At 39.6% G+C, this 127398-nt stretch overlaps 2 protein-coding genes and 1 long non-coding RNA gene across 3 annotated transcripts in view; 1 reads left to right on the plus strand and 2 right to left on the minus strand.

Moving 5' to 3' along the window:
* Positions 1–10284: 10284 nt before the first annotated feature.
* Positions 10285–58600, minus strand: LOC143746090 (uncharacterized). The gene is made up of 12 exons (XM_077237822.1): positions 58438–58600; positions 54611–54937; positions 52272–52616; positions 52058–52183; positions 29630–29659; positions 29281–29316; positions 23979–24017; positions 21896–21934; positions 20053–20091; positions 13047–13199; positions 12610–12762; positions 10285–11246 (listed from the first exon to the last, which is right to left on the minus strand). The coding sequence occupies exons 1-12, from the start codon at positions 58481–58483 to the stop codon at positions 11164–11166; spliced, it is 1416 nt and encodes a 471-aa protein (XP_077093937.1). The 5' UTR covers positions 58484–58600; the 3' UTR covers positions 10285–11163.
* LOC143746138 (uncharacterized) lies at positions 41644–50992 on the minus strand. The gene is made up of 4 exons (XR_013206451.1): positions 50716–50992; positions 46632–46655; positions 41831–41854; positions 41644–41707 (listed from the first exon to the last, which is right to left on the minus strand). It is a non-coding gene; the product is annotated as an uncharacterized LOC143746138 (long non-coding RNA).
* An 18210-nt stretch (positions 58601–76810) lies between the features above and the next one.
* Positions 76811–127398, plus strand: part of LOC143746119 (SLAM family member 5-like) — a 67155-nt gene continuing 16567 nt past the window's right edge. Inside the window, exon 1 of the mRNA XM_077237886.1 lies at positions 76811–77111. Within this exon, the coding sequence (XP_077094001.1) occupies positions 76811–77111 (301 nt within the window). The remainder of the gene's footprint in view (positions 77112–127398) is intronic.

A 127398-nucleotide genomic window follows, 5' to 3' on the forward strand; every position in this document is an offset into this window, starting at 1 on the left:
GAAGAAAATTTCCTGGGTATGATTTTATACTATCAGCATTTCATTATAGACTGTTCTGCTAAGGCAAAACCTCTTTTCAGTCTTCTATCAGATCGGTCACAGAAAAGAACTCAGAGGAAGTGTGGTCGGATGAGGAAGCCACTCAGTGTCGTGAAGCTTTCACCCGAGGATTGGACTAGTGAGTGTTGTACTGCTCTTGAGACTCTAAAGCAAGACCTACTGCACAGTGTAACTCTAGCACACCCAGATTTCAGTCATCCCTTTATTCTCTCTGTTGATGCTTCATTTGATGGCATAGGAGCTGTGTTATCTCAGGTGCCCCCTGGTGAGAAAATTTCACGTCCAGTTGCTTTTGCCAGCAAAACACTCTCCAAGTCTCACATAAACTACCCAGCACATCGACTCGAATTCCTGGCTTTAAAGTGGGCTGTTTGTGAGAAGTTTAGCCACTGGCTAAAAGGGAGACATTTCACTGCATGGTCTGATAATAATCCTTTGACCTATATTCTAACCAAACCCAGACTGGATGCGTGTGAACAGCGATGGGTGGCGAAGCTCGCCGCATACGACTTTGACCTGAAGTATGTGCCAGGCACAAAGAACATTGTTGCAGATGCCTTGAGCAGAGAACCCTTTGTCAAGTCTTGTGTTAGCCATCGTCTGTTGAAAGAACCATACATTTCTCTTTTGGATGAGGTAAATGGTGTTGTTACTGGAACCGTGCAGGATGCCTTTCGTGTCACTAACGAAATAACTGACGAAACTGAGAACGAGATGCAGGATGACGTGAATGACTCATGTCCAGGATCTATTAATGCTGCTGAAGTTTTTTGCTTTTCTGGGTGCTCACTGCGATGGTGGAGTTAGTCCGTTGCCCGTGTCAAGTCCAAAGTCACCCCAGCTCCCTGATGAAGATCCATCTGTTGCAATCCCGTTTTCCAGACTTACAAATCTCCAAGAGCAGGACAACATAGTCAGTAGAGTCATCAACTATGTTCTGAGACATAAACGTCCTTCAAAGAGTGAGAAAGCAAAAGCCTAGCCCTGTGAAAAACCTTTTGAAGCACTGGAAGAAGCTAAAGATCCGTAATCGTGTGCTGTACAGAGTAAAGAAAGGTCGACTGATGAATAAGAAACTCTTCCAATACATTGTACCAGATTCTCTAAAGTGTGACGTTCTCTGTGGTGTTCATGACTCAGCTGGACATCAGGGTAGTGCAAGAACTCTCTCCCTTGCAGTTGAAAGGTCCTTTTGGCCAGGAATGAATAAAGACATCAAGCTCTATGTGAAAAACTGTCAGAGGTGTGTTGTTGGAAAAACTTTAGAGCCGAATGCTCGTGCGCCCCTTGAGCATATTCGCACCTTTGAACCTATGGAACTAGTATGCATAGATTTCTGGAGTGCTGAACAGACTTCAGGAAAGGTCGTTGATGTCCTAGTAGTGACAGATCATTTTTCTAAGATGGCACACGCCTTCCCCTGTCACAACCAATCAGCTAAACAAGTTGCCCATCGCCTCTGGAATGACCTCTTCTGCATTTATGGATTTCCAAGGAGAATACATTCGGACCAGGGTGCAAATTTTGAAAGTAAAATCATTAAGAACTTGCTTGAGATGGCTGGTGTTAAAAAATCGCACGCCACATTGTACCACCCTATGGGTAACGGTCAGGCAGAACGTCTCAATAGGACCTTGGGTAACATGATAAGAGCTCTCCCAGTGAAATCCAAGGCGAGGTGGACACAGCTTCTGAGAACATTAATCTTCAGTTACAATTGATCTGTGCATGAAACGACCGGGTTCGGCCCTTTTTAACTTATGTTTGGGCGTATCCCGAGGCTGCCTATCGACATCATGTTTCAGCATGTCCTTTGCGATGAGAAGGTGGTCAGCCACCATCAGTTTGTCACTGCACTGAGAAGAGATCTGAGCGCAGCTGGAGAAATTGCCCGGAGACACAGTCTCAAAGAGCAGAACCGTCATGCTATTCTTTACAATCGGAAGGTCAGAGGTTTACCCTTAGCAGTGGGAGACAGAGTTTTGCTGGCTAACCGTGGAGAGAAAGGCAAGAGGAAAGTCGCGGACAAGTGGGACTCTGTTTTGTATGAGGTTCAATCAGTGAGACCAGAGATTAATGTGTACAGGATTAAGGATGTTCAGAGTGGCAAAGAATGATGGCTGAAGGATGATGGTGAAGAATCAGTTCGATCAGATTCAACTGATGCTACCCGTGGAAGCGCTCTTGACTCCGCTCTGATGGATGATCCTGATCACGTTTCAAAGACATCAGAATGGTTATTGCAGATGGATGGAACGCATGCCAGTGACGATATGCAGGATGCCAGTTGTGGTGGAGTTTCAGACATTTCTGATGAGATAACTCCTGAGTGCCCTGGCAATGATCAGTACATTCCAGAACCTCAGCATGTTCCTCAACCTGCTGAAAGTGCAGAAAGTGTGCCTACTACCATACCAAATGAGTACCCCAGTTGTTTGCCTGAACCTGATAATAGACTTGACCCTGTCATTTGCAGTCAACCTACAAGTACACATAGAGGCAACATCACTACACGATTAGGGAGATCAGTTAAGCCCCCTAACAGACTTATTTGTAAAATTGTCAGTCAGAATATTGTGGAAAGTGATTCACACAGTGATGCACAAGTTATTTTTCAAGGAACTAACTTTGTAGTGGAGTTGTTAAGGAACATTTTTGTTTAATGTAAGATGTCTGAATAAGGATTCATATCTAAGAGTTAGCTGTTTAGAGTATGACTTTGAAGTGAGTTTTTCTTCTCTAAAAAAGAGTCTGAGTTTGTTGTTTGCATCAAAAGATATTTGAAGAGCAGAGATGCATTTGAAATCACTAGGAGCGTGTAGACTGCACCCCCTATAGTCTGTGTTAAGTGTGGAACCTGGTACCATTCCATTCTTTCACACTTCCTGGGGAAGAGATAAATTCTGACGTACTGTATTGTAAAGCTCTTTTACTCACACCTGTTTTTTTGTGCAATCTCTACTGTACATCTAGTTTGTTACATATGCTGGTTCTAGCCCAATTTAGCAGAATTTAGGGGGGTGTATGTAACAGAGTTTAAAATAATGTTTATAAATTCATGCTTTAAATGGGCAAAACTGCAATTGGCTGTTGCGTCACTCGCATTTGTGTGCGTGATATTGCGGGCGGAGTTACGTCACCACCAGCAGAGTTTCACATCTCTCCTACTGGTAAGTCGCATCAAAAAGCGCTGCGTCATTAAAAACGGAGTTTATGTTTTAAAGTGCAAGGATGGACTTTAATACTGCACACAAGTTTACTTCATGTATGTGTCAGTCCCTAGCTCTGTCAGTCGAGTCAAATGTGTTATTTGCGATGGTGAAATGTGATGACTGTGTATGTTAATCTGCTTGTGAACTCCGATTCTCTGTTGATTCCATTTAAGATCTACGAGCAACATTGATGCGTGAATGCACTGCCCACTAACCAGTTTTTGGTCGTGTTTGTCCCAGGTATGTTTTATTCAGATTTGTCATGTTCTGTGTAAAAATATGTTAGCTAAATTGAGTGTTAGCATTAACCCACGTGCTATGTGCACACACATGCTATGTGCTCGCACGTGCTGAACTGTGTAACTGGGCCATTTTAGGTCTGCATTCTTCACTTTCAGTATTTCATTTATACAAAAATATGTAAAATGATGATTACTTAAGTTTATAGTTTCTCATCTATTTATGTGAAGTGATAAGAGAAATGAGAACAGAGACAGTGATTTATATTTTCTTTAATGTATGTTTTATTCTGAGTTTTATTCCACTATATGTTCACGATCACTTTGTAAAAATGTATATCGAGCAGAGTTTCAGATCTCTCCTGCTGATCTATGAGCAAAATTGATGCGTGAATGCACTGCCCACTAACCAGCTTTTTGTCGTGTTTGTCCCAGTTCTGTCTGTCCCAGGCTCAGTAAAGAATATTCTTGAGTGACCATCCACCTGCTCTCAGTGTGATTCCATCCACACAAACACACACAGTCACACATAGATGAACTGAAAAAAGCAAATGAGTTGAATTATTTTTACAAGAGGTTTGACAATCATGATTTCTCGGTTGAATGTGATATGGCGCTTGATAGTATTGCTGTCACGGCTCATGAATTTACTGGCTCGCTCTGTGTGTATGGTGCCCCGTTTACACGAAGGGAAGACGCAGGTATTTCCCTGCGGTTTGGCCTCTCATTTACACAAAAAAACCCGTTTTTATCACAGAAAACGATTATTTCTAAAAACTCCGACCAAAGTGGAGATTTCTGATAACGCTGGTTATGTGTTGGTGCGTCAACTGGGAGAAACAGGGTTTTATGTCACATTATGCGCTAGAAAATGCTTAATGTCATATGAGTGCCCAGTTTGGCATAGTTATGATGGCGCTCGACGGCGTATTTATGCGGGTTGATGTAAATGACAACTTTTTTGTAAACGATGTTGTGTTCACAATGTTATTAGTGAAAACAGAGGGTATTCGTTTCTCTAAATACCTGGCTATGTGTAAATGTGGCCTGAGTGTGCGTGTGGGTCTGGCCGCTGATTAGCACTCAGCTGATTATCAGCACCAGCTGCCACTCATCATCTGATACTCATTGTGATTTGTCTTGTGTTTGTCAGATCGTTGGGTTTGTTCCTGTGAGTTGTCTGTTATTCTGCGTAGTTTCGCGAATAGTCTTCCCCGAGGATCGTACGACGTCATTCCTTCCTTTTTCAGCGGCGGATTGGATTCCCTTTCGCTCCACTCAACTTCACGGAGGTTCGGGGTTGCCCATCCAGTCCCTGCGCTGCCAAGACTCAGATGGTTCCAGACACCACATCAACATCTGACCCTGTTTCAATACTCTCCATTTTTCTTGTCAATAAATGTGTGTAATCACTTGCAATTGAATCCTCTGTTTATTCCAACGTAACAATTGGTATTGATGATGCTGATAGGTTAGAGATGGACCCTAAATCCATCAACAAGATCTTCAAGCAAATCAATGTAAACAAGGCCACAGGTCCAGACAGCATCTCATAATATGTCATATATAATCATATAAAATTATACAAATATTAGAACTAAACCCATTTTATTCATTTTTTTCAATTAAAGAATTATGTTCAAGTTTAAAAAGAGGCAGAATGGTTGTTTAGTCAAAAAAAAAAATCCAAATCATACATAGTGCTATACTGCCCTCTTGTGTTCAAAATCAGGTAGGCCTGTTTTATTTATATATAAATATTAGGGACGTTACTATGAGAATATTTTCCCACCGGTTAATCAACGTGTGACACCGCTGGGAGCTTTAAAATCGCTAACTTGGAAGTCGAAGTCAAATACGGACGTCCGCACAAGACATTAATAATGGTGCAGAGTAGAGCGAGCTTTTTCAATTAATTCCTATGGAAGTAGGAATGAACTAAACAACGTTCACTCTGTTCTGCTCGTTCCTCACCGTGGGCGCGCACAGTTATGAATGCCCGTGCAGCCGTGAGCATTTTAGTTTAATTTTAAAATTAGTGCCATTTCGGGTGGATGTATTACTTTAATTTATTTAACAAAAACACAATGTTGTGTTTTATTGCGAGTGTACACAAATATAATTAAACACTTTGCAGTTTGAATGATGTCCTGTATGAAGAAAATGACGGAGTATGTTTTTATGTGTAACACACTGTTCAATCGCGCTGAGCCACCCACACCCACACACACACACACACACACACACACACACACACACACACACACACACACACACACACACACACACACACACACACACACCAGCATTGCAATCTTGACATCCCAAGCCTGTTCATTTATACATATGTGCTATATATATATATATATATATATATATATATATATATATATATATATGTTTTCCTTAAAATTTTTGAAAACCTATGCAATATGATGGATGTCCAAAAGATGGCACTCACAGACTGTTTTTAAATGGGGTTGGATAAATATCTTTTTGCTTTTAAACTGTGTGTGTGTGTGTGTGTGTGTGTGTGTGTGTGTGTGTGTGTGTGTGTGTGTGTGTGTGTGTGTGTGTGTGTGTGTGTGTGTGTGTGTGTGTGTGTGTGCCTTGGTGTCTGTTAGTGACAAGAGTTTAACCCTTGTTCAAGCTTAAGTTTAAGGCCTTATCTTTTTGGATATATAAATATATGTAAATATATATATATATATATATATATATATATATATATATATATATATTATATTATTATTATTTTTAATAATATATATACATATAATTTTTTCTCCAAAATATTCATATAACCCATATATGTATTTAAATGTATTTAAATGTATTGTTTGCTTTAAATTAAATTAAGATTGTATATTTGGTAATTGAACCTAAATTAATTTAAAATTAATGTGCTATATTTCAGATCAATACAATCAAAGTTTTCCTTCATTTTAATCAACACTAACTTTATTCTCATCTGAATTATAAATAACTTATTTCTGTATAAAATAAAAAATCTAGAATAATCCAGACCAAACAGAGCGCACTATTTCTACAACATCATCAGTGCTGAAGCGGAACTACCAGAGCCGATCGGCAGATAGTGAGCAGATGCAGCATGTGTTGTATCGAGGCAGGGTCAGGCCAGGGGAATCCATTTGCAGCTTTTTCTGAAGAATGGTCAAGACAGAAAGGGTGAGCAATGGCAAACAGGGCAGAACAGAAAAGGCAGAGACAAACCAGGTTGACAGGCAAAGGGCCGAGGCAGGCAGCAAGAATCAGAGTCCAATAAACAATCCAGATTGGGCCAGGCAGAATGTAGTCAGCAACGGTAAACAATCGGTCAAATACAGAAATCAAACATGGGAAATGATGGCCGGGCAAAATCAATATAAGTGGCTATTGTGGTTCACGATCATAGGCCCTGTCCCACATGGCACACTTCATATGAATTTTCGGTCTTGTGTAGTTATTTCATGTGTACGTTAAATCCATGAGACTGTAGGGTGTCTCATTTTTCATTTTAGGTTTTAGAAGGTTTGTCACGCATACTTCGTGGTTGATGCCCTCGATGCGCACTTTTGCAGAGCCAACACTGATGCAAGCTATACAGCACACAACAGTCAAAGCAGGGTTATGTTTTTGCACGTCGTGCACAATTACCCTAAAGGCACCGGGGTGGCGGCTTGTTTATATATATATATATATATATATATATATATAAATATATAAATATAGCTGCGAGCAGCGATGAAGGGCCAAAGCCGGCGGCACCACCATCCCGGTGCCTTTAGGTAACTAAAGGCACCGAGGTTGCGGTGCCACCGGCTTGGGCCCGTAATCGCTGCTCGCAGCTATATATATTTTTTTCTTTTTCTCTTTTCTTTTTCTTACGACTGTTCGGGCACTTTTGGGGCCCTTAACGTGCCCGAAAACTCTTGAAACTTTGCACGCGGGTCAGAACCCGCGGCCATCAGGGTCGGGCTGAAGATGGTACCCGGGCGTGGCAGGGGGGCTCGACAGCGCCCCCTGGAACGGGGTCCGAAAACTTGGTCCATAAATCAAACACGCTTGCATGTAAGAATATGAAACTCGGTACACATATACTGTAGATCTCATCGGTTCATATATACTTCATACTCTTACTTTTTACCCCAGCCCAACAGGAAGTCGGCTTTTTAGGGTTGTTTGTAAAACGCATGCAATGGAATTTAAAGTACTTCTCCTAGAGAATTCAAAGAAATGGCACAAAACTCGGTCAGCATGAAGTCAATACATTGAGGAGGAAAAATTGCCAGGGGATTTTTGATATCTCGAACGGTTTGGCCGTGGCAAGGAAACGAAATTATGGCGAGAAACGTGAAACAGGAAGTGTGTTATAACTTGTCCATGCATACACTGATCTTAATGAAACTTCAGCAGTGTGTTCGTTGTAAGAGGCCGATCACATGGATGTGGCTATTGTGAGTCAAAGTTATAGCGCCACCAACTGGCAGCAGGAAGTGTGTCACTTTCAAAATGCTTTTAAATCACCCTCTTATTTTAACCCAATTTGCTTCAAACTTCATCTGTATAATGTAAACATACGGCAGATGTAGACCAGTGAATGGATTCTTGATATCTTTGATACTGTTGCCGTGGCAACGCATCAAACTTTAAAATACTTTAGGATGCTTTTGAGACTCTTAGCATGCTTGAAATTGCATGAAACTCGACAGTCATGTCACATTTATTAGCCAGTAGACATGTGCAAAGTTTCAGAAACGGACGTGGTACAGGAGCTAAGTAGCGCCACCTTTTGACAAAAGTGAGAGGGTTAGTTTCATAGTTTTACCTGCAATTATAAAACTCGGTAGGCATATTGTTCAGATCAAGCCGGACAACTTTCTAATTTACAGATTTTGGCTCCGAACAACAGGAAGTCAGATATTTTGGTTTGAATGTGGATGTTTGGAGTAATCTCTCTCCCTCTCTCCCTCTCTCTGTGTACCTCTGTGTCTGTGGGGGGAGGGGGATGTGTCTGTTTGAGTGAGAATGCTTTTAATTATTGTTGTTCAAGGTTTCGGGGGCTTTTGGGGCCCTTTACATCCTCTAAAACTCTTGAAACTTTGCACACGGGTCAGAACCCGCGGCCATCAGGGCCGGGCTGAAGCTGGTACCCGGGCGTGTCAGGGCGGCTCGACAGCGCCCCCTGGACTGGGATTCGAACACTTTTCCATAAGTCAAACACACTTGCATGTAATAATATGAAACTCGGTACACTTATAGATCTCATTGGGTTGAACAACTTCCGTGCTCTAAGTTTTACGACAGCCCAACAGGAAGCCGGCTATTATGGTTTGTTTGGAAACGCATACCCCTGAAATTCGATTTAATTCTCCTTGGGAATTGATCGGATTACAACCAATCTCGGTCAGCATGAAGTCAAGACATTGAGGATGCTAAATTCCGGACGGATTTTTGATATCTCGAACGGTTTGGCCGTGGCGAAGAAATGAATTTTATGACTAAAAAAGAACACATAAAGTGTGTTATATCTTTGCTCGTTTTACCTACAGTTACAAAACTTGCCACGCATATTGTCTGTGTTTATGTGTGTGTGTGTGTGGCTGGTTGTATGATTTTTCCTGCATTAAAGGATAAAGAAATCTCTAAGTCCTTGTCTTTTTGGATAACAATTTTGTATTTTTTTTAAATGACAAAATATGCATATAACCCCCATCTTTTATTGTATAGTTTGCTTTAAATAAAAGTAAGATTGTATTGGTAATTGAAGATGAATGAATTTAAAATTCATGTGCTATATTTCAATATATTTGTTTTCCATTTGTAATTTTAAAACACTAACCTCATCCTCATCATTTTCTGTATAAAATAATACTCTGACTAAAAACACTTTTGATGTTTCTTTTTTAATCAATGTAGAATGTGTAACTTAAAAATAAACATATTAGTGCTCTGTTTGAGGACAATCCTGTGTGGGGAGGTGGCAGGGGGATTTCTCTTTTGGGTGAGATTTAATTTAAATTATTGTTTTTCAAGGTAGCATTCTAATCAGGTAAAGCAAGTAATATTCTCTGTATCTTTATATAAATATACACACACACACATATATATATATATATATATGTGTGTGTGCGTGTGTATATATATATATATATATATATATATATATATTTATAGCTACGAGCAGCGATTACGGGCCCAAGCCGGTGGCACCGCAACCCCGGTTATAGTCTCAACTGGCAGCAGGAAATGTGTCACTTTCAAAATGATTTGAAATCACCCTCTTATTTTTACCTGATTTGCTTCAAACTTCACTACTATAATGTAAACACACGGCAGATGTAGACCTGACCTTTCAGAAGGTTGCTCACGGATACTTTGTGGTTGATATGTGCCCTCGATGCGCACTTTTGCAGAGCCCACACTGATGCAAGCTCTACAGCACACCTCTTTTCAACAGTCAAAGCAGGGTTACATTTTTTTGCACGTCGTGCACAATAACCCTAAAGGCACCAGGGTGGCGGTGCCACCGGCTTTATATTTATATATATAAATATATCAGCGATGAAGGGCCAAAAGCGGCGGTACCGACACCGGCTTGGGCCCGTAATCGCTGCTCGCAGCTATATTTCATATTGCAATGAATGATGGGAGCCATTAATGAGTTGTGATTGGTGGCAGCCACTGCAACATACATTATTATTGTCACAATTGTTGAGATTCACAGGCTGATTATTGATGTCTGTGTTTCTAAAACAATTCAATTGAAAGTGTTTTTTGATCAGATCAATGTTTATTAAATATTTTGGATTATAAGAAAATGTTTCATTTAACTGTTATAAATCAATAACAGCAGACAAACAAAATTTAAATTGAGAGTATAAGGGTCAAGAGTCCAACTAAAGCAAACACTGATCGCCATAACGGTGGCTTACAATTTGTGATTTTCTCCTTCAGTGATTCTGCTTGTTAACATCAGGTGTCTTCAATAATGCTCAATCAATCATCACTAAATTAATCACTTAATTATCTCATTAACTTTAACACTCATATCTGCATCATATCTTCCATCTGAAAGCAGGTGAAGGTGATTTACTACTAATCAAGGAACCGGCTTTACTGACGAGATGCTCATAACAATGTCATGCGATATATCGCCCAGCCCTACGTAGGCCGTTTTGCTTGTTTTAAACTGGTAAAGTGCAGTGTGTTTTCTTTCAAATAGTTCCTCATGTATTGCTACTTGTTTTTACTTTTACAAAAAAAACTTGTTGTACTAGTGTTAATTATATAAAACATTACATATAATGGTTTGAGAGTTTTACTGATGTGGTAAAACACATCTTTAAAATATGTGTGACATTTCTGACAATCATTGTCAAAGATCAAAGCTGTGAGAGTCAAATTAGTATTATGTCAAGAAAAACACTTTAAAGGTGAGATATGTAGTGAAGCATTAATACAATTATATATGGCAGTGTTTCCATCAACACATTTCCCTGTTCATCTAAACCCAAAGAAGCCTTTAAGACTTTAACAGCTCAAAATACACAGATTCGTTCTCACTTTCACTGGATGTTTACAGAAGCTTATAAAAGACTGAGCTGAAATGCTGATGATGTGATTGACACTGGTGGGCGTGTCTTATCTCATCAAACTGAACTCTTCTTCTGCTGCCCATTCTCTCCATCATCGTCTATTTGGCTAATAGAAGCTGTTTCTTTTTCTGGTGATTCTGGAAGGAATTAGAGACAATCACAAAAATTAATATTAGAGAGAAATCTGGAAATCAATTCTGAAGCCGTTCATGAGAAATCAAAATGAATGTCAATAATTTATGAATGTGCTCACACATGAGTAATACGTTTTTGTGAGGTGTTTGACAAAGTGACATCGCCAACTACTGGCCTGTTATGCATATAACAGCCTTTTTAGTCATTTTGAGAAGCCTCTCGCTGCAGCCTGCGGTGGACATCCAACCCGGCCCACATCCAATTGTGATGTCAGAAGCCACACTCATATCCATAGATTGCCTACACCAAACACTGATCCCTAAACCTACCCATCACTATAGGTCATGTCAATCACAGTACTGATTGCCTACACCAAAAACTGATCCCTAAACCTACCCATCAGTGATGGGCCATCACTGTAACCTAATGCCTAAAAAACCCTTTTAATCTAAACCCACCTAAAACCTAACCTACTTATTGGACATGGGAGTGGCTTCTGACGTCACACTTGGATGTGGGCGGGGTTGGATATCCACTGCAGGATGCAGCGAGCCCTACTTGGTCATTTTCGCAGATCCGGTGAACAGGCATCATTTTTACAACGTTGTCGTCTATTTTTGTACATCATTGTCGTGTAAACATACTTCAGTCATGCAACTTCTAGAACATGCAAACTCAAATGTAAAGTCAAAATAATTGACACATTAAAAGCAGCTGTACAACTTGGCCATTTCTCTCAGGACAATCACTTTTTTATTCAATTACGTTCATTGATGACTATCTGGCAGCTTGTGTTCAGAGGAATTGCTTTTTGAATATATGAACAGATAAGAGTGTGGTGTTTGAAATCTGAACGAATCATCTGAATGAAGTTGCATCACACACACAACATATCATGATTGTGTTTTAAACAGAATATCACCTTCTTTCAGTTCATTTTGAATAGCTTTTCCACTTGAGGGAATGAGACAATGAAACTTTACATTCATTACACATGATGGTGACATGAAAACTTTAGGAATAAAATGAGGTCTAAAACAATATTTCTTCTCAAGCAGGGGCCCGTTGAGCACTAGGGGGCATCTGCAAACTTTCAGTACTTTAGTGTTTTATTTACAGGTCCAGTCAGCAGGAGTCTGGCTCTTTAGTAAAACACATTCGTCAAACAAGCTGTGGACTGTAGGCACACAGGGCTTAAACAGGGCTCACTTTCTACTCACCGGCATGGCCATTTTTATTTCAGTGTGATCAGGTTATGTGGACAAACAGGCTGTTTTCACCTGGCAGTAACAATCGTAATTATGCACGTAATACTATTGAATGAACAAACACTTCTTACTTTAAAAAAAAAATCAAAAGTCTCACCATTATCTCCAGCACGGTTACGGATTGCAATGCTCTTCCTGCCCTGTCGGTCTATGGATGTCGTGTTAGCACCTATCGCTCGACTTAAGGCAGTCTCTGTAACAATAATGCGCCGTTCCCCTTCACCTTTCTCCATCTTTGTGACATCAGCACCTACAAATAGAGAAATACAAAGAAAAAGTAGACATTAGAACAAGTGTGTTTGAGCGTGAACCTCAGAAATGAAAATTACTACACAGAGATCACAGAGGATCACCAGGATTTTTATGACTATATAACTCTTTTTAGTTTGTCCAAAAACAAATATGATGAAAATGACTTTACAAGCTTTTTGGACAAACAGGCTGTTTTCACCTGGCAGTAACAATCGTAATTATGCACGTAATACTATTGAATGAACAAACCCTTCTTACTTAAAAAAAAATCAAAAGTCTCACCATTATCTCCAGCACGGTTACGGATTGCAATGCTCTTCCTGCCCTGTCGGTCTATGGATGTCGTGTTAGCACCTATCGCTCGACTTAAGGCAGTCTCTGTAACAATAATGCGCCGTTCCCCTTCACCTTTCTCCATCTTTGTGACATCAGCACCTACAAATAGAGAAATACAAAGAAAAAGTAGACATTAGAACAAGTGTGTTTGAGCGTGAACCTCAGAAATGAAAATTACTACACAGAGATCACAGAGGATCACCAGGATTTTTATGACTATATAACTCTTTTTAGTTTGTCCAAAAACAAATAGGATGAAAAAGACTTTACAAGCTTTTTAACACTATTTGAACATAATAAACAAGCTTTATGAGACTGTTGTTGTTGTCAAGTTTCATTGGTGTTTTCAAATATGAAATGTTTTCATAAGCTTATAGTGGACAGTTTTGGAGAATTTGATGTTTCCCCATGCAAAGAAATAGGAGCTGCACTGCACGGATGCGCGAGAGGCATTTCAAAGATCACTGTACAATTTCAAAATAAAATAATATATTTAATTCTGTTCTGTGTGACTTCTCATTTCAGTAAATGCATAATTTTAACCAAGACTATACTTTTTAAAATCTTAAAATAATAATAATAAAAATCTGTAATCGTTTAACCATTAATTATCATGCAAAATTTATTTTGTTTGACACATATGTGTATGTGTCGGGCTATAGCAGCTATAGATTAAAGATCAGACAACATTATCAAAGATTATCAAAGACCCCCACAGCTTTTCTTGCCGGTGTTTTTTGATGTAGTTGTTCTTGTCAGTCACTCATGTAATAAAAGGGTCTATATTTCTACAATCTTTTGGGTTTTACCAAAGCAACAAACCTCTTTTTCATTGAACATTTATCGTCACACAACTAAACACATTTTATACTTGCTGTTGTAGCGAATTAGCTCAAGAAGGGAATACAAGTGAAACTCGAAAAATTAGAATATCGTGCAACAGTTCATGTATTTCAGTAATTCAAATTAAAAGGTAAAACTAATATATTTAGTATATATAACTATATAAATATGCATGATTATACTTTTCAGAGGGCCGACATTTATGTATTTAAAATCCTTTTTTTTATTGATTTCATTTAATATTCTAATTTTCTGAGATTTTGAATTTGAGGTTTTCATAAGCTGCAAGCCATAATCATCAAAATTATAACTTTTGCACGATATTCTAATTTTTCGACTTTCACCTATATGTAGCCTCCTAAGACCTGGTTGTCCACATATGTGGACATCACATCAGAGGTGGAAAGTCCAGGGGTCAGAAAGTAAAAGTCCTGCCATATTTTTATTCCACCCACAGCAAAACCTCCAGTGTTAAATGAACTTTACTGGGAGTTTATTTGGATCCAGACTCAAGAGTGTTAAAGTTAATGAGAATAATTAAGTGAATAATTGAGTGATGATTGAGATATGATTGAAGACACCAGATGTTAACTAGCAGAATCACTGAAGGAGAAAATCTATATTTTAGTCACCGTTATGGTGATCAGTGTTTGCTTTAGTTGGGCTCTTGACCCTTTAAATGTTTAACTAAAGATTTTGTTTGGCTGTTTTAACAGCTGGATGACAAAGAGATCAGATCAGATCAGATCAGATGTTGTAGATCATGTTTAGATATAATCATCATTTGACCTGAATCACTGAACTCATTTAAAGCCTACTCTCTGACTTAAATGTATAATGATCATAACAGCATCACAGTGATTCTATAACATTAGATCCAGATTTTTCAAAATAAACCACATGATATCTTAAACGTTGTTCTGATAAATAAATAATAATCCTTCTTTTAGGCATACACAGACATCAAGATTCAGTGTATGAATCTCAACAATGGTGACAAACAGAATATTCAATTAGGAAAAGGAAATTACTAAGACAATTCAGATCATCATTTATTCATACCGCAATGCATGATGGGAGCCATGAATGAGTTTTGATTGGTGGCACCCAGAATGCACCGCAACATGGTATATAATTGTCACCATTGTTGAGGATCACAGGCTGATTCTTGATGTCTGTGTGTGCCCATAAAGTAATTAGAATAGAATAGCTTTTAAGAAATATTTGGGTAATATTTATATTTCTGAAAATGTTATTCTGTGTACTCAAAAGGTTAAACTCTACAAATGAGTTTTGTGACAAATGATGATTATGTCAAAACATAACCAACACCAGTGCATCAGCTTTCCTTGTTGTTCATTTGGCTGTTATAACTCATGTACAGCAGCCAAACAACATCTAAAGTTAATGATTTAAGGGTCAAGAGTCCAACTAAAGCAGACACTGATCACCATAATGGTGACTTAAAAATGTGACGTTCTCCTTCAGTGATCTGCTTGTTATCATCAGGTGCCTTCAATAATGCTCAATCATCACTCAATTATTCACTTAATTATCTCATTAACTTTAACACTGGAGTGGGTGGAATAAAAATGTGGCAGGACTTTTACTTTCTGACCCCTGGACTTTCCACCTCTGACCAAAACTCAGGTCTTAGGAGGTTAAGATTTCCATTGTTAGAAATCCAGTCATACTATTGAATCAGGGGTTCTCAAACTCGGTCCTGGAGGGCCACTGTCCTGCAGAGTTTAGCTCCAACCCTGATCAAACACACCTACCTGTGAGTTTCAAGTAGGGCTGGGTGATATATCGCATGACATTGTTATGCACATCTCGTCAGTAAAGGCGGTTCCTTGATTAGTAGTAAATCCCCTTCACCTGCTTTCAGATGGAAGATATGATGCAGATATCAGTGTTAAATTAACACTCAAGAGTGTTAAAGTTAATGAGATAATTAAGTGATTAAATTAGTGATGATTGAGCATTATTGAAGACACCTGATGTTAACAAGCAGAATCACTGAAGGAGAAAATCACAAATTGTAAGCCACCGTTTTGGCGATCAGTGTTTGCTTTAGTTGGACTCTTGACCCTTATACTCTCAATTTAAATTTAGTTTGTCTGCTATTTTTGATTTATAACAGTCAAATGAACAACAAAAAGTGTGTTCGGATGGTGTTGGTTATGTTTTGGCATAATCATGCTGTTATCTGAAAAATGAAATTTAGTTAGTTTGGTTTTACTAAATAGCAACAGCTTTGTGATTCTACAGTATATGATTATCAGTATTTTTCTTATAATCCAAAATATTTAATAAACATTGTTCTGATCAAAACACTTTCAATTGAATTTATTTAGAGACACAGACATCAATAATCCGCCTGTGAATCTCAACAATGGTGACAATAATAATGCATGTTGCAGTGGCTGCCACCAATCACAACTCATTAATGGCTCCCATCATGCATTGCGGTATGAATAAATTATAATCTGAATTGTCTGTGTAATTTACTTTTCCTAATTGAATATTCTGCTCGTCCCCATTGTTGAGATGCATAGACTGAATCTTGATGTCTGTGTGTGCCTAAAAGAAAGATGTTTTTTTATAAATAACTTTTAAGAAATCCTTTATTTTATATGCACAATTCTGGATATTTATGCAGAATCACAGTTATGCTGTAACCAACAGCACAAATCGCAAACATAGAGTTCAAATGATGACTGTCATAATATAACCAACACCATCAGATCACTTTTTTTCTTTGTTCATCTGGCAGTTATAACTCAGATACAACAGCCAAACAAAATCTAAAGTTAATAACATAAGGGTCAAGCGCCCAACTAAAGCAAACAATGATCGCCATAACGGTGGCTTACAATTTTATATTTTCTCCTTCAGTGATTCTGCTTTAGCTGTCTTCAATAATGCTCAATCATCACTCAATTAATCACTTAATTATCTCATTAACTTTAACACTGTGTGGACTCATATACACTCACAGGAGTGTTAATTTAACACTGGAGTTTTTGCTGTGTACAAAGAGCCGTAGTTCACTGACAAGCTGAGCCATATCGCATTCATTATCGCTGGCGATACGTCCGCGATATTGATGCGATATGGCTCAGCTTGTCAGTTAACTACGGCTCTTTGTAGTAAATGCCGCTCCATCTGAAAGCAGGTGATGGCGATTTACTACTAATCAAGGAAACGGCTTTACTGACGAGATGCGCATAACAATGTGATGCAATATATCGCCCAGCCCTAGTTTCAAGTGATCCTGAAGACCTTTATTAGCTTGCTCAGGTGTGTTTGATCAGGGTTGGAGCTAAACTCTGCAGGACAGTGGCCCTCCAGGACAGAGTTTGAGAAACCCTGTATTGAATGGTCGTGCAACACTCTTTCATTTTCCCCTGAGACGAGAGAAATCCTCTATTTACCTTTTTCACTTCCTCCTACAATGACGCAAAAATCGTCATTTTACGTCATTGTAGGAGGAAGTGTAAAAGGGGGGGTTTTTGTGAAGACTACAAGCACTAGTTCCCACCCTTTCAAACCCGCCCATAGGGGGTTTGGACCTAATGCGCTAACAGACCTATCAGATCAGTGCCAGTGCATTTGATTTCACCGGGAGAAACTTTTTGAAAATATGGACGAAGGTACTGAATACACAGACGGATGCATTATGGAGGATCTGTATTTTGACGAAGTTATGGTAGAAACGGATGTTCGTGGCTACCTTTATGAGCCACAGTATAGCGACGAGCAGCTGAGGGCTATGGAGGAACCGGAGGCGGCTGATGCCCCTGCCACCACAGCTGATGCAGACGATCTGCCTGCTGCGGACGAGGAGCCCGCAATGGCTCGAGCTGGGGCAGATTGGTGGTGCCTGTGCTCTCACTGTGCGCCAATAGACATAGAACAAGAGTCTGTCTGCTGCCGAGAATTCCAGCGGTACTACGGAATCGGAGGATGACACGGACGTGTGTGTTGTTGCTCACCCGAGTTTCGCAACCCATATGGATAGCGGCGTCCTGGAGACCTACTTTAAAATAGCTAAGGTCAACTGGCAACGTCAGCCAAAGCCTACAGGGTCAAATGGTCGTCTTTCTGTAAAGTAAGTTTATTTTCATTTTGTTGACACGCTAACGTGGCAGGTTCATTGCACAAATATCTTGCAGTTAAGCTAGCTACTGTAGTGGGAGTGGTCTGCGGAGCTGAGCATTGCAATGCACTATGGGGATTGTTGTCTACAATCCACAAGCACTAAATAGTCATTTTCTGCCTTTTATCGGCCAAGAAGGTCCCAAATTAGAAATTTATGATACTATTCTACTACATATATGACCCACTTTCAATACATATTCATGTCTCCACCGGTGGAATGACCCTTTAACTACGGCTCTTTGTAGTAAATGCTGCTCCATCTGTAAGCAGGTGAAGGCGATTTACTACTAATCAAGGAACCGGCTTTACTGACGAGATGCGCATAACAATATCGTACGATATATGGCCCAGCCCAGCCCAGCATCGGAGGCGAAATCTGTTGGCGGCCATCTTTTTACAAGACAGCTAATGTTGATTGAGCATTCATCGAGAGAGTCACCGCTCTGTCTTTGCTCTGGAGAGCAGAACAGCGGCGTACGGATTATCGTTGCTGTATTTGGGTCCACCAGACCCTTCGGAGGTGAACCCAGTTTGGCGAGTTTCATCATTTGCTCCAGGAGCTGCGCCTGGATTACGGCCTCTTTCAGCGGTACTTCCGCCTGTCCCGCGCCCAGTTTGATGAGCTGTTGTCCCGCATCGGAGCGAGGATCACCCTCGCCCTCACCCACCTAATCTGTAATTTATTTTTGTTTTGATGATAAATGGAGCCAGCCTAGGCTACTACAAAAGTGATTAAACTGTCCTGTGATTTTTTTCCCTCACACATGTCCACTTTGTCCAGACACGAACTATGTTCTTGCACAAAAGTATGTTGGTTCTCTTTACATTAGAATAATAATAATGTTTAATATAATCTAGATTAGATATGGAATAAATAGCATACAAAATTAATGTCTCATATATTAAAATCAAGTTTTTATGTGATAAAATATTTACTTCACCACATAACAGCAGCAAGCTGGCTCCTGATTGGTTAACGCGACGCGAATTAGAAGTCCCGATTTTTCAACTCGGGCGGCAGACGCAAATTCGTGTCAAACGCGTGAATGCACAAAAAGCACTAAATAAATTTAAATCGCTGTGGCTCAGTGATTATGAAAGTTCTGTGATTTGTGGATTACTGATAAGCGCGATTCTGGAGAAACAGGTGTTTATTTATTCATTCTCAGTGTTGAGAAACGTAGCCTGCATGTGTTACGTTATTGTGTTACTAATAACTATAGTACCTAATTATGTTACATATTTATTTTGTATGAAAACTAGCGCATTAGTTACTTATGGATTAAAAAGTACTGTTGTAGCCTATCAGTGCTGTGCAAGCTCTCTCACACAAACAGACCGCACGCACAGAGAGAGAAGATAAATGTAAATTGAAAATTGACAGGCTAAGTTCAAATTTAGTTCTTGGATTTACTATTAACACACCCCCATATTTCGGATTCATCTAAACTTATACTTGTATTCTTTTTAGAATAAGTGATTCGTTCTGCTATTATTGGTCATGTGACAGGACTCCTGTCTATTCAACTATTTTCAATAAATATGTTTGTATTGGCAAGCGTTTATTCAGCTAATGCATGTCCTGTTTAAAATGTGCAATGTTCAAATGCAAAGAGAGCACGTCTCAAATAAAATAATTTTTAATAAACACACATTTTCTGTGTGATTTAGTATCATATTTGGATATTGGAATAATACATGAAGTAGCACTATCTTAAATGTACACATCTATTTGTTGTTGGTTTTTTTCTGTTTTCTAGGGGTTTCTTAATTTTAGACTAGTTGAAAGTTGAAGTTGAAAGCATGCATAGCACTGGGCGATAGTGTGAATTAAGATGTTTTTGTAGGAGGGAGGATGGATCACGATGCCGGTCGTCGTCTATCCCCCCCACCCTACGTACAACAAAACACATTTCACACTTGCTGTTTCAGTTGTAATACTAACGCATGTCTTGTTCAGGGGTCTCTTCTTCACCTGTCAAAGCTGCACATAAAAACAGAGAAATTTGATTATAAGTGAGTAATCAGATGAACATGACATAATTAAACAGTGAGATGATACTGTATGATTCTTCCTGTGCTTCAAATAAACGCTTCATCATCGGCATGACTTTATGTTGTGTGTGAACATTAGTTAAATCTATCGGTAATGTGAATTAACAATATTTTAACAGTATCAGCAGATGGATTAAATGTATGAAATTGTTTTATTTAGCTCAACTATTTTTAAAAAAATGTATTATATTGCTTGTGTAAAATGAACCCAAAATAGGTTGGAAATAAACATTTACAAGTGATTTATAAATGTAATCAGATTACTTTTTTCAAGTAACTAATAAAGTAACACATTACTTTTAAATTTACATCAAAATATCCGAGTTAATTTTTCAAATAATTTCATATAGTTTTGTTTGTTGCCTCAGGGCAACACTATGCAGTTAGACTACTTTTGTTCAGGCAATATCATAGGGTTAGGACCATATTGTGCATTCAAGCTCTCCTGGGAAGTTTGGAATAAGTTCGAAAAACTCAAACAAATATTATAATGACGACAAAGCTGTTCTCTACCTTACACAAATAGCAATTTTAACAAAGGAATTAATCATTTTTGTATTTTATTGCATTTTCTGTTGAAATTCAAATTTAATAACTTATGTGTCATTACCGCAACAGGTGTTCATTTTATGTTAATTTAATAAATGTAGTCATTTGATTTGAAATGCACATGAAGAATATACATTATGTTATTTTAGGTTTGCCACATCACTTAGAAAATATGTCAGGTTTCAAAATATTTAATATATATATATATATATATATATATATATATATATATATATATTTAAAATATATATAAAAAATTAAGTTATGATTTGCAATTGCCATTGCGGTAATGACAGAAATCAGTCAAAATCAAACAAAAATGTTAATTTTAAATTATGGATTATTTGATTGTTTCAGGTTTAAAACCGTGAAGATGATTGTGAAGTGTATTAGCTTTCATAATGGTACTGATTTTTTCAGGCTAATGAGAATAGCCAAAAACATGTTTAATTCCAGAAATTCTGGCTTCAACCAGATTTCTAGTGTGTGGCGATATTTAATGGTCTACCATGAATAAAAGTGTTAAAAGTGTATCAAACATTTGTCTATTTGATACGACACTAGCAATGACCCGCACAGCTTTTCTTGCACGTGTTTATTGTATTTGTTTGCAGTCACACATGTAATTAAAGGGTCTGGAGAAAAGTACCAGAGAAAACGTTTCAGTTTTCTCTTAAATTTCAGTTGTCAACAAAATATTTATACTGTAAATTTACAAAAACATTTGTACTCTATTTCTACAAACCTATGGGTTTTAGCAAAGGATGGATGGAAACATCCCGGGGTCCGGATGTGGGCCGCAGCCCGCCATCTAAATATCAGTGGTTTAGTTTGTGTAAAACATCTAGTAGCCTATAATTTGTTAATTTGCACTATAACATCTTTATGAATTTTGTTCATTGAACTGTTTTGAATCTAATTTGTATTGGGAACAACTTCATTATGTTATTATTACCTAATCAGAAAAAAAATGAGTATTTGAAGTAACTGCGCGGAAGTTGAAAGCATGCATTGCACTGGGCGATAGTGTGATTAATTAAGATTTGAATGATTTAAGATTTAATTACGTTTTTGTGGGAGGGAGGATGGATCACGATGCGGGTCGTGCTATCTGTCGTCTATCACCCCAACCCTACGTACAACAATACACATTTCACACTTGCTGTTTCAGTTGTAATACTTACGCATGTCTTGTTCAGGGGTCTCTTCTTCACCTGTCAAAGCTGCACATAAAAACAGAGAAATTTGATTATAAGTGAGTAATCAGATGAACATGACAGAATTAAACAGTGAGAAGATACTGTATGATTCTTCCTGTGCTTCAAATAAACGCTTCATCATCGGCATGACTTTATGTTGTGTTTGTGTGACAGGAACAGGATTCAAAGACTCAGAAACAGGACTCAAGGATACAGAAATCACCAACGTTAACATCTATCATACATTCAACAACTCACAAAGACAGGGCAGGAACACAGGGCTTAAATAATCAGGGACATACGAGCTAACAGGATAACAAGGGGCCGTGGGAAAATCAGAAACACCTGGGAAAACTAATGAACAAGACAGGGAACCAAAGAACATGACAGGACACAAACCCACATCGTGACAGTTTGAACATTAGTTAAATCTATCGTTAATGTGAATTAACAATATTTTAACAGTATCAGCAGATGGATTAAATGTATGAAATTGTTTTATTTTAGCTCAACTATTGTTTAAAAAAATTATTATATTGCTTGTGTAAAATGAACCCAAAATAGGTTGGAAAGAAACATTTACAAGTGATTTATAAATGTAATCAGATTACTTTTTTCAAGTAAATAATAAAGTAACACATTACTTTTAAATTTACATCAAAATATCCGAGTTAATTTTTCAAATAATTTAATATAGTTTTGTTTGTTGCCTCAGGGCAACACTATGCAGTTAGACTACTTTTGTTCAGGCAATATCATAGGGTTAGGACCATATTGTGCATTCAAGCTCTCCTGGGAAGTTTGGAATAAGTTCGGAAAACTCAAACAATATTATAATGACGACAAAGCTGTTCTCTACCTTACACAAATAGCAATTTTAACAAAGGAATGAATTATTTTGGTATTTTATTGCATTTTCTGTTGAAATTCAAATTTAATAACTTATGTGTCATTACCGCAACAGGTGTTCATTTTATGTTAATTTAATAAATGTAGTCATTTGATTTGAAATGCACATGAAGAATATACATTATGCTATTTTAGGTTTGCCACATCACTTAGAAAATATGTCAGGTTTCAAAATATTTAAAATATATATATATAAATAATATATATATATATATATATATATATATATATATATATATAAAATTAAGTTATAATTTGCAATTGCCATTGCAGTAATGACAGAAATCAGTCAAAATCAAACAAAAATGTTAATTTTAAATTATGGATTATTTGATTGTTTCAGGTTTAAAACCGTGAAGATGATTGTGAAGTGTATTAGCTTTCATAATGGTACTGATTTTTTCAGGCTAATGAGAATAGCCAAAAACATGTTTAATTCCAGAAATTCTGGCTTCAACCAGATTTCTAGTGTGTGGCGATATTTAATGGTCTACCATGAATAAAAGTGTTAAAAGTGTATCAAACATTTGTCTATTTGATACGACACTAGCAATGACCCGCACAGCTTTTCTTGCACGTGTTTATTGTATTTGTTTGCAGTCACACATGTAATTAAAGGGTCTGGAGAAAAGTACCAGAGAAAACGTTTCAGTTTTCTCTTAAATTTGAGTTAAGTCAACAAAATATTTATAATGTAAATTTACAAAACATTTGTACTCTATTTCTACAAACCTATGGGTTTTAGCAAAGGATGGATGGAAACATCCCGGGGCCGCAGCCCGCCATCTAAATATCAGTGGTTTAGTTTGTGTAAAACATCTAGTAGCCTATAATTTGTTAATTTGCACTATAACATCTTTATGAATTTTGTTTATTGAACTGTTTTGAATCTAATTTGTATTGGGAACAACGTCATATTGTTATTATTACCTAATCAGAAAAAAAATGAGTATTTGAAGTAACTGTGCGGAAGTTGAAAGCATGCATTGCACTGGGCGATAGTGTGATTAATTAAGATTTGAATGATTTAAGATTTAATTAAGTTTTTGTGGGAGGGAGGATGGATCACGATGCGGGTCGTGCTATCTGTCGTCTATCACCCCAACCCTACGTACAACAATACACATTTCACACTTGCTGTTTCAGTTGTAATACTTACGCATGTCTTGTTCAGGGGTCTCTTCTTCACCTGTCAAAGCTGCACATAAAAACAGAGAAACTTGATTATGAGTAATCAGATGAACATGACATAATTAAACAGTGAGATGATACTGTATGATTCTTCCTGTGCTTCAAATAAATGCTTCATCATCGGCATGACTTTATGTTGTGTGTGAACATTAGTTAAATCTATCGTTAATGTGAATTAACAATATTTTAACAGTATCAGCAGATGGATTAAATGTATGAAATTGTTTTATTTAGCTCAACTATTGTTTAAAAAATGAATTATATTGCTTGTGTAAAATGAACCCAAAATAGGTTGGAAATAAACATTTACTAACAGTGTTGGGGGAAATACATTACAAGATATCAATGAATGTAATCAATTACTTTTTCAAGTAACTAATAAAGTAACGCATAACTTTTAAATTTACATAAAAATATCGGAGTTTTCTTTTTCAAATAATTAACGCAAGTTACTGTCACATAGGCTAATGTCGATAGGCTTGTTTGAGATGAGCAAAATCTGCGCAGAACCGATCACCGGTGATCAGCGCGAGATGCATGCCGGTTAGAAATGTGTCCGAGTGCGGTCCGCCTTGCTCTGATGTCATGCTGACGTGTGTCAAAAAACTCTCGCGACTGCAAGGTGGACGTGTCGGATTCTGCAGTCACGCGCAGTTGCTCTCCACCGACTGCGCTGGTCAAAAGCGCGATGGGAAACGCCTTGCTGACGACACAGCTTAATGTTGATTGGTTTAAACAACAGTGATGTATTGTTCTCTTTTAAAATGTTTGATTTTAACTCTGATATCCTGTTTTTTGTGTATATATTATGTGTGAATATTCCCAAACTCTCTGACAGTGCGATCTCTATGGGTCATGCAATGTAATTTTTATAAAAACACACACACACAAAAAAACGTCTGTATTAAAGAAAAAAATTATTGATAAACACATATTTGGAATGGAATTAAATAACAAGTACTTTGGGTGTCTTGTTCATTATATTTATTTTCATATAAAAGCAACATAACTTACATCCAGTTTATTAGCAAAACTGTGCACAAGCGTGAATCCCACAATCCATCTTTGATCTCGCAGGTGTCAGATTCACTGCGAGAAGAGAGAAATGCCTGCACTTTTTTCACTCCTCCCCTCACTGCAGCCGCCTAGTCTCACCTATATTTCAGGCGAGGCAAGGCCCATCTCAATCAAGCCTATTGTCATGTTTCTGTGTCTTGTCATATGATTCCCTGTTTGTCATGTGATCCTGCCATGTGTCTTGTCATTGGTTAATCGTCTGATCATTGTTCACAAGTGTTCCTTGTCTTGTCATTAGTCTGTGTATTTAAGCCCTCATGTTTGTCATGTGTCTTTGTCTGGTTAAGGGAAGATTTGATTATTGAAATTAAACATTTACGGTTGCATCTCAGGAACCTTGGAATCATTATTCCGTTTTGTTGGGTTCCAGCTCATACAGGTATTGAAGGAAACGAAGAGGCTGATAAAATTGCGAAAAAGATGTTGAAAAACAAATATATATTAATTAAATTTCCACTGGGGAAGGGTGAAGCCAAATCCATAATTAAATTTGAAAGCATGCAAAGATGGCAAACTGAATGGGAGGCAGAGTTTAATGCTAGACACTACCAGAAAATTCAGAAGAATGTGACCGGGAAAAGGGTTACTTTGCCGAGTTCACACAGAAGGGAAGAAGTGGTCTATATAGATTAGGTCACACAGGATTGAATCCTACTTTACAAACAGTTGGTGATGGTATTTGTTTATGCATAGAAAGCCGAGACAAAGATGATGTAAACCATGTACTTTTTGTATGTGAGAAATATAATGATAGTAGAAGAATTTGTCAGGAAATGGAAGGAGAGAACTAAATACATGATATACTTGAAGAACAGGGTATGAATGGGGAGAAACTTCTCTACTACTCATTTATTTTTCTTAATACTGGCATAATGAAAATAATATAATTTTTATTTTATTTTTATATAAACTAATTCAAGCCTAGACTCTAGTAGTTTATGGTATTACACACTCCTGTACAGTTGGTGGCAGTATAATACAAAAGTAGTCATCTGCCAAAAAGGGAAAAAAGAAGAAGATTATGTGTCTTTGTCTTGTTTTGAGGCTTATGTTGTGAGTCATATGTTTTGCCATGCCATGTCTTTGTTTTGTTTTATGTTTTGGATCTTTTGAATAAACTGCACTTGGGTGCTACAAACTTGCCTCCAGTGGATCCCGCCGTTACATAATGCAAGACCTTCATAATGAACCCAGCAGTTCTTTGTCTCTTGAACCTACGTCAAGGTGACCAGGCCATCGAGACCTATGTTCAGGACTTTTGTGGACTCAGCCATCAGGTAGATTTTAATGACATGGATTTAAAGGACATTTTTAGTTTTTGGCTGAACGAACTGGTGCAGTCTCGATTTCCAGGGAGAAAAATTCCTTTTTCCCTGGCCCAATACATTGACTATGCCTTGTTGGTGAGTGGCTCAACTTTTATGGTTGTTTTTTTTTTGGACGAGGAGCCCCCGCGGTGAATCACTTCACGTCAGGCCTGCCCTGTGTCTTCGAAAAAGATGGCCACCGCGCCTGAGTCAGCTCTGGAAGATGCAGTGCTGATCGTAGTGGCCACTGCTATTTTGTGTGTGTGGGCAGCACACACATCACCTACAACCCGTTAGCCTTCGGTCAAGATGGCCGCCGCCACGCCAGAGTCTCTTCCCAAGATGGCCAAGGTCCACCCACGCCAGACCACGTCCCATGTCCTGTCCCCCATTTTTTTTCCATTTGTCATGTTATCCTGCCACATGTCTTGTCATTGGTTAATATTTTTTCATTATTAATTTATTTATTAATACGTTTAAAGGTGCCATGTGTCATGTCCGGCAAAAAAATCAATTCATACTCCACATTCCATACCAGATGGGGGCAGTCTACCTCCAGAAAGTGAGTTGGTCTACTCTAGAGTAACAAACGAGAAACGGCATAGCCTCTATGCTCCGCCCCTACCTACATATGCTGCCCGCCTGATGCTAATTTAGCAGCATATATCAGGTTTGATTTTCATTAGCAATACCTCTTCTAGCTAAGTTATCATTAGTCAACAAAAAACATTCAGTCTCATTACACCTTGCAATGTTTTCCGTTACGTTTCGTGCGTCCATATCTGGGTTCATTATCATCAAAGACATTTCAAGCTTCTTAGCTAATGTTACATTTTATCATCAGCTTGGTAGAGATGGGCTCTGGTAGATAACAGGTGAAAACCGGATCGGATCTTTGGGTAGAGCTATCAAACGCTAACAGATACGGTTAGCCATCGCTAACATTACCACTTTTATCGAACAGCTTTCGATACATTTCTTTATTATAACTTCCCGAAAAAACTAAACAAACATTCAAAACAAACTTCTAGCGAAATACTAACAGCATCTTACTTACAAATCCAAAAGTTCGGAGTCGAACCTCATTTCTTTCATGTCCATTAGTTGTCTCCAGTGATGGAAAGCAGTGCCAATGTTTATTCTTGTAAGAACTGATACATTAGGAAATTCCAGACAGTCTGTTTCGGGGGTGACACTGAGAGGACAAAAGGACCTCTCTGGAGATTACCATTTGAACTGGCCTTCATGCATCATTGAGACGAAAGTCTCACCTCCGAACCAACTTGATCTACATCTCCCCTCACCCCCACCTGAATGCACCCAAGAAAATGTAGTTTTAATGTGAATGATTATCACAGAGTATTTTCATGTTTAGTATTATTTAAAATGTCACAGTACGACTGGTACAAATGTCTCATTCCCAAAGAAGTAAACCCAAAAGGTAATAAAGTTCTTAGGAAGTTTAGAAATATCTTCCACACCCTCCAATACTGGAGGGTGTGTCTTTGAGTTAACACCTTTGACCATTTGACTGAATGCTAATTTTCCACTGCTAGCAAATGGTGACTTACAGGTAAATTTCCACTGTGAATGATGTTTAGATTTGAAATGAGGTCTGAGTATATAATGAAACGCAGCGAGAGCTCAGGGCCTTTTCTATATCTGAGATCGGCCCGTGAGGCTGAGAGTTGTGAGACTCTCAGCCTCACGCATTTCTTGTCGGGTAAATTTTTTCCTCTTTGTTCTAGAGCATTTGATGGTTTGCATTCATTATCTTTCAATTGATTATGGAATTGTAATAATACATTTACCTGACATAATAAATTGTTATATTTGATTATTCTAACAGACTTTGACTTTATTTTCATTGGATTTAAAAGGAATAGTCAAACATTAACGTATATTTAATGATGCACAGATATCATTGAAAAACCTTTTCATTTTATGGAGTCAGATGAAACGAGTTAATACATAAGATAAAATGTATTGCATTTAACCAAAAATACTTTGCCACGAGAAAAGACAGTAACACGCAAAGACCTTCACCGCTAATTCGAATACCGCCATTGGATCGAGTTAGACGGCCTTACATTCTGGTTCTGCTCCTTTTTTTATCCGATTTTATTTGCGATTCCGAACGCCGTTTTTTCCCTTCAGCGGGTGGTTGTGGTGGTGGTAAGGGTCTCTTGCCAAGGGCTTCAGCCATTCTTCCGCTCTCTTCCCTGAACTGAAATGTAGTAGTGGGCTGTACTTTCCACACGATTGACATCAGGTTCAAGTACGCCCACAAGCCGTGCGACTTATTCGTGTATTGCAGTTTGGCTGGTGGTTATGTTGCCCGCATACCGCCTCCCATGGCCGAAACTGGTATTATGACACCTGTCGGGCCGGGGCTAGTAATTTAGCATGCTAATTCAGGTTGATATCTCAGCGGCACTGTAAATTTTCATTTTTTTAATGACATCCTCACCCTTATTTCTTCTCATTGTTTTGATGCGTGTAGCTCATTTTTTTGGATATTTTTACCTCAATTCTTACACATGGCACCTTTAATAAATAAAAATGTAACATTTCTTAAATTGCTTATTAAATGTTCACCTTTTGATTTATTACTGTTGCCTCTATTAATTATGTGTGTGTTTAATTTCCAACCTATATTGGGTTAATATTAAGTCAGCCATATAGTAATTTTACACAATAGTTGAGTTAAATAAAACTATCCAGCAGGTTGGGTAAAAACAGCCCGGGGTTTTTTCCCATACTTGACACAACTTAGGTTGTTTTTTAAACCAGCATATTTTAGGGTGTGGTTAAACATTTGAGAGACATACCTTAAACTGACTGAATGTTGTACTTTATTTTACACTTGCTGTCTTAGTTACTTACGCAGTCGCTCTGGATTTTCAGGTTTCTTGCTTTCAACTGTTACAGCAGCAGAGAAACAGAGATGTGGAGATTATAAGTGAGTGAACACTGACAATGTATGATTCTTCATGTGCTTCTAATAACTTTTTATTAATGATCAGTAAAATCGGCTAAATCCATCACTAACATGAATTATAAATAAACAATACTTTTCAGAGCAATTAATTTATATATTTTTAACATTAGTTAAACTCATTATTAAACATAAGTTTAATAAGTGTTTCACACCTGTGATGTATTAATGTTAAACTCTACTGTCACATAATGAAGCGTTTTTTTTCTCTCTCACTGCATCAGCTGTGATACTTACACACTTTCTTGATTTTTTCAGAGATCTCGGCTTTGTTACAGCAGCACATAGAAACAGAAATGAGGAGATTATAAGTGAATGATCAGATGATGTCAGAAACACTTGAGAAGATACTGTGATTCTTCATGAGCTTCTAACAAACACTTCTCCATCTACATGACTTTATATTAATGATCAGTAACAATTACAGTAAAGTTGTGTGTGAACATTAAAGTATAATGTGAATGAATAAACAATACTTCCCACAGCATTTTGTTTTAAAATTAGTTCCGTGATGATGTGTCACTGTATGACAAATTATTGACTATGAACAATTATTATACATTTTGCTATCTCATCCTGGACTACATTTCACATAAGCCATTGCCCAGACTCACTGTGCCGGATTACCTTCAGGTGTTTCTCTGCCTATACAAGTCCTGTGTTTTCATTCTCACTTTGTGAAGTCTTGTTTGTGTTCACACTGCATTTCTGAGCTCTCACTAGGATTCCCTGTATTATGGTATTGATCTTTAGCCTGGATTTCCTGAGTTTCAATGTTTGCCTTTGGTTTTGACCTCATATTCCAGCTATTTGGAATATGATTGTGGTTTACCCTTAATAAAGCTGCGTTTCCTCAGCACTAGTCTCTATTGTAGCACAATAAAACGTACTCGGTTACTAACGTAACCTCGGTTCTCTCTAGAGAGGGAACGAGTACTGCGTAATATCTTACGCTATAGGGGAAACCTCTTTTCCACGAGATATTGAAGCCAAAAATTATCCTTTAATTTTGATTAATGTAAAACGCTGTGCGGCAGCGTGCAGACATAGGCAAGACGGCTCGCGCGCCTATTGGCTGCCCTGCGGCAACAGCAGCAAGCCTATCGAGAGAGGCCCTGCGTGACGTGACATCCAATCGGGGTGCTTCGCGCCCATTTCGTCGCGTCCCGCCAGAATAGGCGTGGCCTTGGCCTATAAATACGCTCGACAGGCTGATACAAACTGGTTTTCAACGCTGAAGCGAACCAGCACTGTTGTATGCACGGCAAGATACGCAGTACTCGTTCCCTCTCTAGAGAGAACCGAGGTTACGTTAGTAACCGAGTACGTTCTCTTACGAGAGTATCTCTCGTACTGCGTAATATCTTACGCTATGGGGAACACAATGCAAAACGGCGTGCGTACTGGGATCCGACACCAAAGTCCCAAGGGCAGTAGCCCGGGGCTCATATAGTGCATAATCACCGTAGACTCACAGAGAGTCGGAGAAGAGAGGCTACCAGCATCATTCCCCACGAAATAGCATCCCATAGGAGCTAGTTATGTCAACAGTATATCCCGCAGACAGGGTGAACGCGTTCAGCCTGAACTGGGCAAAAATACGGGCTATTCAACACCCATGGAGCTGTTCCATCGATCAGTGAGCGATACTCAATCAAAACTCAGTATTCTGCGCCGGCGCAGCGGGACAGATAGTACTGAATTCTAGACCGACAGCAGCTTGGCCTGTAAGGCGGGAACTTCTAGGTTATAGAACCTTATAAATGTAGACGGCGAGGCCCAGCCCGCCGCCATACAGATATCATGCAAGGAAATCCCACTAGACCACGCCCACGAAGAGGCCACGCCTCTCGTGGAGTGCGCTCTGACACCCAAAGGACACTGCAGGCCCTTAGAAGTGTAAGCCAGCGCTATGGCATCGACTATCCATCTGGATAGGCTCTGTTTTGATGCGGCCAGTCCCATGGAGCGTCCGCCAAACAAAACAAAAAGCTGCTCGGTCTGCCTGAAGACAGACGAGCGGGACACATAAGCTCTCAGCGCCCTGACGGGGCAAAGGAGATTAGCATCCGCTTCCTCATTGTTCACCGGGAGGGCGCACAGGGAAATAACCTGGGCCCTGAACGGTGTGTTGAGGGATTTTGGCACGTACCCGTGCCTTGGTTTGAGTATGACTTTTGAGTCATTAGGCCCAAACTCAATACAGGACGCGCTTACTGAAAGCGCTTGCAAGTCCCCCACGCGCTTCATTGAAGCAAGAGCCACAAGAAATACCGTTTTGAAAGACAGGTGCTTCATGTCTGACAAATGGATTGGCTCGAATGGGGCACCTTTCAGGGCTTCCAGAACCGTAGAAAGGTCCCACATAGGGACTGAGGGAGGTCTGGAAGGATTCAGCCTCCGAGCTCCCCTGAGGAATCGCACGACGAGGTCGTTCTTCCCCAGTGACTGGCCAGACGTCGGTCTTGCAAACGCCGCTATGGCCGCCACGTATACTTTGAGCGTGGACGGGGTTCTACCCTTATCCAGCAGCTCCTGAAGGAAGGAGAGCACTTCCGTAACCCCGCAGTCTACGGGTGAAAAGCCCTGAGCTTGACACCAGGTAGAGAACACTGACCATTTCGAGGAGTAGAGCCGTCTAGTAGACGGGGCCCTAGCCTGCATGATCGTGTTTAACACTCCCTCCGGGAGGTTAGCGGGTACCCGTTGATGGCCCACACATGTAGGGACCATAACTCCGGGCGAGGATGCCAAATCGAGCCCTTTGCCTGAGAGAGGAGGTCTCTCCTCACCGGTATCGGCCACGGGGCAGTGCTGGCCAGCTGCATCAGGACTGGGAACCAGGTTTGGTTCGTCCATAGCGGAGCCACGAGCAGCACTGGGCATCCATTTTCCCTGATTCGTTCCAGCACTTGAGGCAGGAGCGAGACGGGGGGAAAAGCATAGAGGGGGCGTCGGGGCCATACGTGGGCCAGCGCGTCCCTGCTCTTGGAGAAAAAGTTCGGACAGTGAGCGTTTTCCTGGGACGCGAACAGGTCCACCTGCGCTCTGCCGAATGTCTCCCACAGCAGTTGGATCGTCTGCGGGTGCAGCGACCATTCCCCTGCTGGGACATTGTTTCTGGACAGTCTGTCTGGTCCCAGATTCAGGTGACCAGGCACATGCGCTGCTTTCAGTGAAAGCAGGTTGTGCTGAGCCCAGCCCAGGAGGCGTTTCGTCAGCCTGTAAAGGCTTCGGGACCTGACGCCGCCCTGGTGATTTATGTACGCCACCACTGACATGTTGTCCGACCGGACTAAGCCGTGGCGGCCTTTTATCTGGGGACAAAAACGCCTTAGCGCGTTGTCTACTGCCAGCATTTCTAGACAGTTTATGTGTAGGAGCTTCTCCCGTTCTAACCACTGGCCAAAGAACGGTCTGCCCTCGAGCAGCGCTCCCCACCCCGAGGTGGAGGTGTCCGTGGACACCACCATCACACTCGAGGTAGTCCCCAGACTCACGCCTGACTGGTACCAGTCGGCTTTTTTCAAAGGTTTCAGAGCCGAGACGCATTTCCTGTCGACCCTGAGGCGAAACAGACCAGCGGCCCAAGCCCCGGGCGGAACTCGTGCTTTCAGCCATAACTGCAGTGGGCGCATGCGAAGCAGGCCCAGTTGAAGTACTGAAGATGCTGAGGCCATGAGGCCCAGCATTTTCTGAAACCGTTTGAGCTGGACTATAGAGCCGCGGCGGAAGGATTTCACGGCGCGCTGAATGTTCAGTCCTCGCTCCGGCGACAGACGTGCTGTCATAGACAGCGAGTCCATCACTGTTCCCAGGAAGGAGATTTTCTGGCTGGGAGACAGCGAACTCTTCGCCCAATTGACTGTGAGACCCAAATTCTCGAGATGCTCGAGTAATGCGGTCTTGTGTTCTATGAGCTCTGATCGTGATCGAGCTAGATTCAACCAGTCGTCCAAGTAGTTCAAAATTTGCATGCCCTGAAGTCTCAGGGGTGCGAGAGCCGCGTCCATGCACTTCGTGAATATACGGGGTGCTGGAGACAGGCCGAACGGTAGGACTGTGTATTGATATGCCTGGCCCTCGAAGGCGAATCTCAAGAATCGCCTGTGACGTGACGCAATCTGTATTTGGAAATAGGCGTCTTTCAGATCTATTGACATGAACCAGTCTCCCTGACGCACGTGCGTGAGGATTTTGCTGGTTGTCAGCATTTTGAACTTGCGTTTCAGAAGCGCTTTGTTCAATTGTCGCAGATCTAGAATGGGTCTGAGACCCCCGTCTTTTTTCGGTACCAGAAAATATCTGCTGTATACACCCCCTTCGCTCTGAGCCTGAGATAAAGGTTCTATGGCCCCTTTGCTCAGTAGTTTCGCTATTTCGGTTCGAAGTAGATGAGATACTTCGTTGTCCACCGTGGTTTCGACACGCGCCGTGCAACGGCGGGGACGTCGAGCGAACTGTAGCGAATAGCCTCTCTTTATAGTGTTCAACACCCATTCTGATACCCCCGGAAGCATTGCCCATGCATTCGCGTGGATAGCTAGAGGCAGAATGATATCCGGGCTCTGGCCGCGGCACAGCGGCGGCTGCAGAGCTTCGGTGTGCTGAGACATGAATACTGTGTTTAAAGTGCGCGAGGCGGGGGGCGCGCCGATCACGGCGGGCAGACATTTCAGACAGCGTTAGCCATAGGTGTCTCTCAGCCACGGTGAGAGAGGCCATGTTCCGCCCAACGGCCTGTGCAGCAGATTTAGCGGCGCGAAGAGCCAGGTCTGTAGCGCTCCTTAAATCCGCAACGCTGATCGATCCCACGCCTTCCTCGTCCATTTTTCGGAGAAGGTCGGCCTGGAAGATCTGCAGGATGGCCATTGTGTGTAGCGCCGACACAGCTTGCCCGGCGGCGGTGTAAGCGCGACCGTGCATGGCTGACGTCACTCGGCAGGCTTTAGATGGCAACACCGTCTGTGCTCGCCGTCCAGCAGAGGGCGGGCAGAGATGTGATGCTACCACTGCTTCCACAGGAGGAAGAGAAAGGTACCCTCTGTCTTTCGCACCGTCCACAGTGGAGAATGCAGCAGAGACAGATGTACGCATTCTGGCCGAGAAGGGGGCGTTCCAAGACCTCGCGACTTCTTCGTGAAGCTCAGGAAGAAAAGGCGCGGGTCTGGACTGTGATGGGGCGTGGTCCTTCTTGAGGAAACATCCATCCAGTCGGTTGCACGGGGGTTGTGCGGGCGCCTCCCAGTCGAGGCCGAGGTTGTCGATGGCTTGAGAGAGCAGACGCATCAACTCAGACTCAATGCCCGCTCTTTTCCCGGAAGGCTCGGGAACAGCGGAGGGGAGGTCCACAGAGCTCGCCCAATCTTCGCTGTCCGACGCCAGGATAGAACAAGCCTCGGCTGTTTCGTCGATCTCAATGGCGGAAGCGGTGGCAGATGGCGGCCGCTGTCCATCGGTGAGTGGCTCGAGCGATGCCGGCGAAGCTAGCGGGCGAACCGGCGAGCTTAGGCGGGCAGGAGAGGGCTCGGGAACGCGCTGAGCGCGGCGCTTTTTACGGCGCGGCGTCGCAGCGGGTTGAAGTGCAGGCTCTGAGAAGGATGCCAGGCGAGTCCTCAGAGTCACCATAGGCATTAGCTCGCAATGAGGGCATCCGCCTTCGACGAGAGCGAGAGCCGCATGATCCTCACCCAGGCAGGAAGCGCAGATGACATGACGGTCCCCGTCGCTGAGTGTGGCTCGGCACGAGCCGCAGGATCTTTGCATCTTTAAAAAGACGCTTGCTCTTTTAGAACAGATAGAAAACAGAGATAGAGTGTGAGTCGCAGCGGCGAACACACACTCAGCAGTGAAAAGGATATGAACGCCGGAAAGCGTAGCAGGTACGGCGACTGAAGGCGGCGAGGTGCAGGCCAGCGACTTCAGGCTCGAAGGCTCGTCCCGCAGAAGGCTTACAATCAGACGGCGCGGCTTCTCACTCCGGATCCAGCGATGCAGTAGTGCTTCGCTGAAGAGTTGAAAATCAGTTTGTATCAGCCTGTCGAGCGTATTTATAGGCCAAGGCCACGCCTATTCTGGCGGGACGCGACGAAATGGGCGCGAAGCACCCCCATTGGATGTCACGTCACGCAGGGCCTCTCTCGATAGGCTTGCTGCTGTTGCCGCAGGGCAGCCAATAGGCGCGCGAGCCGTCTTGCCTATGTCTGCACGCTGCCGCACAGCGTTTTACATTAATCAAAATTAAAGGATAATTTTTGGCTTCAATATCTCGTGGAAAAGAGGTTTCCCCTATAGCGTAAGATATTACGCAGTACGAGAGATACTCTCGTAAGAGAACTACTTTTTCTCTTGCTGTATCAGCTGTGAAACTTACGTATTTCTTTGCAGTCCTCGGCTTTGTGTAACAGCGGCACATAGAAACAGAAATAAGGAGATTATTAGTGAGCAATCAGAAACACTGAGAAGATACTGTGTGATTCTTCATGAGCTTCTAATAACCACTTCATCATCTGCAGGACTTTATATTAATGATCAGTAACAATTACAGTAATGTGTTATCGTTTGTGGAGAGATGAACCCAATCGCAGACAATATGCAATTAACACGGTTTTATTCAGACAAAACAGGGAAAACAAAACCCACGATGGGGCAAAACAAGGCTGGTGGGCAAAAACAAAAACTGACATCACTAGACTAAGACTTGACAGATAACTAGACAAATAACTAACAACAGCAACAAGATCTGGATTTTACAAGACAGAGTTCTTCACAAGGTACTCACGGGAAGGTCTACACACAGGTATTGTATCACAGGATACACACTTAGAATCACAATGAACCGGCACAAGACAGCAAACACAAGGGGATTAAATAGAGAGACTAATGATAACATAACAGGTGACACAGATTAATTAATGATGACTAAACAAGGGTAACAAGTGGGCGGGGTTAGGTGACGAGACAACGCAAGCACATGGCCCAAACACAAGGCCATGTGCTTGCACACAAAACACGGTCTGTCATGATCCTGCCTCAAGACTAAAGAAAATCAAGGACACGAGGGCAGAATCATGACAGCAATGTATGTGTGAACATTAGTTAAATCTATCATTAATTTGTAATTAATGGAAACACTACAAATGACTAATGCTTGAACCCTAATAACACACATAAATAAATACAGACAGACAGACAGACAGACAGACAGACAGACAGACACACACACACACAAAATCCCTTTAGGGAAATTCAAGCATCCAGCAGCTCACATAACAGTTACAGATAAGAGAGACAAACAAAACCCAGATTCTTATAATAAATAAATCAACCCCAACAACTAAGTTAAAAAGATATACAATAAAGAACATGCTTGTTTAAAAGGCACATAGTCCTAAACATAAATAATTAACTAGATTAAATATACAGACTACAATATTGTGCATGACCCCTGAAAATCCAGCTATAAGAATGAATAGATCAATAAAATAAGCACCAAAACAGACCAGAATATTGCCTTAGCATGTCAAGTCTTCATTTATACAGTGCTTTTAACAATATAGATTGTTTCAAAGCAGCTTTACAGTGATAATAGGAGATTACACTAAAATAGATTGTTTTGTCTTTACAGCAGTTCTAGAATAAAGTTATTGTCCAGCATGTCCAATATTTTGTAAATTGTATAGTAATAAGAGAGAAGTGAGCAAAAACATGAACAATTAAACAGTCTAAAAGCATCATGTCTCATCTTTCTATGCATACACACCCGACCCGAAGTGTGCAGCCATACCCCCATATAGCGTGCTAGAGAGAGAGAGAGAGAGAGAGAGAGAGAGAGAGAGAGAGAGAGAGAGAGAGAGAGATGAGGAAAACAAGCAAGCAAATGGAAATTATCGCGGCTGGAAAAATTATCGAGCTCATTTTTTTTATCGTGCGATTAATTGATTTATTGACTATCGCAACAGGCCTAATCCAGATTAATGACAGCTAGCCGTGAGCCGTGGCTAACAGCTGGCAAGCTACCAGCTGTTAGCTACTTAGCTAGCTAACAACTCGCTACCTAGTCAGAGCAAACTACCACCAAAATCATACATTTGAAAAAAAGAATATTGTGAAAAGTTTCAATATTGAAGGCACCTGGTGCCACACTCTAATCAGCTAATTAACTCAAAACACCTGGACAGGCCTTTAAATGGCACTCAGTCTAGTTGTGTAGGCTACACCAGTGGTTCCCAACCCTGACCTGGAGCCCCCTCAACACGGCACGTTTTCATTGTCTCCCTAATCAGACACACCTGATTCAACTCATCAGCTCATTAACCCATGTGATTATGAGCTAATGAGTTGAATCAGGTGTGTTTGATTAGGAAGACAAAGAAAACGCACAGTGTTGGGGGGACGCCAGGACAGGGTTGGGAACCACTGGGCTACACAATTATGGGGAAGAGTGCTGACTTGACAGCTGTCCAAAAGACGAACACTGACATCTTGCACAAGGAGGGCAAGACACAAAAGGTCATTGCTAAAGATGCTTCACAGAGCTCTGTCTCCAAGCACATTAATAGAGAGGCGAAGGGAAGGAAAAGATGTGGTAGAAAAAAGTGTACAAGCAATAGGGATAACCGCACCCTGGAGAGGATTGTGAAACAAAACCCATTCAAAAATGTGGGGGAGATTCACAAAGAGTGGACTGCAGCTGGAGTCAGTGCTTCAAGAACCACCACACGCACAGACGTATACAAGACATGGGTTTCAGCTGTCGCATTCCTTTTGTCAAGCCACTCTTGAACAAGACACAGCATCAGAAGCGTCTCGCCTGGGCCAAAGACAAAAAGGACTGGACTGCTGCTGAGTGGTCCAAAGTTATGTTCTCTGATGAAAGTATATTTTGTATTTCCTTTGGAAATTAAGGTCCCAGAATCTGGAGGAAGAGAGGAGTGGCACAGAATCCACCTTGCTTGAAGTCCAGTGTAAAGTTTCCACAGTCAGTGATGGTTTGGGGTAGCCTTGCCATCTGATGGTGTTGGTCCACTGTGTTTTCTGAGGTCCAAGGTCAACGCAGCCGTCTACCAGGAAGTTTTAGAGCACTTCATGCTGACCAACTTTATGGAGTTGCAGATTTAACCCGTTTAATCCCAAATTTTTTCTTGCAACTTGAGTACTTGCATTTTACTCCTTAGACCTCCCTAACACTCAAACATTATGCCTTTTTTGATTTTATGTTGGTTAAGTTAGTGAAATATTAGGTTTTATACTCGGTCACAATAGTGACCGGTGTGAAACACCATAGTCAGAATTCATACAAATTCTTCAATTAGACCTATTGACACAATTCATTCTAAGACATCCAATACCTCGTTTTGTCATTTCGTGAAGGAGGCTTAGTGAGGTGAAAAGGTTGTCATGTACAAAGTTACACCCTGGAGGAACTTCTGGTTGTTCGGCTAGACCCCTATGGGATAGACCATGATTTCACTTGAGCCCTGTTCTAGGCCAGTTTCAGGGAGGTGTGTGCACTCATTCAGTGCACTGAAGATGGGCCGTACGTTGTAGAAAGGGTTGTTTGTGGTCATGTGTGGGGCACACCAATTGGTTGTCATGAACATCTGCCAAATCCTCCAGATAGTTCACCTCTGCATCGCCATTCAATAGTCTACTTGGCAAATGGGCCATTTCACCAATGGTACTCCCTATCTGAGCCATCACTATCTCAGTCACTTTCAATTTGGGGGGTGGGGGGAGGGGGTCACGTACGTCTAGAAGGTCCAACACATTGAAAGTTTCTAGGATACTGATAACTACATTGAACAAAATTATAAACGCAACACTTTTGTTTTTGCCCCCATTTTTCATAAGCTGAACTCAAAGATCTAAGACCTTTTCTATGTACACAAAAGGCCTATTTCTCTCAAATATTGTTCACAAATCTGTCTAAATCTGTGTTAGTGAGCACTTCTCCTTTGCCAAGATCATCCATCCCCCTCACAGGTGTGGCATATGTTCAGTGTAGGATTGCCAATACCTGCCAATACCAGCCAATACCTGTGTTTTCAATTGAAGCATTGTGTTATACTACCGGTCACAATTGTGACCGTAAACAAATTTACAAGTCTTACGATCAAAATATATATGCAGGAGTATAATTCTCAAAATATATCAGTAGTAGACCCTTTAAAGAATATATGTACAAAATATGATAGTTCTATCTGTTAATTAAGATGTTTTACATACTACTTTTTGTAGTAGTCTGAGGAAGACATCTTCTTCTGGATGTGCAAGCAGGAAGTAAACTGATCTGGTCATGTGACCTTTCACACTAGTCACATGACATTGATAGATTTTAATCAAGACAATCTATTTTGTCATTTAAAAGTTGAATTTCTTGCCCAAAGTCAATAACAACATTTTTAGAGCATCCAGAAATAAGAAAAAAGATGCGGTCACAATTGTGACCGGTGGGATTAAACGGGTTAATTTTCCAACATGACTTGGCACCTGCACAGAGCAACCTGGGCTCTCATAACACCTGAGCAGTGCCACAGACTGATCGACTCCATGCCACGCCGCATTGCTGCAGTAATTCAGGCAAAAGGAGCCCCAACTAAGTATTGAGTGATGTACATGCTCATACTTTTCAGTTGGCCAACATTTCTAAAAATCCTTTTATTGTATTGGTTTTAAGTATTATTCTAATTTTCGGAGATACTGAATTTGGGATTTTCATTAGTTGTCAGTTTTAATCATCACAATTAAATGAAATAAACATTTGAAATATATAAGTCTGTGTGTAATGGATGAATATAATATCCGAATGTCCCTTTTTGAATGGAATTACTGAAATAAATCAACTTTTTAATGATATTCTAATTATAAGACCAGCACCTGTAAATCCTTGGTGGCCAGGTGCCGCACTTTTACGTATTTTAGCCATTCAGCCACAGCATATTGATATGCATCATACTCTTGAAAGCCTTCAAGCGATCCCCACTGTATGGGAGGGGTTATACACAAGATATCCACACACATATATATATACATATATATATATATATATATATGGAAGGCAAATTGGGGCAAGTCAGGGGCAGATAATAATGGACAAAAGAAAACTAGGGGTAGCAAATAAGGATCGGAGCCTAAAATTAAAAATTTCTCAAGGTATCTCTGTCTCTCTCTCTCATTCAAATGGGCAGTTTGGGTGGCGAGACCGATTGTAAATATGGCAGCGTTCTATTTGGTAGTGACGTAGCTGGCATCTATGAATACCAGCTCATACCGAATACCGGTGTTTATTTTTGTTATGATATGAATTTTTTAAATACCGCAATATCATATTACAGTGTTTCCCATATATTGGTTCACAATCATTGAATATCACATCGTTGAAAAAACATGAGCACTGCACGTTTCAAAATCAAAACACGGCGTGGGTGTTTTTATATAAATATATCTTTGAAGCACTCTAAAAAATGCTGGGTTGTTTCAACCCAAATGTGGGTCAAATATGGACAAACCCAGCCATTGGGTTACATTTTTAAATTAAAATGCTTAACCCAACAGTGTGGTTTGTCCATATTTTACCCCGCATTTGGGTTAAAACAACCCTCTATTTGTTTTTATTTTTATAAATAGCGCTCACACGAGGACCCAAGTAGAGGGTTCATGTGCAGATACTTTCCACAAAGGTACACTTTGTGCGTGTAAATTTATAACTTACTTCAATTTAATTTAAAAGTGTAATTACAATATATAAAAGTAACTGAATTTTAAAGTTTAGAATTAGACAGCCGTGCGTTGTGTAGACAATAGTGCAGTGAAAATTACCCAAAGTACCACCTGGTGTCCAACCTACTCTAACACTGTTAAAACCTGTTTACATGTGAACAAGGTAATGTACATGAAAGCATGTACATGAAAAAAAAAAAAAATGTTTTCCCACAACTAAGGGAAACGGTCATGCAACAACAAGCATCACAACAGTAAAAGGAACCTCAAGGTTGTAAATGTGTGCAATTGTTTCGGGCCCCATTCCTGTATTTTGCCTGGGGCCTGCAAATCGCTAAATCCGTATGTCACATGTTTTTTGTGATTCAATCATGAGTATATTAATATCATGCAGCTCAATACTGGACAATCACACGATTCATTAATAAATGTACTAAATCAAATACAGGCAAAACATATGGTTTAAAATTAAGAAATATTGCCTATGAAAACTATTTTGTACATTTAAACTGTACCGTAACACAATAAAGCTCACTTTTCCGTTGTATCAGCTGTGATACTTACACAATTTCTTTAGTTTTTCCAAGATCTTTGCTTCATGTCACAGCAGCACATAGAAACAGAAATGAGGAGATTAGAAGTGAATGAACAGATGAATATATTTTAAATATTAAAAATTTCATTTTTACTTTCACTGAATCAGTGTAAAATACTTACTTATTTCATTTTCACAGCCCTTCGCTTCATGTTACAGCAGCACATAGAAACAAAAATGAGGAACAGATGAAGAAACACTGAGAAGATATTGTGTGATAATCACTGCATCATCTGCATGACTTTATCTTAACGGTCTGTAACAATTACAGTAATGGGTTTCACTTTATTTTGATGGTCCCTTTAACACATTCTGTTGTCTATAAGTAACACTGCACCTTCTTGTCTACTAACTCTCATTAGAGTATTAGTAGAGTATTAGTAGACTGGTAGGGTTAGGGTTAGAATAAGTTGACATGTATTTGCAAAGTTACTTATAGTCAGTAGAGTGTCTGTTGGAGGATCATCACAATTAAGAGTTTGCAGATATGAAGAGGACAGTCCACTAATACTCTAATGAGAGTTAGTTGACACGTAGTTGCAAAGTTACTTATAGTTAATAGAATGTTTAAAAGGGACCATCAAAATAAAGTGTTACCCAGTAATGTTGTGTGTTAAAGTCGCCAGGAAATCAAAACTGCCATTTTTTGTAAGCAATACTGCTTATAAACACCATTAAAAAATATATATTCACTTGTTCCTTTTGTATGTTTTTATATTTTTTGTTTTATATACTCCAAACTATTTTCCAAAATACTGGATAAATGTGTAATGCACTAGACACAGACGTGTTTAAAAATATGCGGTTTTCATAGTTTATTTATGGACTATTGTTTCACAATAAAACTCTTTTGCTGCATCAGTTCTCTTACGAGAGGTTCTCTCGTACGCGTAAGCTAGCTTACGCTACGGGTAAAGTCATCTTTTCTCAAGATATTGAAGCCAAAAATTATCCTTAATTTTGCATTTATTGTCAACGCAGTGCAGAACCCAGCAGACCTAGAGCAGGCAATCTTGCGTGCTCATTGGCTGCCGTGCGGCAACTGCTGCAGCCTACCACTGAGCTTCGCGCGTGACTTTGCACCCTCTACGCGTCACAGCCTGCCAAAATGGGGGTGCCTTAGCGGATAAAAGCCAGGCTCGGAGGCTGCGTCACTGATTTCATCATCTTCAGCGAAGCTCTCCGCATCGCTGGATCTTGAGAGAAAGCCGTCCGCCGTCGAAACTAGCGAACAGCACGCAGAGGAAAGCGCCTGAGGAAGCCGGCCGTCTGCGCCACCTTCAGCCTTCCGTGCCTGCTACGCCATCCGGCACTGACTATCTTTTTGTGCTTGCATTCTGTGAGTGTTCGCCGTTGTCAAGTGGTAGAGTGACTACTCACTCTCTCTCACTAAAAAGAGCGCAAGCGTTTTTATCAAAAATGCCTCGCCTTTCCTACGACTCGTGCAGAGCCCCGCTTAGCGCAGGAGACCGCCATGTGATTTGCGCTCTCTGCCTGGGCGGCTACGTGCACTGTGAACCGCTTCCGTTGTCGACCCTACGGGCTTGACTCAAAGCCTTCACCCCGGACGCTGTCACTCCACCCTCTGGGCCGCGCAAGAAGCGGCACCGTGCGCAGAGGATGCCGGAGCCTGTGGCCACAGTGAAACACTCGCCGGATCGTATCCCGCCAGCCTCACTTACTCCTCCTCCGCCCCTCCCGGATGCCCCACATGTCTCTCACAGAGACCACTCTTATAAAGCTGGATAATGCCGCTCGAGTGCTAGATGTAAAGAATGTGGCCACAAACCTGTGCTCACACCTACTTGCTGTCCGCTCTGTTACACGGCAACAGCCTCACAGCGGCCAAGTTATGAATGTAAGTCACGTGCCCGCCCACAAGCGCTCATGCTTACTGACAAACACTTCGCCCTAGGCTCCGCTCGCACCAAATATCGTCACAAAATGTTCCCCATTCCCAGTAATCGGGTCATCTCAAGTGGTACAGGCAGTTACAGCTGTCAGCGAGCTGCCGTTCCCGAGATCAGAGGGCGCGCGCGCCACGCACACACCTCCGGTTCAGTTTCTCGAGCCCGCAAAGTGCAGCGATTGGAAACCGGAGTCCATTCTGCCCCTAGCTACTGTATACATGTAGAAGCATGGAAGGCTATTCCTGGTATGTCAGAATGGGTGCTGAGCAAAATAAGACAGGGCTATTCACTTCAGTTCGCTCGCCATCCCCCTCGCTTTCGAGCATGGACCGAGACAAAATTGAAAGCGGATGTAGTGCATCTACTCCGCGCAGAAATAGCAAAACTGCTGTGCAAAGGGTCCATAGAACCAGTGCCTCCTTCTCTGAGCGAGTCAGCTTTTTACAGCCGTTATTTTCTCGTACCCAAGAAGGACGGAGCTCTAAGACCTATCTTAGATCTGAGATATTTGAATAAAGCTCTCATGAGACGCCCGTTCAAAGTGCTCAGGACCAGAAAAATCCTCGCGCAAATTCGCCCGAGGGACTGGTTTATCTCTCTCGATCTGAAAGATGCATATTTTCAGATCCCGATAGTCCCCCGTCACAGGCCATTCTTGAGATTCGCCTTCGATGGTCGGGCATATCAATACACCGTCCTCCCGTTCGGCCTGTCCTTGGCACCCCGTACGTTTACGAAGTGCATGGATTCGGCTCTCGCCCCCTTGAGAGTGAAAGGGCTGCGAATTCTGAACTATTTGGATGATTGGCTGATTTTAGCACAGTCAGAGATAGAACTTTTATCTCACAGAACAGTGCTTCTCAGCCATCTGGAAAGCTTGGGCCTCACGGTCAACTGGACCAAGAGCTCATTAATGTCCAGTCAGTCAGTTTCCTTTCTAGGAATAGAACTGGACTCTGTGGCTATGACGGCCCGCCTATCGACACAGCGCGCGCCGTGTTCGACACCTGGCCGCGTCTTTCCAGGAAGGCAGCATCACACCTATGAAGACATTCCAGAGGATGTTAGGCTGTATGGCATCAGCAGCGGCTGTGCTTCAGCTGTGCTTGCTGCGCATGCGCCCGCTACAACGCTAGCTTAACGCCCAAGTGCCTCACCAGGCTTGGGTTTCAGGCTATAGACGAATCAGAGTGACTCAGAGCTGCGTTTTGGCTCTGCAGCCCTGGTTAGCAGGCGACTGGTACCAGCGGGGAGTGACAATGGGGGCTGTCTCACACCGAAAGGTCATCTCGACGGACGCCTCCAACTTAGGTTGGGGTGCCGTCTTCGAGGGCAGGCCGGTCTTTGGCCTGTGGTCAGACCAGGAGAGACGCTTCCACATAAACTGTCTGGAAATGATAGCGGTCGAGAACGCGCTCAAACGCTTCCTCCCGTTCATACAGGACCACCATGTGCTAGTCCGCTCGGTCAACATGTCTGTGGTGTCCTACATAAACCGTCAGGGCGGTGTCAGATCCAGAAGCCTCTGCCATCTAAACGGAATACCTTCTTGTATGGTCTCAGTTCCACCTGCGCTTGCTGAGAGCTGCGCATGTGCCAGGCCACTTGAACGACAGTCCAGACAAACTGTCCAGGAACCATGTTCCCCCAAGGGAATGGTCCCTGCACCCCCAGACAGTCCAGTTACTGTGGCGCCTTTTCGGCAAAGCGAAAGTTGACCTGTTTGCGTCAAAAGACAAAGCTCACTGCCCACTGTTCTTTTCAAAGAACGAGGTTGCGCTGTCCCAAACCTGGCCCAGCCTCCCACTTTATGCTTTCCCTCCGGTCTCTCTGTTACCACAGGTAATCAAGAGGATCAGGGAAACGCGCCACTCGGTGCTCCTCATAGCCCCGCGCTGGGAGAATCAAACCTGGTTCCCGGAGCTGATGCGGCTGTCTCACACAGCCCCTTGGCCGATTCCGGTGAGGAGAGATCTCCTCTCTCAAGCCCGCGGCTCAATCTGGCATCCCCATCCAGAGCGCTGGTCTCTGCACGTATGGTTATTCAACGGATACCCGTTGTCCTGCCAGAAGGAGTGATGAACACGATTACGCAATCCAGAGCTCCCTCTACGAGGCAGCTTTACGCGTCTAAATGGTCGGTGTTCTCCAAATGGTGCGCTGATAGAGATCTAGACCCACGAACGTGTGGGGTCCCGGGGTTACTTAGCTTCCTTCAAGAGCTGTTGGATAAGGGCAGGTCCCCATCCACGCTTAAAGTTTATGTGGCGGCCGTTGCAGCGTTTGCAGCGAGTCGATGCGCGGCCAGTCAGTAGGAAGAAACTAGCTCGTCATTAGCTTCCTTAGAGGAGCTAGACGGGTGAATCCCCCACGACCCCCGTCAGTTCCCATGTGGGATCTTTCATTGGTCCTAGAGGCCCTGAAAGCTTTCCCCTTTGAACCGTTAGACTCCGTGGACCTAAAGTACCTCTCGCTCAAAACCGTTTTTCTGACAGCTCTGTCATCAGTTAAACGTATGGGGGATTTACACGCGCTATCTGTTAGCGCTGCGTGTCTTGAGTTTGGGCCAAATGACTCTAAAGTCATCCTTAAGCCGAGACATGGTTATGTTCCTAAAGTGTTGGGCACCCCTTTCAGAGCGCAGATCATTTCTCTTTCGGCTCTGCCAGCATCCGATAGTGAGGGTGATGTTAATCTCCTCTGCCTAATACGCTAAGCCAGCCCCATTTTGGCGTGGTGTGACGAGTAGAGGGCGCGACGTCATGCCCAAGGCTCAGTGGTAGGCTGCAGCAGTTGCCGCACGGCAGCCAATGAGCACGCAAGATTGCCTGCTCTAGGTCTGCTGGCTGCTGCACTGCGTTGACAATATATGCAAAATTAAGGATACTTTTTGGCTTCAATATCTCGAGAAATATGACTTTACCCGTAGCGTAAGCTAGCTTACACAATACTCGTTCCCTCTTCTAGAGAGAACCGAGGTTACATATGTAACCAAGTACGTTTTAACACTTACCCAGTTCTTCTTCATTGATCTCGGCTTTGTGTTACAGCAGCACATAGAAACAGAAATGAGGAGATTATAAGTGAATAATCATATGAAGAGTAGATACTGTGATTCTTCATGAGCTTCTAAAAAACACTTCTATATCTACATGACTTTATATTAATGATCAGTACAAATTAGGCTAAAGAAATGTATGATGATGGAAATAATGTATATTGCATACAACATCAGTTAAATCCATTATTAATGTGATTTAACAAAATAAACAATGCAGTAACACTTTACAAAACAGCTCCATTTAATAACATTAGTTAACTACATTATTTAACATGAACAAGTGCATACTTAACTAATGGGACTATATTATAAAGTGTCACCAACAATACTTATCCATGAATTTATTGGTTAATATTAATTTATATATATTTTAAAATTACTTCAGTGATGTGATGTTTTTATATTAAGATTAAGCTAGTTCAAGATCAAGTTCATTTATTTATATAGCACATTTAAACAGCCGCTTAGACAGACCAAAGTGCTTTACAGAACACACAAATAAGAAAAGTAAAAACAGCAAAACAACCCATAAAACGCATAAAAAGCAGCAAAGCTACGAGTAGCCTTGTCAGAGACTCAATTGTAAAATAATAAAAATAAATAAAAAAAAGAGATCAATATGCTAAAGAGAACAGGTGGGATTTTACCAAAGACTTAAAGATAGAAAGGTTGGGGGCCGTTCGGATCTCTAGGGGCAGGGTGTTCCACAGACGAGGCCCTGCCACTGCAAAAGCACGCTCCCCTCTACGCTTAAGTCTGACACGAGGGACTACCAACAGAGCCTGGTCGTGAGACCTTAGGCTTCTGGACGGAGCATATGGATGAATAAGTTCGGAAAGATAGACTGGAGCTAAGTGATGTAAAGATTTGAAAACAAATAGAAGGATTTTAAAATCTATTCTCTGCCGGACTGGCAGCCAGTGTAACGATTTAAGAATTGGAGAGATATGGTCATATTTGCGACAGTTGAGAATAAGTCTAGCCGCAGCATTTTGGACCAACTGAAGACGGGCAATTTGAGAAACTGATATCCCACAATAAAGTGAATTGCAGTAGTCTAGCCTACACGTGATGAATGCATGAACCACCATTTCCAAAGTTATCGGCGTAAGAAAGCCTTTGATTTTAGATAGTAAACGAAGTTGGTAGAAACCGGAGCTGATGACAGCTGATATGTGTTTGTCAAATTTTAAAGACTGGTCAACAAGAACACCTAAGTTCCGCACTCCTGTAGACTTAAAGGGAGATAGGCTCCCCAAGTCTGGGCTTATACACTGGGACCTTTCACTCGGGCTGAAAACAATGACCTCGGTCTTATCATCATTTAGAGAGAGGAAGTTTCGAGCCAGCCATGCCTTCACCTCCTCTAGGCATAGCAGAAGAGAGTTTAACGCTGCAGGATCATTTCTCTTGAATGGAGTGTAAATTTGGGTGTCGTCCGCATACAAATGAAATGATACACTGTGTTTCCTTAAGATAGCGCCCAACGGTAGCATGTATAGAGAAAATAAAGAGGGAGCTAAAATGGAGCCCTGTGGAAGACCACAGGTTAGAGGGGCCATGGAGCTGGAGAAATTACCCATCTTAACTAAAAACTTTCTGTCAGAAAGGTACGACCGAAACCATGACAAGACAGAAGCTTTTAGGCCCACCTCAGTCTCAAGTCTAGTCAACAGACAGTAGGGTGGTCAACGGTGCCAAAAGCTGCCGAAAGGTCTAAGAGAACTAGAACCACAGAATCACCAGAATCAGTGGAGATAAAAATGTCGTTTAGCACTCGCAGAAGGGCGGACTCAGTGCTGTGGGCAGTCCTGAACCCAGATTGAAAAGCCTCATAGATACAGTTGTTTAAAAGAAACTAATGGAGTTGATTAAACACGATGTTCTCCAATAACTTGGAAATGAAAGGCAAGACAGAGATAGGTCGGTAATTTTGTAAAATAGAGGGATCCAGTGAAGGCTTCTTGAGCAGAGGAGTGACCGTAGCCACTTTGAGATTAACTGGAACAGAGCCCGTATTGAGACACTTGTTAAAAAGAGATACCAAACCTGGACCCACAGAGTTGATGATTAACTTTAGAAATTTCGGCTGAATGATATCATTTGGACAAAATGAAGGTTTGAGCTTGGCGCTCACATCCTTTAGTGTCTGGAGGTTGATAGGATCAAAAACCTCCCAAACACAATTAGTAGGTGACACGAATGGGGGAGAGTTAAGTTAGGGCAGACACTAAGTCTTAATTTAGTGATTTTGTTAACAAAAAATCTCTGGAAATCTTCACATAGAGCATCCGAGGCGACAGACAATTTAGAAGAAGGCTTTATAACAGACTGAATGACTGAAAACAAGACCTTTGGGTTAGAGTGGTTGGATTCAATTAAGTTAGATAAATATGCAGCTTTAGCTGACTTCGCAGCCTTCTGGTATGCTGTAAGAGCGTCTTTGAACAAATGGAAGGAGACAATTTGCCTGTCGCGTTTCCATTTGCGTTCGGCCGTTCTACAAATTTGTCTTTGGTGACGAGTGTCAGAGTTTTGCCACAGATCAGATTTTGGTTTGGATTTGTGAGGCTTGAGAGGAGCAGTCACGATAGCTACCTTAAGCCAGGCAGAATTTAAAAGGCTGAAATGTTGGTCCGCATCCAGGTCAGATAGTGGTTGGTCCAGGTCCAAGTGTGAGCATAGTTCAGCAAAGCACAGGTCGAAGTTAATGCTGAACTGTGGAGAGTAGACCCGCGACATAACAGGTGCAATAGTGGGTTGAGAGAGCTCCGGAAGAGACAGTGAGAATAGAATAGGCTTGTGATCAGAGAGCAGAAAATCGGAGAATACAATACCAGTGACATCGATCTCGTAAGATAACACAAGGTCAAATGTATGGCCCTGAATGTGCGTGGAGTTTTTGACCCACTGCAGTAGATTAAAAGCATCTATTAAGTCAAGAAACTCCTGCGACAAGGAATTTGAATGACAACAGAGGTGAATATTAAAATCTCCCACCAAAAGGAAGCGATCATAGTTTGTGGCAATATTGTCAATGAACTCAGTAAATTGCTGTATAAAACCATTAGTGGAGTGTGGAGGACGATATATCACCCCTAGGCAGATGGGACCATTCCAGTCTAGGTGGAGAAGCTGAGATTCAAAGCTGGGGAAAGCCGTTGCAGGGACTAGCCGGCAGCGTGAGGAGAAAGAGTTATTTAAAACAGTTATAATCCCACCCCCACGACCACTCGGACGAGGAGAGTTAAAAAATGTACAGTTTGCTGGAACCAGATCTGAGAAGGGACTTAAGTCACCGACCTTTATCCAGGATTCTGTGATGAACATACAATCCCAGTTGTGTGAGGAGTAGAAGTCGTTTAATAAAAAGGTCTTATTCACCGCAGAATGTGCGTTGATTAGTGCCAGTTTGGGTGGAGGAATAATCACGCGAGATGACGGCGCCTTGCTCAATGAGTGCAGATTTCCGTGATTAACTCCGTCCTGCCGGGAGCAGAGGCCAACACTGCGGAGATCAGCCCGAGTGACAGGACTCAGATGTAGGGGGAAAACAGGACGAAGACATCGGTAAAGCGCATTCCGCGGGTGCCAGGCAGCAGAGCTGCGCCGAAGCAAACTGCCAGCTTGTAAAAAAAGTCTTCAGTTTCGTGATGTAACCTCCGTGTGTTCCTCGTTTCCTCCTTCGCTTTCTCCGCGTGGTGTTTAGTGGCCACCAGCAGATATCGTGCCGGAGGATCGTTCGGGAAGGCTCGTCTGGATTGTGGAGGGGGCAGCCCACGTCCACTGTGTATAAGTTCGTAAGTGAATCACAAACAGAGATACGGATGTCAAGGAGAGCTTGACGGGCATATACTAGTCGCGAACAGCAGATAAACGACAGATCTGACATGCAGAGAAGAAAACACAAGAGCAACAGACGGCAAGCCAAACACATCGGCGCCATCTTGCCGTACATCTTAATTTAAGGCATGAAGAAAAGAATTTCAAACAATAAAGCAAAGTTTTCTGTTGCTGTATCAGCTTTAATACTTACACACGTCTTTAGAAAGCTTCGCTTCAAGTCACAACAGCACATAGAAACAGAAAAAAGGAGATTAAAAATGAGCAATCAGGTGAACATGTCAGAAATACTGAGAAAATACTGTGTGATTCCCCCACCCCTACAAACAAAATTTTTCTTTCGTGTTTTTTTAACTGAATAAAAAAATACTTTTTAATCTCACATCTTCTGACTGTGATTTGCGAACTGATTTAACAGGTTAATTGAAAATAATCAGCTCGTTCAAGAATCAGACACGGGTATGGACGCTTGTTTCCGGTGCAGTATATATATATATATATATATATATATATATATATATATATATATATATATATATATATATATATATATATATATACGTATTTATAATTGTAATGGCAAAAAAAAAATACTTTTTTTCTCAGAATTGCAAGTTTATATCTTACAATTCGGACTTATAAGATGCAATTGCGAGTTAGAAAGTCAGAATTGTGAGTTTTTAATCAGGCATTTCTGACTTTATAATTCACAATTGTGAGTTTTAAAAAAAATGGTAGAATTGTAAGATGCAAACTCACAATTGTTAGGAAAGAAATGGCAGAATAGTGCGATAAAGAGTGAAAATTACCTTTTTGTATTTTTTTTTTATTTAGTGGCGGAAACACTTCCATACACGGGTGACGATTTCCAAATAATAATAAAAAAATGACTAAACTACAGTAACGAAATAAAAATAAATAGTTAATGTCTACCACTGGTTGTATATGATTCAGTCATCAGTATATTAAATCCATGCAGCTCAATACTGGACAATCACAAACTTTATTAATTATTTATTTATAAGCAGAATTTGTGGCAAAATTAAAAAATGCTTACTATGAAAAAATCATATTATACATTTAAACTATGCGTATCAGCTGTAACACTTACACAATTGCTCTAGTTGTTTAGAGATCTTCGCTTCATGTCAGCAGCACGTCGAAAACAGAAATGAGATAAGTGAGTTTGTTGTAAAATCAGCATTTAAAACAGAGTGATTCACTCATAAGTACATTAATGTCATGCAGCTCAATACTGGGTAATCACACACTTCATTACTGCACTAAATCAAACAATCAGAACTTGGGGTGAAAATTATAAATATTGACCTTGAAAATTCATTTAAAATCTACAGTAGCATAATAAAGTAAATTTTTTTGTTGTATCAGCTGTAATACTTACGTAGTTGCTCTAGATGTTTCGAGATCTCCGCTTGATGTCAGCAGCACATCGAAACAGAAATGAATGAACAGATGAAACACTGAGAAGATACTGTTTGATTCTTCATCATCTGCATGACTTCTGTATGACTTACGTATGTGTTTTTTGAGTTCAGAGTCTCTGGGTCGACAGTAAATCCCAACACCAGCAGCCACAGCCGCAGCCACCAGCATCAGAACAACACATATCCCTGCCACAGCACCTGGAGCAAGACCTGGCACTGAAGTGAGGAAGAGACACCTGAATTAACTCAATTATTAGTAGACGCTAGTGTTTTAGAGCTGTACTGAAAGAATAAAACAACTCACCAGAGACAGTAACAGTGAATTTTTTTAATAAGATCCTTCTGTCACTAATGATCTTTAGTCTATATTCTCCAGCATGTTCAGGTTCAATGTCATTGATGGTTAGAGATCCAGTCACAATGTCCATCTTAAGTCTGTTTCTAAATCTCCCATCCTCACCATCATACTGTGATGCATGATTTTCTTCTGTATCACCTTTAGTGATTAGAGATCCTTCAGCTCCAAATCTCCACAGTATTAGATCACGTTTCTGTAGTTTAGTGTCAATGTGTAGAGTCTCAGAGTTTCCCTTTGTGACTAACAATGCCTTTATTTCATCATTATCTTCGACAGACTTGAGTGGAGATTCTGCAAAAAATAATATCTCATAATGTCATAACTGTTGGTTATTTATTTCAGCCTGCATATTCTCACAAATAGAAATATAACGGTATGAAAATTTCAAATCACGATTATCAATATTATCACGGTTTTGTTCAAATGAGATGAAAATATTTGAAAAGAACTGATACACTGAAAAGTTTTATATTTGAAAATCAACAAACAGCAAATAAAATGAAAACTTTTTTTGTGTTCAAATTTACAAAATGTAGCCAACATAATGAGCGAGTATCACTACGATACGCCTAAAATAAGGGTCAGGTCGCTGCCGCTGTGGAGGAGCACAGTAGCTGCGTGACTCGTTTCCATTACCCTTCAAATTGCGTACATTGAAATTGTGAATTGAAAATACGCACAGTGGTAACATGTCAATATCGCAAAAACTCCCATATATCGCAAAAAAAAAAATTACGCTCGCATGAGGTCTCGGTTACTGACGTAATGTCTGTTCTCTGAGAGTAGGTAATGAGTATTGCGTAAGTTAGCTTACGCTATGGAAAAACTCCTTTTCTCGAGAATATTGAAGTAAATTTTTTAAAATGCAATTTTATTTTAATTTTCTTGGGCGAAGGTAGCCAGACAGACCGCAGGGTGGGTTAGCTCCATTTTATCACATTCCGGGCAGCCGCCCTTAGCAAGTGCAGCTTCCGCGTGGTCATGGCCCAAACAAGAAGCGCAGAGGATGGGACGATCTCCGCCGGAGAGAGGGCCTCTGCACGAGGCGCAGGAGACCCGAGGCATTTGAAATAATGCCTAGAAACTGCTCTTTTAGAAGAGTGAGTCACAACGCCGAACACACTATTTGCTTGTGAAAGATATAGCACGCCGGATGGCAGAGCAGAACAGTGGGGTGAAGGCGGCGTCCAGTTGAAAACCACGAAGCCGACGTCCTCAGAACTGCTTAGCAGGTTCGTGTTCTACTGAAGGCTTTTCGGCGGCGGCGAGGCTTCTCATCCGGAGGTCAGCGAAGTGAAACTTGCTGATGGAGATGAAATCTGAATTCTATGGCAAAATGGTGGCTTATATTGCTATAAGCCACGCCCATTCTGGAGGGCTCTGACGTGCGTGAAGCGTCCTGATTGGTTCACGCATCCTAGTCGACTCGCCATAGGTTCGTTCAGTTGCCGTAGCACAAGCCAATGAGCGAGCTAAGGTGCTCAGCTGAATGTCTGCTATGCAGCTGCACTGCGTTTTAAAAAAAAATGCTTTAATATTCTCGAGAAAATTTGTTTTTCCATAGCGTAAGTTAACTTACACAATACGAGAGACCACTCGAAAGGGAACAGTTTTTTTTCCTATTTACAGGTCACCTGACGTAAGTAAAAGTCGATAATTCTTTAAGGATGAAGCTGAGACAGAGTTCTTTATTAAACTCATAAAGACAATAGAACTATGGGAATACTGGATTCTAAACCACAAAGAAATGCCACAATCAAGAGCTTGAAGCAGAAATGATTAAGAAACACCCAGAAACACCTCATATGAGCCGCTCACAAGTATAAGGGGCTTTCCTTGCTATTAATGCTTGGAAAACATACCTACGACTCCTTCCATTAAAAATAATGGCTAGTGCGGTGACTGAGATATACATAAACCTACCAACATCCATTGCCATAATTGTTGGAATGACTTATTTATCGCGAGAGGAAAAAACTACGTTTCAGTCGAATAATATTGGTAAATGGAAACTGTCATTTCGCAATAGTTTTTTATCAACATTTGGAAAATATCGCAAAAGATTTGCACACATTTTTAATGAAAATGCAGTTAAAGACATTAACAAAGAGAAGTTAGCTACCCATGCAAAAGTTACGTCTTGCAACATTAAATTATATGACCGTCGTCAATCGCAACATATTATAATAACATCAATGTATCTTTTATCACCGCGAACGCGCTCTGTCGTGTCATTCAAACGCAACTTGCCTACTCACAAAGAAGTTCAGATTTAATTTACTCACCTTTCACAAAAACTTTGAATTTCTTGGATTTGGTCCTTACACTGCTGATACTCTCTACTTCATATTCACCAGAGTGTTTGATTCTGATGTTCCAGATGGTGAGAAATCCAGTTTGATCCAAATTAAGTCTGCCACTAAACATCATCATCAACTTCACATCACTATATTCAACTTTGCCAGTTGCTTTGTTGATTATTGCTATCCTAGTCTCATTAACTTTCCACTCTGCAATACCATCTTTCTGTGTTTCAGTAAAATCAGCCTGTAGAGTAAGAGAATCTCCCTCGATCACAGTCTTCACTTCATCTGGATCAACATTAAACACACCTGCAGAACAAACGGAAACACGAAGAGATGTAACATGTATACATTTACCATGGGCTTTACCTTTTATCAAAAATCAACAACTGCCAGAAAAACATATGGGATAGTTCACCCAAAAATGAAACTTCTCATCATTTACTTAACTTGTTGATCCAAACCTGTATGACCTGATTTTCTTCTGTTGAACACAGAAGATATTTTAAAGAAGTGTGTTAACCAAACAGTTGACGGTAGCCATTGACTTCCATAGACTTTATAGAAAAAAATGTAGTACATCAAGTTTCCATGAACTTTTTATGAATCATGAAAAAAGTAATGCAGGTTCCAATAAAATATTAAGCAGCAGAACTGTTGAATCTGAAATTCATAGTAAATCAGCATATTAGAATGATTCCTGACACTGAAGACTGGAGTAATGATGATGAAGATTCAGCTTTGCACCACAGAAATAAACAATATTTTAAATTATATTAAAATAGAAAACCATTATTTTATACTGTAATAATATTTCACAATATTAGTTTTTTTCTGTATTTTTATCAAATAATGCAGGCTTGATGAGCATAAGAGACTTCTTTCAAAAATATATCAAATAGTTCAGTGAATGTGGCAACAATAACTCATGAGCTAAAAGTTTTTGTTTTTTTTCTAAACATTGTTACTACACACATAAAAATATCCTTAAATGAGCCTTCCTCCGCACTGGACAAAATACATTGATCTCCAGGCGCAGGCAGATGAGAGACAAGTCCTTTTTTACAAAGTGCAAAACCCGATTTTAATTGTCAATAACTTCAATTTTACACACCAGCTGCGTTTGCATGGACCCTAATAATCTGATTGTAATCAGACCAGTAGCACAACCGGAATAAAAAAGTCACATGTAACCACGTCAATCAGAATGAATGGCCATATTTGATTCAAATTTCATTCGGATTGTAAGGGGTGGTTTCTTCCTTTTGTAATCCGATCGAGAGAACATGTAAACACTTGATCAGATTGAAAGCTGAAACTGAAAGGACTACGTGTGTGCAAAGACGTAGAAATAGCTTAATAGAGTATGACAACGTCACTCCCGCCAGTCCTTGTTTCAGATTCTCATCCAGACAGGAATGGGCGTTTTTACTGTTTAATAACTATAAGCAGCACGGCACAATGGTTCATGTGCTCGTCGTTGCCTAATTGGGACCAGGAATAGATAAATATTAAGTCTGCTTTTTAAAACAAAGAAAAAGGATGGTTAGTATGCAACAACAGAGGGAAACTCTGTATGTTTGTGCAGTGTGTGCATGTCAAAAGAAGCAACAACTTTCCATGGATGTAAATGTAGCTACTGTATTGTCACCAAATTCAGTTTACATATCAATGGTCTCCTTCTGGTTACGATGATAGCACAAGTACATCTCGGAGACGTCTATTTGATGTCTGCATTTACATCTGCAATAATGTTGCATGACATACCGTTACTAGAAAGGAAAATTAGAAAGTTTGTAAAAAGAAATCGGATGTGATCCAATTTGGGTCCATACAGGTCTTAAAGGGCCGGACCGGCAGCCTAAATATTCTGTGTTAGACAAATCTAAAAATAGACAATAACCCAATACTTGACTGAATAATTGTATTTTATCTTTGTTTTTAAAAATAAGCAAAAATACATTACACAAAAATTACAAACAATATGACAAATACTTTCAGCTACAGTAGGTCTATTTAATAGTAGCATTCAAAAAATAAATTAAGTCTTCTCTCTATAAATTAACCATAGACTGATTTTTAATAAATAGATTCACATTCAATTTCTGTTTTGTTATTATAAAATAACATTTAAAAAATATTAAATGACTCGAAATATCACAAAAATAAGATTTTGGTCATCCCGAACGTGTTTAGAATTAAAAGGTTAGCGAATGTTAACATGATTGATAATTGATTGATTGAAAATGTTAACAAACCTCACTGTAAGCGCTTTTGTAAGACTGGAAAAACTGGGAGGACTTTAAGAGAGGGCCACTCTCTAAGAAAACAAAGGAAATTAACATTTGAACTCCCCCTCATGCACTATTGAGACGAAGGTCTCACCTCCCTCATCCTAATCTACATTTGTCTCCCCCATTCTTCATCCTGGCAGAGATCTCCCAAACTCACACAATAATCTAAATGGTTTAATGTGAATGATTATCATCGAGTTTTATACATGTTTGGTATTATTTGAAATGTCTCGGTACGACTGGTACAAATGTCTCATTCCCAAAGAAGTAAACCAAAAGGTAATAAAGTTCTTAGGAAGTTTAGAAATATCTTCCACACCCTCCAACACTGGAGGGTGTGTCTTTGAGTTAACAACTTCGACCATTTGACTGAATGCTAATTTTCCACTGCTAGCAAATGGTGACTTACAGGTAAATTTCCACTGTGAATGATGTTTAGATTTGAAATGAGGTCTGAGTATATAATGAAACGCAGCGAGAGCTCAGGGCCTTTTCTGTATCTGAGATCGGCCCGTGAGGCTGAGAGTTGTGAGACTCTCACCCTCACTCATTTCTTGTCGGGTAAACTTTGTTCTTTTTGTTCTAGACCATTTGATGTTTTGCATTGATTATCTTTGAATTGATTATGAAATTGTAATGATACATTTAACTGACATATTAAATTGTGATATTTGATTATTCTAATTGAATTTGACATTATTTTCATTCAAGAGTTTAAATAGAATAATAAAACATTCGCTCACATTTAATGATGCACAGATATCATTAAAACCGTTTACATTTATTGAGTCAGACGAAATAACTTGTTAATACATATGAGAAAATGTATTGCATTTAACCAAAAATACTTTGCCGCGAGAAAAGACAGTAACACGCAGAGACCTTCACCGCTAATTCGAATACCGCCATTGGATCGATTACTATTATTATTATTTTTGTAAATAAAGGGGAGGGAATGGTCAAAAAGGCAGAAACATGCTGGTCGAGTGAGTTTTAGTTTTTTTTTTAAATATATAATTTATAAAGCTTTTGCATAATTTTATTACTTTATATTATCAACAATATTGAATAACAAATGCCATCAAATCCAGTCCATCCACACAACAATACTCTCCTGCTGGTTAAACTACAACACAATCAAATCTCATAAAATTATGCAAAAAAAACTTTTCTTTCAAACTAAATGATGAGGTATAACCAGTAGGAGACCACTGATGTGTAAACTGAATTTAGTGGCACTGCAGTGTGTAACATTGAAGTTGATCCGGGAAATTCGAATCTGTAAAAATGTTGTCAACTGTACTTCCTTTAAAGCAGAACATTTCGTTTGTGTTTGGAGGATACGTTCCTATAAAATTCTAAATGAATGAGTCAAGCACATCATCAATCCTAAGCCTAATATGTAGTTTAAAATGCGTACTTGATAAGCAAAGGCGTTTAAAGACCGCACTTGTCACCTGCCAGGTAGAAAGAGAAACCGAAAGCATTACAGAAAACCAGAATTCAAACACTTACCTTCTATAACGAAGCAAAATACACAAATAGAAAACACCTTCTTCATTTTGTTGAGAAGTTGAGTTTAATAAGGACGATTGTGGCAATCAATCTCCACCGTTGTGTCTGTATGTTTTGAGTGTTTGAGATTTCTGAACCGCACCCACCGCCGAAATCCCGCACTGCGCCTGCGCAATCGCTCCTGTGACTGGACCGTCTTAAATGTTGTTAGTTTGGGGGAGAGCTGGGAAAACAAGACCCAGATTAATGAATGGCATTGGATATTATATATGTTATGTTGTATGATTAATATGTGTAATGATGCTGAAGATTATATGATTATTATGTATAGCCTACTGTATACAAATATAAAGTAATTCATGTTAATACTCACCTCCGGAAGCACATGGTAGACTCCATGTGTGAGTGTGTGAGTATTTCTGTGTGTGTTACCTTTTTATAGTGATGGTTGAACAAAGCTATGTGAAGCTCTGAAGCTTTCCTATCAGTTTGTACCCTTAAAGGTGCAGTATGTTATTTCTCAAAGTATAGAGTGTTTTCACTACACGTCATCAATCCGGAAGTTGGCCATTTTGGAGGCACTGAACGTAAACAATGCCACTGAACTGAAGGGACTTGCATATTTGGCTGATTATTGCTGCTGAAAAATGGTCGTGTTTTGGTCTGTACTAATCGGTCGCACCTGGAAAAAAATATTTTGAGTTCTATAGACTGCCAAAAGTTAAAGGGAAGAGTGCAAAAAACTGATGAAAGAAGGCGTTTGTGGTTGAGATAGGCACAACATTAGCCACATGTGTAAATGAAGCGTTGACTATGGCTAAAATGTTGACGTAAGTAGTTAACTATGGCTACATTCACACTGCCAGTCCAAATCCGATTATCTTTGTATCCGATTGGAATCTGATCTAAAATGATTTCCACACTGTGTATCGCAACTGTTCAGATCCGAGTTGTGTGTTCATGCAGCTCTTTGGCAATATGGTAATGACGTTGCATTGATGGAGAGGTTTGCAATAGAGATGTTGTCTTATTTAAATTGTACAACATGGAAATGTGTAGCTGCCGCGCTGGACTCCTGCGTCTCGAGCTGCAGAACTGTAGGAACTGTGGCTAAAATTGTAAGCCACCGTTATGGCGATAAGTGTTTGCTTTAGTTGGGCTCTTAATCCTTATACTTTAAGTTTAAGTTTTGTTTGTCTGCTGTTATTGATTTATTACAGTCAAATGACCAAAGACAAGTGTGATCTGATAGTGTTGGTTATGATTTGACATAATCATGCTGTGATCTGAAAAATGAAACTCATTCAGATGATCTGGTTTAACTTGATAGCAACAGTTTAGTGGTTATACAGCATATGATAATTGAATTTTTCTTATAATCCAAAACATTTATTAAAAATTGTTCTGATCAAATCACTTTTAAATGCATTAATTTAGAAACACAGTAATCAATAATCAGCCTGTGAATCTCAACCGTGGTGACAATAATAATCCTTGTTGCCACCAATCACAACTCATTAATGGCTCCCATCATGCATTGCGGTATGAATAAATTATGATCTGAATTGTCTATGTAATTTACTTCTCCTAATTGAATATTCTGCTTGTCACCATTGTTGAGATGCATAGACTGAATCTTGATGTCTGTGTGTGCCTAAAAGAAACATATTTTTTTATAACTTTTAAAAATCCTTTATATTATATCTCAAATTCTGGATATTTATGCAGAATCTCAGTTATGCTGTAACCAACAGCATAAATCATACACATTTAGTTCAAATGATGAATGTCATAATATAACCATCAACATTAGATCATTCTTTTTCTTTGTTCATCTGGCAGGTATAACTTCGATTCAACAGCCGATCAAAATCTAAAGTTAACAATATAAGGGTCAAGAGACCAACTAAAGCAAACACTGATCGCCATAACGGTGGCTTACAATTTGTGATTTTCTCCTTCAGTGATTCTGCTTTAGGTGTCTTCAATAATGCTCAATCATCACTCAATTAATCACTTAATTATCTCATTAGCTTGAACACTCTGTAGAGTGGAACCATATGCTCTTTGAGCAGTGCTGATTTAACACTTTTTGCTGTGTACTCAGATTTCAGCAACACACTCACATAAAAAATACAAATTACATATTTTGTATTTTGTATTTGAAATACGTATATAATTACTTTTGAGTATTTTGTAATTAAAATACTTCCCATCTCTGAGTGCAGTATAAATTGCAAACATGCTTGTGTTGGGCACGTGTTTGGTTGTAGACATTTTAGAGGAGGTAGATGCTGTGTATTTAAAGTCATGTTTATTTGTAAAATATGTTATTTTTGTATATAAATCAGTATTACAGTGGAACTACTTGATAGTTTTTATTTGTAAATTAGCAACAATTTTTTAACCATTGCACAGCACCACTTTATCACCGATAATTTTGTATAACTTTGTAGTTTGTTTTATGACAGAAGTTTGTGAGAACAAATGCAAGTTTATATTTTCTTTCAGATTATGTAATTTCTCTAATAAAGTCTGTATCATAGAATTAACTTCTTTCTGTTGTTATTTTGTAGATGTTTGTTTTGAACATAATTTAGTAAAACTGCTGTTTTAATATAGTATTGCTTTAATGTAACTGTAGTAGAACCATGGTATCAAAACCATGTTTTTTAAAAATACCAGTTACTACAGTCATGGTTACTATGGTTTTACTGTAGTATTAATGTTGGTTTTATTATGACAATCATAATTTGAACAATCATAAGAATCACACATTTAAGAAATGTTTTGGACTATATTGAAAATGCTGAATATCGTTTGTCATTGAATCACAGGACTGCTGTAATCAACAAGGTATACATTCTCTAAACGAGCTTTGTAATGCAGGGTAAGTGAGGATTGTGTCAAAACATAACCAACACCATTGAATCACCTTTTCTCTTTGATCACTTTGTTGTTATAACTCAGATACAACAGCCAAAGAAAATCTAATGTTAACAGCTTAAGGGTCACGAGCCCAACTAAAGCAAACACTGATCACCATAATGGTGGCTTAAAATTTTGATTTTCTCCTTTGGTGATTCTGCTTGTTAACATCAGGTGTCTTCAATAATGGTCAATCATCACTCAATGAATCACTAAATTATCTCATTAACTTTAACACTCTTGAGTAGGGGTGTCAAACTCAGTTCCTGGAGGGTCACAGCCCTGCAGAGTTTAGCTTCAACTCTAATTAAACACACCTGATCCAGCTAATCAAGTCCTTCAGGCTTATTTAAAAACTACAGGTATAAGCTGGTTGGAACTAAACTCTGCAGGGCTGTGGCCCTTCAGGAACTGAGTTTGACACCCCTGTCTTAGACGGTCGGATTCACCCTTACACAATCAAAGATACTTTTATATAGCCCCCTTGAATTTGTAGTAATGTTTGTGTCACAAGAACGCTAGAAAAGGCAAAAGCAGGTAATGATGATTTTTTTAATGGAATGAACAGAGTAGGTCAGGTTTACACAACACCACACACAGGACGGGAGAGTGACGCAACTTCGACGGGCAACCGGGTAGATGAGGGATGACAGGTGAGGGGATAACAGGAAACGAAGACACACATCCAACAGGAATGAAGATCACGGGAAGACGCCAAACGGAACAGGAACACAACCAGGAACATACCACAACGATCTGACAAAGACAAGACGAAAGATCACGGGAAGACGAAAGATCATGGGAAGACGCCAAACGGAACAGGAACACAACCAGGAACATACCACAACGATCTGACAAAGTATATATACTGTGAGTATATATACTGTTAGGAAAAGCATGCAATTTGTTCATTTATTCCTAATATGCTTAGAAGACTTTATAAAGAGTCTTTCATTACAACTTTTATTTTTAAGTTGCTTATAAGACTTTATAAAGAAGACTTTATAAAGAGCAGTGTTTCCCCTACCATTATATAAGGGGGCGCCCCGCCCTCCTAACGGCTCATCCCGCCCCCCTTGAAGGTTAAGTAAATTTGATTTGATTTTCTTTAAGCGCCAGATTACAATTTGTTATTTTTTTAAACAAACTAAATATCACTTAAGTAATATGCCATTTATTTTATTTCCACGATGGCATTTCTTTTCTGTCTGTGTTTGCGCGTTTACAAGTATCCCAATGAGTGCGCACACAAACAAACACTTGAGTCACATACAGATGAGCACTTGCGGACAGAGAGCGCGCGGCGGGAAATATGTTGCGTCAACGAGATGAAAATCAGACAAAATATTTGCGTTTTTTAAATGCCCACAGAGAACTGAAGATGGCAACAATCGCTCTACTGCGAGTAGCAGCCAAACCCACATAGCAACATTGTTTCGGCCCACATGCAACGTGGAATGACAGCCCTTGGGCGGGCCGCTTCTGTTTGCCAGATTTGGGCCACAAGCAGGCCATAGCAATGCCACATGTCAGCCAAGAGCAAAGAAATAAACCAGAACTGGACCTTATCTGAGCCACAAGGTCTTTGTATATTAAATATGGAGTCATCTCAGCCTTAATAAGCCTGTTAACAAGCAGAATCAACGAAGAGAAGAAGAGAACAGAAAAAGAGACGAGCAGAAAACACAAGAACTACAACTGCCACAGCCTTAGATGAAATCAGCTGAAGAGAAAAGAAGACATTAAATCTGTGAAGATCTCAGCAGAGGAGGAATAAACAACTCCATAAACAGCAATACCAGCTTCACTTATTACTAACCAGACTGACTTTATTTCTGTCAGACGTCTACAAAAGTTTTATTGAGAATTAACTGAGGTCGTTTAACTCACATGTGTGTCACATCACCTCATGCATATAGTAAGGAAAATGTAAGTATTACCTTAGTGTTATTTTCCAGACTAGAAGGAGGAGAATGCTGAGAGGTCGAGCTCAAAGGAGGAAGATAAAGGAGTACAGAACTTTTTATAAGAAAATTGTGAAAGGATTAAAGGAGTTAACCATTGTTAAAGATCTGGGATTGGATGAATTTGTGCATATGAGGTTGAATATGTAATGAAGAGGTGTGATAGGAAATATACATTATAAAAAGTACTGTATTATGTATGTTCAGACGCTGGAAGATGAGCCAGCCTCTCCATTGTTTGATGATCCAAGCCTGACACCTGCTGGTGGAACTTGTGAACTACTTTTATTTTACTTTAACTTTTTACTTTGTATGTAACCTTTAAATAACAAATATAATAAAATTACTTATAATTATCATAGAAAAGATTGCCTGCCACAAGTCTCTGCTTTCTATAAAGAACTAAACCACGGAGGGGTCTTTCTTCTAGACAGTAAGTATGAATTTGAATACTTATCATCTAGTGTAGAATTTGACCAATACTTTACCTTACCTGAGATTATAAACAAAATAAGGTAGAAGGTGCTGAGGATCTATATATAGGATATATTATTAGATCCTACACCATAAAACAATACACAGCAAAATCCCCAGTGTTAAATTAACACTCCTCAGTGTACATATGTGTCCACACTACAGGGTGTTAAAATTAACACTGAAGTTGTGTTGAAGTTAATGAGATAATTAAGTGATTAATTAAGTGATGATTGAGTATTATTGAAGATACCTGATGTTAATAAGCAGAATCATTGAAGGAAAGAGAACTACTGACTTCGAGCCATTACACATTATTGCACATATAATTACCAGTTTGACTTTATTTCTGTCATACATCTACACACGGTCTTATTTAGATTATCAGAAGTTTAGATGGTAATGTTTTATGGAATGTTTCGTTTCAAGTCACCATTATGGTGATCAGTATTTGCTTTAGTTGGGCTCTTGACCCTTTACTTTTTAACATTAGTTTTTCTCTGGCTGATCCAAATCTGTGTTTATAAAGCACATATGTTGTGACAAGAGAAACTATGACCTGGGCTGTGTTTCCCGAAAGCATTGTAAGCCTATTTTGATCATAAAGACCCTTTATTGCAATTGTTCTATGATCAATTTAGGCATAAGATGTTTATGGGAAATGCAGCCCATGTCATGAAGGTTATGTGTCGATGATGAAATTATAATCCTGTAGTGTCCTGATTCACTGATCTCACCCAGCATTATAAACTGATTGTACAAATGCTTTATTAATTTTTCATTACAGTAGCTAATTCCAATCGTGCTTTAATAATCTGAAGGTTTTACAATCACACACAGACACCAAGAAGCTACATATAGTTAAAGCTACTGAAGAATATAGCCAAAGATTCAGACTCTGAATGACATCAGTGACTCAGGGCACTATATGATGATAATGTCATCATCAAAACATATTGTGAGCAGATCACGTTTTCTCTTGCAATAACAAATGTGCTTTATAAACACATTGTTGGAACAGTCAGAGAAAAAATAACGTTAAAAAATGAAAAGGGTTAAGAGCCCAACTAAAGCAAATACTGACCACCATAATAATTACTTGAAACGAACAATTCCATAAAACATTACCGTCTAAACTTATGTTGAATCTCAAGAATTGTTATAGATGTATGACAGAAATAAAGTAAAACTGGTTAACTGAATGGCATTGTCAACTGAGGCATAATGTAGAGAGAAAGGAGCTAGAGGAATGCATTCATTAACGCTTGCTATGTTAGAAGAATGAGGAGAACACATGTCGAAAATGAGACGTTTTTTGCCGGAATATTTACGTGTTGCGACGCCGATAGAATTGATCCGAAAAGGAGAGAAAGGAGGAGAAGCGAAAGGGCCGATAACGTACACTGTAAAAAAAAAAATCGTAAAAAAACGGTCAATGACTGGCAGCTGCGGCTGCCAAACAAAAACCGTAAAAATAAAGTAAAATATCGTAATTTAAATGAAATGCAAAAAACTTTTACAGAAATTTTTCCTTAAATTTTTTACAGAAAAACACTGTTATTTTACAACTATTTCCTGAATTATTACGATCAAACACCTTCATTGTAAAAAAATCCCATAAAAAAAACAGTCAAATGACTGTCAGCAACGGCTGCCATACAAAAACCATAAAATTAATGTCAAATATCTTAATTTAAATAAGTGCAAAATACTTTTACAGAAATCTTCATTAATCTTTTTTAACAGAAACACACAGTTAAAACACAGTTATTTCACATTTATTTCCTGATTTATTTACTGAAAAACATGCAGTTAATTACATGCATGATTTGCTTTGACTATATACGTCACTACATCAGCAACTACACAGTTACTGTCAGTTAAATAAAGAAACATGCAGCATTTCATCAGTGTTTATTTGCTCATCCTGGACTGAAGCTCAGGCTCTACTCTTCAACACAATGGTGACACACGAAACACCATACAGAAACACTTTAAACCCCAACAGAACATTAAACACTACCAGATCTCTCAGGATCGCAGCATTTTCACTTATTACAATCCAGACTTTATTTCTTTCATACTAACATTATTAATGAGAATTAACAGAGGTTTAGAAGTTGAAGCTTTATTGAAAAGAATAAAGTTTGATGTCACCATGATGGAGATCAGTATTTGCTTTAGTTGGGCTCTTGAACTTTTAGTGTTGAACTTTAATGTTTCTCTGGCTGCATTAACTGTGTGTCTCTGATGCATATTTATTATCGTAAGAGTCTAAGAGAAACTCAGGTCAGATAATGTTGGTCGCTTAGTAGTGAGTATAGTCATCATGTAGAGTCCGGCTCCATTGATACCATCTGAAGTACAATATCTGATTATGTCATTAAATATTAGTTATTCATTTTTCATGACAAGGCTTCTATAAAACATTCTCCAGTGCTGTGATACTCAGATTTTATGAAGTAAATACAGAAAATATTTGACAGGATCATATAGACTCACTCAGATATCAAGAATCAGCGTATGAATCACAACAATGGTGACAATGAAAAAAAAAACTTTTTTGGTTGTCACCATTGTTGAGATTCATATGTTGATTCTTGATGTCTCTATACAACTAAAAAAACCACAAAGCTTTTTTTGTGTAATATATATATATATATATTTTTTTAAATGCAGGTTGTTATAATACTGATACCACAATATTCAAGGGTCATGTGATAAATTATGACATTAATTAAAAACTTTGTATAAAGCTAAATTCCACCTACATACTCTGTAATCTAAGCTATCATATACAGAGATTTGACTGTCATATCAGTGAATCAGATCATCATATGATGACTATAACATCATCAATTAATGATCAAGATCATCTGATATTTTCTCCAGCATTTATGACAAACGTGTATCAAATACACAGTTAAAGCAGCCAGAGAAAAGCATAAGTTAAATCTCAAGGGTCATGACCCCAACTAAAGCAGACACTGATCCCAATCATGGTGACATCAAACTTATTTTAAAGTTTTTTACACTTTATTTAAATTAGCATATTTTACTTTAATTTTATGGTTTTTGTTTGGCAGCCGTAGCTGCCAGTCATTTGACCCTTTTTTTACGATTTTTTACAATGAAGGTATTTGATCATAATAATGCAGGAAATACCTGTAAAATAACAGTGTTTTTCGGTTTATTTAAATTAGCATATTTTACTTTAATTTTATGGTTTTTATTTGGCAGCCGTAGCTGCCAGTCATTTGACCATTTTTTTACGATTTTGTTTTACAATGAAGGTATATGATCGTGATTATTCAGGAAATACCTGTAAAATAACAGTGTTTTTCAGTTTATTTAATTTAGGATGTTTTACAGTTTTTTGTGGAGCTGACAGTCATTTGACCATTTTATCATTTAACTGTTTTGTTTCTGTTAAATTACAGATTATATTTGTAATTTTACATACATTTTTATGTAATTTAAGAAAACAGAAAATATACTGTATGAAAAATACAATCAATTTTCTGTATAAAAAATGTGAATTACTGTAATTTGTCATTAATGTCACAATACCTAAAATAACAGCTGAATTTTTATTTTACAGATATTATTTGTAATTTTACAGTGTTTTGAGTATAATTTAAAATTAAAGAAAATGATCGTCAAAAAATCACAGTTATTTTCTGTAAAATTAGGATTTTTTTTTACAGTGTATCCTTTATTGACCTCTTTCTCTAGTAGTGCTGAAACCATGCCGGGTTCATTTCTGGCTGATTGCAAATTTTTTGCAACAAAAGAGCCAGTGATATGAGAAAGAACACCCACCCGAAACCCTTGGGACAAGCCGGTGATTAGATAATCAACAATTGTTGGATCAGGGTGAGAAAAAAGGTAACTTGAAAGGTTTGAAATATTAATGGGATTGGATGGGTGACTATTCAGAATCTTTTCTGAAATGGGACTTTCCCGCGGGTTGCAGGTTTGTACCGGCGTGGACAGACAGATTTCGGGTGCGGATCCTTGCATGAACTACAAACGTGAGCAAATTTACAATTAGATTAGGCGCAAACAGATTCATTAAATATATATATATATAACATATAGGAACGCCGTTGAATTCTGCCACACGGCGACCTCTGCTGTTTGAAGGGAGTCTTACGTTTTCAGCCCCGCGGACAGCGACTGGATCATTGCTTGCGAATGCTTTAGGGCAGAATGGAGCCGAGTGACCGTGAGCGCTACAAACAGCACAAGCTAACGTTTTTTGGCCGCCGAAATGGCGAACGAGCAGTTCGGTGTCTGTAACTGACCAGTCTAGTCTTGAGTTTTAAATGGTGATGAAGGAAGCAGATTTTGCAAAAAATGACTCGTGGTATTCGTAAAACAACGTGCCCCGTATCTTTGGCTAAAGTCTGCCATCATGGCTAGATAGAGATCTAACTCTTCCCTTGTCTCAGGATAGCTTTGGCACAGAATGTCTCTGTAAATGCTAAAAGCAATTACGAATTCGCCAAACGACAGACTGCGCTGTAAGCGAGGATCGGAGGTTTTAAGAAGGACTGCCACGTCACCACAGTCGATAATTTTTACTGTCGGCGGCAGGTGAAGGAAGCAGTAATGTAGCTAAGTTAACATTCTTACCTTGGATGATGTTAGCTCTTAGGTGTGGGGACACTGTTACGGCGCCTGAAGAAACAAAGCGCCTACCAAAAGCTTGAGCTGGAGCTGCTATGGATATACTGAAGTTTGAAGTAGCCGGTGGAGCAGAGACATCTTGAAATGGGGTCTGAATCGTGAGTAGAGAAGGAGCAGGCAGGCTAGAAGATGTAGAAGGCTCGTTTGGAGGCTTGCTTAATCCGAAAGAAGGAGGGTGGAACTGAGGAATTGCTGAAGAGTTCGAGGCCGGATCTGAGCCGAAGTTAGGGTTAATGAAGGAATGTTCGAAAGGGGACATTTTAGATTCAAGTCCTTTAACGGTTTGTGAAAGGCTTTGAACTGCGGAGATAAGCTGGTAATTCATGTCTGTAGAGTTGATGGTCTGCATGGGAGATGGCGCCCGCGCGGGCAGCGATGATCTTTTAGATGGACGAGGTGAGGATGATTTAGCCGATCTTTTCTTGCCAGTTGGTTTTGGGTGAACTTCCGACGTTGAAGCTTTGGAAGACGAATAAGGAGAAACAGGCGGATTAACCAGGGTGTTTTGGGCCAGGAGTAGATCTTCTCAAGAAAGACCTTGGCTGACCGGTATGCTGGCGTCCCCGAGGACGTTGATCGTGTCCTCAGAAGACCACTGCACCCATGGAGAGAAACAACACTGGATGCGTGAGCTACGGCGAGCAGCAGGAGGGGACGGCGGGATGAAATCATCGTCGGAATCAGAGTAAACGCAAACAAATTGCGTGTCCTTTGACATGTTTGGTCGGCGACTGACGTGAACAACTAAATGGAAGCGTCAGCATCTGCGAACTCAGACATGTGTAAGTACCTATCTTATATACCACTAGTATAAGAACACGATTGGATAGATGAGAAGGTAATGAGTGACGTAACAATTGAGTCTTCCCGGCAGAACTTGTGCTTGAGCTTCATTTCTTGTGTTTCTCTTTTTTCTGTTCTTGTTGTTTCTCTTTCCTTTAATGATTCTGCATATTAACATTAGGTGTCAGAACTAATGGCCAATCATTACTTAATTAATCACTTAATTATCTCATTAACTTTAACATTGCTTCAGTGTTCATTTTAACACCCTGTTGTGTGGACACATATGTACACTCCCAGCGGGCACCTTGACATCAATTTAACATCAATATAACATCAAACATTATGTCAAAATGACGTCACGAAATAGGTAAAAAATGAAAGTCATATTGACGTCAAAGTGTCAATGTCAATTTGATGTCAAAATTTTGACCTCTGCTGATGTGATTATTGAAGACACCTGATGTTAACAAGCAGAATCACCAAAGGAGAAAATACAAAATTTAAGCCACCATTTTGGTGATCATTGTTTGCTTTAGTTGGGCTCTTGACCCCTAAACTATTAATATTTCAATTTTTTTTTGGCTGATTTAAATGTCACTGCCAGATGAACATTGAGAAAAGTTGATCAGGTGGTGTTGGTTATGTTTTGACAAAATCATCACTTGGCCTAAATCACCCTAGCGATAAAGCGTTGTGGAATTTTTCGGTTCGCGTACCTACCCAAAGTGATAAGATAAAATAAAAATTCTGCATCAAAATTTATAGACAAGTAGTTTGTTTAGGCATGGTTTGTAAGGAATTACAAACCTGCGCACATATATTCAAACGCACATAACTATAGAATCAATTCTTAATGCGCATGTGAACGCCATCAGCGTCTATCACAGGTTCACGTTTAAAGTCTGTTTAGAGAGAACGGTGTCGTCTTAGCGGCCCCTAATTTAATAACAAATGATCATTTAGACGGAAGTGAATCAATCAAAACTAACTTTAGCTGGGAAAAACATTTTTCAAGAGCCACTATAAAACCAAACCAATCTCTGTTACCTTAAATTATATCTTTATCTCTGTAAAGCTGCTTTGAAACAATCTACATTGTTAAAAGCGCTATATAAATGAGGATGACTTGACTTGACCTAGTCATATAGAGTGTCTTTACCTTGCACTGTGATTCTATAGCAAACAATTATCAGCATTAATAATCCAAAACATTTCTTAAAAGCAGTTCTGATCAGAAGGCTTTAAAAAAATATATTTTATTTAGACACAATGACATCAATAATCAGCCTGTGAATCTCAACAAGGTTGACAATAAGAAGTTGCAGTGCATTCTGGGTGCCACCAATCAAAACTCATAAATGGCTCCCATCAAGCTTTGCGGTATGAATAAATTATGATCAGAATTGTTTTAGTAATTTCCTTTTCCTAATTGAATATTCTGTTTGTCACCATTGTTGAGATTCATACACTGGTTCTAGATGTCTGTGTGCCTAAAACACATATTTGTTATATCAGAAAAACTTTTAGGAAATCCTTTGGATTAAATTAAAAAAATTCAGGATTGTATGCTGTAGAATACCATGATGCTGTAATTATCAATATAAATCAGAGATTAGACTCTATATGAGTTCAGTGACTCAGGTCAAAAGATGATTGTGTCTAAACATAACCAACACCATCAGATCACCTTTACTCTTTGTTCATCTGGCTGTTCACCACTCAGTTTCAACAGCCAAACAAACTCTAAAGTTTGAAACTTTAGGGTCAAGAGCCCAACTAAAGCAAACATTGCTTCAGTGATTCTGCTTGTTAACATCAGTGGTCTTAAATATTGGCCAATCATCACTCAATTAATCACATCAGCAGAGGTCAAAATCTTGACATCAAATTGACATAGACACTTTGACATCAATATGACTTTCATTTTTGACCTATTTCGTGACGTCATTTTGACATAATGTTTGATGTCATATTGATGTTAAATTGACGTCAAGGTGCCCGATGGGACTGAGGAGTGTTAATTTAACACTGAGGATTTTGCTGTGTAGGCACCACTGATCAGCTGCAGCTGGCGCTGCTGATCAGCGGTAGTGATCGGTGACCACGCCCACACATGCACAATAACAAAGACATGAGACAAGGAAGACACAGTGAATTCAAGAACCATGACAGTTTGCTTCAGGCAGTTCTATGGCCACTATTACAGATATAAGTTAACCAACTTTACTTCTCTTATTATAGCTTTGGATTGGCCATGCCGTGGTTTCCCACATACACTCATCTAAAGAAACATTAAATTAAAACAGAAGGAAAAACAGACGCACCCAGATTTAGGTTGGTCGAGCAGCATTTTTGCTGCCCTAAATGGAAATAACTCGTCTCTGCCAAACAAGTACACTTGAATTGATGCCAAATATTAGTCATCACTAATCTGATGCAAACTTGCGGGAACAAAAGGTTTTAAAAGGCAACAAATTTAGATATACAGTACATACCATATAATCATTATATGTTTATTAATGGCATTCACTATGACTTCACCACTTACCTGGCAAACAGCTGATGGTTTCACACTCTCTCTTGTCTGTATTAAAGATGATAATTAGAAATTATATTTTTGCCAGTCACAAGTTGTCCAAAGTCATTAAATGTAATGCTTAAGATCTGTGCATGGGATAGACAATTCTGTGTGGATGTCAAAATATATTAACAATACGGAACAAGATTTTAGATTCAAATTCAATTTGAATTGGTTATAGATCTGCCAGGTTCTCACACCAGCCAATCACAGCGCACTCCCTCTCCCACTTCGGTTCACCTTCGTAACACAAATTAAGATATTTTTTATGAAATTCTGAGGGCTTTCTGTCCCTCCATTGGGAGCAATGAAACTAACACATTCAAGGCCCAAAACGATAGGAAAGACATCGTTGAAGTAATCCATGTGACTCCAGTGGTTTAAACAATTTTATGAAGCAATGCGGGTGCTTTGTTTGTTTTTGCAAAAAAACACAATTTACCACTTTATTTAGGAAAATACCAGAGGTGGAAAGTCCAGGGGTCAGAAAGTAAAAGTCCTGCCATAAGTTTATTCCACCCATGAACTCAGTCAGCTGATTTCACTGATTAGTTCTATCTCCAGAGGTGGGTAATCCAGGGGTCAAAGAGTAAAAGTCCTGCCATATGTTTATTAATATGGAGTAATTTCAGCCACAGCCTTAGATGAAATCAGCTGAAGAGAAAAGAAGACATTAAATCTGTGAAGATCTCAGCAGAGGAGGAATAAACAACTCCACAAACAGCATTACCAGCTTCACTTATTACTAACCAGACTGACTTTATTTCTGTCAGACGTCTACAAAAGTTGATCTAGAGTTTTTGGCTTTTGTGATGTCACAATCATCCTGGACATGTCTGATTTTCAGATTTTACCTGTATATATTCTTTGAATTTATGGGTATCTCATATTTAGCATATAATGAATCTACAACATGAAATCAATATTTTTGTATTCAGGTCTTCTGAAGATTATTGTGGTCATATAGTGCATTAAAACATTTTTAACTCCTGCTTAACTTTGACACACACAGACATCAACAATCATAATATGAATCTCAACAATGGTGACAATCAAAAGTTTCATGTCGCAATGCATGCTGGGTTCCAGGATAGTATAAAACTCCCAGCATGCACTGCTGCATGAAAAAATATATATATTGCCACCATTGTTGAGATTCATGTGCTAAATTGTGATATATCTGTGTGTCTACAAGACAGTGTAGCTCTGTTTTTCTGGTTTATGCAAAAAAAATTAGTCATTGTAATTTTCACGGTGGTGGTAATGTAACACTTTTGGTTGAGGATTAAACTCTGAATGAGTGAGAATGAATTCCTTAGTAAATGAACAGACAATATGATGATTTTGTCATCATAATGAAATCATTCATCACAGCCAATCATCCATAAACTGTGTGTGTGTGCACAAGTGTGCCTTGCAAAAACACAGCTCAAGCAGCAAAAGACACACCCACAAAATGTATTTTAACAGCAATGAACTGTAAGTTATAAAACAGGTTTTTTACTGGAAAAAAAAACTTGGTAAGGTCTAACAGTGTAGCTACTACAAAAAACATGGTTAATTTTCGTAAGTAAAACCATGGTTAATTTTCATTTCTCTAGTAAATACAATAGTGATTTTGAACCATACTATATATTGTATTAAAATACTAAAGTAATTTATAGTACACTTACCATAGAAAATGCAGTAAAAATTTATTTAGTAAATACTTTATTGTTTTTTAACCATCCTTCAATGAATTTGTTGTGGCAATTCTATAGATGTTGTGGTAAATCTACTATAGTAATATAGCCAACTTACTTTACCTAGTAAGTTTTCTACAACTATAGTAAAGAATACTACACAGTTTACTTTAGTAAAATCTAAAGTATACTACAGTACAGTAATTATTACAGTTCATCAGTTAACCGTAGTTAATACAGCATGCTGTAACAAAGTGCAGTAAATACTATATGTACTAGAGATGCGCGGTTGGCGGTTACAGCCGCGGACTCTGCGGATAAACCGCGGATCGTACGGATGACGTGACAAATTTTCTTTTTTAAATTAAATTCGGGCGGGTGGCGGGCGGTTTCTAGTCTCGCGGCTGTCATCAGCAGCGCCTTGTATCGCCCAAAACAGCGGATGGCGGGCGGGTTTGGTTTTGAAAATTGGTCAAAAACATTGATGCGGATGGATGGCGGACGGACGATGAGTTTTGTGATGCGGTTGTGGATGAAATAAAAGCCAATCCGCGGATCTCTAATATATACTACATTATACTAAAATTTACTATAGTGAATAAGTTACTAGAGTTTACTACAGGCATATTTTTACACGTGTACACATTTCAGTTATTCTCATATCTTGCATGCACTGTTAGACCTTACCAGGGTTATTTTACAGTAGTAATTTACTGTTAATTGTACAGTTTGTTACTGTAATCTACTTTATGTTACTGTAAAAATGCACTAAAACTCGAGTTAACTAATTTCACTTGCAGATACCGACTGCCTTAAATTGACCAACTGTCATTTAAATGTATTAACTAAAATTTATAACGCATTAATAACGTGAGCAAAGTATTACTGTAAACTTATTTCATTTGAAACCACAAAAAAAACACTTTTGTAAATAAATAGATTTCCACTGGACCAGCAACTACACAGTCACTGCCTTTTAAATAAAGCAACATGCAGCATATCATCAATGTTTCTAGATCTTCTCCTGGACTGAAGCACAGGCTCTACTCTTCAGCACAATGATGACCCAAACGAAAATATTTCACAGTAAACTACTGGCAACAGTGTTTTATAAACCTGTTTTATAACTTACAGTTTATTGCTGTTAAAATACATTTTGTGGGTGTGTCTTTTTATCTTACACTGTTAACCCTTTCAACCCCACAGGAAAATCCACACTACAAAGAGTAAAAAGGTACATTGACAGTGTTGCAGTGAGATAATTAAGGGAATATGTAAGTGATTGTTGAGCATTAGTGATGAACACCTGCTGTTAACAAGCAGAATCACTGAAGGAAAGAGGAACACAAGAACAGAAAATAGAGAAATACAAGAACTACAACTGACTTTCAGCCATTACATATTATTTCACTTATTATTAGCCAGTAATGGCTTTATTTCTGTCATACATCTACAGAAGTTGTTATTGAGATGTTTAATTGACAATGTTTGATTTGAAGTTACCATTATAGAGATCAGTGTTTACTTCAGTTGGTATGCTGATGCTATAATATGAGCTTTTCTTTTGCTGCTTGAGCTGTGTTTTTGCAAGTCACACTTGTGCACACAAATTTAATGAATGCTTGCTGTTATAATGATTATATTACGAAATCATCATATTGCCTGTTCATTCACTAAGTTATTCATGCTCACTCATTCAGAGTTTAATTCTCAACCAAAAGTGTTACATTACCACCACTGTGAAACCACAGCAATAAATTACAAATATTTTTTTGACACATTCATAAACAAAAAAAACAAAAAAAAAACAGACTAAACTGTCTTGTAGAAACACAGAGATATCACAATTTAGCACATGAATCTAAACAATGGTGCCAATATTATTATTATTTTTTTATTCATGCAGCAGTGCATGCTGGGAGTTTTATACTATCCTGGAACCCAGCATGCATTGCGACATGAAACTTTTGATTGTCACCATTGTTGAGATTCATGTGATGATTGTTGATGTCTGTGTGTGTCTAAGTCAAGAAGGAGTTAAAACTGTTTTAATGCACTATATGACAACAATATTCTTCAGAAGACCTAATTTCAGAAATTTTTATTTAATGTTGTAGATTCACAGATATATGCTAAATATGAAATACCCATAAATTCAAAGCATACAGACAGAAAATATCTGAAAATTAGATCTTTTAAACTCACTGTTACAGCAGTCAGAGAGAAATAAAGTAAGAAGTCCAGGGAGAAGTCCAACTAAAGCAAATACTGATCTCTATTATGGTGACAACAAACTTTATTATTAACTAAATCTCTGTTAATTCTCAACAAGAACTTTTGTACATGTATGAAAGAAATAATCGTAAACTGGTTTGAAAACTGTTTTCACACCCACTGACTGTGGAAGTCAGTTGAAGTTTTTCTCTTTTTCAGTTCTTGTTTCTATGTCCTTCAGCGATTCTGTTTATCAGGTGTTCATCAGTGGCTCAATTCACTCACTTCTTTTCATTCAAGTGGACCATATTAGAGAATTAATGTAGGGAATAGTGAATGAGGGTATAGGGTGTGATTGTGAAAACAGACTCTGAGTGTCGACTTTGAGAGCTGTTTATTCACAGTATATTCCTGTAGGCTAGTTATGTTTTCTATGGTATATTACTGTTTTAATGGAAAATGGTATGATATTGTCAGAATTTGGCCTTTTATTACATCAAGGGTTAACAGTGTGCATTTCAGAAACTAAAGCAAAAGTATTGTGTTTTATCATTTCCTATTACAACTAACTACCAAAAGGGAAATGACACCAACAAAAGTCGTGCTTTGTGGTTTTATGAGTTTAACTCGACACAAGATAACGGCACAGGAGTTTATTCTGACTGCTGACTTTCACAAACATCACTTCATACAACTTTTGTTCTAATTTAATTACAAAACTTGTGGGCTTTGAAGAGTTTTCAGGAGATTCATGCCAATTGATAGGCTATTAGGTACTGGAGACGTCTGCGAACTTTTGAGGAAAATGCTTTGTCTGTTTGCTTTGCTCTGTTGTTTGTGGAATCCCGTTGGTAAGCATATTGTGGCTTCAGTAATACAGAAAAAAAACACTATGTCCTCTAAGTAACGTACCTTTTTTATCAGCTAAAAACACATCTGTTATTTGGATACCTTTGTAAATGTCTTTTGATTTGTCGCTATTATCTAATAGTTTTTTATTCATACTCTTTGTTTGTTTGTTTTGTTTTGCAGGTGTGTTTGGTGATATAGATGTAATGAAGTCCATGTCAGTGATAGAGGGAGATTCAGTCACTCTAAAGCCTCGTGTTGCTATACTACTGAGAAATAAGATACTGTGGCGGTTTGGAGATCAAGGTTCTCTCATAGCTCTCATAGATGTCAGTCAGATCTCATTATTTGATGGTCCTGATGGGAGATTCAAAGACAGATTGAAGCTGAATCACGCTGGATCTCTGACCATCACAAACACCAGAACCTCGGACTCTGGACCCTATGAAGTAAACATCAAGGGAGGAGCAGGAGACCAAGTCAGGAAATTTAATCTTACCGTCTATCGTGAGTAACTTGTCCATTTCAAATTCTTTTATTGGTACAAAGTCACAATATTGAAATACGATTTAAAATAATTAAATAGATGGAATGAGATACAGAATCATCAATTAGTTATTTTTTTTATAGCATGTGTTCTGTCACCTACACTGTAAAAAAAAATGCCTCTCCAACATAAACATTTCTAGTGACCCGCTGCACCTAAAATTTTTAGTTGGCCCAATTTAAGTTGCGGAAACCAACTTTTTTGTGTTGTGCTGACTGACCTGCATGTAGACTGAACTTGAAATAGAATGTTGTGTCAATTAAATATTTTCTGTTGACTAAACATAGCTTGCTGTACTTGTTAGGTAGTGTTATTGTTATATAATAATTTCTAGAACTGAAACATCTGCCAGATGTTTCATTTCAAGAAACATCATTTTCCTGGGCTCATGCTGAGTCATATATGTGGTTTTAAAATTTTTGCCTGAATGGAGTGTCTTCCTTTTTAATTTTCTGAAAAACCTACTTTTTTAAACCTCAGGAGTTATAGCCAAGTCTAGTCACCTTTATTTATATAACGCTTTTTAGGGCTGGGTGATATATCGCATCACATTGTTATGCGCATCTCGTCAGTAAAGCCTGTTCCTAGATTAGTAGTAAATCGCCTTCACCTGCTTTCAGATGGAGCGGCATTTACTACAAAGAGCCGTAGTTCACTGTCAAGCTGAGCCATATCGCATTAATATCGCGGACGTATCGCCAGTGATAATTAATGCGATATGGCTCAGCTTGTCAGTTAACTACGGCTCTTTGTACACAGCAAAAACTCCAGTGTTAAATTAACACTCCTGGGAGTATATATGAGTCCACTCAAGAGTGTTAAAATTAATGAGATAATTAAGTGATTAATTGAGTGATGATTGAGCATTATTGAAGACACCTGAAGAATCACTGAAGGAGAAAATCTAAAATTGTAAGCCACGTTATGGCGATCAATGTTTGCTTTAGTTGGGCTCTTGACCCTTATATTATTAACTTTAGATTTTGTTTGGCTGTTGTATCTGAGTTATAACTGCCAGATGAACAAAGAAAAAAGTGATCTAATGGTGTTGGTTATATTATGACAATCATCATTTGAACTTTATATGTTTGTGATTTATGCTGTTGATTACATAACTATTATTCTGCATAAATATCCAGAATTTTAGATATAATATAAAGGATTTCTTAAAAGTTGTTTTTTAAAAAAATCTTTCTTATTTTTTAATCACTTAATTATCTCATTAACTTTAACACTCTTGAGTGTTAATTTAACACTGATATCTGCATCATATCTTCCATCTGAAAGCAGGTGAAGGTGATTTACTACTAATCAAGGAACCGGCTTTACTGACGAGATGCGCATAACAATGTCATGCGATATATCGCCCAGCCCTAACACTTTTTACATAGTGAGCACTGTGATAGCTAGCTGCATTGACCCTGCCCTTGATAAAACACAGTGGACCAACACCAGCAGCTGACATGGCACCCCAGACCATCACTGACTGTGGGTACTTGACACTGGACTTCAGGCATTTTGGCATTTCCTTCTCCCCAGTCTTCCTCCAGACTCTGGCACCTTGATTTCCGAATGACATGCAAAATTTGCTTTCATCCGAAAAAAGTACTTTGGACCACTGAGCAGCAGTCCAGTGCTGCTTCTCTGTAGCCCAGGTCAGGCGCTTCTGCCGCTGTTTCTGGTTCAAAAGTGGCTTGACCTGGGGAATGCGGCACCTGTAGCCCATTTCCTGCACACGCCTGTGCACGGTGGCTCTGGATGTTTCTACTCCAGACTCAGTCCACTGCTTCCGCAGGTCCCCCAAGGTCTGGAATCGGTCCTTCTCCACAATCTTCCTCAGGGTCCGGTCACCTCTTCTTGTTGTGCAGCGTTTTTTGCCACACTTTTTCCTTCCCACAGACTTCCCACTGAGGTGCCTTGATACAGCACTCTGGGAACAGCCTATTTGTTCAGAAATTTCTTTCTGTGTCTTACCCTCTTGCTTGAGGGTGTCAATGATGGCCTTCTGGACAGCAGTCAGGTCGGCAGTCTTACCCATGATTGCGGTTTTGAGTAATGAAACAGGCTGGGAGTTTTTAAAAGCCTCAGGAATCTTTTGCAGGTGTTTAGAGTTAATTAGTTGATTCAGATGATTAGGTTAATAGCTCGTTTAGAGAACCTTTTCATGATATGCTAATTTTTTGAGATTTTTGGGTTTTCATGAGCTGTATGCCAAAATCATCAGTATTAAAATAATAAAAGACCTGAAATATTTCAGTTGGTGTGCAATGAATCTAAAATATATGAGTTTAATTTTTATCATTACATTATGGAAAATAATGAACTTTATCACAATATGCTATTTTTTTGAGAAGGACCTGTATATATATATATATATATATATATATATATATATATATATATATACATATATATATATATATATATATATATATATATATATATATATAGCCGCTCTGGAGAAAATGTGATGTCATTGTCCTGCTCAGTTCAGTTCTCATATAATGGTGTCAATGCAGGCAGATCAATAATATTGTTGAATATTAAATTAAATGTCCCCAACTAAGCAAGCCAAAAGCCAATGGCGACAAAGGCGAAAAAAGGCGACAGTGGCGAGAAAAAAACCTTGGGAGAACCCAGGCTCAGTTGCTCAGTTCTCCTCTGGCCAACGAACGAACAGTCCATGATTATGATTTAGGCAGCATTATAGGTCAGAAGTCCAACTGGATTTGAACAATCAGAATATCATCCAGTTCCATCTGGTTGGAGATCGGATTCATCACGCTCGTATGGAGACTGCCCACTGAGCAAAATGATGTCCAAAAGATGTCTTTTCAACGTCTTTGTCACAAAAGTCGTACGTTGAAAAGACGTCCACTGAGGAACCAGAATGAAAGTTTTTATGACGTCTATTTTTGACGTGTTCTGCTTGTCCGAGATGTTCATGGAATCTTCATACAAAGTTAAAAACTAGTTCAAATGTGGCCATTGTGGACATATTTTCAGCATCCTTTATGGCCTCAATTATATATAATTTATACCGTTTATGGACCAAATAAACACTCTCAGGATGCATTAAATTAAAACTCATGTTTATTTCAATGTAATTGCAAAGCAACTCACAGACAGTTTGTGTTTGTCAGACATCTACAGAAGATCTTAGTGAAAATTAACAGAGGTTTAGATGTTGATATTTGTTTTATTTTAAGTCACCATTGTGGTGCTCTGTGTTTGCTTTAGTTGCGCTCTTGGTCCCCTCTTTTATTTTTTATTTTCTTGGTTCCCTCTTTTATTATCTTATTTTTTATTAGCTTTTCTTTCGCTGCTGTAACTGTGTGTTTATAAAACACAATTGTAGTGGCAAAAAAGCCAAGAAAAGTAAGATTATACTCATCATAGGGCTGCACAATTAATCGAATTTCTAATTGCGATCATGATTACGGATGCCACGATTACGTAATTGTTCAAAGCCGCGATTACAAAAGAAAATCCACTCTGCATGTGTGTTTAGACTCGCATGATTATGTTATGAGAGGCGAATCACGGCTACTTCAGAAAACCCAGAACAATATGACATCAGGCAGTGACGTAAGTATACGCTGAAATAAAAAGTCTTTAGCCTACTGTCCTGTCAGTCGTTATACTGTGCTCGTAGCGCGCACTCTTCAATTGCACGCGCAAATGCGGCGGCGCGCGTAGTGTATCACTTCACTGTATGAAGTGCAAAAGAAACTACGAGCATGCAACGTCGTTGAAATGTAAATTAGTAAGTCACGGAATAAAAGTAAAATACCAATAAATCACGTATTAGCTGAGAAGGATTTGCATGCAGGTATGATTTTCATTCTATTCACCAGGAGCTGTTTCATTAACAGTTCTTGTTAGTATTGTGTATTTACCATGGGGTGTCGTTTCCATAACCCAAAAATGCCACTTTATTTTCATTTTGTGTTATTTTTTATATTTTTAAATTACTGTGGTGGCTCATATCAACATTGTATTAACAAAAACTAGTTTGGGACTGCTATTTTATTGCTTTAGCATAGTCCTAATGTTTTTCTTTACTATGAGTCATTCTTACAATTTATGTGTATGTTAAGTAAAGGGGGACAGTACTTGTATGTGTGTTAACAATTTTTGTGTAAACATGTATTATAATATACCTATATATATTCAATGTAAATTGTGATAATCGTAATTAATAATCGTAATTACAATTTCAAGGGAATAATCGGCAATTATGATTTTTGTCATAATCGTGCAGCTCTAACTCATCACAAAAAAAGTTATATAATAATCACAAAATTAGTATAAAATGTTGTGTTTATATTTGGCATTTATAACCCCCAACCTTGTGAAACTGCAATATTGGCACCAATAGCTTTAAACTGATCAATTACTTGAAGGTTTATAAAAAGCATGTGCACATGATGTTTTGAGCAAATGTGTCATATAGTCACACACAACCATCAAGATTTTGGATATGAATCCCAACAAAAAAAGCTTGGGAATCAAGTATGGGTTTTGTACTATGAAAGCTACCCATCATGCATTGTAGCATGAAGCTTTTTTTTTTTATTTCAACCATTGTTGTGAATCATATGCAAATTATTGATGTCTGTGTGTGACTACATGACAAGCATGTACAAAACATTTTGTGCACATTTCACTTATATAAATCTAAAAAATGTATTATTTTGATGCTATTGCAGACAACGAAATGCTACCACAAAGAGTCTGTGGACCAAGAGCACAACTAAAGCAAGCAATGGCTGACCTAATTTATGCAGCCTATCGTTTAACTAATTTGAATATGTGTATGCCAGGTTAAAGAGGTGTGTTTTCAGTCTAGATTTAAATTGACAGAGTAAGTCTGCTTCCCGGAAAATGTTAGGAAGATTGTTGAGTTTACGTGCTAAATAGGAAAAGGATCTACTGCCAGCAGTCGATTTTGATATTCTAGGTATTATCAACTGGCCAGAATTTTGAAATCGCAATTGACGTGAAGGACTATAATGCGTTAAGAGCTCGCTCAAGTCCTGGGAGCTAAACCATTTAGTGCTTTGTAAGTAATCAGCAATATTTTAAAATTTATACAATGCTTAATTAGGACCCAATGCATTGTTGACAGAACCAAGCTAATATGGTCATACTTCCTGATTCTAGTAAGAACTCTAGCGGCTGCATTTTAGACAAGCTGTAGTTTGTTTATTATGCGAGCAGGGCAACCACCCATAATAACATTACAATAATCTAGCCTTGAGACCATGAACGCATGAACTAATTGTTCTGCATTTTTCATTGAAAGCATACAGTATGTCGTAATTTAGATATATTTTTAAGATGGAAGAATGTGGTTTTCCAGATGCTAGAAACATGGCTTTCAAATGAAAGATTGGTATCAAAGGGCACACCCAGGTTCCTACACTTGACAGAGCAGCCATCAATTGTTAGACAGAAGTCTAGATTATTATAGAGATTATCACAAGCAGGCCATAGCAATGCCAGATGTCAGCCAAGAGCAAAGAAATAAACCAGAACTGGACAGTATCTGAGCCACAAAGTCTGTATATATTAAATATAGAGTAACCTCAGCCTTAATAAGCCTGTTAACAAGCATAATCACTGAAGGAAAGAAGAGAACAGAAAAAGAAACAAGAAGAAACACAAGAACTACAACTGACTTCAGACACAGCCTTAGATTAAATCAACTGAAGATAACAGAAAACATTGAAACTCTCAAGATCTCAGCAGAGGAGAATTAAACAACTCCACAAGCAGCATTACCAGCTTCACTTATTACTAACCAGACTGACTTTTCTTCTGTCCGATGTCTACAGAAGTTATTGAGAATTATCAAAGGAAACACTTATCACCATTATGGTGACTTCAAATGAAACAGAGTTAAACCATTAGGCCCTTAACTCTTATTAGATCTTTTGTCTTTTTTGGCTGTTGTGACAGTGTGTTTCTCAAACACTTTTGCAGCAGCAAAGAAAGCTAAAGCGAAATGAGATAAGGTGATGATGGTTATCTTTTGAAGGTTTTATAATCATCATGAAAGAGCCCGATGCACTGATGTTATCTGAATCTAGCAACTGTGTTGTGCCATTAACACACTCGCATTACAAACCCTGATACTGTAGCATAAGATCCTGCAGTATTATAACAATCAGTTAAAAAATTTTGACAAACATGATCACAAAAACTTATCATATGCTGACACTAGGGGTGGGCGGATCGATCCTGAAGTATCGATACTTTCGATACTGACGTGGTATCGAAAAAGATCGATCCTCACATAAAAATATCAATCCAAATGTGTTGTTTTTTACCAGTAATTTTTATTAATTTAGAACACAATTCAGTGTGTAAAAAAAGGTTCTAAGTTGATAAATACATGAATGTTAGCGAATAATTGTGTAGGGTAGAACCAGAGAATGTCTAATAAGGGTAGACGGAGACGGGCTCTGGTAGAACTATTTCTCCTAGTCATCTGGATTCAAGATGAAACCAATCAATCACAGAGAGCGTTCGATGCTGGTGCTTCTGTCACAGTGGCCCTCATTTATCATTCTTGCGTAGAAACGGGCGTATATGTTGGCGTTAGATTATGCTTACACTCCTCTCACCGCCTGATTTGTGAAGCTGTGTGTACCTTTGAAATCCAGGTGTACGCAATACCTGCCCTTGATAAATGCCGCGGCTGAAAACGATCGTCATTAGAATAACAGCCCCTATATATTCAAGTATCCGGTTTCCCCACGCCCTCATTTTACACCATGGACACACGGAAGATGTCAAAGAGGAGACACTTCTCCGACGTGGAGATCGAGACCATCATCATCATTATTAAAAAAATAATTATTAAAAAAAAAAATTATTATTAAATCAAACAACAATATAGTTGATGATAAATTCAAAGTTAATTGTATTTTTTTTTCAAAACGCTATAAATCCATCCATTTTTTGTCTAAAAAAACCAACAACAAAAAAACCAACAGCAAGAGAACATGCAACATATAATCAGGGACTCATACTATAAATGAATATAAATTAAATAAGTGCAACTGCATGAAATAAATAAAAGCCAAACAAAATAAATAGTAAAATAAATTAAATAGTAAAAATAAAATAAATATTTCCAATGTCACGTTCCAATATTGTCCACATAAAACAAATAATTTAATAATAACACACAAATACAGTCCTTAAATACAACAATGTTAAAAACACATTCAAATCATTTAGTAACACATTTAGGCTAATAGTCATTTGTGCCGAACTTGAAAAAAGTAATGATAACAATATTCAGGCCTACTATTAGGCTACGTGTTGTAGCCATTAAATAAGTGCATTTAGTTTCATATTTGTTAAAAAATTATAATGTTAATTTTTCCCCATCTATGTTGATTATGAAATGTGAACATAGGCTAAGATAGGATGCGCAATATATCGGGAGACATGCTCAGACATGATTTTGGCCACTTAATTAAGTTTTGTTTTGTAGAAACCCTTTCTTTAAAGTGAATTTCGTTTTGAATAAATTGTATCTTAATTTTAATATTTTTTTCATCAACCAATTGCCTGGATTTAATAAATAAGAAGCAAATAGCAGACAATAGCATCATGAGTCACGACATGGAGGCGCGGGCGCGGTCCCTTGCATTGCAGGTGAACTGGAGCGCATCTCATCACAAATTAAACGAAACTCAGTATATGCCTCACAGACATGATAAATATATCTATAAAGAAAGCTTGAAATGTCTTTAAACAAAACAATTATAAACGAAAAGAAATAGGCTACTCTCTCTATAGGCGCGTTCACTACGGAGATGGTGATCATCAATTTCATCTTTGCAGACACAACACTAGTTTATTAATAGAAATAAAATACAAATTTATTTTTAAAAATGGCGTTTATGGCGTTTTGAAAAAGAGCTCCTCATATCTTTTAGTTTGTCAGTGCGTTTTGTGGTGTTAGGAATTGTTTTTCTGCGCATTTCCGCACTAACTCAAAACGTGCGTACATGTACACCACCTCCTGAGCTGGCGTAGGATTTGAGCGTGCCGTACGCCAACGTCCATATTGATAAATCTCAAAGTCACCGTGGTTTTGGGTGTACGCCAGGTGTACGCTGGGAATTTGGTGTACACACTTTTGATAAATGAGGGCCAGTGTGTTTGGGAAACGAAGCCTTGATGAAAGAGAAACAATCAAGAGTTATTTCGCAATAAACAAATTAAAAGTTTACATAACGGTTAAACATGTTGACGTCAGTAAGATTTGTTTAATGGAATTAATATTTTTATTTTACAAGGATCGATGTATTAAATTGATCGAAAGTGACAGCCAAGGGTTTTACACTAGTTAAAAAAATCTATTTCATATAAATGCTGTTCTTTCAACTTTGTTCATCAAATAATTTTGCATAAAATGTATCATGGTTTCCACAAAAACATGAAACTGTTTTCAACATTGATAATAATAAAAAAAAATTCTTGAGCAGCAAATCAGCATATTAAAATGATTCTCATCATGAAGGATCATGAAGACTGGAGTAATGATGCTGAAAATTCAGCTTTGATCACAGGAATAAATTACAGAATAGCCTATGTTAAATTGTAATAATGTTACAGTTTTTACTGTATTTTTGATCAAATAAAGGCAGAAGAGAATTAAAAATCGTATAGACCCCAATCTTTTGAACTGTAGGCTATTGTACAATAGCGCATTTACTATGATTAGGGTAGTTTGGAAAAAGTCACTGATTAATTACAGGCGAGTTGAGAACACAAATCACAAAATATTTAGTGGTCATGAAAACGTATTTAGATTTAGCATATTAATGATGCATTCACCTCATAAATCATGACACACTGCTCTATAGCACAGGAAAGTGCATGTAAGTTCAAGTGCATACTTTTAAAATTAAGAAGTATTGGTATCGGCGATACTGGCCCTGTATTTGGCCCTGTATCAATACCGAATTTTGCAGTATCGCCCACCCCTAGCTGACACACACAGATATCAACAATCAGCGTATGAATCTCAATAATGGTGACAATCAACAAAATATTCAGATAATCAGATCAACTCTGACCATCACAAAAAGCTACTAAATGTCACAACAAAAACAGTAAAAAATAAAAGCAAATATTTAGAATTAAACAAAATAATAGGACAATTCAACTGCATAATTTATTCACGAGGCAATGCATGCTGGGAGTTTTGTACAATGCTAGTACTACCCAGCATGCGTTACAGCATAGCAGTTTTGATTGTCACCATTGTTGAAATTCATACGCTGATTATTGATGTCTGTGCGTGTCTGCAAGGCATTGTAGATATTTTTTTGTGCTCATTCTTGTTAAAGGAATAGTTTACCCAAAAATGAAAATTCTGTCATTAATTATTCATTCTCATATTGCTCAAACCCCGTAAGACTTTCATTCATTTATATTACATTTACATTTATTCATTTAGCTGACGCTTTTATTCAAAGCGACTTACAATTGCTATATGTCAGAGGTCGCACGCCTCTGGAGCAACTAGGGGTTAAGTGTCTTGCTCAGGGACACATTGGTGTATCACAGTGGATTCGAACCCGGGTCTCTCACACCAAAGGCATGTGTCTTATCCACTGCATTCATCTTTGGAACATGAATTAAGATATTTTTTATTAAATCTGAGAGCTGCATCACTCCTCCATAGGCTTCTTCCGGGATTGAACCTTGTTCCCCAGAAAGTTATTAATGACATCGTTAAAATAGTCCAAGTGATTACTGTGGCTCAATCTTAAGTTTATCATATGACGAGAATACTTTTTGTCCACAAGTAAAATTTAAAAATGGGGTGAAAAAGGCAACTATCCATTGATAATGTAACTGGAAAAACAAGAAAAATGAATGTCTGGTTTAAATTTTTCATATTTGCATTTGCATTATATGGTCTGAAAACTGAATTGTGAAGCGTTACACGGACCCCTTTTTCTATTTTACTTGTGCTAAATTGTGACTTCAGAAATTTCAGAAAAATCAATAAATGAAATCTAACCGATTTTCAATTTTTCTATTTTTCATCTTGTAATTTGCGCCGTGGGCGGGACCATTATCACTGGGGTGTGGCCGTGGACTAACTTTACTATCATTTCAATGATGCAACTGCTTTATTTACACTGCATGCAAGTTGAGGAGAAGTTTAAAAGATGGAACACAGGATGACATTTTGCACCCGAAGTGCCTGTTTTTATTGTTAATAACTGCACTGTTAACCCTTGCTGTAAAAAAAGGCCAAATTCTGACAATATCATACCATTTTCCATTACAACAGTGTTTCCAGTATTTTACTGTAAAAAAAAACCTGGCAAGGTCTAACAGTGTGTGCTAAATGTAGAATTCAGGAACGGTGGCCTAGCTTATTTCGCCCGCTGCCCCGCTGGTTTGTATTTATCTAGGCTAGCCTATTATTCCTTATTACTTTATTTTATTGATGCATGCCTCCAGAGATGGGAGTAAGTCACACATGTTCAAGTCTCAAGTCCCTACTGTTACGTGCCTCCCCAGTCTAAGGGGTCAGGGAGGCAGTAACAAGGAAATTATCAACAAGTTGGCAACCAAGAACTCTCCTCCCCTGTCTCACTCCACAAATCACACAGATTTTTAGAACTCAAAAAGACTTTATTTGGATTGATCCAAAGTACAAAAGGAAACGGAAAGCGTCAATAGGCTTCGGGAGGGGACAAGGCCAAAACAATAAACATAAAGTTCTGACTATAGGAGAAAAGCCTTCTTAACCTTTCAAAATAAGATAGAAAAGAATAAAAAATACCTTACCTCACTCCCTCTCTAGCCAAACACAGGAGAAAAAGGTGGACATAACATAAATGGCATCCTCCTCCCTACTGCTTCCAAAATAAACTTAAATCAAAAAGGAGTCTGGTAACTGGTTTGAAGAATGTAAGAAGAGCTGGTTTAACCGCAGTCCAAGTCTGTTCAGATCAACAACAATCAACAATGTCAGCAATTGACAACAAGATGTACAATTGCTCTTAACACACATGCAAAGGGGTGAGGCAGGAGAAGACAGTCTGGGCACCCTGGAGTCAAAAGAGGATCTCCCCCAACTGGCTTTTCCTTTCCAGCTTTATCCACGAGCTTCCCTAGTCAGGAGCCAATCAGTGGGAACCAAGAGATGATAGTAATTCGTATCAGCTGGCCCCCATTTGGACATGAGAGAATGAGAGAGAGAGAACAAAGAAAGAAAAAAAAACACCAAAACATTGCATACACCAAAACAATTCATCACAGGCTCTGGAGAGTGCATCTGCCAGCAAGTTCTCCGAGCCCTTCTTGTACTGAATGTTCAAGTTAAACTCTTGCAGGTAGAGTGACCAGCGCATCAAACGCTGGTTCTGATTGCACATGCGAGAAAGAAAAATTAGAGGGTTATGGTCAGTATAGACGACTAGAGGAATACAACTACCTCCCACATACACTTCAAAATGTTTGAGTGCCATCACTAGTGCCAGAGCTTCCTTCTCTATGGTACTGTAGTTGCGTTGACTTTTAGAGAACTTCTTAGAGAAGTAACAGACGGGATGCTCGACACCATCACCGTCATCCTGCAACAGGACTGCGCCAGCTCCCACAGCACTTGCATCTGCTTGCAGTTTAAATGGAAGAGGTACTTGAATAGACTACAATGTCATCCAGGTAAGCTTCACAGTTAGGCAAACCAGACAAAACTTTTTGCATGAGGCGTTGGAAGGTTGCTGGAGCATTTCGCATCCCAAAGGCCATACAATTGTACTGCAGGAAGTTGTCTGGGGTTACAAATGCAGAGATCTCACGTGCACGTGCAGTTAACGGGACCTGCCAATAGCCCTTTAATAGATCTAACTTGGAGACAAACTTTGAAGCACCAACTCTGTCCACACAATCTTCCATTCGTGGTAGGGGAAAGGAATCAGGCTTGGTGACGCTATTTACCTTTCGATAGTCTGTACAAAAACGAAATGAAGCATCAGACTTTGGAACTAACAGGCAGGGGGAACTCCAGGGGCTTTGGCTGGGTTCCGCCAAAGAATTTTTAAGCAGGTAATCTACTTCAGCTTTCATGATCTCACGCTTTGCAGGGTTCACCCTGTATGGATGCTGTTTGATGGGAAGAGCACTACCTACATCAATGTCATGAGACAGCACCGGGGTTCTTCCTGGGACATCAGAGAACAGAACGGGATGTTTTTGTAACAACCCTACAACATCCACTCTGTGATTCTTGGACAAATAGGATAAATGTAAATCTAAATTATCCATTATAGCTGAATTGTTCAGACGTACTTCAGTTGTTTTTTTCAGCCAGCATCAGCTCGTCGCAGGCAGGACCTACTGTACCATCTACTGACACACTGGGTTCAGACACCGATGTGGAAGGAAGAGAGGGTTTAATTGCCTCACGTGCAACATAATGTTTCAACATTTTAATGTGACATACTCTCTTCTTTCGTCTACGATCAGGGGTACCCACAACATAATCTGTGTCACTGAGTTTCTGTTCGACGACATATGGTCCAGAAAATTTAGCTTGCAAAGCTGAGCCAGGAACAGGAAGTAAAATGAGTACAGACTCACCCGGCTGAAAATTGCGCTGTACTGCAGTTTTGTCAAAGCAAGATTTCATTTTAGACTGTGCCGTGGCTAGATGGGCCCTTGCCAGTTCACAAGCTTTGTGCAGACGGTCACGGAAAGAACTGACATAGTCTAGAACCGAGACAGATGTATTAGTCTTACCTACCAACTGCTCTTTTAACAACCTTCAGGGGCCTCGAACCGTGTGAGCAAACACAAGCTCAGCAGAACTAAATCCCAGTGACTCTTGAACAGATTCCCTTACAGCAAACATGAGCAATGGTAGGCCGTCTACCCAATCTTTTCCAGTTTCCAAACAAAAGATACGGATCATAGACTTCAGGGTCTGATGAAACCGTTCTATCGCTCCCTGTGACTCAGGGTGGTAAGCACTAGACATGTGATGCTTTATCCCCAACTCTTTCAACATCTCTCCAAACACTTTTGAAGTGAAATTTGACCCCTGGTCAGTTTGAATTATTCTGGGCAAGCCAAATGTAGTGCAAAACTTTACGACCTCCTTCAGCACCACCTGTGCTTTCAACGTACGCAACGATACAGCTTCTGGGTAACGGGTTGCAGTACACATTATTGTTAAAATGTATTGGTGCCCATGTTTTGACTTCGGAAGGGGTCCTACACAGTCAATTAATATCTTCTCAAATGGCTCTCCTATCACTGGTATCGGATTGAGAGGAGCTTTTGGAACAGTTTGATTTGGTTTGCCTGCACGCTGGCAAACATCACATGAACGACAAAAACTAGAGACAGTGGATTTTACCCCAGGCCAGTAGAAATGTTTAGTGATCCGCTGAAATGTTTTAGTGACACCGAGGTGTCCAGCGAGAACATTTTCATGTGCCAATCTTAACACTTGAGAGCGATAACCGGAAGGTAGAACAATCTGAAAAATTGTTTGCCAATCGTGTCTTTCTAAAGACTTTGGCTCCCACTTACGCATTAAAACCCCATCGTCCCAAAAATATCCTACCCGCGCCACTAACAGATCACAATGGTCAACTGCAGCACTGACGCACTTTGAGAGTGTAGGGTCTGATTTCTGCGCAACAACGAGATGGTCCTTACCGAACACGGGAGGAAGATCAGCTGTGGGCTGGGACTCATGACTAGGCACGAGTTCAGTCTCAACTGATAACTCGCACTCTATTGGATTAGGCTGCACAGCCAGGAAAGAATCTGCGAGACCAACAACATCTTGAAACTTTCGTGACTGGGACCTAGTGACAGCACACACAGGAAAAGCTAGAGGATATTTTCCAGAGAGATCCAACGAGTTGCACACAACTGGCTTACTTACAACAATTGGACTGGGGAAGACATTACCACCTGCAAGATCATTTCCCAAAATAAGACTGACGTTATCTACCGGCAGTTTGTCACACACACCCAATTGAACCAAGCCCGTGACAAGATCATATTTCAGATTAACAGTGTGTAATGGAACACTAACACAGCCCATTTTGATGCCACGAACAAGGACATTTTCGTCAGTATATGAAGTATCATAGAAGGGCAAAACACCATCCATAATAAAGGACTGAGCTGAACCAGTGTCTCTTAAAATTCGCACGCACTCAACTACAGAACTGTCAGCCAAAGACACATAACCGGTCAGAAGAAATGGTAAATAGGAAGAAGTGTCAGTGGTAATCAAGTCAGGAACAGATTGTACCAGTGCAACATTTTTAGGTCTCGCATTTGCGGTCCTCTGTTTCCAAGCCCGACAATCAGAGATTATATGCCCAGGATCAAGACAGTAAAAGCAGACTCTCTTCTTTTCCACATTTCTTGAGACGGCTTTCCCAGCACTAGACTTACTGACATAAGCACGGGCTGCATCATGAATCACAGACTCTGTAGCGAAGGAAGTTTTTGTTTGACGACCAGAGGGAAAGACGGTTCGGTGGGTAATCGCAAATTCATCTGCAAATACCGCAGCTTCAGAAAGTTTCGATACTTTTTGTTCATTTAAATGAACTACAACTCCTTCCGGTACACAAGTCTTGAAATCTTCCAGCAAGACCAACTCTTGCAACTCTTCATAAGTTGTAGTCTTACTGGCAAGACACCATTTTTCAAAAAGCGATTTCTTTTCTCTAGCGAATTCAACATAAGTTTGTTTGGCTTGCTTTGAACACGCTCTAAATTTTTGCCGATACGCCTCCGACACTAACTCATATGCCCTTAGAACTGCTGTTTTCACAATGTCATAGTCCAATGACTCCTCAATTGGCAAAGCCGCACACACCTCCTGTGCTTTGCCAACCAGGTTACACTGAAGCAGCAGAGCCCACATGTCCTTCGGCCACTTCAATTTAAATGCGACGCGCTCAAAAGCAACAAAATAAGAGTCTACTTCTGCTTCACGGAAAGGCGGTACTGGCTATTTCAAAGTCAGATTTAGACTCAACTAGATCAGTAGGAGAGGCCGGTATAGGAACTGGTCGGTCACGGAAGCCTTGCGCCTCAAGATCAAGCCTAAGCAGTTGAATATCACGGTCAGCTTTAATTTCAAGAGCTCTCAGACGAAGCAGCTGTGTCTCATGTTTCTGCTTACTTACCGCTAGATCCAGCTCTTTTAACTTAAGCGCCACTTGAGGATCTTGATAAGACTCTTTTTTAACACTACTTCCTGAACTTGAACCACTGGACACAGCTTCTTTATCAATTTCGGTGTCGACCACATGCTCTAAGATTAGTTCTGGAAAGACATCTACCTCTACCAATTTCGTATATAGTTCATCTCTTATCACGCTTTTCGTTGCTGCCTTGGCAACCGTTATATTATAAAAGTCAGCTATCACCAGCAGATCTTTCTTTCTACAACGATTGTATTCCTCCAATGTAGGACACAGCGTAAATATAATCAAATCGAAATCCATATTTTTTTAATATAGGACTTCCTCATCCACCAAAGTTTAAAGCAGCCAAACAAAATTAAAAATTTCACAACAACAAAAGAAAGAACGGACGAGCCCCCAATTGTTACGTGCCTCCCCAGTCTAAGGGGTCAGGGAGGCAGTAACAAGGAAATTATCAACAAATTGGCAACCAAGAACTCTCCTCCCCTGTCTCACTCCACAAATCACACAGATTTTTAGAACTCAAAAAGACTTTATTTGGATTGATCCAAAGTACAAAAGGAAACGGAAAGCGTCAATAGGCTTCGGGAGGGGACAAGGCCAAAACAATAAACATAAAGTTCTGACTATAGGAGAAAAGCCTTCTTAACCTTTCAAAATAAGATAGAAAAGAATAACAAATACCTTACCTCACTCCCTCTCTAGCCAAACACAGGAGAAAAAGGTGGACATAACATAAATGGCATCCTACTCCCTACCCAGCAGGCACAGTACGTCAATGTGACGTCAGGCAGACGTTGGACTCCAACTAATCCAACGTCAGTCAGACGTCATATTTTGGTTGAAAATGAAAATCAGGTTGACGTCTAAACCCCACGTTTGTTTGACGTCAAGCTTCAACGTCACACAGATGTTGAATTTTGGTTGGAATAAACACTGCAAAAAAATGTGACATATATGGCAGCGCATTAAATCTGTGAAGATCTCAGCAGAGGAAGAGTGAACATCTCAAACAGCATTACCAGCTTCACTTATTACTAACCAGACTCACTTTATTTCATTTCTGGTTTAATGAGATCAATAGTTGTATTTTAAAGTCACCATGATGGTGGCAAGTGTTAGCTTTAGTTGGACTCTTGGCCCTTGACTCTTTAGTGTAAATATTCTCTGGCTGCTATAATTGTGTGTTTTTATGAAGCACATTAATTGTGACAAAAAAGCCTAGAGAAAATTAGATTAGGTGATGATGGTTGTTTATTGATGATGAAGTCATCATCATATAATTGCCTGAAAGTTTTGATAACTTTGTACTTGTGTTTTTAATGTTTTAAAACAGAACCCATTTTATTTTACAGTATGAAAGCAACGTTATATCAAATAATATAAAGGATTGTAAAAAGATTTAGTGCATTAAACATTTTCTTCAACATTATTACTTAGACATCAAGAATCAGTGTATGACTCTCAACAATGGTGACAATAAATTAAATGCTTCATGCTGCAGTGCATGCTGGGTACCACCAATCAAAACTCACCCATATCTCCCATCATGCACTGCGGCATTAATAAATTATGCAGGATTTTTTTAGTTGATCTGATTATCTTGATATTTTGTTTGATTGTCACCATTGTTGAGATTCATACGCTGTTTCTTGATGTCTGTGTGCGTCTAAGTAATGCCATAGATTAAAGGTTTTTGTGCACTAAATAGTTTTTAAAAAACAAGTATATTCTATGATAAACAACACTGCTAGATATGCTGTAGAATCAAATGATTTCTATTATGAATAAAGCAATATTAAAACCACAAGTCCCATTTAATCAATGCATTAGACACTGAAAAAGATCAGGGACTCAGGAAATTACACGATGATATCATCATCAGCAATAAACAGCCAACATCACCTGATCTCATGGCTTTTTTTAGCTACAACCATTGTGCTTTGTAAACACACAATTATAGCAGCCAGTGAAAATCTGAGAAAATCTCTTTATATTAAAGAGTTAAGGGTCAAGAGCACAACTAAAGCAAACGCTCACCACCATCTTGGTGACTTTAAAATACAACTATTGATTTCATTCAAATGGAAATTAAAAAAAGTAAATCTGGTTAGTTTTAAGTGAAGCTGGTTATAAGTCTACGGCCATGCATTTCACCTTTTTGTTTGTTTTATTCCAACCAAAATTCAACGACTGCCCAACGTTGGAGCCTGACGTAAAACAAACATTGGATTTAGACGTCAACCCGACTTTCATATTCAACCAAAATCCAACGTCTGGCCGACGTTGTAGTCTATATCCTGTGCCTGCTGGGTACTGCTTCCAAAATAAACTAAAATCAAAAAGGAGTCTGGTAACTGGTTTGAAGAATGTAAGAAGAGCTGGTTTAACCGCAGTCCAAGTCTGTTCAGATCAACAACAATCAACAATGTCAGCAATTGACAACAAGATGTACAATTGCTCTTAACACACATGCAAAGGGGTGAGGCAGGAGAAGACAGTCTGGGCACCCTGGAGTCAAAAGAGGATCTCCCCCAACTGGCTTTTCCTTTCCAGCTTTATCCACGAGCTTCCCTAGCCAGGAGCCAATCAGTGGGAACCAGGAGATGATAGTAATTCGTATCAGCTGGCCCCCATTTGGACATGAGTGAATGAGAGAGAGAGAACAAAGAAAGAAAAAAAACACCAAAACATTGCACACATAATAATTACGCCCTGGGACGTAACACTACCATCAATGGTAGGGACTTGAGACTTGAACATGTGTGACTTACTCCCATCTCTGCATGCCACGATGCCCTCGAATGATTTAAGTACTCGCCATTTGATAATTAACCGAAAAGAATATGAATCCGCTACTCTTGACATGCAGCACATCATTAGATATGCATATACTTGCTAAATATAACTGCTCAATATAACTGCTAAATTTTACTGTGCGTTCACACCAGACGCGAATTGAGCATCAAATTCGCACCTGCCGCGTCTAGTTATTCGCATGTACACTTTGAATCCATTCGCGGGTCAAGAGCGAAATTGACACGCGTAAAAAACTAAAGTTTGAAGCGAAATTGAAGCGCGTCGAAGGCAAAATCTGTTGGCGGCCATATGTTGGCTAATGTTGGCTATGTTGATTGAGCATTCATCGAGAGAGTCACCGCTCTGTATTTGCTCTGGAAAGCAGAACAGCAGCGTAGAGATAATCGTTGCCGTATTTGGGTCCACCAGACCGCCTTTGGAGGTGAACCCAGTTTTGTGAGTTTCACCATTTGCTCCAGGAGCTGCGCCTGGATGACGGCCGTTTTCAGCGATACTTCCGCCTGTCTCGCGCCCAGACTGATGACCTGATGTCCTGCATCGGAGCGAGGAGCCCTCACCCACCTAATCTGTAATTTATTTTAGTTTTGATGATACATGGGGCCAGCCTACACAGCAAAATCCCCAGTGTTAAATTAACACTCTCAGTGTTTATATGAGTCCACACTCAGAGTGTTGTAAGTAGGGCTGGGCGATATATCGCATCACATTGTTATGCGCATCTCGTCAGTAAAGCCTGTTCCTTGATTATTAGTAAATCGCCTTCACCTGTTTTCAGATGGAGCGGCATTTACTACAAAGAGCCGTAGTTAACTGACAAGCTGAGCCATATCGCATTAACATCGCGGGCGTATGGCCAGCGATAATTAATGCAATATGTCTCAGCTTGTCAATTAACTACGGCTCTTTGTACACAGCAAAAACTCCAGTGTTTAATTAACACTCCTGGGAGTGTATATGAGTCCACTCAAGAGTGTTGAAGTTAATGAGATAATTAAGTGATTAATTGAGTGATGATTGAGCATTATTGAAGACACCTAAAGCAGAATCACTGAAGGAGAAAATCTAAAATTGTAAGCCACCGTTATGGCGATCATTGTTTGCTTTAGTTGGGCTCTTGACCCTTATATTATTAACTTTAGATTTTGTTTGCCTGTTGTATCTGAGTTATAACTGCCAGATGAACAAAGAAAAGTGATCTAATGGTGTTGGCTATATTATGAACATCATCATTTGAACTTTATGTTTGTGATTTATGCTGTTGGTTACACCATAGCCGTGATTCTGCATAAATATCCAGAATTTTAGATATAATATAAAGGATTTCTAAAAAGTTGTTTAAAAAAAAATCTTTCTTTTAGGCACACACAGACGTCAAGATTCATTCAATGCATCTCAACAATGGTGACGAGCTGAATATTCAATTAGGAAAAGTAAATTACATTGACAATTCAGATCATAATTTATTCATACCGCAATGCATGATGGGAGCCATTAATGAGTTGTGATTGGTGCTAGCCACTGCAACATGCATTATTATTGTCACCATTGTTGAGATTCACAGGCTGATTCTTGATGCCTGTGTTTCAAAAAAAAAATAATTTGAAAGTGTTTTTTTCTGAACAATGTTTATTAAATATTTTGGAGTATAAAACAAATACTGTTATTCATGTGCTGTAGAATCACAAAGCTGTAACCAACAAGTGAAACCAAACTATCTCAATAAGTTTCATTTTTCAGATCACAGCATGATTATGCCAAAACATAACCAACACTGTCAGATCACAATTTTCTTTGTTCATGTGACTATTATAAATCAATAACAGCAGACATACAAAATTTAAAGTGAAAGTCTAAGGGTCAAGAGTCCAACTAAAGCAAACACTGATCACCATAACGGTGGCTTACAATTTGTGATTTTCTCCTTCAGTGATTCTGCTTGTTAACATCAGGTGTCTTCAATAATGCTCAATCATCACTAAATTAATCACTTAATTATCTCATTGACTTTAACACTCTTGAGTGTTAATTTAACACTCATATCTGCATCATATCTTCCATCTGAAAGCAGGTGAAGGTGATTTACTACTAATCAAGGAACCGGCTTTACTGACGAGATGCTAGGGGTGTCAAAATTAATCGTTTTGGCGGTGCACCGCGATGCAGATGAGGACGATTCGGTATCGGTTCAGTAATAGCCCATAACCGGTTATAATGTACTGACGCATTTTTGACGTCAGCACCGCGTGCTTACCGTACGTTCACACCGCCGCCGACTTGAGCGGCAAAGAAGCTCTGGACGCCCTGTCAAGGACGCTTGTCAAAAAGTACGGGGAAGCTTGTTGACGCTTTGGTCGCTCAGGGAGAAGAGAAGTGTCACAACATGAAATGTCACATGAGATTGGTGTTCTTGCATTCCAGTTCACTGCTTTTCTATTTAACTATGTAAACACGCGCTAGACTGTGTGCTCGAGCTCTGTGTCTTTTGCCGCGTCTCGCGCATGTCACAGCGTTTTAAAAAACACGTCATTCAAGTTAAAATAAGTTCAACTTTAAGAACAAAAATGTAAACTATCCCAGCTATTTTATCCCATGCCTCGTTCTATTGTAACTGGTCCCTATAAGCAAACAACGTCATATCGTAAATGATAGGAAACCCAGCAACGGCGATTATTAGCTTCTCCTCCATTTTATCGGAACTAATGTTTTGGTAGGAACGAAAGTTTACATCGTGTGTTTCTCCGGAATCAGCCAGCGCGGAGGACGTCTATATTCCGATTGGTTGCTGGCTTTTGCTGCTGCTTGCCGCTGAACCGCGTCATAGCTCATTACCATACAGTTGAGCTACTTTCAACTTTCTGATTGACGCTCAAAACGCCCAAAACGCGACGCCGATGGATTTGACGCTCCTTGCAGCTGAGAGAAGCCAGCTTCCATTGAAAATGAATGACTTCCGGTAGCTTTGGAAGCTCAAGTTGGCGGTGGTGTGAACTACTATATTCAAGTCGGTTTGGCCTCTTGTTTATTTTGGTTTGTAATTTAATTTCATGTTTATACATTTGTCAATATTTAAACGTTTTACAAGAAAGTACACTGCACTAAGTATTTAAGTACACTCCCTGCATTATGCACTTTTAGTACTTACTTTTGTGTGTTCTAATCTAATGCTGCTGTTGTCTTCTGTGCCCAGACTTGAGTTTTATTTGATGTTTGATGCATTCAAGAAGCGTGTTTTTTGAGGTAAATTAAAGGTTCAGTTCATATATCTGACTGCTTGTATTTATTGACAAAATTGTATACATGTGAAGCAAAATTGAAAAATAAGGATGCAGTGCATCCTGCATCGTCAATGCATCGTGATGCATCGAGATAATCGAATCGAATCGATGACTTGATAATCGTAATCGAACCGAACCGTGAGACCAGTGTAGGTTCACACCTCTACGAGATGCGCATAACAATGTCATGAGATATATCGCCCAGCCCTAGTTGTAAGTAACACTGAAGCAGTGCTAAAGTTAATGAGATAATTAAGTGATTAATTGTGTGATGATTGAGCATTATTGAAGACACCTGATGATAACAAGCAGAATCACTGAAGGAGAAAAACGTAATTGGTATGTTACCATTGGGCTCTTGACCCTTAAATCACTAACTTTAGACTTTGTTTGGCTGCTGTACCTGAGTTATAATAGCCAGATGATCAAAGAGACAAGGTGATCTGATGGTGTTGGTTGTGTTTTAACTTGTGTGTGACTTTTGCAATATAATCCAAAATATTTCTTAAAAGTTGTTCACATACAAGAAGGTTTTTTTTTTTTTTTAGACACAGACATCAAGAATCAGCCTGTGAATCTCAATAATGGTGACAATTATAAAGCATATTGCAGTGCATTCTGGGTGCCACCAATCAAAACGCATTCATGACTCCCATCATGCATTGCTGCATGAATAAATAATGAGCTTATGTTCAGAGTTGATCTGGTTGTCACCATTGTTGAGATTTATATGCAAATTATTGATGTCTGTATGTGCCTACCTGAAACACTCCTTATTCTCAGATGCTCTTCATTTCCGAGTCACATTTTTCTCTTCCCGGTCAGAAGTGACCAGAGACCTAAAAATGAAACTTTCTCCATCCCAGTAAAACCAATGCAATTTATTTTTGTTCAATAATATATTTTTTTAATTTTGTGTTTTGAGAAAATTTGATGTTACTTCTTAATATTTATGCAATATTGATGGTCAATTTTTTTTGCCATTGAAAATAATACACATTTATATATATATATATATATATATATATATATATATATATATATATATATATATATATATTTTTTTAAGCAGTATTTTAGGTTCAAATAGAGAATTGGCAGATTAGCGCCATCTGGTAAGAGTGTGGAGAGAAAGCGTAGAACCATGTCGTAACCACTAGATGGCTCTCTATGGAGAGGCATGTGAATTCCCAGCTGTTTATGGACACATTTACTTATTTTTTTATAGGTGGATTTGAATATACATTTAAACATTCTCAAAGACTATTTCTTATCAAGTTTTAGATTTTTTCTTTTTTTATATATATATATATAGTGATTTAATTCAGGTGCTCTTCGTTTCGGAGTCACACGTGTTATCTTCCCAGTCAGATGTGACCGGACACCTAAAAATTAAACTTTCTCCATCCCAGTGAAACCAATGCAATTTATTGCATTTAAATATGCAATTTATTATATTTAAATAATTAATTTATTTTTGTTCAATAATAGTTTTTTCTTTTTAATTTTGTATTTTGAGAGAATTTGATGTTACTTATTAATATTTATGCAATATTTATGGTCCATTTTTGCCATTGAAAATAATACAAAAACATTTTTTCCTAATCTTTTCCTAATTTTTTAAAATATTTTTTCAATTATTGGAGTATTTCAGATAAACACAGAGACCAGACCTTTTAAATCCAATTTTTGAAGTCAGATTAGCGCCATCTGTTGAGAGAAAATAACATAAAACATGTAATTTCATGGTGTAACCACTAGATGCCTCTATAGCTCTCTATGGGGAGGCTTGTGAATTCTCTAGTTGTTTTTGGACAAAATTACTTACTTTTAAGATGTGGATTTGAATGTATTTTTTTTGAAATTCTCAAATAATACTTTTTGCCATGGTTTATAGAAAAAAATTAAATAAATTTGATGTGAAGTGTACACGTTTTTGCATTATTACTACAGTCAAACCTGAATACAGAGAAAGCATTTTGTTTCAGGTAACATTACAATTCAATAAAAAAAATAAAAAAATAAACAGTAATGCTTTTTCACAGCTTATTATTATTTATATTATTATATGTTATTATTTTTATTATTTTTAAACATTATATTAATTATTATTTTAATAATTGTAATAATAATTATATATATATATATATATATATTAATTATAATAATTAATTATGTTATGTTTTTCACTATTGATGTTTTTTTTCTGCATTGTGGCCGATTTGTAGAGAATTTGTGTTTGTCAATTTCCCATTCATTTCCTATGGTCGGTCACAATTTATTGGTGTGTATGTGTATAAAAAGTGTGTTTGTGTGTGTGTGTGGGTGAGTGTGTCTGTTTTGCACTCTTGGTGTTTTAGAGTGTCACCCCTTCATTCTTGAACACTTTTTTTCTGCATCGTGGCCGATTTGTAGATTGTACACACAAACATTCTCAGACTTTTTGTGTTTTTGTCAATATCCTATTCACTTCCTATGGTCGGCCATTTTTGACCGAAGAGTACAAGTGTGACTATTTTTTTTACAACCACTTAGCCTTTTCGGATCATGACCTCAATTTTTTTGTGTGATCACAAACCTAATGCCATAAAAGTTACCAAGTTCCGTAACATTCCGATGAAGCTGTGATTTTTAAAAATTCGAAACGATTCAAGGTCAAAACGAGGGTTTTTTGGTAGTTGATGTGATCATTTGGATTTTATTGAAAGGCTGAAAATGGCATGCTCTACAAGGACAGTGTTGCTATAATTAAAGAAAACTTACCTCAGAAATGTTGCTCTTAACGAGTTCAGTGATTCAGGTCAAATAATGATTATGTTATATACAACCAACACCATCAGATCACCTTTTTGAATTTGTTCATCTGGCAGTTTTAGCTCACGTACAACAACCAAACAATATCTGAAGATAAAAAGTAAGGGTCAAGAGTCCAACTAAGCTAAACACCTATCACCATAATGGTAACTAATTAGGGCCCAAGCCTTGAAAAGGCGAAGGCCCTATTGTTTTCCTTAGGATTATTTATTATTAGGGCCCAAGCCTTGAAAAGGCGAAGGCCCTATTGTTTTCCTTAGGATTATTAGGGCCCAAGCCCTGAAAGGGCGAAGGCCCTATTGTTTTCCTAAGGATTATTAGGGCCCAAACCCTAAAAGGGCGCAGAGCCCAATTGTTCTTCTAAGGATTATTTATTATTATTTTTTATCAACCTTTCGGGCACTTTTGGGGCCCTTAACGTGCTCAAAAACTCTTGAAACTTTGCACACTGGTCAGAACCCGCAACCATCAGGGCCGGGCTGAAGATGGTACCCGGGCGTGGCAGGGGGGCTCGACAGCGCCCCCTTGAACAGGGTCCGAAACCTTGGTCCATAAATCAAACATGCTTGCATGTAATAATATGAAACTCGGTACACTTATAGATCTCATCGGTTCATATATCCTTCGTGCATTTACTTTTTACCCCAGCCCAACAGGAAGTCGGCTATTTAGGGTTGTTTGGAAACGCATGCAATGGAATTCGAAACACTTCTCCTAGGAAATTCGTCCAATCACCACCAAACTCGGTGTGCATGAAGTCAAGCAATTGAGGATGAAAAATTGCCAGCGGATTTTTGATATCTTGAACGGTTTGGCCGTGGCGAGGAAACGAAATTATGGCGAATAATGGAAACAGGAAGTGTGTTATAACTTCTTCCTACATTAACTGATCTTGATGAAACTTCAGTAGTGTGTTCGTTGTAAGAGGCCGATCACATGGATGTGACTCTTGTGAGTCAAAGTTATAGCGCCACCAACTGGCAGAAGGAAGTGTGTCACTTTCAAAATGCTTTGAAATCACCCTCTTATTTTTACCCGATTTGCTTCAAACTTCAGTACTATAATGTAAACACACGGCAGATGTAGACCTGTGAATGGATTCTTGATATCTTAGATACTGTTGTCGTGGCAACGCATCAAACTTTAATATTCTTTTTTTATGCTTTTGAGACTCTTAGCATACTTGAAATTGCATGAAACTCGACAGACACATCACATTTATTAGCCAGTGGACATGTGCAAAGTTTCAGAAACGGGCGTGGTGAGGGGCTCAGTAGCGCCACCTTTTGTCAAAAGTGGGGGGATTAATTTTATGTACAGTAATAAAAATCAGTATGTGTATTGTTCTCCTCCAGCCAGACAACTTTCTAACTTACACTCAATAGCTTGAAAATTGTCATTTTATGTCTCTCTCTCTCTGAGCCTACGTCTCTGTGTGTGTGCGTGTGTGTGTCTGTGAGTGTGGGGAGGGGGGCTAGATTAACCATTTCACTGCTGTTTGGTCTGGCCTGCATTAAAAAAGAAAATAAATGTCTTACGCCTTGTATTTTTTAAATAAGTTGTATTAATAAGTAAAGGCATATAACCAGTTGAATTGTAGTGCATTGAAAATAGTTTTATATAATTAGTTTATTAATTAAATTAACTTGGTCCATAAACTTGGTCAGAAAATTTGGTCCATAAATTAAACACACTTGCATGTAATATTATGAAACTCGGTACACATATAGATCTCATCGGGCCAAACAACTTTAAGCCAGCCCAACAGGAAGTGGGCTATTTTGGTCTTAATGTGGATTTTTGGCAAAATCAGCCTCTGATTTTTTACCCACTCCACTTAAGTGGTTTATTCAATTCCCACCAAACTTTTTCAACATGATGAAAATACATTAAAGAAGCTAAATTGTGAATGGCTATTGAAAATCTCAAATTGTTTTGCTATGGCGAGGGATTCAAGTCATGTCAAAAAAGTAAACACTAAAAGCCTCATATCTTCTAAAAAATTAATTATACACCATTTATTTCTAGATAAAATTACACAAATATCAGAACTAAACCCATTTTATTCTTGTTTTCAATTTAAGAATAATGTACAAGTTTAAAAACAGCCAGAATGTGCTATTCAGTTAAAAAATAAATACATCAAGTAATACAAAGGGCTATACTGCCCTCTTGTGTCCAAAATGATATCAACTCAGTACATAAAACTTTTTTATCAGGTATGGCTATTGTAATTAAATATAAATATATTAGGTATGTGGCTGTGAGGATCTTTTCCCACCGGTTAAACGACGTTAGACACCAGCGAGGCCTTTCAAATAGCTAATATAAAAGTGAAAGTAAAGTATAAGGACGTCCGCACGGACATTTATAGTGGTGGCGCTCGCAGTGCGCTCGAATGAATTTCTATGGAAGTAGAAATGAAAAAACGTTCGCTCTGTTCTGCTCGCTCGTCGCCATGGACGCGCACCGTTATGAATACCAGTGCAGCCGCATACTTTTTAGTTTCACTTTAAAATTAGCACCATATCGGGGGCCGATTGTTTCCGGTTTTCAGGTAAAACACAACAACAAATGAGTAAATGACAGATTCGCTTAAATAGGCGCTTTTACACAAAATATTCCGTCATCATTTTTTTCAGTCAGCTCTTCACTCTCGTGATTAATGAATTTTGACTCCTGTTGCTGATCTTTGCTGCAACTTTCGTACAGCCACAATTTAGTAAGCAAACAGGCTTCAAATGTGTTTTTATTTTATTTTTGTGTATACATGTGTGTGTATATATATATATATATATATATATATATATATATATATATATATATATATATATATATATATATATATATAGCTTATGTTTCAAATATGAGTTAATTAACAATCGTTGGAAAGAATGATACTTTTAAACATATCACTAAACCGTCATTAGGTGTCGCCAGGCGACCGTCTTAATGAGCGAGTCATTGATTCATTCGTTCAAACGATTCGTTCGAACGGCTGAGTCATTCATGAATGAGACAGATTATGGATTGGTCGTTGAATCTTTGAGTCAACCGATTCGTTGAAAATGCTGAATCATTCAGTAATGAGAACGCGTTGCTGTTAGATCCTCGATGGTTCTGCTGTGATCTTTGTTTAACTATTTTCGCTGCTGAAACAGAAAAAAAGTCAATATTGCATCTAAAATGTAAGTGATTTGACATTTGTGTGTGTGTTTGTGTGTGTGTGTGTGTGTGTGTGTGTGTGTGTGTGTGTGTGTGTGTGTGTGTGTGTGTGTGTGTGTGTGTGTGTGTGTGATTGTGTCTGTTTACAGTGATTGTTTAACCCTTGTTAAAGTTTAGGCCTTGTCTTTTTGGATATATATCTTTTTATATAAAAAAAAATAGCATACAACCCATATATTTTAAATGTATTGTTTGCTTTAAATTACATTTAGATTTGTATGTTTGGTAATTGAACCTGAATGAATTTTAAATGAATGTGCTATATTTCAGATCATATATTTGTTTTCCTTAAAATTTGAACTAACACTAACTTTATTCTCATCTGAATGATAGATTATTTATTTATGTATAAAATAAAAACACATTTGATTTTTCTTTTTTAATCAATGTAGAATGTGTAACTGAAAAAATAAACAGATTAGGGCTCTGTTCGAGGACAAGAAATGAAAACCAATGCAATATGATGAATGTCCAAAAGATTTTTTTGCTTTTAAACTATGTGTGTGTGTGTGTGTGTGTGTGTGTGTGTGTGTGTGTGTGTGTGTGTGTGTGTAAGAGATTTTGGTTGGGTGACAGTTGTAGTTTAGCAGTACAGTTTGACAAAAGCACAATGTTGTGTTTTATTGCGATTGTACACAAATATAAGTAAACACTTTGCAGTTTGAATAATGTCCTGTATGAACAAAAGGACGGAGTATGTTTTTATGTCTACATTGTTCAATCACGCCTCACAAACAAACACTCACAAACTATTTTTCTAATCAGATCAGGCAAATATTCTGTCTTGGCACACTTCATATAACTTTCAAACTTGTGTACTTATTTCATGTGTCCATTAAGTCCATGAGACCGTAGGGTGTCTCATTTTTCATTTTAGGTTTCAGAAGGTTGCTCACGCATACTTTGTGGTTGATATGTGCCCTCAATGCACACTTTTGCAGAGCCCACACCAATGCAAGCTCTACAGCACACATCTTCTCAAAGGTTAAAGCGGGGTTACGTTATTGCCCGTCATGCACAGTAACCCCAAAGGCACCGGGGTGGCGGTGCCACCGGCTTGTTTATATATATATATATATATATATATATATATATATATATAGCTGCGAGCAGCGATGAAGGGCGGGGTTGCGGTGCCACCGGCTTGGGCCCGTAATCGCTGCTCGCTGCTATATTTTATTCTTCTTCTTCTTCTTCTTTTTATTATTTTACTACCTTTTGGGCACTTTTGGGGGCCTTAACGTGCTCAAAAACTCTTGAAACTTTGCACACGCGTCAGAACCCGCGGCCATCAGGGCCGGGCTGAAGATGGTACCCGGGCGTGGCAGGGGGGCTCGACAGCGCCCCCTGGAACGGGGTTTGAACACTTGTCCATATATCAAACACGCTTGCATGTAATAATCTGAAACTCGGTACACTTATAGATCTCATCGGGCCAAACAACTTTCGTGCTCTAAGTTTTACGTCAGCCCAACAGGAAGTCGGTTATTATGGGTTGTTTGGAAACTCATTTTCTATATTTTTCTTACGACTATTCGGGCACTTTTGGGGCCCTTAACGTGCTCGAAAACTCTTGAAACTTTGCACACGGGTCAGAACCCGCGGCCATCAGGGCCGGGCTGAAGATGGTACCCGGGCGTGGCATTGGGGCTCGACAGCGCCCCCTGGAACGGGGTCCAAAAACTTGGTGCATAAATCAAACACGCTTGCATGTAATAATATGAAACTCGGTACACATATAGATCTCATCGGTTCATATATACTTCATGCTCTTACTTTTTACCCCAGCCCAACAGGAAGTCGGCTATTTAGGGTTGTTTGTAAAACGCATGCAATGGAATTTAAAGTACTTCTCCTAGAGAATTCAAAGAAATGCCACGAAACTCGGTCAGCATGAATTCAAGACATTGAGGATGAAAAATTGCCTGGGGATTTTTGATATCTCAACGGTTTGGCCGTGGCGAGGAAACGAATTTATGGCGAGAAACGTGAAACAGGAAGTGTGTTATAACTTCAGCATACATTAGCTGATCTTAATGAAACTTCAGCAGTGTGTTCGTTGTAAGAGGCCGATCACATGGATGTGACTATTGTGAGTCAAAGTTATAGCGCCACCAACTGGCAGCAGGAAGTGTGTCACTTTCAAAATGCTTTGAAATCACCCTCTTATTTTAACCCGATTTGCTTCAAACTTCATCTGTATAATGTAAATACACGGCAGATGTAGACCTGTGAAAGGATTATTGATATCTTTGATACTGTTGCCGGGGCAACGCATCAAACTTTAAAATTCTTTTTGGATGCTTTTGAGACTCTTAGCATGCCTGAAATTGCTTGAAATTGCATGAAACTCGACAGACAGATCACATTTATTAGCCAGTAGACATGTGCAAAGTTTCAGAAACGGGCGTGGTGCAGGGACTCAGTAGCGCCACCTTTTGACAAAAGTGGGGGGGTTAGTTTTATAGTTTTACCTACAATCATAAAACTCGGTACGCATATTGTTCAGATCAAGCCGGACAACTTTCTAATTAACTGTCATTAGCTCAGACCAAGAGGAAGTCAGATATTTTGGTTTGAATATGGTCATTTTCTCTCTCTCTCTCTCTGAGCCAATATGGCAAGCCGTTTTAACATTTAATCATTTTAACCTAAGTGACTTGACGTGTGTGTGTGTGTGTGTGTGTGTGTGTGTGTGTGTGTGTGTGTGTGTGTGTGTGTGTGTGTGTGTGAGAGAGATTGTGTCTGTTACAGTGACAAGAGTTTAACCCTTTAAGGCCTTGTTTTTTGGATATATATCTTTTTTTATTTAAAAAAAAGTGCATACAACCCATATCTTTTAAATGTATTGTTTGCTTTAAATTAAATTAAGATTGTATGTTTGGTAATTGAACCTAAATAAATTTAAAATTAATGTGCTATATTTCAGATCAATATATTTGTTTTCCTTCATTTTAATCAACACTAACTTTATTCTCATCTGAATTATAAATAACTTATTTCTGTATAAAATAAAAAATCCCGAATAATCCAGACCAACCAGAGCGCACTATTTCTACAACATCATCAGTGCTGAAGCGGAATTACCAGATGTCATGATTCTGCCCTCTTGTCATTTCATTTCTCTAGTCTTGAGGCAGGATCATGACAGACCCATGTTTTGTGTGCAAGCACATGGTCTTGTGTTTTGTGCCATGTGCTTGTGGTGTCTCGTTACGTCACCCCGCCCCCTTGTTATCCTCGTCTTGTCATTATTGTCTAGTCAGTTTCACCTGTCCTCGTCATTAGTGTTCCCCATATAATCCCCTTGTGTTTGCTGTCCTGTGTCGGTTCATTGTTTGACGTTGTGTGTTCCTAACAGTGAGTATTTCATGGAGAAGTCAGTTATTCAAGAAGTGTCTGTTCGTGTCTTTATTTTGTTCCTGTCTTAGTCTGGAGTGTTCAAACCTGTCTTGTTTGCCCCCTCGTGGGTTTTGTTTTCCTGTTTTTGTATCAATAAATCCTGTGTTCATTGCATCTGCTGTCTGCGCCTGGGTTCACCTTCCACCCATATAACAGAATGAACCGACCAGAAGGGAACCCAGCGGACAGCGCGTCGATCTACACAACCCCGCAGTCTTCAGACCCCGAGCGGTGGTGGCAGTCGGTCGTCGCCGACAGCCGGGAGGGCAAGCTTCCTTTCCCTCCTCAGGGTAGGTTAACCCTGAGAGAGTATGTCCGGCTTGTGGAGGAAAGAGGGTTCTTCCTGCCGGACAGCCTGAGGAAATGCTACCTCATCGCGGGTCTCAACGCTCCTCCCCCTCTCGCTGAGCGTGAGAAACTGGTCAGCCGCCCGTTCCACAGCATGGTGGACGCTCTGTCACAGCGGGAGCTGCAGAGTGTTACAGGAACTTCACCTTCTGCTCGACTGTCGGTTATCCCTGAAGGTCTCCGGATAGGGGTCGCGATTTTTGGAAGCCCGGTTGACGCTTCCACGACTCCTAAAGCTCCTTCCGTCCCTTTTGATCTCCGTGGAAAACGAGGGAGGCGGATCTCATGGGAATCCCCGTCAGAGGCGTCCGCTTCGGAGTCAATCCAGCCTGAGAGGACCGTTCCTCTGCCGCCTGTCACGGACCCGGCAATGGTTCCTCAACCGAGCACTGACTCACTCATGGCCTCTGCTTCTCGTCCCAGGAGGAAGAAGAGAAGGAAGGGATCTTCTCGCTCTCTGTCTCAACCTTCCCATGTGCCCGCAGTGAGTTCTCAACCTGTTACGGCTTCTGTGAGAGCTGTTCCTGGAGCTGCTGCAGGAGCCACAATGCCCGATTCGGTGACTGAGAGCGCTGTTCCAGAATCCGCCTCAGCAAGCGCTGCCTCGGAGCCCTCTTCTCCGAGAGTTGCGGCCGATCTTGCCGCAGAGAGGATTGTGCAGGCAGTTTCGGCGCATCAGGAGATGCCCATAAACATTGCGGCCAAGACCCTATCTGAATACCTGTCCCGTCTTCTCAAGATCCTTGAACCCCCTGTCTATCCTGTCCCGGTGAGCGCTGCACCCGATCTTTTCCCGGTGAGCGCTTCACTCGATCCTGCCCCGGTGAGTGCTGCACCTGATCCTGTCCCAGGGAGCGCTGGACCCGATCCTGTCCCGGTGAGCGCTGCTCCTCATGCTACCGCAAAGAACTTTGTTTCCGTGTCCGACTCAAGGAGTTTGGTTTCCGAAACCGCTTCTGAGATCGCAGATCCAGAGTCTGACTTTTTGATCACCGAGTCTGATTCAGTGAGTTTGGCTTCCACTCCTCAGTCACCCGCTACACCCCCGGTTATGTGTTCTGTTCCCTTACCTGCTGTTTCCCCGATCAAGAGACTTGTTTCGTCACCCTCAGTTGTCCCTGTCACTATCCCCGCTCCGTCGCCCACTGTACCTCCTGTCCCTGTTCAGCCACGAACTGTATCCCCTAAGTCACCTCCTTGTGTGCCCCCTTCCAAGTCTGCTCGGATTCCTCGTTCCCCATCCTCGTCCCGCGGACCTAAGAATCCCCGTGCACATGTTCCCCCTGGACTACCCCCTAAGGACTTTGTGTTTCCTCCGCCTCCCCTTCCGAGTTTATTGTTTCTGATGTTTCACCCGGACCCCATTATTGTATATTCTTGTATGCCGTTGCTTTTATTTGTCATGTTTTGTTGGTTTGTGTCTGTTTCCCAGTCTGTCATGTCTCGTGTTTGATGTCCTCTTTTGGAGCGTCTGGTAGCCGCTCCTTAAGGTGGGGGTTCTGTCATGATTCTGCCCTCTTGTCATTTCATTTCTCTAGTCTTGAGGCAGGATCATGACAGACCCATGTTTTGTGTGCAAGCACATGGTCTTGTGTTTTGTGCCATGTGCTTGTGGTGTCTCGTTACGTCACCCCGCCCCCTTGTTATCCTCGTCTTGTCATTATTGTCTAGTCAGTTTCACCTGTCCTCGTCATTAGTGTTCCCCATATAATCCCCTTGTGTTTGCTGTCCTGTGTCGGTTCATTGTTTGACGTTGTGTGTTCCTAACAGTGAGTATTTCATGGAGAAGTCAGTTATTCAAGAAGTGTCTGTTCGTGTCTTTATTTTGTTCCTGTCTTAGTCTGGAGTGTTCAACCCTGTCTGTTTTGCCCCCTCGTGGGTTTTGTTTTCCTGTTTTTGTATCAATAAATCCTGTGTTCATTGCATCTGCTGTCTGCGCCTGGGTTCACCTTCCACCCATATAACACCAGAGCCGTTCGGCAGATAGCCAGCAGATATTTTGTGTCACGTCGTGCACAATAACCCTAAAGGCACAAGGGTGGCGGTGCCACCGGCTTTTTATATATATATATATATATATATATATATATAAATATAGCTGCGAGCAGCGATGAAGGGCCAAAGCCGGCGGTACCGCCACCCCGGTGCCTTTAGGTAACTAAAGGCACCGGGGTTGCGGTGCCACCGGCTTGGGCCCGTAATCGCTGCTCGCAGCTATATTTTATTATTATTATTATTATTATTATTATTAGGGCCCAAGCCTTGAAAAGGCGAAGGCCCTATTGTTTTCCTAAGGATTATTTATTATTATTATTATTATTATTATTATTATTATTATTATTTTACTAACTTTTGGGCACTTTTGGGGCCCTTAACTTGCTCGAAAACTCTTGAAACTTTGCACACGGGTTAGAACCCGCGGCCATCAGGGCCGGGCTGAAGATGGTACCCGGGCGTGGCAGGGGGGCTCGACAGCGCCCCCTGGAACAGGATTCGAAAACATGTCCATATATCAAACACGCTTGCATGAATTAATATGAAAATCGGTACACATATAGATCTCATCGTTTCATATATCCTTTGTACTCTTACTTTTTACGCCAGCCCAACAGGAAGTCGGCTATTATGGGTTGTTTGTAGGGCTGTAACGATACACCAAACCCACGATTCGGTTCGTATCACGATTTTTGACCCACGATACGATACAAACCTCGATATGGGATGGCGGGGCGGGGCGGGGCGGGGTGTTTTGGAGGGGTGGGGACAAAACAGTTCAAAAGATATTTTGAGGAAAAAAATATATTTTTATTAAATAACATTTGAAAAACCTGTATAAACTGAACAACAAATAACAATATTAACTATGCAAATTATTAACAATATACCTAAGTAAAATAAATTATATAGCCAAAGCTATAACACTTCTGTTTTCTTTGTAACAAAATACTGTTGAAAAACAAACAGAACTAAAGCCCATAGAGGAGATGATTCAAGCATGTTGAAAATTCTTCTTCAATCAATCTTACATTTACAAAGAAAATTAAATGGTTTCTGTTTTTTCACACTGAGGTAACTGAGGCTTACTGTCTGTGCTGTAAACCACAAATCAAGTAAGTAAACATTAAACAAATAAACAACTTCTTTCTCTTAAGAAAACCAAACTCGTTGTGGATTTGATTTAAGGGAGTTGAAAATTCTTCTTCAAAAACACCATCATGTCCACATTGTCTGGTGAGAGGCTTGCTCTCTGTGCTGTGACAATGTCCCCTGCAGTGGAAAACACTCTCTCACTGGGGACAGATGTGGCTGGGATTCCAAGGTACATTTTAGCCAACTTGGCTAAATGGGGGAACTGGTTCTGGTTGTCCTTCCACCACATAAGTGGATTTGACTCCAATGAGAGGCTCTGCACTGCTCTGTAATGCTGCACCTCCTCATCCACCACTGCAGACAAAGGCTTGGATGATGACGATGCCTGTTCCATTGGAAAGAAGTCTCTAAACAGTTCAGCCATCATTGGTGCTCTTTTAGCTGGAGGAGGACAGTTACTGGAGCTTGAGGCTGTCTCTGATTGCTCTTCCGTTGAAGTCTGGGCCTAACAGACAAAATCCATTACACAATTGCAACATAATTTTAGATACAATGGAGGATATGAAATCCAGGACAATTACACAAATAAAGTTAGTTTACTAAAGTTAAGTATTTATCATCTGACTATATTAAATACTGACTTTAATTAAATAAGCCTAACTGATTTACACAGCACTTTATTTAATATATTAATATTAAAACAATCAAATACCTGAACAGTCTGTGAACAATTGCAACATAATGTTAGATACAATGGAGGATATGAAATCCAGGACAATTACATGAATAAAGTTAGTTTAATAAAGTTAAGTATTTTTTATCTGACTATATTTAAATACTGACTTTAAAATAAATACTGACTTTAATTAAATAGGCCTAACTGATTTTTACACAGCACTTTATTTAATATATTAATATTTAAACAATCAAATACCTGAACAGTCTGTGAACAATCTTCCAGAATTCTCTCAGTCAGACTCTTGAAGATTGTGTCATGGGTGGTCTCATCAAGGAAAGGTAGAGATTTGAAACGGGGGTCAAGTACAGTGCTCATATGAAGAAACTGAATTAGTGCCCTATCCGAATCAGGGTATCTGTCCTCAAAGTCATGTGCAATAGCAGCTTTGATGTCTTTCACTACTGTTGAGTCAGAGACACTGTGCTTCATGGAGGCCAGGATTCTGTGTTTCAATGGCACGATCATTGAAATAGTTGGCATCTGCTCAGTGCTCATGAGGGTAGTCACAGTTTTCAAAGGTTTAAGAAGCTGGACCACGTCCTCAGCTAGTTTCACATCATCATCAGACAGAGTGACGATGTCTTTAATGTTCTTCTTGACACTCTTGTCTGTTAATGCAGAGAAAACAGCAGCCTGCTGCTCAAGGTAGCGCTCGAGCATGTCGTGGCTTGAGTTCCACCTAGTACCCACATCCTGGACCAGCTTGTGTAAGGGCAGCTGCAGCATCACCTGTTTCTCCTTCAACACAGCTGCAGCTGTTGTGCTGCGGTGGAAAAACGTGACCACTTTCCTCACTCTGCCGAGGAGTCGGGACATGTGGTGAACGCCCATCCCTCTCTGGGCAGCCAGATTAACAGTGTGAGCAAAGCATCGTATATGCGGTGAAAATCCGGCAGCTTCGACAGCATTGGCAATATTTCTGGCGTTGTCTGTTGTCACGGGAACGGGGACATTTGTTCTGCTGATTTTCCAATTTATCACAGCCTCTTTAAGTATTTCCGATAAATGTTCGCTTGTATGGCTCTCATACACAGCGCGTGTTTGGAGGACGGGGTTTGCTATTTGCCAATCGGCCGTAATATAGTGTGCGGTTATGGTCATATAGCTGTCTGTGGCACGGGACGTCCATCCATCGGTGGTGATTGCGATGGATTCAGCAGTACTCAACCCTTCCTCCACCTTAGCCTTTGTTTTCTCCAGAAGTTTTGATAGCACATTTTGAGAGAAATGCGCCCGGCTTGGTAATGCATAACGGGGCTCGAGCACACTAAGTAAATACTTGAATCCCTCGTTTTCAACTACCGAAAAGGGGCGCATATCCAGTGACATAAAAATTCCAATTGCATCAGTAATTTTGTGTGCTCGATCTGAATTGGCTGGAAACTTTGCTTGGAATAAACTAGGCAGTGTAGGCTGCTGCTGTTGTGTTGTTTTCTGTGCACGAGCTAAACTGATGTCGGGATGGTGCCTTAAGATATGCATCTGCATGTTGGTTGTGTTGCCGGCCGGTTGGGGAAGCTTCTTGAAACACTTACGGCAAATTGTGTGGGTCTTGTCGACTACACGATTGCCATCCTTGTTCTCCACCGGGTAGCCGAAATGTTGCCATACTGCTGACTTAAAAGTATTAGGAGGGTCCGCGATGTCTGGGTTTGTTGCCATGTTTCCTCACGTTCTTCAACTAGCTCGCGTGACGCGTCACATGAAAAAGGTTAAGGTAGCACACGTAATTGGAGGACGCTTACAGATTAAATTAAAAATTTATACATTTTTAATTTATCCTCAACTAGTTTTGTGGTGTAGGTCTCCATATTTTATAATGTTAACTTCAAATAATACTAATAGTAATTTAAAGATGTGGTAGCATTGGATCTGGACAGGAAGGATAAATCTGGGAGTTGGAAGGGGTGTGTCGATCGCGATTCTGCCTTCTCACAACGCGATACAGGATCGTGGACCTGCGTATCGCGATTTCGATTTCATATCGCATATCGTTACAGCCCTAGTTGTTTGGAAACTCATGCTCAGGAATTTGAAACACTTCTCCTAGGGAATTCACCCGATCGTCACCAAACTCTGTGTGCATGAAGTCAAGACATTGAGGATGAAAAATTGGCAGGGGATTTTTGATATCTCGAACGGTTTGGCCGTGGCGAGGAAACAAATTTATTGCGAATAATAGAAACAGGAAGTGTGTTATAACTTCTGCATACATTGACTGATCTTGATCTGAACTTCAGCAGTGTGTTCGCTGTAAGAGGCCGATCACATGGATGTAAATATTGTGAGTCAAAGTTATAGCGCCACCAACTGGCAGCAGGAAGTGTGTCACTTTCAAAATGCTTTTAAATCACCCTCTTATTTTTACCCGATTTGCTTAAAACTTTATGTGTATAATGTAAACACACGGCAGATGTAGACCTGTGAAAGGATTATTGATATCTTAGATAGTGTTGCCGTGGTAACGCATCAAACTTTAAGATACTTTTTTGATGCTTTTGAGACTCTTAGCATACTTGAAATTGCATGAAACTCGACAGACACATCACATTTATTAGCCATTAGACATGTGCAAAGTTTCAGAAACGGGCGTGGTGCAGGGGCTCAGTAGCGCCACCTTTTGACAAAAGAGGGGGAGTTAGGTCTATACTTTTATCTACAATCTTAAAACTCAGTATGTATATTGTTCATATCGAGCTGGACAACTTTCTAATTTGCAGTCATTAGCTCAGACCAACAGAAAATCGGATATTTTGGTTTGAATGTGGATGTTTTGGAGAATTTTCTCTTCCTCTCTCTCTGACCCTATGTCTCTCCGTGTGTTTGAGGGGAGGGGGATTTGTCTGCTGAGTGAGAATGCTTTTATTTTTGTTTTTCAAGGTTTTGGGGACCTTAACGTGCTCAAACTCTTGAAACTTTGCACACAGGTCAGAACCCGCGGCCATCAGGGCCGGGCTGAAGCTGGTACCCGGGCGTGGCAGGAGGGCTCGACAGCGCCCCCTGGAATGGGATTCGAACACTTGTCCATATATCAAACATGCTTGCATGTAATAATATGAAACTCGGTACATATTTAGATCTCATCGGGCCAAACAACTTTCGTGCTCTAAGTTTAATGACAGCTCAACAGGAAGTCAGCTATTATGGGTTGTTTGGAAAGTGCATGCTTTTATTTTTATATACTTCTCCTAGAGAATTAATCCAAACACCACGAAACTCGGTCAGCATGAAGTCAAGACATTGAGGATGCTAAATTGCGGACGGATTTTGGATATCTCGAACGGTTTGGCCGTGGCGAGCAAATGAATTTATGACTAAAAAAGGACACCTAAAGTGTGTTATAACTTAGATCATTTTACCTACAGTTACAAAATTAGGCGTGTATATTGTTCTCATCAAGCCGAACAACTTTCTAATTTACAGTCATTAGCTCCAACACACAGAAAGTCAGATATTGTGGCTTGAATGTGGATTCTGAGAATTTTCTCTCCCTCTCTCTCTCTGACAGAGAATGCACCCTGCTATTCTGTATGTGTGTGTGTCTGTGTGAGGAGGGGGAGGGGGGGGTATCTTCGGGTGATAGTTTAAACACAAATTCATACATAGTCCCATACTGCCCTCTTGTGTCCAAAATTGTATTTATACGCACTTTTATTTATTTATTACATGTATTACGCACACACACACACAGTTCGATCGCGCCCGCGCCTCTCTCTCACACACGCGCACACACACACACACACACACACACACACACACACACACACACAGTTCGATCGCGCCCGCGCCTCTCTCTCTCCCTCTCACACACACACACACACACACACACACACAGTTCGATCGCGCCCGCGACTCTCTCTCTCCCTCTCACACACACACACAGTTCGATCGCGCCCGAGCCTCTCTCTCTCCCTCTCACACACACACACACACACACAGTTCGATCGCGCCCGCGTCTCTCTCTCTCCCTCTCACACACACACACAGTTCGATCGCACCCGCGTCTCTCTCTCTCTCACACACACACACACACACACACACACACACACACACACACACACACACACTTCGATCGCGCCCGCGTCTCTCTCTCTCTCTCTCTCTCTCTCTCTCTCACACACACACACACACACACACATATTGGAACGTGAGTGAAGTACAAAGCCTATAATAAAGAATAGTTTAGCATCCAAATACATTGCAAATGTTGAAACAGTTTGATTCTAATGAGAGAGTTACGTGAGCCCAACACCACTTACTTTCACTTTCACTTCACATTTTTTCGGTTACTTCTTGTTTATAGTTTTTTTAAATTCTTGTTCTGTTCTGTATATCATTAAATTTAAAGGATTGCTTGTGTAATATTTTGAGTGTATCATCAAATCAGAATAATTCTCTTGGTTTAGTGATTCCCTAGTTATTTTTTAATTTACTTTTTTATTGTTCTAATCAGGTAAGGCAAGTAATATTCTCTGTGTCTTTTTATATATATGTATATCATCTGAATTATAAATAACTTATTTCTGTATAAAATAAAAATTCTAGAATAATCCAGACCAACCAGAGCGCACTATTCCTACAACATCATCAGTGCTGAAGCGGAACTACCAGAGCCGATCGGCAGATAGTGAGCAGATGCAGCATGTGTTGCATCGAGGCAGGGTCAGGCCAGGGGAATCCATTTGCAGCTTTTTTATTAAGAATGGTCAAGACAGGCAGGGTGAACAATGGCAAACAGGGCAGAACAGAAAAGGCAGAGACAAACCAGGTTGACAGGCAAAGGACAAAGACCTCCAGATAAATACTGGGCTTCTGGATTTACACATTTAAGTGCTGCAAACCATATTGACCTAAAAATTACTGTAAATTTAAATGATCTCATATATGTGGCATATATGTGGTTCACGATCATAGGCCCTGTCCCCAAATGGCACACCTCATATGAATTTTCGGTCTTGTGTACTTATTTCATGTGTCCGTTAAATCCATGAGACCGTAGGCTGTCTCATTTTTCATTTTAGGTTTCAGAAGGTTGCTCACGCATACTTTGTGGTTGATATGTGCCCTCGATGCGCACTTTTGCAGAGCCCACACTGATGCAAGCTCTACAGCACACTTCTTTTCAACAGTCAAAGCGGGGGTTACGTATTTGCACGTCGTGCACAAAAACCCTAAATGCACCGGGGTGGCGGCTTGTTTTTTATATATATATATATATATATATATATATAAATATAGCTGCAAGCAGCGATGAAGGGCCAAAGCTGGCGGCACCGCCACCCCGGTGCCTTTAGGTAAAGGCACCGGGGTGGCGGTGCCCCCGGCTTGGGCCCACAATCGCTGCTCGCAGCTATATTTATATATATATATATATATATTTATTATTATTATTATTTTACTACCTTTTGGGCACTTTTGGGGGCCTTAACGTGCTCGAAAACTCTTGAAACTTTGAACACGGGTCAGAACCTGCGGCCATCAGGGCCGGGCTGAAGCTGGTACCCGGGCGTGGCAGGGGGGCTCGACAGCGCCCCCTGGAAAGGGATTCGAAAACATGTCCATATATCAAACACGCTTGCATGTAATAATCTGAAAATCGGTACACATATAGATCTCATCGGGTCAAACAACTTTCGTGCTCTAAGTTTTACGCCAGCCCAACAGGAAGTCGGCTATTTAGGGTTGTTTGGAAACGCACGCGCAGGAATTTGAAACACTTCTCCTAGGGAATTCACCCAATCATCACCAAACTCAGTGTGCATGAAGTCAAGACATTGAGGATGAAAAATTGCCTGGGGATTTTTGATATCTCGAACGGTTTGGCCGTGGTGAGGAAACAAATTTATGGCGAATAATGGAAACAGGAAGTGTGTTATAACTTCTTTATACATTAATTAATCTTGATGAAACTTCAGCAGTGTGTTCGCTGTAAGAGGCCGATCACATGGATGTAAATATTGTGAGTCAAAGTTATAGCGCCATCAACTGGCAGCAGGAAGTGTGTCACTTTCAAAATGCTTTTAAATCACCCTCTTATTTTTACCCGATTTGCTTCAAACTTTATGTGTATAATGTAAACACACGCCAGATATAGACCTATGAAAGGATTATTGATATCTTAAATACTGTTGCCATGGCAACTCATCAAACTTTAATATTCTTTTTGGATGCTTTTGAGACTCTTAACATACTTGAAATTGCATGAAACTCGACAGACACATCACATTTATTACCCAGTAGACATGTGCAAAGTTTCAGAAACGGTCGTGGTGCAGGGACTCAGTAGTGCCACCTTTTGACAAAAGAGGGGGAGTTAGGTCTATACATTTATCTACAATCTTAAAACTCAGTATGTATATTGTTCATATCGAGCTGGACAACTTTCTAATTTACAGTTATTAGCTCAGACCAACAGGAAGTCAGATATTTTGGTTTGAATGTGGATGTTTTGGAGAATGTTCTCTTCCTCTCTCTCTGACCCTACGTCTCTCCGTGTGTTTGGGGGAGGGGGATTTGTCTGCTGAGTGAGAATGCTTTTATTTTTGTTTTTCAAGATTTTGGGGCCCTTAACGTGCTCGAAAACTCTTGAAACTTTGCACACAGGTCAGAACCCGCGGCCATCAGGGCCGGGGGGAGGTCTCTTCCAGTGATAGTTTAAAATAGGGCTATACTGCCCTCTTGTGTCCAAAATTATATTTATATATAGATATATTATGTATGTGACTGAGGATGTTGTGTTTTATATTGAGTGTACACAAATATAGGTAAACAGTTTGCAGTGAATGATGTCCTGTATGAAAAAAATGACGGAGTATGTTTCGACTGTTCACACACACACACACACAGTTCGATCGCGCCCGCGCCTCTCTCTCACACGCGCGCACACACACACAGTTCGATCGCGCCCGCGCTTCTCTCTCTCTCTCTCTCTCTCTCTCTCTCTCTCTCTCTCTCTCTCTCTCTCTCTCACACACACACACACACACAGTTTGATGGCGCGCGCCTCTCTCTTAAGCTGGAGTGTGTGTGTGCGCGCGAGATAGGCGCGCTGGCGCGATAGAACTTTGTGTGTGTGTGTGAGAGAGAGAGGGAGAGAGAGAGTGAGGGAGAGAGAGAGAGTGAGAGAGAGAGAGAGGCGCGGGCGTGATCGAACTGTGTGTGTGTGTGTGTGAGAGAGAGAGAGAGAGAGAGAGAGAGAGAGAGAGAGAGAGGCGCGGAAATCATTTTATACGGAAATCAATTATTTATAATTCAGATGAGAATAAAGTTAGTGTTAATTAAAATTATAAGGAACATTTAGTTTTCTGTTCTGAATATCATTAAAACAGAAAAGGCAGAGACAACATAATGATGAATAATCTTAAGATATTATATCGTATGCTATGTGTTGTGAATACACCTATGTTAAACATTAAAATTTACTTCCATTGCATATCATAGGACACATAAGCGTAAAATATAATTACATTAATAAACCTGTACAAAGACCTCCAGATAAATACTGGGCTTCTATATTTACACATTTAAGTGCTGAAAAACATATTGAGCTATGACATCCTATGACATCAAAAAGTATTCTATATTTAAATTATCTCATATATGTGGCTATTGTGGTTCAAGATCATAGGCCCTGTCCCAAATGGCACACTTCATATGAATACTCGGTCTTGTGTACTTATTTCATGTGTCCGTTAAATCCATGAGACCCATGGATGAGGCGTCTCATTTTTAATTTTAGGTTTCAGAAGGTTGCTCAGGCATACTTTGTGGTTGATATGTGCCCTCGATGCGCACTTGATGCACCCAAACTGATGCAAGCTCTACAGCAGTGTTTCTCAACCTTTTTGGAGTATTGGACCCCCATAATATCTGAAACCAGCCTCATGGACCCCCCCCCCCCCTACCCCTGTTCTCACCCGCCATCCACTGTTTTATTTCCAATCACAATGATTTTCACAGTTAAACGCTATGAATGCAATATCAGTGAATGCAAGTTAAGTAATTAATATTTTTTTTTAATGACTTGCAACTAGAATTGCATCTGGCCATTGAATTTGATTGCATTGAAATGGCACAACACATTACACAATCAATCACAACAACATTGTCAATTTCAGAACAATATTCTACTGCATTCTATAAAACATCACATGTCCATTAATGTCCCATTTGAGATTATTTTAACAACGTCCATTTGAATGTTACTTTCTTTTGTAAAATTTACACTTTTTTTAATACTAAAATTTCATTCTACTGCATTAAAATTACACAACAAATGCTTCATATACAACCAATTCTTTGGAACAACATTCTCTTTCAACACATGGAACAGTTTCAACACTGCCATTTATGTAATTTGGCTTTAACTTATTAACATGTCCATCTGAATGTTATTTTACTTGAATCTTTTGTTTAATGTGAAATTTGCAGCTGTTTATCACAAATAAGCTTTTGCATACTGGGGTGAAGTGTAGCAACAGCAGCAATAAGGTTCCTCTCCAAGCTGAGTCTGTTTCTCTGTTTTGTCTTTATGTGTGCCATGGCTGAAAATGTGACCTCACACAAATAGGTTGATCCAAAAGGCAGCAGTTCATACAGAGCATGTTTCCCAACATCAGGGTACTCCTTTTCAACATTGCACCAAAACTGTGTCAGTGATGTTTCTGAAAACATTATCTTCAAACCCCTATCTGAGGGCAAATCAATAAGTCTTTCCTGGAGAGTAACAGGAACGGTCTGGGTGCAGGTAGCCACAAAAGGGTTCCTTATCCAGTCAAGTGTAGAATTATGATCCTCAATGTCAGGAAAATATGATCTGAACTCAGAGGAAAGTTTGTCCAAGTATGCCTGTACTGTCTGCAGAATGCTCACTTTTTCAGCTCTAGCATTAACAATACACATGTCCAGCTGAGGGAAACTACTGACATCCCCATTCTGGCATTTCCGACACCAGAGCTCAATTTTCTTCATGAACCCTGAAACTCGATCATACAGGTGAAGGACAGTTGTGTCTTTACCTTGCAATTCCAAGTTCAAGTCATTCAGCCTGCTGAAAACATCTAAGGTGAGCTAAATATGCCAGCCAGCTGTTGTTCTTCAGCAGTGGTGCAAGTGAATGCAAGTGCTCAGTGAGAAAGTCACTGACTTGATCACGTAACTCAAACAGTCTCTGGAGTGTTTTTCCCCTTGAGAGCCAGCGTATATCAGTGTGAAGCAACAATTGCTGGTGTTCAGAATTTGCTCCATCACACAGTCTGTCATTTAGAGGTCGGGATTTAATGAAGTTGATGATTTTAACAGCATCATTAACGACTTCGTGTAATTTGGGGCACATACGTTTTGAAGCTAAAGCTTTCCTGTGAATTATGCAGTGAACTGTCTTAATGCCAGGGTTTGCCTGTTTTACGCGTGCGAGGAATCCACGGGTGCGCCCCGTCATTGATGCTGCTCCGTCCGTGCAGATATGTGAGCAGCGCTGCCAGTTCAACGAGTGCTCCGTGAAAAAAGAATCCACAACATTAAAAACATCCTCGCCGGTGGTTCTGGCCAGCATTGTCTTTCAGAAAAGAATATGTTCGGTGATATTATCTTTGTCTTTGAAGCGAACAAACGCTACCAGTTGTGATTTGCCACTAACGTCAGTTGACTCGTCTAATTGTAAAGCAAAACAGTCAGACCGCTTTAATTTTTCCACCACTTGCGCAAGGATATCTGCAGACATATCGTCAATACGACGGCATACAGTGTCGTTGGATAAAGGCACCGTTTTAATTGCATCTGCACCCTTCTTGTCTAACATTGTCTCTGCTAGGATGGCAGCTGCTGGCACAATTAATTCCTCAGCAACTGAGTATGGTTTCTTCGATTTGTCTACAAGCAAAGATACCTCATATGAAGCAAGCAGGGAAGAACTAGTCATCTGTGTTGCCTCTTTTAGTGTGTCTTGACTTTTCCGAAATTCAGAAAGTTTTCTGTAGAGAAAGTCTGCAGATTTACCTACATATGAAGCATGTCTCGTTGTCAGATGTCGCTGTAAATGGGATGGTTTCATTGCGTGGTTAGACAGGACCTCACCACACAGAAAACACAATGGCTGTGGAGGCTCAGTAGTTGTTGTGGTAAACCCAAACATTTTGTAACTGTCTTGATATTGACGTGCTTTTGTTCTGCCCTTTTTAATTCGCTTTTCTGGTGGGCTGGAATTTACTTGTCTTGTGTCAGACCCGCTGGTAGATGGCCCATCATTTTTTTTTAAGCCACCTGTCCATGATTGCTGCTCTCCCCAGCCCATGCGATAGTTCTCTGACTGAAATCAACGCGCTGTAAACGTACTGGATTGAATAAAATGGCGGCAAATCGCGGCAAAAATAAAAACGCACAAGAGGTCATTTAAAATAATTTGTAATTTCAACCTTAATTCTGGTTTTAGTAATACTAAAGTAAACAATAAAGCCAAATAATACATTTTAGGATATTTAAAAAAACTATATTTTTTAATGTTTTTTCGGACCCCCTGCAATTTTGCCACGGACCACTAGGGGTCCGCGTACCCCCGGTTGAGAAACACTACTCTACAGCACACTTCTTTTCGAAAATCAAAGCAGGGTTACGTTTTTGCACGTCGTGCACAATAACCCTAAAGGCACCAGGGTGGCGGTTCCACGGCTTCTTTATATATATATATATATATATATATATATATATATATATATATATATATATATATATATATATATTAGGGGTGGCACGATCCGCTTTTTTTGCCTCCGATACCGATTCCGATACCTGGGACTCAGTATTGGCCGATACGATCCGATCCAATACTAAAATAATAATTAAAAAAACAGTGCCAAATTACCTAATAAACTGTATCTGTATGCCTCACTGTGGGGAAAGAGACTGGGATTATTATTTTGTTAAAGGCATCAAAGCTTGACTTAAACATTATTTTCCTTACTTTGTAAAACAATACAGACAAAATATATACTATATAATTAAAATACATTTATTTTAAAATTTTAAGCGCAACTTTTTAATGAATCAGCAACATATGATACATAGATTGGACAGAACAACTAAGGCTATCAATAAACTGCCATTGCGCAAAAGTATTGTAATATGAAAGGCTCCAATTCAGAGCGGCACAAAACCTTATGCGCATCCCGTGCGCAGAACGATGCGCTCGAAGAAACATGGAGTCACGGCGCGCAGCGCGTCGCATTGAAAAGTTCAATGCACAAAAGTAAGATATACATATATTTCTTTATTTATTCATTAGTTTGAGCCTTTTATCAGTTTTAAATTTCAGTTAATGTGCGTGTGAAGAGCAATTATATCGCTCTCTACTCCAGTGTTGTGATCACTGAGGAGTTGTGTTGTGATCTAACAGACACCCGGTTGAAAGTAACATGTGAAACTCCAGCACGTTAAAGTCATTTTATGCAAACCATAGACCTTTATCTACAGATCTACAGTATAATAATAGGAACATTGACTCATCTTGGAGAGAGTTTCATCGTGTTGACTGTTTTACCCGAGCGCGACGCGCTGTTTGAGTGCTGAGAATGACTGACAGCTGCAGTGGAGGGAAGCACTTAGGTGAAGATTAATTTAACGATTTAAATCTGTACCTGACATTAAACTATATGTAATGGCTTCAGAAATCTTGGAATACAGTACACGAAAACGTTATAGTGCTTTATAATGTTTTTGTGCCTTTTGTGTTGTATAACAATAACATACGTAGGCTATACAATATCAGATCGGATTTGGATGGTCTCGTCTGGCGATACCCGATCCGGCAAATATTGCTAGTATCGGAGCAATACCGATACTGAGTATCGGATCGGCGCACCCCTAATATATATATATATATAAATATAGCTGCGAGCAGCGATGAAGGGCCAAAGCCGGCAGTACCGCCACCCTGGTGCACCAGGGTTGTGGTGCCACCGGCTTGGGCCCGTAATCGCTGCTCGCAGCTATATTTATTATTATTATTATTATTTTACTACCTTTTGGGCACTTTTGGGGGCCTTAACGTGCTCAAAAACTCTTGAAACTTTGCACACGGGTCAGAACCCGCGGCCATCAGGGCCGGACTGAAGATGGTACCCGGGCGTGGCAGGGGGGCTCGACAGCGCCCCCTGGAACGGGATTCGAAAACATGTCCATATATCAAACACGCTTGCATGAATTAATATGAAAATCGGTACACATATAGATCTCATCGTTTCATATATCCTTCGTACTCTTACTTTTTACGCCAGCCCAACAGGAAGTCGGCTATTATGGGTTGTTTGGAAACCCATGCTCAGGAATTTGAAACACTTCTCCTAGGGAATTCACCCGATCGTCACCAAACTCGGTCTGCATGAAGTCAAGACATTGAGGATGAAAAATTGCCAGGGGATTTTTGATATCCCGAACGGTTTGGCCGTGGCGAGGAGATGAATTTATGACTAAAAAAGGACACATAAAGTGTGTTATAACTTAGTTAGTTTTACCGACAGTTTTAAATCACCCTCTTATTTTTACCCGATTTGCTTAAAACTTTATGTGTATAATGTAAACACACGGCAGATGTAGACCTGTGAAAGGATTATTGATAACTTAGATACTGTTGCCGTGGTAACGCATCAAACTTTAAGATTATTTTTTGATGCTTTTGAGACTCTTAGCATACTTGAAATTGAATGAAACTCGACAGACACATCACATTTATTAGCCAGTAGACGTGCAAAGTTTCAGAAACGGGCGTGGTGCAGGGGCTCAGTAGCGCCACCTTTTGACAAAAGAGGGGGAGTTAGGTCTATACTTTTATCTACAATCTTAAAACTCAGTATGTATATTGTTCATATCGAGCTGGACAACTTTCTAATTTACAGTTATTAGCTCAGACCAACAGGAAGTCAGATATTTTGGTTTGAATGTGGATGTTTTGGAGAATTTTCTTTTCCTCTCTCTCTGAACCTACGTCTCTTCCAGTGATAGTTTAAACACAAAATCATAAATAGGGCTATACTGCCCTCTTGTGTCCAAAATTATATTTATACTCACTTTTATTTATTTATTACATGTATTACGCACACACACACACACACAGTTTGATCGCGCCCGCGCCTCTCTCTTTCTCTCACACACACACACACAGTTCGATTGTTCCCGCGCCTCTCTCTCTCACACACACACACACACACACACACAGTTCGATCGCGCCCGCGTCTCTCTCTCTCTCTCTCTCTCTCTCTCTCTCTCTCTCTCTCTCTCTGTCTCTCTCTCACACACACACACACAGTTCGATCGCGCCCGCGCATCTCTCTCTCTCTCTCACTCACTCACGCACACACGCACACACACACACAGTTCGATCGCGCTCGCGCCTCTCTCTCTCCCACACACGCACACACACACACACACACACACACACACAGTTCGATCGCGCCCGCGCCTCTCTCTCTCCCACACACGCACACACACACAGTTCGATCGCGCCCGCGCCTCTCTCTTTCTCTCTCACACAATAGTCACATGGATGTGACTATTGTGATTCAAAGTTATAGCGACACCAACTGGCAGCAGGAAGTGTGTCACTTTCAAAATGCTTTTAAATCACCCTCGTATTTTTACCCGATTTGCTTAAAACTTTATGTGAATAATGTAAACACACGGCAGATGTAGACCTGTGAAAGGATTATTGATATCTTAGATACTGTTGCCGTGGTAACGCATCAAACTTTAAGATTCTTTTTTGATGCTTTTGAGACTCTTAGCATACTTGAAATTGCATGAAACTCGACAGACACATCACATTTATTAGCCAGTAGACATGTGCAAAGTTTCAAACGGGTGTGGTGCAGGGGCTCAATAGCGCCACCTTTTGACAAAAGAGGGGGAGTTAGGTCTATACTTTGATCTACAATCTTAAAACTCAGCATGTATATTGTTCATATCGAGCTAGACAACTTTCTAATTTACAGCTCAGACCAACAGGAAGTCAGATACTTTGGTTTGAATGTGGATGTTTTGGAGAATTTTCTCTTCCTCTCTCTCTGACCCTACGTCTCTCCCTGTGTTTGGGGAGGGGGATTTGTCTGCTGAGTGAGAATGCTTTTATTTTTGTTTTTCAAGGTTTTGGGGCCCTTAACATGCTCGAAAACTCTTGAAACTTTGCACACAGGTCAAAACCCGCGGCCATCAGGGCCGGGCTGAAGCTGGTACCCGGGCGTGGCAGGGGGGCTCGACAGCGCCCCCTGGAATGCGATTCGAACACTTGTCCATATATCAAACATGCTTGCATGTAATAATATGAAACTCGGTACGTATTTAGATCTCATCGGGCCGAACAACTTTCGTGCTCTAAGTTTAACGACAGCTCAACAGGAAGTCAGCTATTATGGGTTGTTTGGAAAATGCATGCTTTTATTTTTTATATACTTCTAGAGAATTAATCCAAACACCACGCAACTCGGTCAGCATGAAGTCAAGACATTGAGGATGATAAATTGCCAGCGGATTTTTGATATCTCGAACGGTTTGGCCGTGGCGAGGAGATGAATTTATGACTAAAAAAGGACACATAAAGTGTGTTATAACTTAGTTAGTTTTACCGACAGTTACAAAACTTGGCGTGTATATTGTTCTCTTCAAGCCGAACAACTTTCTAATTTACAGTTATTAGTTCCGACCAACAGAAAGTCAGATATTGTGGTTTGAATGTGGATTCTGAGAATTTTCTCTCCCTCTCTCTGACAGAGAGAGTGTTCCCTGCCATTCTCTGTGTGTGTGTGTGTCTGTGTAGGGAGGGTGAGAAGGAAAGGGGGGGGGGGGGGGGTGATAGTTTCTCTTCCAGTGATAGTTTAAACACAAAATCATAAATAGGGCTATACTGCCCTCTTGTGTCCAAAATTATATTTATATATAAATATATTACGTATGTGACTGAGGATGTTGTGTTTTATAGCGAGTGTACACAAATATAAGTAAACAGTTTGCAGTCTGAATGATGTCCTGTATGAAAAAAATGACGGAGTATGTTTCCACTGTTCACACACACACACAGTTCGATCGCGCCCGCGCCTCTCTCTCTCACACGCGCGCACACACACACACACACAGTTCGATCGCACCCGCGCTTCTCTCTCTCTCTCTCTCTCTCTCTCTCTCTCTCTCTCTCTCTCTCTCTCTCTCACTCCACACACACACACAGTTTGAAGGCGCGCGCCTCTCTCTGTAGTGTGTGTGTGCACGCGAGAGAGGCGCGCTGGCGAGATAGAACTTTGTGTGTGTGTGTGAGAGAGAG

This window comes from Siphateles boraxobius, unplaced genomic scaffold, assembly GCF_051911475.1.
Source record: "Siphateles boraxobius isolate OS27281-9 unplaced genomic scaffold, OSU_SipBor_1 21, whole genome shotgun sequence".
Taxonomy (NCBI): domain Eukaryota; kingdom Metazoa; phylum Chordata; class Actinopteri; order Cypriniformes; family Leuciscidae; genus Siphateles; species Siphateles boraxobius.

Coding starts and splice junctions, on each gene's coding strand:
- LOC143746090 (XM_077237822.1), bottom strand. CDS start 58,483: ATGAAGAAGGTGTTTTCTATTTGTGTATTTTGCTTCGTTATAGAAG. Junction 29,660..52,057: donor TGAACTCAAAAAACACATAC/GTAAGTCATACA, acceptor GCTGTAACAAAG/CCGAGATCTCTGAAAAAATC. Junction 24,018..29,280: donor TGAAAATCCAGAGCGACTGC/GTAAGTAACTAA, acceptor TTTTATGTGCAG/CTTTGACAGGTGAAGAAGAG.